Source organism: Dipteris shenzhenensis, chromosome 11 (assembly GCF_047967505.1).
Source record: "Dipteris shenzhenensis isolate YYH24624 ecotype China chromosome 11, Dip_SZ_1.0, whole genome shotgun sequence".
Lineage (NCBI taxonomy): Eukaryota > Viridiplantae > Streptophyta > Polypodiopsida > Gleicheniales > Dipteridaceae > Dipteris > Dipteris shenzhenensis.
The window spans coordinates 55,759,231-55,903,409 of record NC_141606.1 but is presented as its reverse complement, the minus strand read 5'-3'; the positions used below and the strand labels follow the sequence as shown (position 1 = coordinate 55,903,409).

Below are 144,179 nucleotides of genomic sequence, written 5' to 3'. Positions count from 1 at the left end.
CCTTCTCAAGCAATCCCCTGGTATAACACACCTCTACCTTGAGTAGTTCCATCTCTGTAACATAATGTTCTTGTCGTTGCCCTAGGAAAAACCCGATTGTTGCAATAGACACTGCTCCAACAACCAACGTTCCTAGGAAGCTTCCCAACAGCTTCACATCTTTAAAAAGCTAGATAGCAATCAAAAAGCTTGGTAACATAGAGCTATACTGGTTAGAGAAACTAAAGTGATTTCAGGAATTTTCATAACAGATGCGATTTGAATCTGCCAGCAATTATGAAACTTCATACATGGTTATGTGGGAGGCCAGGTGATTTTCATAGGGATCTTGGTGGAAAGGCGGGCTTGCCAGGAGCAAGTAGAAGCTATACTCGCAGAGCCTTTGGGTGACACATCAATCTCAAAAACAGATATGTGTGTGTGTGTGCCTGATATAAATATGTCTTTATGAGTTTATGCATTGCTTTCATTAAAATTGTAGGTCGGACATTACCAATAAGGTAGGTCGACTTGTATTCTAATTTTTTCTTTATACCAATTACAATGTTAGCCTCATCTTCCAAGAAACGTGGCAAAATGTGTTGAATTTTTATCGTGTCGGCTACAACATTAACAATGCTTTCTTGTAAGCCATACTGTCGAAAGTCAACATTAACAATGCTTCCTTCCATGGTTCGTATGATGCACGAAATCAAAACACAGACATAATATTGCAAGGGCATACAACACCCAATACCACCAGACCGCCAAGCTCAATCCTTCAAATACCAACACCACTCTTGCATGCACAAACCTGCTCCAAAGCATCTCACAGTCCAACGACTGCAAGGGCACCAAAGCGCCAAAATCCGTCGACACAATCGACTTCCCATAGAATGTGTAAAGGTCACCACAGGACGCGGAAGAGAGCCACATGACGCGGACACATATACCAATCACTAAAAGGCAATGCATGTGCACCAGTGAACTGAGGAACACCAAACACCTGTTTGAATGGGAAAATTTTTTATAAACTTTTGAATTCGAATTCACGGAAATGCCTATTTTTTACTTTCAAAGTGAAATCTATACCAAGTCCTATCCCGTTGGGGGGCAAGCCAAAAAATTCAACATTTGTATCTATGTTTAAGGTCAAAGTCCCTTGTTTTCATTAGTTAGAGTGTCGTGAAAAAGGAGTACGCCCTATCTTCATGCTTATTATGGCTCCTAAAAACCTATTAATTAATTTATCCCTCCCTTCCCCCCCCTCAATTCTTGAATTAACCTAATCTAATAGAGCGGATTAATTCTCCCACTTTCCCTCCTCCGCTCCCTCGCTTCGTCCCCTTTGCGCCCTCCTTCCAACTCCTCCTCCGCTCCCTTTCTCCCCTCCTCCTTCCTCCTTCCCTCCTCCACTCCTCTCTCCCCCTTCCTCCCCTTCTTTTCCTCCTTGTATTGGAGAGGCCTTCACAGCCCCCTGCCTGCACTCCCCTGCCTGCACTCTACTGCCCCCCTCCTCCTTTTATACCTAGGGCAGGAACCTTCTCAAAGTCGGAGGCATCTTGAAGGGGCCATGAATACCTTAATTGACCCCCCAAACATATTGGTGTGGTTGAAAAGAAACATAGGCCGACCTAGAGGCTGGGGGCTAGCATCATGAGTAGCATGGCATCTCGAGAAAATGTATTTGTGGGACATCATTGTTGGAAGGATTTATGAGGGAGTTTGCTTGGTTTTGCTCCACGACCCTCCCCTGAGTCCCAGAGGAAGGATCTTGTTCTTTCCTGCTTAGGGTTGCTGTAGCTAGTGATGAATATGGGCTTCACGGGCTTGCTCTTATATAGCCACCAGTCGTAGTACTCCATCATACAACACCTGCACGTCCACCAAGAGAACATGATAAGGACTTACGAGATCGCCCAAGAGGAAAGCACGAGCGAGAGAGAGAGAGAGACAATGAGAAGAAGGGTGATGACCCTTGTGTGGTGGTTCTCCTCTTGTTCTTGTTCTTGTTCTTGCTCTTGCTCTGGCTCTTACTCTTCCTCTCCTCCCCCTGAGGCCTTGGCAGCCCTCCGCCTTCACAACTCGTCCCTCCTTGGCTTGCCTCCCCCTGACATCTTTTGGTTCATTCTTGGCGATTAACGACCCAGCTTCACCTTGGAAAAAGGATAAGAAACTCAGCACTCTTATTTTGCATATATGTTAGCATTGAAGCTACAAGTGATTTCTAATACTGATAAACTTAAAGCACCATGAATTCCTCGTAGAATGGTGCGAGAGTAATCTGATGGCATTCGGGTCACAGGGGGAGATGTAAAATTTCAAGGTTCTACCCTTAGCTTCACTCGAAAAGATAAGCTCAGCAATGTAAAGTTCTGATGCATTGCCTTTCTCATGTTTGAAGGGTGCGTGATTAACTTGCTTTCAGTGTAGTCCTATCATTTTCAATGAAAGAGTATTTGGCATTTGTGAGTTTCAATTCCCAGCTCTTCAGAAATGCAACTCGCATCACACTAATCGGTCCAACGAATGCAAGACATCCTCGTTCACAAGCGATGAATGCATTAGGGTATTATTAGTATTTAATATTTAGTTCATCAGGACTAGTTTTTTTTAACCTGGGATCTTCATCAAGAATAGCCTGTTGAAACAGACGCCTTCGTTTTGAGTTATTTAAAGTGCCTTAACATGCTCTTTTGAAGAAAACTATCTCTGCTTCTTTGTCATCCATTTTAGCATTATCATAATCAGGCCTAAGAAATATGTTCTTGTGGTTTACATGCCATTGTCAGGTTATTTGCGCGTTTCAAGGAGGACTGCTTTGATGTCTACTCAGGACCCTTGAGGGAACGTTGCATATTTGCTCGTGCTGATGGGTCCCAGATCATACATATGCTGACTCGTTTGAGACAAGTATCAGCCCTAGCAGGCAATTATAGTTGATCATTGAATACAAAATCCTTGCCACGGAGAAACATGTCTAAAATCATGTAGAGTCTCTCATGGAACAAGCAGTTATTGTGGAGATATATGATTACAAACCATGTACTCACAGCTTTCAAGGATTGTTCAGCCAGTTGGTCCTTTTAGTAGGTAGCCTTTCTATATTTCCATAGCAAGTAGTTCCCATTCCATAGGCAGTCAGGTTAGTTTGTTCTAATATGGGGGCACTAGCCCTCTTCCCATAGGTTTCTTTGCCATCCTCTTGGTCTTGGCTATGCGTAGCCTCATTTGCAACTTGCCTCTTTGAACCGGACTTGGTCACTTCTACAATGCCAAATACTCCAAAGTCTATGTTGGAGTCTTGCCTAAGTTGTTCCGTGGTTGTAGCTATTGTCACCCATAAATTTGTTGCCTTTGAGTATTCTTCCTGAGACTCAACTATGCCATTCCTTGGCTCCTATAGTTTCTTGGCTACTTGCCATCTCTCATCTCCTGTGGCTTCATGTGATTTCTTGTCTAGTTGCCCTTTTTTATTAATTGGTAGGCTAGGGCCTCGTTGACAACTATAGGCCAAGTCCATTCTTGGCCAACTTTCAAGCGTTTGCGTGAGGCAAGGGATATCAAGTAGTAGGGTTGGTTGCATTCGCAAAGGGGGCCATGAGACTACAGGTTGTTGCACAAAGATAGGCACAATAGCTAATTCATTAGGAGCAGGAATAGTGGAATTTGAGCTTGGTGTTGCCTGTGTGGCAAGTTAATCTTCAAATTGGCAAAGTATTGAGATGGTCTTCGTTCGAAGGTGTAGCTTGGAGATGGGCATTGCATGGTGTAACAGATGTGCTTTGTGTAGTTTAGGTTGGAGTTTTTGACTTATATAAGAGCTCTTTCCTAGTGGTGTCACACGACGTGTGGTGTGTAGCCAGGCACCAAGTGAGGTCCCTAGCCTTGGTGAGGTTTTGAGGGTGTTTGTTATGCACCCATGGAATCAAACGCTTAAGGGCATCGAACCTTGACCTTTTCACGCTTCTTCAAGTGTTGTTGCATTAGACCAAGCAAGTGCAACTGCTCTTGGAATCACTATGGCTTTCCGGACTATTGCATTGAGCTCAATTGGTGTTTGGAATGTTGCTTGCGCTCTTTTCCTCATCAAAAACCTAGTTTTCTCTTGTGTTCTCTTCTGGGTTAAGCTAGGCATGTGCAAGGGGTAAAGTATGCATAGTATCATTAGTTGAGAAAGAAAGAAGGATCTATTAACGTTTGGAGAAGACCTCATGGGTCTATGAAACAAAATACCAACACCAAAATTTGGCTTACTACATCTGGCTCCTCCCGAGTTATTATGCGACATTGCTACTTTTTAGTACTATCACAAAGTGGCCTTTATAACATCAGTTTAAGACAGAAGGTCTTTGGGTTTGGATATGAAGTCCCTAATTAGTGCTTGCCCATCTCGATAAACTACCCATTTGCTTGCCTTGCGTGCTTCCTTTACTTTGGTGAGCTCATTGTTTCTTTGTTCGAGTTGGTGGATCGGAGTGAGCTCCTCATATATCCAAATCTTTGTACCCTTCAACTCGTGTTTGTCTGAGAATCTTAACTCTCGTTACCTACGTATACCTTTGTTTGTGTGCCGATTTGATAGATATTGCAAACATCATTTTCATCCAATTCTACTTGTGGTACTTCCTTCTTATTACATCATCAATGGATTTCTCATCATCATAATGAAGGCAACCATCTTTCAAACCCCCAATGCGCTGAATTATCTTATTTTATGCTGTGGCTTCTTGCTCTTTGACTTCTGTATAGAGATCCACTCAATTGACCTTATTGATGGCATCAGTAGTCATTTCTTGCTTGATTGAGCTCTCACTTGATTGGCGATCACCTTAACTATGGAGACCATTGTCAGTGCCGATGGAGATGCATTACATTCGTATATGATATCAACGATAATTTCTTGCTTTTGTTTACTCTCTATATCCTGCATTTTCGTCCCAAGAGCTGCAAGATGAAGTTTGGCATCTCTAATTTCTTGTTGCAAATAATAGATTTTCTTATGTGGGTCAAAGACGATCCTTTGTCTGTGTGTTTTTGCATAGTGATTGGGCTAAGTATGAGGGCTTGTGTGTGGGTGTTGAGAAGGCAAATGATTTGGCCTTGGGGAACTCCATAGTGGCCCGTAGATTTGACTGCCCCTTTGCTATCCAGGTTGAGTCCAAAGCTGGAGTGACCTAATAAGTGTGTGTGAACTGAAGTGACAAGTGGGGATTGGGGATGAACTGAGAGACGAAGCAAAATAGGTTGAACGAAAATGAGCTACAATAAAATGGTGGTGAACTGCGAACTTGAACTTTTGAGGGTGCTCCGTACCTGCCACGAATGAGCTGCTGAGTCAAGACCCGAGATGGAACGAGCCTTCGCATAGCGAACTGAAGGCGGAAAGAAACTAACTAGAGGGGGGCTACAGTAGAGAGACAGAGATGGGAGATGCTACTAATGGGAGGGAGAGCTGCTATGACAATGGGAGTTGCTGCTACGATGAAAGATGCTACGACGAGAGTTATGAGTGATTCTCATGCTCTTTTTCCTTGACCTCAAAAGTTCAAATTGTTACAAAATTGTGAGATTCTCTAATTGGAGGTATTTTGTGTAGCTTAGGGGTGGTTGCATTAGTACACGTAGCCACTTAACATGGGGTTGGGCATTTATATGCATGCTTGGAAGCTTATGCCACTTTTAGGTTTTTTGAGCATGTCCTTTGGGGGACTTGAGATGAGACCTCGATATCACCAAGTTTTAGTACTTTTTGCATTGGAACATATGCCTTCCAGCTTTATATGCTCCTTTGCAGCCATTGCACGTAGATTTTGAAGAATACTAGGGTTGAGCTCCTTGTTTACGCAAGCTCCTTTTTTTAACTATAAAGGAGCAGTGCTTCCAAATACCATGTTATGTGATTGCTAGTCACAAGTGCTATGGTAGGCTTTAAGAGTGTAGGTTTTGGAAGTGAAATTAGGATATTAGACTTTTTGTGTCCCTACTTGAGCTTCTTTTTGGAACTTAAGCTAGTTTTTAGCTTGGAATCATCACTTCTTTATGAGAATAAGTACAAGCTTGCACTATGCTTTTGCACATCCATTTATGAGCATTTATTTGCATGCCACCTTGTGAGTAGGTCCTATTATGCATATGCAAATAAATGACTCAAACTCGTTTTTAGCAAATCTAGCTCTCTCACTTTGGGTGATATGTTCTAGTGCTAGTAGGGACAATGGACAAGCCGATGGACTTGCATGTATTTTTTTGTTTTGGTGTAGCATCTCTTTCGATACTTTTCCACTTCATTTATCAATTGCACAAATTTTGTGCACCCGAGGTGGTCACTCTCTACAACATATAACATAATAGGTTTATTAATGGAGGGGTTTAAAACATACTTGTCTAATATACTTATGGTATGGACATGTACAGATATGTACGAAAGAGGGTTAACAATTATACAAAGAAATACAAAATTTTAAATACACGGTAATTTTACATGTGTGCTTGCTTGCATGTGCTATAATTATGAGTTTTAGAGCTTCTTGTGGTCTATCTCGGCCTATACTATTTGACATTTTGTAGCTTATGTTTTTGATTGAGCCCTCAAATCATTGATTTATTGAGCAACACTCATGCTCCTCCGATTATGGTACAAAATCTTTGGACTTGGGCCTTCATTTTCCCCCTCATCTTTCCCAAGGAGCTTCTTGTACTCCATCTCATGCTTGGGTAGCTAGATTTGAACAATGTGCTAGACTACTTAAGTAACGAGGGCCCAAAACAGGCTGCATGTTGCCACAGGATCCATTGGATGGGAGGGTCCTAGACCTCCGTAGACCATGCATTCAAACCATCGATAGAATTTGTCAAAAGTACATCTATAGTTTCAACTCTAAGTGCATTTTGTATTTTCAACATGTCTTGCACAATGCCTCTTTAAAATATCTTAGATGGTCCATTGTCAAAAATGACACAAGCATGAATGGCACTCGAAGAGAGTTTCTCTAGTGTGCCAAGCCAGGATCACATCTCTCACAAAGAAAGAAATAATTGTCATCTCTCAATACGGTATGCCCCAATGATAGATTTGGCCACTTGGCGGAATCCTTCTGCACCTATGCTTGGTCACTTATAGCCTATATAGATTTGATGAATTCATTCTACACCATCGTGTTGTGAAGAAAGATATGAGACAAAGGTTTGACCACGTGGCCAAATCTCTCAGTGATAGATTTTGGTTCTTGACCAAATCATTGCACACCCATGTTCAATCTCTTATGAGGTATAGCCTATGTATATTTGGCCATGTGGACAAATATCTTTACCTTTTTTATCCCATCCCTCCCATTATTCCCTCTCCCCAACCTTCCTATCTCTCCCATTGTTCCATCCCTCCCATCCTTTCTTCCCTCCATCTCTCATCATTCCTACCACTTCCTCAATCTCTTCCATCTTATTTCTTCCTACTACTTCATATCTTCCATCTTCTTCCTAATATCCATTCCCGCCATTCATATCCCTTCCCTATCCATATCCCTATATGCATCCCCTGCGATCTATCTATCCCTCCATCTATATTCCTTCCCTACCAAGAATTAACCCTCCCTCTCATTTCCTCCATCTATTCATCCTCTATCCATCCCTCCCATCGATATTAGCCTTCTCATCTATCCATCCCTTCCCCTTCCCTCCATGTCTCCCATCCTTTCATCCCCTTCCTTGTTTCCTCCATCTATTCATCCCCTCAATCTGTATCCCTTCCCTATCCATGTCCCTCATATCCATCCCTTCCTATTGATCCCATCCACTCTGTCCGAATCCCTTCCCCATTCATATCCCCTATTTTGGATATTCGACCTAAATTTTGGGCATTGTGGCACTACCTTGGACAAGGATCCTTAGTGATTCCTTGACTGCTTTGAGAGGAGGATTAATCAAGCCTCCATTTGAGAAAGTACCACCAGAAGAAGATGATGTGGCCACGGTGGTGGTGTCTTACCATCTTGGATGATGACCCTATCATGGCCCTTTCCAATATTATTGGCTCATTTAGCATTTCCACGCATAGATGGATCTGCCTCTCTAAGTTGTGATGTGCTAGCCGTATCTCTTTTGGATTGCTTACAAAGTTCCTTGTTGCTAAAGGCCTTATCCTGAGACCTTGTAATTATATTTAAGGGTACGGATGACATTTCGCCTCTCTCAATGCTGAGAAGATTAAGACTTGCATTCTTAGGTATAGTAGCTGGCACTGTTGGTCTCTGCTTGGAGCAATCCTTATAGAGGTGGTCAACTCCACACCCAGTGCACAATGGTTCTTCCCAATGACTAGGTAGTTCCTCCACCAATTCTAGAGTCATGGGAGTGATTTGTGGTGGTGGGGGTTGAGATCCTAGTATGGGTGGAAGTAATGGGGGATTTTGAGCCCTACATTGCCCTTGGATGGCAGGAGTGGCTCCTTGTATTTGTAATTGTCCCTAATTGGATGGATTCAATGGTGTAGGTAAAGTGGAGGTAGTTGTTGCTGGTACATTGGTTGGGGAATGATCTTAGAATATCAACATTGTGATGTCTCATGATTCCCCCATCATTTCCTAGTACAGATCCAACACCACACAGTATCATGGATTTGGAATAGGTGGGAACTACTAGGGGCTTTCTTGGCCATCACTCCTTCCAATTGTTGACTTACTTGATTTAATAAATTAGTAGCCAATTCCTTGATATTCACATCCTTTGTGGGAGGGGTTGTCTCGTTGATTTCACTTAAAGGAGTGGGCTTCAAGGTTTGAAATACTTTTAAGTAGGCAGATGTGGTCTTCCCTCCTTGGTCGTTTTCATTTATGTTATCTAAGCACACAGCAGTCTTGCTGCACAACTCAAACGATGTGTGAATCACAGATGGTCATGAAGCTTACAATCCCACAAACCTATGAGGAGGTGTGGTGATAGTTTTGCATCACTCATTCTCTCATGAGGTTCACAACAAGAGTTCAAGTGTTTTGTTCTAATAATATAATCCCAAAGAGACTCGATCTCTTTTTTTTTTTTGACCTCGTAGAGGACTTCACTTGGGTCCATGGGGGCAAACCTCGCTATGAAGGACTTTTGCAACATGTCCTAATTAATTTTCTCCTTTGGACTCCGTGCTTTAAACCATTGTCCAACTTTGCCATCAAGGCTTAAGCCAAAATCATTGACCTTGTCTAAATCCCCTATATAATCAAATGTCTTGCAGAGCCGTTCAAAACACTCAACATGGGAGACTGTGTATCCTTCCCCTAAGATCTTGGTGATTAACTTGGAGATCATGACGGGTTTAGTTCTAGAAAGATTTTGGTCTCTTCACATAAATATTGGAGGTGTGGCCCCCCTTCCTAGTGCTTCCACTACGAATCTATGGAGAGTTCCATCTATTTGGTTGCTATGCAAATGTAGGATTTGAGTATTCTAACCCAATAGGCATTTGCATTGTAACTTGAGGTTGATTGGGCCTAATGGTTGAATGTCCTCTAGGGAGTGGCATGTTCACCCCAGGCATAGGCCTATAGGGTGTGGTTGTTGGGTAGGGCAAACCTCCCATGTTCTATGGCCAAGTAGGAAATGAAGGGACTTCACATGTAGGGGGTGGACCACTCCTTCGTCGACTTTGTCCTAGCATTTGAAACTCTTGGGGGAGCCTGGGGCCAAATTCACCCTTATGTTATTAATTTTCATCAAAGGATGGATATGTGCCAATAGATACACTGGGACTTAGCTCCCTAATTGTTTCTAACATTGATAGTTGGGCAAACACATGAGCTCCCACTAGCACCCCATTCTCCTTGGGAAATGTAGCATGGCTATTAGTCCAAACCTACCCATAATATTGGAATCCCTTAATCTAGCTACTCTTGATGGGGTAGGAGACTAGAAATCATTAAATCTAGTGCTTGAAGCCATTGGGGCTCTAATATTGGAGGCTTCTCCCATGTCTCTACCCAGGCTCATGGACTCTTCTAAGCAAGACAGGTCATCTTGTGGTGGTTCATACATAGTATAAGAACTAGTTTTTGAATTTGCTGACCCTATGGATGTAGAGCTAGGTGTGTAGGTTAACAAGAGGGTGTTTGAGGTACTATCCTCAGGATCAAGATCAGTTCTTAGGACTCTTTCTAATATCAAGAGCATGTTCTTATCAGCACAGTTAAGGCCCCAATTCTAAGATGATTCCTCTTTGATGCGGGGACAAGGGCCAAAATTTTTTGCCTAAATCTACAGTAGCTGGTCAACTATCAATTTTTGGTCTCTGTATTAGTGTTTAATGCAATGACTTCCTAAAGTAGCATAGTACGGTCAAGTTGAGTCATAACGACTAGGAACATAAACTCACCACGGCACTATGGTTTGATTGAATGGCGTATAAGGTCACCACTAGCTGCACCCCCTTTAGCCTAGAATTTGGGGTGGAAGTAGTCATACCTATGGAATTTATCATTACAAGCCCAGAGTTGCAACAATTAGAGATCAATTATCTGAGGAGGCAATTCTAGAAAGGCTAATCAAGTTGGAAAAACTTGATGAAACAAGATTGAGAGTGAACCATGGCATAAAGGTTGAGAAATCACACCACCAAAAGTGGTTTGAATGAAATATTCAAAACAAGGACTTAAGGCAAGGTGATCTCGCACTACTATATAGCGTGAGAAATACAAAGCATAAATTAAAATGATGAGGAACAGGTCCTTATGAGGTCGTGGAAATCACACCACAAGGGTCATGTAGAATCACGACCCTGGACGGTACTGAGATGGTGTGTAGTCTCCAACGGTGACTCATGTGTCATGGGGATCTTACAAGAAGGTCGATGCAATACTCCTCCAAGCTACTCTAGGTTGAGAGCAATGTATGCAAATGCCATCCTCTCACTCTAGCGACTCCCAGCTTATTGCAATCATGAATTCATATAGAGAAGAAGAAGGAGAGGGGAGGGGAGTGGATAAGGGAGAGGAGGAGGAGGAGAAGAAGGGAAGAGGAGAAGAGAACATGGCATTCATGAAAGACACTATGAGGAAACAAGAGATAAATCCAAGAGAGGAGAGCTTGTATTCCAATTTGTGCAACTAGCAAGTGAAGACCAAAGTCAACCATGTGGCCTTTTATACATGCCACTTTTGAAGGGAGGGACAACCCTAATCTCTTTATACTACTCTCTTTTTTCATTGTTTACAATCATCTTGGACCCATTTAGCTTTAAGGCACAATCCTAGCTCTATAGACTTGCCACTATCCATCAAATGATCAATGGTGGTATTTTTGGTTAATAGATGGATGGTTACATCAACATCAGTAAGCCTAAACACTATTATGCCCCCTTGACCCTCTAGACACTATAGGCCATCCATCATTAGAAAAGGAGCTAAACAAGGGAGTTGCTCGTATGAAGCGACAAGCAATAAAGGAAGCTAGGGATTCCAAGAAATGCATCGGGTTATTATCTCCACGCATTCATTGGGTTACTATCTCCATGCCCCACTAGATAAATATTGCATCAATGCCCCACTAGATAAATATTGCATCATTCGCCAATGTAGCCCCAGATCCATTAGGTTATCATCTCCATGCATGCTAGTTACTATCGCAATGTGCATTGGGTTATTATGACTGTGCATCCAGTCGGTTACTATCTCTACAACCCGTTAGATAAATATCGCATCATTCACTGAGTTAGCCCTATATCCTTGGAGTTATCAACTCCACATACACCGAATTGCTATGGCAATGTCCACTAGATTATTAATGCAGCGTGCATCGAGATAGAAAACTACATAAATAGCACACTGCGGCAAAAATATGTTGCCATAACAATTCTAACCAAACTTTTGCAAAATTCGTCCCAAAAAATCCAACTGACAATCCTACCTCCACAGCCATCCTATCTGATTGCCCGCACCTTGAATTCTCCTTGTCCGCATGAGCTCACTCTTTGAGAGTTCTGATGACTCTCTAGGCAATCTTTTTGCCATCCACCACTCCTTCGTGCCCATGGAGTCTAGCCAAACCCATGTTTCCATCGCCAACTTGTCTAGCCCATCTACTACTTTGTCCACCACCATAGCCCAACTGCCTTTTCCCCTTTCTACTTCATCCATCACTCTCCCTCTCTCTTTTCCCCTTTTTGGTCACATAACTCAACAAGAGCTAGTGGAAGAGACCCATGGCCACAGCCCTATCTTAAAGAAAGCGGTCAAGCCTCCACATCTCACCCTGCCAAGCATTGCAAGGTCATCTCAACCACTCCACTTTACATTGATCACTCTATGACCACATCCAACACCTCCCCCCAGGTCATGATTGGATCACTACACTCAAAGGCTTGTCCATCCACTCGCCTTTCTGCTACAAGCCCAACCTGGACTTTTGCATCTCCTACCACACTTACACTTCCTAAAAAGCCTACCGCGACCCCAAAGTCCAACCCTATACCTTGAAGCCATTGGCCTAAGGCCACTAGTAGAAAATCTCCCCTGCTACCTAGAACTCAATCTAGTGACACAGTTCATCGACCACTATAGCACATCCACAAAGCTGACGTCCTTCACCGGTGAATGCGGGATCACCCACCACTTCCAGTTCAGTAGGCTCAATGCCATTAGGACAATATTTGTATTTCCAGTGATTCCCAAGCCCTTTTGTAAGTCTAAAAGATGGAGCAAAAGCTCATGAAGTGGGTCAACTAAGATGCCGATCACCACAAGGGGGGTATTCCATTCGATGACGTAAAGAACCCTGCCTACATCAAGTGGTCTGAGTGCTCCAAATGCTCATGAAAGTTGAGATGTCCGACCACCACAACATGGTAGTGACCAACCTCCTACTAAGACTTCTCAATCCCGTGCAATTCAAGAAAAACTAGGCAGACTATTTCTACAAAGAGCTAGAGGTGTAGTGCCACAAGCCCTAGCAGAAGATTGGCAACCCCATGCTCTTCATGCTAGGAGATCGGCAAGCCCCAGCAGAAGATCGGCAACCCCATGCTCTTCATGCCAATCATTCAAGACATCATGAAGACCACATTGGCCATCTAGGCACTTTGGAGCCTCCCATCACACAATATGAGGAATGCCGCCAGCCCCAGCTCCACAAGCATCATTGGCAGAGGAAAAGCACAAAGGTGCAAACAGGAGGAAGAGGAGAGGGCAGCCTCACAAGGGCAAAAAATTATGTATGAACAACCACAACAAAGGATCACGAGCATAGGGTAGCAAAGTGTTACAATGCCTCTTACAGGCACCTAGTTAGCCACCCCCTCCATTATGGCCACAAAGCCCCAAGGCCAACCATAGCATCAAGAAGAACAGAAGCAAAAGGACGACCAGCCATATCTATGATGATCTACTTAATTTCAAAGACTCGTCTCGCCACACATCTCACTCCCAGCAGCCCCTCCCCAACCTAGAGGAAAATTTCCTCTCTCCTCTCATCTTTCAAGGGCAAGCAGCCTATTGGAGTAGCAATAGGCCCATCTACCACCAATTGAATAGATGTATAGGAAGCATTGGACCAACATATCCTATGGCTCACCGTCAAAGTATAAGTAGTTATGGGAGAGGCACCCACACACACGGACCTTATGGAGGACTGATCCATGGAATTCTTGGTCCAAGGCGTCCACATTGCGCACAACATCTACAACAACAGGCAATAGGAAATCAATGCAGAAGCCTCAACCACACGAGCGATAAAGGGCAAATCTGACGGCAGACCAAAGAGCTCCAATTGGCCCAAATCCGCATCATCATTCTGAAAGTGGTGGGAGGGACCATGTAGGAAGCAGCATGCAAGTCTCAGGAGTTAGCCTCAGCACTGCAAGAATGGAATGCGACCCTTGAATAGAAACTATCAGCAAAAATAGCTAGAGCCACCGATACCAACTTCATCCAAATGAATGAAGATGAACCAGCCCTCTAACAATACCGATAGGAGGTAGAAAATTCCTAGCAGGCCATACACCACTAGATCAAATCCTTGCATGCCTCCAAGTGAGAACAATTGGAAAATATAATCAATTGTACCACTATCTTGAGCTCGCATGAAACTAGCCCGTCGAGGAGGTCGAGATGGACAATTAGAGGGAGGGAGGAAGAGTATGAATAGATAGTGTAGGCATCAGAAGACTTCAGCACCCAAGCCCTCAAACTCTACACAGTGACATTTTCCACTTTCACTTTAACATCCTTATTAAGATTGATTCCATTCGGTATCACTTAGATCTCACTAACCCCCTTCTGCCTACATACATTTTTGACGTAATCTACCACCATTCTATACATGCACACCAGCCATAGATCGTGTCCTCCACAAATGCCTCCCCTTCAAGGACCTTACTAATCTTAGCTTGTGGAAGGGTAAACTACAGAGCTATGACCTCAAGGCAGTCGATATCATGGAAGGCTAAGCACTTACAGCCTTCATCGAATGGACATACCATAAGTGAGAAGCTACCCATTTCCCGAGAACATAGGTGGCTACATTAAGTCAGACCCCACCATACTATGAATTGAAGGGAAAAGCAGACTCCTATGGCTTTTGTTGACATGTCATTCACTATTCCCAAGCGTTTAGCCCGTGAATCATCGGCAAGGCATATGTTGAAATTAGCCTTTTGCATTGGTGGGAAGACCCCATTCATCGTAGAGCTCCTTGGATAGGACATTTACACCTGCTCCACCATCCACTATGGCTTGGACTTCATTATATGCCTTGTGGATCAAAGACACAGCGACGTCGCGTATGTCATCTCTCTCACCCATCCGCACAGGGATATCTTCTATGTCTTTCAGAGGTGGAGGGGGATTTTCAAGTTCAATCCAGTCTTTCTCCTTCAAGTTGGCAGGATGGCACATTATGTTGCCGATTCTGTTGTTGGAATAGAGGCTTGAGTACAGTATCAATACTCGGTGGCGAATTCTATTGTTGGAACAGAGGCTCGAGGACGATATTAATACTCGGTGGGTCCAAGTCAGGGATTGGATCTTGTGCTTGTTTCTCAGCCTCAAATTGAGCTTGTTCCTTTTGTACCCATTGTTGAAATGCCTAAAATTGAGCCTTCTTTACTTTTGTATTCGGATATGGAGCTTCTTTTATGTGAGGGTCGGGAGCTGATGTGGATGAGCTTGGTTGCTCAATGCTTAGCGGAGGTAGAGGCACTTGTGCTTTCTTTTGAAGAATTCGTCTTGATTGGATTGAAATATTAGGGTCCTTGGTTGCCTCTTTTTGCTGGCATGTAATTGCATTCACAGGTTGTGATATTAAGCTTGCCGGCCCCAAACTTTGATGGTCGACCCCAATAATGCCAATTGGGACATCAGGCTTAACCTCTATTTGTTGTGGGACCTTATTTTTCATGGGACAATCCATATAGGCATGGCCTATGCCACAATCTCTACAGAGTGGTCGGAAAGTAGCAGGGCTACCATGATGAGGGCACTCTATGATCCGGTAATTTTCTCCACAACCGTAGCACCGCTCGATATGTGCTGAGTTGAACTTGATTTGCATAGACTGGTATCAAACCTTCTGCTCCTTCTACATAGTACACTAGGTACTCGGCTTCATACTCAAATGGCAAGTCCACTTCCTTGCTTGCAGTTATTGTATTAGAACTACCTGAGGAGTTGGATTTGGCACTCTTGGATATGGTCGTGGATTTAGAATAGGATTCAGCCTCAGAGCGGGGGTGCTTGTGCAAGTGCTAGTTTTCTGTACACTGGTATGGGTGCCGGTTGGTATTGTTGAGGTTGAGGCGGGTGGTTGTGCATGTTGAAGATGCAACTAATTTCATCATGACCATCGACTACGCAGATACGGCACCACAACCTTGGCAGTGGATTTTCTTGTGCAATGATCCTAGCTCTTAGGAATGGTATTCATTTGCTGTATGATTGGCCATGCAGTGTGGGCACCATACATTTTCTCACTGTGGATAAGTCTGAGGTAGCAGCTCTGACGACATGTGAAGTTTTTGTTTAATCGCCTACATCATTTCTTCTTTGAACTTCATGGTCATGGCCTCTAGGCAATCTTCATTAGATGTTTCGGAAGTGGATTTGGATTTTCCTTTTTTAGAGCGCTTATCGCATGCACTAGATCTTCCATCATCACTGCTGGTGTCAGAGTTGGTAGTGCCATCCTCGATGTCAATGGCAACCGCATGAGCAGCACTGAATGTTTCGTAACTGCTAATCTTTTTCATGTCTTTGCGGATTTTCTTCCTTAGTCCTGCAATGAACCAAGGCGTGAGGTACTTTGCATTGGGGCGCGCGTCACATTTGGCAATTAATGGTTTCATCTTACCCAGATACATTTGTACATCTTCTTGGTGACCTTGTTCCAGCTTGCTTAGTTGGAGAGCGGGATCATCTTGTAGTCTCTCCATTTGAAAGTGCCTCTTAAATTCAATTTGCAACAGGTCCTCTTTCTTCCACTAGGAGGCCTAGGTACCACTCTGATGCTTCAACGGTTAAGTCCATGGGAACTAGGCAACCTTGGTTTCATTGGATTGATCTCCACCTGTTGGACATGCGATGTTGGGGACAAAGACATGATGTGCTATCCCTTGTATAAGTGGTACTTATAATGCCACGTCATCACCTTATCTATTCTTTGTATAAAAGGCAATAAGGGAAGTCACATCGAAGACTTTTGCTTCCCACAAAACGTGTGTTCTCTCTTTTGCTCTCTCACCTTTCTCCATCTCCCTCTTGCTTCCGCTCCTTGCTCCCATCAATGGGTATCAGAGCCTCCCTACCCACCAGCTTCTCCTCATTCCCTAGCCTCCCCTCACACTGTGTGACCTTTCCATCGCAGGAAGTCACTTGTTCTTGCTGCCCACGCAGTCCAGCCACTCTCCCTCACTGCCCCCAGCTATTTCGTGGAGTTTTATCGCGGGAATCACTTCTATTCTCGTGCTCCTAGCTGGAGACATCTTTTGGGTGAGTGTACTTGCAGTTTTTCAGCATTTTTGACTGGTTTTTGGGCTGTAGCAAGCGAAATACAGCGAGAAAGTGGTCAAGGACATTTCCAGTTGGAGCTTTTGGTATTGCTACACCTCCTACAGCAGAGCAACTTCATTTGGATCACATTTGGTCAGATCTGGTGCTGTTTATGCTGAGCGACAGTTTTCAGCCACACAGGAGCTGAATTTCGTCTGTCATTTTGGGGGTTTTTCTCCAGTTTTTTGCACTAAATCAGGTTGCCTACACCTGTAAAAGAATCCTGCCAAGTTTGGTTGGATTTTGACTGCCCGTTGCGAAGTTCTTGCTGATTTTCAGTTTCCAGCCACAGGGCAAGTTGCAGATCTGTGGATTTTGCACATTCTACTGCTGATTTGACATCATAAAAGTGGTCGTCTACTAGGAGAGAGGGGGGGGGAGCAGGCTGAGAGGTAGGGAGAGGGCAGAGAGGAAGAGAGGGGGCGGGAGAGCAGGCAAGGAGGGGGCGGAACAGCAGGGAGGGGGCGGAACAGCAGGGGGGAGGCGAAGGGCAAGCAGGGGGAGGGGGCGGAACAGGGGGAGGGGGCGGAACAGCAGGGGGGAGAGGGCGGAAGCAGGGAGAGGGGGCGGAACAGCAGGGGGGAGGGGGCAGAAGCAGGGAGAGGGGGCGGAACAGGGGGATGGGGCGGAAAGGCAGGGGGAGGGGACGAGGGACAGGCAGGGGGAGGGGGCGGAGCAACAGGAAGGGGGAGGGGGCGGAGCAGCAGGAAGGGGGCGAGGGACAGGCTGAGGGGAGAGAGGGAGGGACGGGCTGAGGGAGGGGGAGCAGCAGGGGAACGGGGAGGAGCAGCAGGGGAACGGGGAGGAGCAGCAGCTCAGCTCTATTTTTGTTTTTCTCAACGCAAAGGCATCCAAAATTGGCATCCAAGACACTATTCCAGTGTCACAAAAATTGCTGAGCACTTGTGCACCAAAAGCCCCTATTTCTGAGATCAAAAGTCAAACTTTGACTACCACAAATGTGCACAATCCAAGCATAAAGGAAATCAGTACCACTTTTGCAACAATGTCAATGCATCCAAGTGCTCCAAGCACTACTTCACAAATGCATAACCTCTACCATCAAGCTCAAGGAAGATTCTGAATTCTTTGAGATTCCCTCTTCCAATGTGTCCCAAATTTCTTGCTTCAATGTGCAAGAGCAAGCCTTCCAATGCATGAAATTGCAAAAGCCTCAAATTTCTGTGCCTTATCCCCTGCCACGTGTCACTTTATGACAGGTTGAACCCTAAAAGTGATGATAACTCAGCACCACGAAGGCAAAATTCAACCAAGCTTGGCAGACAGTGTCCCTTCTCTCCTTCCTCTCCCTCTCCCTCTCCTTCTTCTCCACTCCCTCTCAGCCCTCCCCTCCAGCGCCCCCTCCCTCCCTCTCAGCTTGCCCCTTTCCCCTCTCAATCCTCCTTCCCTCCCCTTCTCAGCTTGCCCCTTTTCCCTCTCAATCCTCCTTTCCTCCCCTTCCCCCCTGCTTCTTCCTTGCCTCCTTTCCCCTCCTTCTGCCCCCTTTTCTCCCGCAGCTTTTTTGGAACGGAAGGAGCCTTTAATTTGTTAGAGTCGGCCTCCTCACCCCGATTGGCGATGGATACCCCGTCAGCCAATCCTACTCCACCTCCACCGGCCGTGAAAACTATCACTTTCTCTAAAGACGAGTTGCAACAGCTCAAGAAGGATGTAGAGATTGACTGCTCTACCACGTTGCTAGCATGCATCTTCGGGTCTCACCCCTCCAGATCCCAAGCCAGAGATTGGATGCTTGCGGCTCTCCCCCCAGACCTCACTCCACGATTGTTAGATGTCCGTCTTCTGGGACGAGGTTTTTTCCAAGTTGTTTCTTTGGGCTGAGACTTCCCATTAGAAGAGAAGAGGAGCTACTTGACAGTGAGTTGGCTGACGACACAGCGATTTATTTGGATGCCTCTCCATAGACGCTCACTTCTTTCAGGACAGCATTGGATTTATTTTGCTTGGCGGCAGGGGCGCAGATAAATTGGCATAAATCCAATGGCTTTTGGATCAGTGATGAGGACACTCCAGTTTGGGGGCTTGACATAGGGTTCACTTGGGTTCAAAGGGGTGTGCCTATCAGGTATTTGGGCTGCCAGGTCGGCTTGGGTATTTCTACCACGCAGCAGTTTGCTCCCGTGTTGGAGAGCATCAGAAGGAAGCTTCTCTTTTGGAGCTCAGCCAAGCTGGATCTTGCCTCTAGAGTTGTGGTGGTCAAACAGGTCCTCTTGGCCACAACCTGGTTTATATGTTCATGTTGGTGCCGTTCTAGGGACTGCATCATTCAGCTCAGAAGACCGAACTGGAACTTTCTCTGGAGTGGGCTTGATGGCACAGCAGATGCCTTAGCCAGGGTGGCTTGGGAGACCCTCATCCTCCCTACACAGGATGGGGGTCTGAATATTATTGATCTAGATTTACAGTGCAGAGCTTTACTTTGTAAGATGGTGGTGCGAGGACTTATGCCAGGACAGGAACCGTGGAAGGACTTTCTTATCAGCAGCATACAGAGGTGCACACCTTCCTCAGGAGGAGACTGGATGAGCAGTGTTAGATGGATCTTCACCACAGCACACCTCAGGTCACCTGCGTCCCCTCTCATGGTTGCCATTCTGAAAGCTTGGGCCAGTTTCAGAAGCTCTCTTCGGAGGATTCCTCCTTCCTCCCGGGAAGAGATTGATAGGCAGCCCATCATGTGGAACGACAGTATTTTAGATGATCTTGGCAGGCCACTGGGTGCCTCACTCTACATGCAGTGGGCCAGGTGGGAGAGGGGACCTGCTTCTTCTTTGGGATCTTGGAAAGCTTTCCGTAGGCTTCCAGAGGAAACCAAATCAAGGTTGACAGGACATCTCAGAGGGAGTGCAGGGAGGATCTTGCAGATAGAGGCAGCCCTTCCAGAGGCTTGGATAGACACAGATGATATGCCACTCACTTCCTCCACTTGGGCAGGTACTTTCTCGAGAGGCGGGGTTCCGCTTCAGGTCTTAGCTTTCCGAGATGCACAGGAGGATGCTTTGGTTTTTAGTGTCCAGGATGGTGGCAGATTGCTCAGGTCCACAGAGGACATCTTGCTTGAGTCTGCTTTTCAGCCTATCAGGGTTGTAGGTCTTTTGATGCAGGGATCAGATTCAGAGTGGTTCTTAGACGCTGACCCCGAGCTACTCTCCACCGGGTCTTGGAGACTCTGGCTCTATGGAGGAGTTCCCATCAGGTATTTACAGTGGGACCCCGGAGAGTGGGAGTGGATTGACGTGGGGCATCGAGAGAAGAGCATCCCCTTCTTTCGTTACACGGTCAGTAATGCCAGGAGATTTCAGCTCAGTAGTAGAGGTTGGAGACCCTCTAGAGTTCCTCATTGGGAGACTTTTGGTATTACTGCGGATCAGCAGAGGTACTTCTGGAGGAGGCTCTGGAAATCCCACAGGAATAGAAAGATCACTATCTTCTTTTGGCTTTCTATCCATGGAGGGATTGCAGTGAACCTTTGGAGGTTCAGATTCGGAGCCGACCCTACTTGCCTCGTTGCCTTTCTGCTTCGGAGTCTATTCAGCATTGCTTATGGAATTGCAGACAGGCGAGATTGATTTGGATGGGGATAGCCAGGATCTTTAGTCACTTTGCCCATTCCCCACTTTTTATGACTTGGGGCTCGGTGGCTTGGCTTTCTCTTACAGGACCTCAGGTTTTCTATGAGGGAGTTGACTCCTCTCGGGCCATTTTGGTTCGACGTCATCGGGTTGAGTTCAGTTCGTTGGATGTGGTACCACACCGTCCTTTTACAGCTGTACATGCCTCTGTGGATACTTCTTGGGAGATTCTAGCGAGCATAGCAGCCTGGCATATCTGGAGAGCCAGATGCACAGAGGCTATGGAGGGTACTCAGGTTCATCCCTCGCACACATTGGCTAGTAGCTGGACAGACATCATACACACTCTGATGGCCGTATGGACGGGTATGCAAGGGGACTCCCGTGCAGCCTAAGCTAGGAGGGCTTCTTTCTTCAGGGAATGGAAGGATTCTCCTTTCTTCTCTGAATCTACTACAGGGTTGAGATGGCACTTTCAGCCTCAGCCTTGGCTTCTTTCCACCTCACTCTGAGGGGTTTTTATTTATCCTCATGATTTCATGATGTATTCCGCTTTGAGCTTGCTCTCGCGGGTTTTTGTTCTTACTTAGTAGAAGTCTTTTTCATGGAAAAAAAAAAGAAAAAAAGAAAAACAAGAATATTGTTTAGTGCAAGTTTATGACTGTTTTTACTGTCATTTTGGGACAGTTGCTCTCAGTTTTCGATGCCTCTATCTCTGTCACAAGTTGGGCCGGAATTTTGAGTGAGTTACACTCAGTTTTGCAGGCATATTTCACTCAGTTTTGGAGTCATATTGGTGCAGGAAATTAATTACAGTTTTGGTACTGTTTATGCATTCAAGGTTGGAATATATATTGGCTGCAAGTTCTCTTCAGTAGAGGACAGATTTTATAAGCTCTTTATATTTCCTTTGCTGTTTTTAATTTGCTAAGATATGGCTTCAAGTGGGAGTGAAAGTGGTTCACTTCTTAACATCAAGAAGTTGGAAGGAGCACACAATTTTGCCATTTGGTAAAAGCAGTGCTCTAATGTGCTTCTTCAAAAGCATCAAGCCCGTCCTATCAAGGAAAAGGGAGTGAAGCCGGCAAATATATCAAATGATGATTGGGAAAGTGTTGATGAATTGGCACGTTCTACAATCATGCTTTCTATTTAGATGTGCTTCTATTTAATGTTGAAAATGAGAACACTGCATGGGATATGTGGAAAAGGTTGGAAGATTTGTATGCTCAACAAAGTGCAACAAGCAAGGCTTATTGGCTCAAGAAGCTCATGGATCTTAGGATGAAGGAGGGCACAATTATGAGTGTGCACCTCAATGAGTTCAACTCTATCATCAAGCAGTTGGCAAATCAGAAATTCAACATTGATGATGAGTTTAAAGCAACATTCTTGCTTTGCACTCTTCCTGAGAGTTGGGATATTTTCAGAATAGCTTTGAGCAATTCAAATCCTACTCTTATTTATGCAGATGTTGAGAATCAGCTTCTCATGGAGGAGATGAACAAGAAGACCAATTCTTCAAGTAAGTCTTCCACTGCTCTTAACACAAGAGGAAGACCTCAGAATAGAGGCAATGATAGCCAAAGGAACAGATCCCATAGTAAGTCACGTCCTAAGAAGGATATTGAATGTTTTCACTGTGGCAAAAAGGGGTACATGAAGAAAGATTGCTTTAAGCTGAAAAGGGAGCAGAAAAAGAGCAACAACAACAATCAGGGTGCCAAACATGATAAAGGCAAGCAACAAGTAGAGAGTAGTAATAGTGATGTGAAGATTGAAGAGGTAAATGCAGTCACTCATGAGAGTGAGGATGACATTTTGTTTGTTTCATCACTTGATGCACATGCTTTGGTCACAGAAGAAGACGGTGACATGACCACTTGGATCATTGATTCAGGTGCTTCCTTTCATGTGACACCACACAGGGAGTGGTTTTGCTCATATAATGGTGGTTTACAGGGTGGTGTGCATCTTGGAAAAAATTATGCATGCTCTATTGCAGGGATTGGAGATGTGAAACTTGCATTTTCTGATGGCACACATTTTATACTTCATGATGTTAGGCATGTGCCAAAACTTGGTTAGTACTAGTCGATTGGATGATCAAGGCTACTACACTGTGTTTGGTAATAGTAGGTGGAAGATAACCAAGGGAGCCAGAGTCATTGCAAAGGGGTACAAGTGTGATACTTTGTATACTTTGCATGTTTCTGATGTAAAGAATCATGTGGTTGCCGTAACTGAGGTGCCAAAGGTTTCATTGTGGCATTGCCGGTTAGGACACATGAGTGTTAAAGGAATGCAAGTACTATCTAAATTGGGTTATTTACCGTCTCGGAAATTTTCAGAATTTAAGCAGTGTGAGCATTGCATTTTTGGTAAGCATTCACAGTCACCACATAAAGTGACATTGCAACAAAGATTGACACCCTTAGATTTGGTACATAGTGATGTATGTCAAATGCCTCAGTTGTCTATGGGTGGTCATGAATACTTTGTTACATTTATAGATGATGCCACGAGGAAAGTGTGGGTCTATTTCATCAAGAGAAAGGATGAAGTTTTTGGTGCATTTCAAAAGTTTGTTGCCTTGGTTGAAAATTAGACAGGTAAGAAGTTGAAATGCTTACGCTCTGATAATGGAGGAGAATATGTCTTCAAAATATTTCAGGAATTTTGTGACATGAAAGGGATAAAGAGGGAACTCACAAGCCCTCATAATCCTCCACAGAATGGAGTTGCAGAGCGAACAAATCGGACTATTCAAGATAGAGTCCGTAGTATGCTGTCTCATGCTGCCTTACCTCATGGTTTTTGGGCAGAGTTTTGGGCAGAGGCTGTTCAAACAGCCATTCATGTCATCAATAGGTCACCGAATAATCGGTTGGATGGTAAAGTACCCAATGAACAGTGGTATGGCAAGCCACCTTCATATAAACACTTCAGAGTGTTTGGCTATGATGCGTATGTGCACGTACGAAAAGAGCAGCGTAACAAACTCCAACCAAAGTCAAATAGATGCATCTTTATTGGATATGGTGACAGTGGTGAAATGGGGTATAGATTGTGGGATCCCGTTGGAAGGAAGATTATACACAGCAATGATGCAATTTTTTATGAGGAATGCATGCATAGGCAGCCCACTCAAAAATCAAAAAATAGGAAGGTTGTCTTTGAAGAAATCATTGTGAAGAGACAGCAGAATATGCCCAGTAATATGCAGCAAGGTGTTGCTGCAAATGTCCCTAATGCGCAGGGCATAGAGGCTGAGAATCAGCCCAATCAAATTGCCTTTGATATGCCACAGATAGAGCCACATCTGGGTGATGTAGGACAGCCAGAGGAGGTGGTACAGCCACATAATATGGCTGATATGTAGGCTGAACAGCCAGCCAATCAAGATGATTGGGTAAGAAGATCCACCAGAGTCTCCAAACCTCCTGATAGGTTTGTTCTAGGATAGAACTATGTGGTTGATTTTAGGCCATGCATTCAGAAATGGATTCTCTTATCAAAAATAAAACATGGGATTTGGTGAAACTACCAACTGGAAAGAATGCCTTACCATGCAAATGGGTTTATAAGATCAAGGTGACTCCTAATGCTGAGAACAAATACAAGGCAAGATTGGTTGCCAAGGGGTTCAAGCAACAGAAGGGCATTGACTTTAATGAAAAATTTTCTCCTGTGGTGAAAATGACAACATTGAGGGCTGTTTTAGCATTGGTTGCACATGAGGATATGAACTTGTGTCAGATGGATGTCAAGACTGCATTTCTTCATGGTGATCTTCATGAGGAAATTTATATGGTACAGCCAAAAGGGTTTGTCAGTGAAGGCAAAGAAAAGTTGGTATGGAAGTTGATAAAGAGCTTATATGGGTTAAAGCAGGCTCCAAGGGAGTGGTACTTCAAATTCCATACTTTCATGCAATCTCAGGGGTTTAGGAGATGTGATGTTGATCACTGTCTCTATACCAAGAAAGCAAAGGATGGTAGTCTTATTTTGCTCATAATTTATGTTGATGACATGCTTATTGCAGGCAAATCTCGGTATGAGATTGATGCATTGAAGATGGGACTGCATAAGACATTTGATATGAAGGATCGTGGTGATGCAAATCACATTTTAGGGATGCTCATACGCGACAGAAATCAGAAATTGCTCTATTTGTCTCAGAAGGAATACATTGGCAAGGTTTTGTAGCGTTTCAGTATGGAGGGAGGAAAGATTCTTGGTACTCCATTGCCTCCATATGTGAAACTCAGTCAGAAAGACAGCCCACAGTCAAATGATGAGGGGGCTGAAATGGCCAAGATTCCTTATGCATCCGCAGTTGGTAGTCTCATGTATGCAATGGTGGCTACACGTCCAGATATTGCCTTTGCAGTGGGAGTTGTTAGTAGATACATGGCAACACTTGGCAAGAAGCATTGGGAAGCCGTGAAAGGTATCATGAAATATCTTAAGGGCACAATGCATGTGTGCATTTGCTTTGGGAAGAAAGACTTGGTTCTTCATGGGTTTACAAACTCAGATTTTGCAGGATGTGTAGACCAAAGAAAGTCTACTACAGGATATGTTTTCACCTTAGGTGGTGGTGCTATTTCATGGATCTCTCGGTTGCAGATTTGCATTGCTTTATCTACCACAGAGGCAGAATATGTTGCAGTCACAGAGGCATGCAAGGAAGCCATATGGTTATCTCGTCTAGTGGGAGATATTGGTTTATCAGGAGAGGTTCCTATTTTGCATTGTGATAGTCAGAGTGCTATTCAGCTAGCATGTAATCTTGTGTTTCATGCCAAAATGAAACACATCGAGGTGAAATAACATTTTATCAGAGAGGTGCTTGAGGATAAGCATATTCAGCTTATCAAAGTGCACACTGATGACAATCCTGCAGATCTTTTAACCAAGAGTCTTAACCCGCAACGCTTTGCACATTGCAGAGTACAGATGGGTGTTGGCTCAGTTTCTCATGATTGAGATTCTCTTGTATTTTGTGTATATGTTTTCTATGTATACTTCTTCCTCTTTTTGGGCACATTGCCTTTAAATGGGAGATTGTTTGGGATAAAGGCATAATGTGCTATCCCTTGTATAAGTGGTACTTATAATGCCACATCATCACCTTATCTATTCTTTGTATAAAAGGCAATAAGGGAAGTCACATCGAACACTTTTGCTTCCCACAAAACGTGTGTTCTCTATTTTGCTCTCTCACCTTTCTCCATCTCCCTCTTGCTTCCGCTCCTTGCTCCCATCATGCGACCTCAAAATGCTAGAGGAATCGGGCTCGATCGCCCCTACCATTATATTTGGGAAGTTCAAGTTTGCCCAAGGGGCGCCTGCCTTGATTGTTATTATTGTTGCCAAAATTGTTGCGATTAAAGAAAAATTTCCCCTCCAGATCGAGGTCAATATCCCCATCATCGCGACGATGCCCAGCCATGTTGTGTCATGGAGGAGTCATAGGGATTTCTTGAATTTCAGGGGGGGAATCGGGGTAGAGAATTGTCGGAGGCGGTGGTCGTAGCGGAGTTGTATGTAGATTTGGCAAGCATTGGCGTCAGAGGCATTGGTTGGAGCGTAGTTGTATGCAGATTTGGCGAGAGGTGCAACGGGTGTCTCTGTTGCAAGTGCGGGTGTTGATGTAGTTGTGTCAGGGGGGTTAGAGATGTGTTAGTGTTGTAAGGATTGTCATGTTAGTAATGTGCCTAGGATTGTCCCACGTGTGTAGGGAAATGTGCCAGTGCAGACGAATCATCAATCGAAGGTCCCAGCGTAAATATATGAGTGAATTAGTGCAAAACGAGGCCCACAGAGGTGCATGAATTAACGAGTGCTAGGGATGCCAAAATGGTGTGCAATGGATTGGAAAAATGCCCCGCAGCATGGTGTTTTTCATGTGTGAAACTGTGATTCAAACAAGGTCCAGTTTGGGTCCCAAAACGGGCAAGATACGAAGGGTTAAAGTACGGGTAAAATGATGTCTTTTTGTGTGTGTGTGGGGGGGGGGGGGGATGGGGGTCTCTTGGTTAAAGGCTTTGTGTAAATAGACTTTAAGTCCAATTGAGGGAACTGGACTAAGGTAGTCCCATTTAGTGTAACTAGCCAATCAGCCTAGCTATCCAGTTACTTTAATTGGACAGTCACTATCACTAATAGTTAGTGTAACCTAATTTAACTTAAACTAGTTGCTCTGATTAACACTAACCAAATAACAGTTCCACCCAACCTAACAAAAGCTAACCTATCCTAACAACAGTTAATCTATTTGACACTGGTTAGGATACACTGGTTAGGATAGACTTAACCTAACCTACATCTGAGTCTAACTAACCTAACCTAAAGTAACACTAACATAACCTAAGGTACTAACCTAACCTAGGTTAGTTTTAGGGTTAGTTGGATCTAGGGTTAGATAGATTTATTATTTTATTTTATTTTTTAAATTTAAAAAAACAGGGGGGCATCAGGGGGCGTCCAGGGGCGCTGAGCGGCGCAAGAGGGGGCTGTGAGGGGAGGGGAGGTGGGAGTCGAGGGGGTGGGGAGGATGGGAGGTGTGGTAGAGGGAGTGGGGAGGATGGAGGATGGAGGAGAAGGCGGGTGGGGGCCTAGGCGACGGAGGCACGGGAGGGGGGGGGTTGAAGGGGGATGGAGGGGGTGGGGGGAGAGGGGGAGGGGGTGGGGGAGGGGGGTGGGCGAGGTTGGAAGGGAAATGGAGGGGGTGGTGGGGGCCGTGGGGGGGGGGTGGTGGGGGGGTTGTGGGGGCGGGGTGTGGAGGGGATGGGGGGTGGAGGGGGGGTATAGGGGGGAGGGAGGAATGGTAGTGGAGGAAACTTAATAGATGGAAAACTTTGACGGAAATCCAAAGGGAGGAAGAGATGGTCACCTGAACGCTCTCCAAGTCTTTCTCGATGTAATAGGATTGTTGAGGGCGAATGGTGGATGGCTAAACTATCACTGTGAGAAGGGATCAAAATAACTCATCATGTGAGCATGGGAGTAGGGTGGTGGTCAATGGAGAGGGAGGAGTGTCTTGCGTAGGGCTGGGGAAGAGGATGGAGGCTAAATGTCCATGCCTATCAAATGGAGTTGTGATTATTCGATGCGATGGCCCACCTCCCACAAATGGCACACGCCATTCTATAGAGATGGGAAGAATAGGCCTCTTAGCTCTCTTGCACACCATTCTCACCATGTTTTACTTTTTGCTCGACCTTCATCCTACCAGTCTCTCTCTTCTTCATCCCTCTAATCTCTAAACCCTTGTAGCCCACCCAATTTTGCTCAACGTCTAGGCATGGTATTGGGTCATCACCGAGTCCACGAATTATCCTCAGGACGATGACGTGATGCAGCTAGCCAAGCCCGAGGAACTCAGCCCATTGGTCTGCACCCCTGAAAGCCTTCAAGCTGATATCAACTGATGCAGACCTACGGCTAAGCCTCCACAGAGTTCAAACGCAAGGACATCTCATGGCATACTGCTCCGCTGCCTACCATCCCCTTGACATAATCATACTATAAAACTGGGTGCTACAAGCTCTCCAAGACTCACTTGAGTCCTTGATCAGCAATTTTGATGCAATCCACGTAGCATACCTCGAAGAAATTACCGAGGAGGAGGGACAAGAAGCCATAGTCGTCTTTAACTCTTCTGCCCCACTTGTAGAGCTTCCATTGCCGCCTCCAATCGATCCCTCCCAACCCATCCAACAAGCCTCCTAACCCATCCCACCCCCGCTTTCTCGCACAAATCTCCTCGAATACTCCTCCAATGCCTCCAACACCAACACTGCACAGTACGGGACCTCCCAGTCCATTTCCTCCAATGCCTTGGTTGACTTCTCGGACGAAGCCCTCAATACGCTACTCAAGTCGGTACATTTTGTACATACGCCCGTTGACATGGCACCCATAGGGACCCAATGCATATGGAAGATGATGATGTTCCTCCAACTCCCCCCTCCTCCCTGTCGGAAGATGTTCAGTGGAGACCTGACCTGCAATCCTTCCAAGAACTTCCCAATAGCTCCCTCATGCACCATTGGAAGAAGCAACTTGAAGGCTCCCACCTCCACCTATATGAAATCATGGAGGTTTGCCCCCTTACATAGTTCATTACTCAGTCCTTCAACAATTGGCGTGACGAACACATCCAAAGCACACACATGGAGGCTACCACCTCTCCCTCGATGCTCCAATCCCCCTCACCGACACTGACGTCGGCCTCCAACCTCGCTAGCACATTCCTTTCTTTAAAAAGGAGCAATTTTAGTGCTACTACCGTAGTGGCCACCCCGACTGATGGATCCATCCCCGGTACATGCCCATGGAACATCGATGGACTTGGGCCGAGTTCCGCAAGCTCCAACAAAAGGACCCCAACATCTTGTACAATTTTTCAAAGTACAATTTTCCAAAGGAAATGACTCAGGAGGGATTTTTCTTCCACCTCCAGTCCTTCAACGATACCTATGGCTCCAATCTCGTGGTCATAGTGGTGGTCCACTTCAACCACCTTATTCTCTTACTCCTCCAAGATCTCCCCACACAGTTGGCCGATTGACGGACAAGCTCCACAATCTCAACAACTAGATTATCTTCAACCTTGACATCGGCCCCACTCACTTTCAATACCTCCGCCTCTACCTCCTACGAGTCCGCAATATCCATGGTCATCACATCCCCACATATGAGGACACCCATTCTTGGGATTTTCGCTCGTACTTGACCCAGCTCACTCCCAACCCATTAGACTGCTATGTCCTCCAGATGGTCCTCTCCACCCACCTCCTCCAGCGCAGCTGATCCAAGGGCGGCTTAGCAACAAGAAGGGGGCCATGTTAACATCCACATAGTACAGTCACAGAATGCATGGTGATGAGTGATTAGAGGTGATTAGGCTTCATGATTCCTTCAATGGTCATAGCCATGGAGGGAGTACAGCTAGAAGCTTTACGGATTTTGAGCCGCAAATGGCTCAAGGTCAACCTCGCGACTCCAAGTTTTGAGCCTCACAGATAGGTTATGAGCTTAGATGGCTTAGGACTCGGATAGGCGAGGTTAACACAAGCACTATTTGGGACCCGGTGAGGAGCACCTCCTAATGCTAGGCTTGTCCCAAACATCCTGGCAGGAGCATCTCCTAATTCCGGGATTGTTCCAAGCACTCTTATATGGTTAACACAAGTACTATTTTGGACACACGAAGAGTAGACATGGAAAGGGTATTGAAGATGCCTTGGCACCTTACAGGCCCAAGAGCCATTTGAATGTAAAGAAAGGGAGAGTGCAAAAAGGAAAACGGTTGGCCCTCCCTTCAAAAGGTGACATGTATAAAAGGCCAAATGGTTGACTTTATCTTCATTGTTGTATGCACAAGTTTGGAAAACAAGCTCCCTCTTCTCTTTCAAGAGTGTCTTTGGGTGCTCTCTTTTTTCCCTTGTAGTGCCTTTGTGATTGCCACTCCATCCCCCTTCACTCTCTCGTTCCCACCTCCTCCATCTTCCCTCTTTCTCTTGTGGAAACACATTGCAACAATCCAAGAGCCGCTTGAGTGACACATGTGGATAGCTTGGCGTTGCATTGCTCTCAAGGAGTAGCTTGGAGGGGAGGCTCCATCGTCATTCCTTCAAGATCCAAACGACATGTGAGTCACAGTTGAGACTACACACTATATCAGCATTCGGCACCTCGTATGCCTCAGGAACATCATATGCTTTCTCAGCGATATTTCAAGGTTCTAGGCCTTTATACTGTCAGCTTCTTCTCGACGAGCCTATGACAGACACTACATCCCATGTCGATGGATGTTTAGCTATGCACACATTAGACAACCTTCAGCTCATGATAGTTGAGCATACAGGTTCAATTAGTTGCCATACCTTATCATTTATATGGGCCTCTTCTTGAGCAGAGCAGTGTATCATACCTGTACTTTTGGCCACCTATTTTCAGCCCCTGGATCACTCTATCCACATTGACTATGTGGTCTTCTTCAACCTCACATCATTCGACAAAGATTATTCTATTGCAACATACCTCCACCATTGCTGCCGATCTTTTGGGTTGGTGACACTCTCGTATGTCACAACCTATCGAATTCTTTCTCCATCACTACATCGACTAGCCCCACATCCAAATGCCTCTTCTATAGAGTAGCTGCACAGTCCACGGTGACATATGACATGTTCAGCCTTGAAATGTTCAGCACGCAACCATACATGCAGTCATCTTTTGATCGACCAATCTTTGATCCAGGTGGACTTTTCTTTCTGCATATTGCCTTCCTCTTCCCTTCATCCTATCTTTTGGGTTTTTTCCCCAAAGGCGAAGGATGACCACAGCTTAAGAGGGGGAAATCCACGTTAGGTATAGGATCGTAAGTTGTACTCGGTGTACATGCCTCCGCTACGTAGTCACTGCGCTCGCATATGCACATACTACTCTGATTTCTTTCAGTTTTCTTTTCCAGCTTTGGATGCTATCATATTCACCAAATGAAACACAAAAAGATCTTGTACATGCACCCTCTACTTACCTAGTGCAATTTAAGAGGGGGTGTTGAGGATGGTGTAAATTGCACCATACCTCTAGGTCATAGGGGCAAACCCTAACCCTAAGGGTTTCACATGTATATCTTTACGTTCATGATCGATACAACTTGGTATACACCTAGGTAGCTATATCGTGTGGACTCCTCTCTCTCTCCCTCTCTCACTTTCGCTATCAATGGTGACTAGAACAAAAGTTGAGAGCAAGATTCATCATGGAGGAAAGAAGGAAAGGAATGTTTAGCAACAAAGAAAGCATGGAGGTTGCTAGCTAATAGAGAAGGTGGGATGATCATCCTATGAGAGAGAGTGTAGATACATGGTAGAAAGCGAGTAGATCAACCTGCAAGAGGGAGTATAGGGATGTAGTGGAAAGAAAATAGTTACAATTGAAGCGCTATTTCATGATGTTTTGAAGTCTCACATGAACTGGATATTTAAAACATGGAAGTCATCAAATCACTATACATGACTCATGCATATATATACATTTTTAAAATTCCTAAAATTTCTAATTTTCAACAATCATTAGCAATCTTGGAAAGTGCACATGATTTTTAGCACAAAAAGTATACCATCCAAACGTGTATACACCCAACCCTAATGTTGAATAGGTCACTGAGCAACATAGACATTGATATGATGGAGAAGTGCTCCCTCCCCCAACCCCAACACACTTCACAATGGAGTGTAGGGTGTGAAGTAAGGAGGGGGATCAATTGCTACATTCTACTTCGTTCTATGAAATTATGGTATGCACGTAAATAGGACCCAAGCCTTCATTTAAGATAAAGAAGTCTTTATTAATAAATCTCCATGTTGTCTCTGAAGGGGAAGGTTAGGAAGAGAAGAACCACGGGGAGAGAGTGAGAGAGAGAAGACTCCAAACATGCAGGTGTGAAGTGATGAGCCACACCACAAACTCATAGGTTTTATTAGGATTAGGTTTTTCCCCCCTATGACTGTCTTAAGACTTAAGACAGTCATAGGTGTCATATCTTTAATAAAGGGGTGGCAATGTGCCTTTACCCCAACAACCTCCCACCTAAAGGCCAATGTGCCTAAAGGGGAGAAAAGAATAAAAATTACAGCAATATACAGTTACTGTATACAAGACCATAAAATAAGAATGGTCTCATCCTAATCCCATGATGTGGCGGCAATGTGCAAACCGCTCTGTAGGCAAGCTCTTAGTGAGCAAATCTGCAGGATTATCATCAGTATGCACTTTCACAAGCTCAAGTCGCTTGTCTTCCAGTATCTCCCTGATGAAATGATATTTCACTTCTATGTGCTTGGTCTTCTGATGAAAGACCGGATTCTTTGCCAACATGATAGCACTCTGACTATCACAATGCAAAACTGGCATATCTCCTGTAATGCCCAAATCTCCCACCAGCCGAGTAAGCCATATTGCTTCCTTGCAAGCCTCAGTGGCTGCAACATATTCAGCTTCAGTAGTTGACAGTGCAACGCATTTCTGCAACCGAGACACCCATGATATAGCACCTCCTGCAAATGTGAAAATATAACCGGTAGTAGATTTTCGGTTATCTGCATTTCCTACATAGTCTGAATCTGTAAAACCATGCACCAATGCATCGTGCCTACCATAGCATATGCACAAGTCTTTGGTACCCTTGAGATACCTCAAGACACCTTTCACTGCTTCCCAGTGCCGCTTGCCTGGATTTGCCATATACCTGCTGATGACTCCCACCGCAAAAGCAATATCCGGACGAGTGGTTGCGAGTGGCAACCATGGCATACATCAAAGAACCAACTGCAGATGCATACGGAACTTTGGCCATTTCAGCCTTATCATCATCTGATCAGGGGTTGTCCTTACTGCTGAGTTTTAAATGTGGAGGCATCGGGGTACTAATAGACTTCCCCCTCTCCATTTTAAATCTCTGCAGTACTTTGTCAATGTACTCCTTCTGTGACAGAAACAAAAGTCCCTTGGACCTGTCACGAGTAATCCGCATGCCTAGAATATGATTTGCATCACCCAAGTCTTTCATGTCAAAAGACTTATGCAGTTGTTTCTTCAAAGTACTAATCTCCTGCTGAGATTTACTGGCAATCAGCATGTCATCCACATATAGAATGAGTAGCATCAAACTGCCAACCTTTGCCCGTTTGGTGTACAAGCAATGATCGGTCTCACACCTATGATACCCTTGGGACTGCATGAAGGCATCAAACTTCTTGTACCATTCTCTTGGTGCCTGCTTGAGTCCATACAAGCTCCTCTTGAGCTTACACACAAGTTGCTCTTTCCCTTTAACAGCATATCCCTTTGGCTGACTCATATAGATCTCATCATGGAGATCTCCGTGAAGAAAAGCAGTCTTCACATCCATCTGACATAAATCCATGTCCTCATGAGCAACAAGAGCTAACACTGCTCTCAAAGTAGTCATCTTGACTACAGGGGAAAAGATCTCATCAAAATCAATGCCCTTCTCCTGCTTAAATCCCTTGGCAACCAATCTGGCCTTATACCTCAGTAAAGCATTTGAATCCACTTTGACTTTGTAGACCCACTTGCATGGCAAAACCTTTCTGCCTGCAGGTAGCTGCACCAAGTCCCATGTATCATTTTGAAGTAGGGAGTCCATTTCTGACTGCATGGCTTTCTCCCACTTCCTTTTCTCTGTTCTTCCCATAGCTTCCTTGAAGCTGGAAGGCTCACCACAATCTGTCAGCATGATAAAATCAGCCACATTATTGGCTCCTGGAATAAACCTGGCAGGAGGCCGTTGTAACACGGGTGCTCCTCCTAACAAAATGTTCCGGATTAGGCTGCTGTCCAACCTATTCGTCATGCATGACGGGTGGCTGTACCACTATATCTGGCTGTTCTACAGCCCCATCTGCTGGCATATCCAGTGGTGCATCATTGGCAAAATTATCTGGCTGATTTTCAGCCTGTATACCCTCTTGAACAGGGTTATCTGCAGCAGCCTGCTGCTGCATATAAATGGGCATCCTTTGCTGTCCGACATCATCATAAATAACCCTCCTGTATTCCACAGGTTGCACGGGTTCCTTGTGTACACTATCCTCTTTAAAGATGACATCATTGCTGCGTATAATCTTCCGTTTAACGGGATCCCATAACCTGTACCCCATTTCACCTTCGTCACCATAACCCATGAAGATGCATTTGAAAGACTTTGGCTCCAGTTTGGTGCGCAGTTCTTTGCATACATGAGCAAAGCACTCGCAGCCAAACACACGTAAGTGCTTATATGAGGGTGGCTTGCCAGACCACACCTCCTCTGGCACTTTCAACTCCAAAGCCTTGTTTGGCGACCTGTTAATAATGTGAACTGCTGTTTGCACGGCTTCTGCCCAAAAGCCATGGGGCAATGCAGCATAAGACAACATACATCGATCCTTCTCCTGAATAGTTCGATTCATCCGCTCACTTACACCATTTTGAGATGCATTATGAGGGGCTGTGAGTTCCTGTTTGATGCCCTTAGCTTCGCAAAACTGCACAAAAGAATGTGACACATACTCACCCCCATTATCGGATCTGAGGCATTTCAGCCTGCGACCTGTCCGATTCTCAACCTGAGCGACAAACTTCTTGAAAGCATCTAAGGCATCGCTTTTATGCTTCAAGAAATAGACCCACACTTTGCGTGTGGCATCATCAATAAAAGTAATAAAATACTTTGCACCCCCTAGTGATAACTGTGGCATCTCACACAAATCAGTGTGCACTAGATCAAGCGGTGCTCTATTCTGGGGAGTTCTCCTCTTATGAGGAGTCACAGGATGCTTGCCAAATATGCAATGATCACAAGTAGGCAAATCTGAAAAAGAAAGAGACGGCAGATAACCCAAACGTGACAGTTCTTGCATTCCTTTAACAGACATGTGTCCCAACCGGCTATGCCACAATGAAACCTTTGGCAGCTCGGTTATGGCAACGACATGATTACCCACACTGGAAACATAAAGAGGGTACAAGGTATCACTCTTATAACCCTCTTCTTTCTACCCCTTTACCCTCTCTCTCAAACTTTACACCCTTAAATCATGGCATATGCTAACGTAGGTTCTCTTATTATGATGTGTGTTTGTGTGTGTGTGGAGGAGGGGGGGAGGGGCGCATGCGCGTGCATGTGCGAAGCCTCGCAAAAGCTTTCCTACATACTAGCACCTAAAAAGAGAATAGGGAGGCATCTTGGGATGCTGGTATGCAATATTTCATTGCTGCTCCTGCCACCACCAAGCACCTCCACAACGCACATATCCAAGTAATTAGAAAAGAGAGAATCCTTCATTGAAAACTTTGTAAACACAACTAGAGAACTAGCAATGAGTAACAAGATTTGTTATACCTTGTCCATGCAAAAGGAAGAGTAATAGCTACCAAAAGACTATATATCCAACTAGGTCAGAGAGAAAAAAAAGGGGGGGCGGTGCAAATACATATTTCCACTCAAAGGTATTCAATGAATTCGACGAAAGAGTACTGGGGTTATATATTTGAAATGAATAAATGAGTAGCATGATTTACAATTCAAACCCTAGCATTACTCCAAATATTCGACCTAGTACTTGCGACCATCTAACACAAAATGACACAAGTTAGTCTCTATTTGGAAGGCATGTGTTAACAGTCCTATCTATGTGTTATTGAGGTCAAGAGTAAGAGTGGTATCAAAGAATCACTTCTAACTCATGTGTAGAAAATAAAAATATAAAAGGTCTTTTTCCTATTTTGGGTTCTAGGTTCCGAGTATATGAAGTCCGGAGCCTAGATTTTAAATTCGTAGTTTGGATCCAGGTATATGCATTCTAGATTCATAGTTCACCCTTTCAAATCCAAGAACACCATAGTTTGGATCCAGGTATATGTAGTCTAGATTCATAGTTTACCCCTTCGAATCCAAGGACACTATTTTGTAATAAAAATTTTGAGTCCATGGCAGCCCTTCAAAAACAAGTCGAGATCCACCTATCTAGATTCATGGTCTGACATTTAGATCACCTAGTCTATCACATATAATTCCGGTCCATCAATCATCCCATAGCCAATAGACATTATTCATGTTCTGTCATCTAGATCACACTTTCCGTTTGGGTGCTATGGTTCAAAGCAATTTACAACCAGATTTGCAATCTAGGTCCCCAACAAAAAGTTCTAATTTTTATTGATAACAACTATTATTAGAATTTAGATTCCATTACCTAGATCCATTCTAAGCACAATATTAAATTTTTACTGCTAACAACTATTATTAGAATTTAGATTCCATTACCTAGATCCATTGCCCAAATCCATGGTTCGTGTCTAGTTCCATAATCCTTATTTGCAATATCATACCCAATCCTTGGTCTACAATCCAAATCACATATTTTGGGTCCTATAGTCTGGATCCAATTTTCGTTAAGATCCATAGTCTAGTCCATAATAAGCGCGTGAGAACAAGCAACCTTGAGAGCATTTATTGAATTTACAACAACAATACTAATGAAACTAGCAACTTAATTCATCCATATTATTACATAGATCTGAGGTCAAGACTCATGGTCTGGATCCTGTCTATAGTCTAGATTACAACACCATGCTCCAAAAAGTAAAAAGTGTCTTAGACCCAGTTGCAATTTGTTTTTCTTGCATCCCTAAATCAAACTTCAAAAGGGTGCAAAGGACAAGTTAACCAAATGAAGCTACACAAGCATGTGCAAAAGGTTCTCAAGCAAGGTACATATCACTAAGCTTTCCCCCATTCACTCTTAGTGCATAAAGACTATTCCTATTCCCAAGCTTGTTATTGATTCCAGAAGAATACACTACTACTTGTCAAATGTCCTTATGTGACATATTAACTCAACCCGAAACATCTTTTGTTGGAGTGCATGAAGTGCAATTCCAGTATATTTTTCTACTTTTAGAACGTCAAACTGAGATTTTTGTTTGTTTACTATAGGTTATGTGCTACAAATGTTTCCTTGTATTAGACCTCTACGGAGCTAAAACTTACGTTTGACACATACTACTTCCCTCAAAGTGATTGTAATTTAACTCTAAAAATAGAACGTGTGAAATCCTTTCTCCTTCATACGATGTTAGAGATCTTCAAGATCCTTAAATCTTCAATGCAAAAAACCTTCATGTCCGGCTATGACATCAAGTCCTATAGGCTATCTCCAATGAGGTTTTGAAAGACAAGAACAATATTTTGTCCCGAGTGTGACTCCTACCACAAAGAATCCAATGCAATAAACCAGTGCATTTTTGTGGTGCTAGGGTGTGTCAAAATTACCTTTGTTAACACCTAGAAAGCGCCATAGAAGTTTTTTCACCTCGATTTCTCTTGTTGGAGTAGACTGAGGTGCCAAAGCTACAAGTGCTTTCATCTTGTGTAATACCAAAAAAGGCCATACGACATAAGCCCACTTCTCACATTGCTTGGTGTGAGAATGAGGTTGCAATTTTGGGTTCACATTCTCTTTTCATCAAAATCCATGGATGTTCATTTGCTTGTCTTCCACAATTGACTAGGTACAATAATAATTCATGAGTTGCTGCTCCATAGTAACAAATCCTACAATATAATGGACTTCCATAAAATGATTTAACAATTATGAAGGCCCAAATTTTCAATCAATGATATAAACTTTTGAGGGCATAGTTGTCCAAGCATTGTACTTTCATGCGAGGGTGATAAATGGAACATGGAAGTTTCCCTGAAAGGTAGCCGAAACTCATCCTCTGCTACACAATACAGCCAGCACAATCAACCGCACAATCAACCGTGCAACTTGTGACAATCCTACCACTAGCTAGACGAACAATCAAGTGTGTAGGTCCTTGAAGTTGCCATAAGATCGACCAGTTGGAGGGGTGGGGGCAAATAAGGGCCTCATTTCCTCTCGTTCAAACATCAACTCAATTCAACAAGAAGCCCTACAATAGCAATTTGGCATGCAACTGCGTTTCATTCGATGCAATTAGATATGGGGGATGCATACTGCTTCTCAATTAGCAAAGGATGCAAGCCATCTATTGAACCAACACATGCGGCAATCATAATGACATCCATTCTGTTGAACTCAAGGGTATGCATTTGGTTCATGCCCAAGCATTTAAGCAATAAAACTAATTACTCTAAACAGGAGGAGGGACGGTTGCAAACCAAGTTGTGTGTCGTCTCTTTCATGTTCATATCATGGCTTTCCGTCAAGCTACATCACTGCAAGTCTTTGGCTGTCATAGAAGTAGACATCGGCATGTGTTTGGCACACTTGCCATAGGCCTAATGCATGTTACACCAACCTACTTAACCACATTGAATGCAAAATCCAAAACAATGCATTTGTAGGGTAACGTGCTCAAGTAATTGTTAGAGATAATAGGTCTTGCTTATACCTCATGATACTGGACTCTTTGATTAACCAGACAAAGCCCTTTTAGGACATTTCATATCAGCGGCCCTTTTAGGACATTTCATATCAGCTTCTACATAGATGATGGTCGTTTCATTTGGTATCTAATCAAAGGTGGACCCATGTTTATAATAGTTTAGGGCTAGAAGAGCTGAACAACACCCTACCCAAATTATAGGTAGTCACTTCTTGAAGCCGATAGATCGCTTGTTCACTTGCCCATTCCATGTGAACGCACAAGCTTCAATTCCAAAGCCATACTATCCAGATGATGCTTTTGTACACTTAATTCGTCTCATTATATGCATGTCACTTTCATTGCTCTCCTGCACAAAACGACAATACTTGCCCACCCTCATGACATTTTGTACTCAAGAACACTACTTGCCCACCCTCACAACCATTGTAAACATCATTGTGAGTGTTACACGTCAAACCAGCAATGCAACAAATTCCAAGGACCTTTTTTGCATGCCATCTCTTTCCAATATACTTTACCATTACTAGGTAGCCAATTTTATAAGTTATTGACTGATACTGGTAATTCAAATATTTTCTTAGTTTGTCCTGAGAGAATTTTGAAGATGAGAAGTTGAATAATGCTAATGCCTCTTGCCAAAAAACTGGCCCATTGAATTATGCTTTTTTTGGTGGGATAATTGATCAAGCATGTTTTAGCAGGAAATCTTGGTTTGTCTCCTTTAAGAAGCCTCAAATTGACTTTGTTAATTCCAATAAGCAAGACAAGATGCTACCAACATTGAAACAAGCAGGAGGCCTTAAATCTAAGGCGTACATAAAGAATAAGCACTAGTCTACATGATTATTACTGGAGAACTAGTTAGCAATTGTAAGTATGTTGTCATAGACCCAACAAAAAATATAAATGACCAGACCCTAACAAGCAGAATGATTCCACAAATTGAAACTGAGATATCCCTTGGGGTGACATTTTACAGACATCTGAATCCAAAGTTTATTCTGGTAATCCCTCATAAAGAACCTTTGCAGATGGGGCAGTGTTTTGTCACTACAATCATGTGTCTAATACTCAAGAACAAGGAGCTCTCCTAATATCACCTCAAGGTGAAGAGGAAAGGTGAAAAGCAAACTGGCAGAATATGCCACACTCAGTATCCTTTATATGGAACCTGCAGTCCTTTATACAGAACCTTTGCAGATGGGACAATTTGCTTGTCGCTCCAGCCATGCATCAATACACTGCAAACAACACACCAATCTGACAAAGAGCTCTCCAAAATGTTACCTCACATTCCATTCCAAATGTTTGCAATCCTTTGATACACAAGAGAAAAGAAAGAAACCTGCTGATGGAATCCATGCATACAAGGAAGCCGACGAACTTTCTCGTCAACAATTGGTCTCTCGAGACAAATAGAGCAAACCTCCTCATAAACATCTGTAGGCTGTTTAGAAGTCCCCAACACGCTATGTCAAATACTACAAAAGTGCAGAGGGCATATGAATGTACCCTTGCATACACAAATGGATTAACTTTAAAAGAGTCTTATACTGGTAAAAATTGCATTGTCTGCAAGGCAGTATGACATGAAGAGGCATTCCGAGGTTAAAAAATCTTCCACTATAATTGCTAGTCCCATTTAGATACTTGTAAGCATAACGAACATCTAACAGCTTTGAGACAGGTTTGAAATAAAGTCAACAGAAATAGCAAAACACACACACAGAAAAAAGGAAGTATAGGACCAGCATCAGAAACAGTCCGTCTCCTTCTCATTCATGCCCACAGCCACTGCTTTCAATACTTACGTAAGCTCCTTGAGTTGTTTAACAATACCATGCAACTGCTTAACCTCTGCCTGGCTGATCCTTGCTCCAAATACTAGATCAAATACTTTGGCGCCTCTCCAAAATCTTGAAAACTAAAATCTGCCACTGCTTTCAATACTTGCAGATGGTGTTTTAACAACACCATGCAACTGCTTAACCTCTGCCTGGCTGAGCCTTTCTGATCAAATACTTTTAGTACCTCTCCAAAATCTGGAAACTAAAATCTGCCCCATTCCTAGCTAGAAAACGTTTCCAGCCAAACGTTTTTTCCTTAGACAAAGCATTTGGTCTAGCATCTGCTTGGCATGTCTCCTTCTCCTTCCATATCGTCACGTAATTGTGTAGCCTGACTGTATTGTTTTGCTCGTAACATGAAAACCCCTTTCCCTCTGCCTGGCAAACAACCATCAAAAGACAGCATTTAAACCAGAATCTCAAAGGAGGTGTTTCCTTGATCAACACTCTTTCCAGTACAACCTGATTGTGTAGTATTGCCCATACCCTGCAAGCAGTAACCCTCACCCTTGCTGAACCTGTTGGAATTATATGCTTCTCAAAATGAGTAAGGGCTGTTTTGTGGGTGTGACCACCCTTACAGGATAGTGTGTGTGGGTGGCCTTTTTCAAGGCTGTTGGGGGGGTTTTATGGCCCAACCTCAAGGGCTGGTTGGCCAATCCATTTACATCCCTCACCCTAGTCGGGTCCCACCGACTTGGAGGTCAGCTCAACCGACCAGCCCGGTCAGTTGACTGACCCTGAGGTCGGCCAGTTGGATGACCTTGGGTCAGCTTATGTGGCAGGCTATTTGTAGCCCTGCCCTCTCGATTGTTCAGCACTTCCTCTGGAGCATTTTATTCATCCTCTTTTTTGGAGTATTCCCCTGCTCTACATTCAGTTGCCATTGCCTCTACCTGATACACGGCAACAAACTCTTGATTGCACAAGCATATGCTGATGATTCCTATTTTCTGCCATAAAATACTAAAAGGGATCTTTCATGCCTCATGCGTGCTTTATCATTATATGGTCTGTATGTCAATTTTCAGAAATCTAAATTTTTACCTATGCATTAGAAAGCTTGGCATCATTTGTTATGGCTGGGGGACATTGTTTTACCCATGCACCTAATACGGCATCAAGGTTACCCTTCGGGGTGGACGGTTACTCGGCAACAGCAAGTGAACTGGGTGCTTGACATGCATAAGATTAAATTGGAATACTGAAAATTGGCAACTTGGCCTTTGCATGTTCATTACCACATAGTTCAATCGATTTTGGTTGCCTACATCCAATTTTATTTGCCTTTAATGATGTTTGCCAAGCAAGACATCGCCTGTTTTATGTCTACTATTATGGAGCTTTTCTGGCAGTTGCACTTTCGCCGGAAAGCCCTTAGGTTGCTTTCAGTGGATCACCTTTGCATGCCTAAAATGCATGGGGGACTGAAAATTCTATGAATTATTCACATACATATTCTAGCTCATAAGGGGAAAATAATGCTACAGTTCACATAGGGTGATCAGCCATGGATGTTTATGGTGTGGCATTTGATTTTGCACTTGTCTTCCCCAGCTTTTGGTCACTGGCAGCCCACTCACTGGGACTTTCTGCTAGGTCATATAGAAGGCAAAGTGCAAAGATGCCCTTTTGTCTCTCATTTGGTTGCTGATTGGAAGCCCATACTCTCCCATCTTAAATCAAATGGCACAAATACTCTGTCACGTAACTCATCGTGTGCTGAGATTCTTCATTGGTCGAAGGCATTCATGCCTCCTTTGGCCTTACGGGAATTTGCCGCTCTTATTTTCTTTGGTCTAATGGTATCTACCATGTGAAAGATGTGCTTGATGCAGGTGGTATAGTCATCTCTTTTCCTGCAGCTATCTAAACGTATGATTTGGGACAGCATTATAGGCCTATATAGTATTTATTGTCACAAATGCTCGATGATTTTCAGCCTGTACCTTATCTGGAGATCCTTGCATATAGAGAGAGGGAGAAAGATGACAACATAAATGCTGAAAAAATAGAAGCTCCACCATGGGCCCATATAAGTGACCACGCTCCCTTTTAGTGAATGTTAGTGGCCTTCTTGCACACTCTTGAGACAGGAGATGCTTGCTCTAGGTGCTGGCCATAAGACCTACTCCTCGCCTTCTATTCTTTTGGATGAAGCAGTGAAGAACCTATGATTTGTCGTGGGGAGGAGAGTGCAACTCTCCCTTTTATAGGCCATAATAGGTGAAAATGGCTGACTGGAGGGCCAACCAGCAAGGGAATACGACCGATCAGCAGGCCAACTGTGACGTGGCCAACTGGCAACCGATTGCCAATCGCCTGATATTGCCATATCATGTGCCGATTGCCACGTGGCTATATGCCATGATACAGATTCTCTCACCCATGAGTCTGCATAGTTGTGCAGCCAGCAAAATGGTAGGATCCTACTTCAAAGAAGCCTTAGAAAATGTTCCCCTTCATACACACATACATGGAAACGTACACATGTCACACTTACTAACATACGGATATGAACAACCACACAGAGAAATGGAGAGATATGATATGATATATTTTTTAATGTTTATTTTAGACCCAGCAGAATCTATAGGACAAAGAATCAATGTGTATCAAAGATTACAAGTTGCAGCCTGCAGTTCTTTTCACATCAAAACACCAATATTATGTAACAAAAACATATGTGAAAAATAATGTCTTCCACTTGATACCTTTTTGTGTGGAATGGAAAAATTACCTGGATAGTTGAAACAGGTAACCGCTCTATCCTATCACGTGATGCACCATTACGCCCATGATTGGTATTATCCAAAGCCAGCAACATCTCATAATCGTTTCTGGCAAATAAAACACTCTATCAGAACCTCCCCATGATATAGAAAATCATTGATTGAATTAGACTTGTCTCAGTTCACTGGCAAAAGATGTTGGTAAACTAACTCGTTAAAATCACGGTCCACTTGCTCCAACAGCGATTGACTGTCTTGAAATGCTGATTCGATAGCTGCCAAAATGTTCAGCCTCTGCAAATTTTCCAATTATTTTGAGAAAGTTGGCAACGTAGTGGCTCACAGAAAGAAAGACGTGTGGATTACTTACTGTATCCACAACGAAATAATTAACCTCTGCAAATATTCCAATTATTTTAAGCAAGTTGGTCACACAATAGCTCAAAGAAAGAAAGACATGTGGATTACTTACTGTATCCACATCGACTTCTTCAGGAAAGTGGAGCATGCTTTCATTCGAAGTTGCTCCTGCTCCTCCTAGCAAACGGCCTCGTGTTTGCCGTTGGATACTTCTGTCATGGAAACCTCTTAAAATCCTCATCCTTGAAGAGGAAAAGGAGGATCTATTTGCATGTGGACTTGCAGAAGGATGAACTCTCTGCATTTCCCTTCGGAGTGCTTGCATTGCCAGTGTTCTTGTCTGTGAAGGGCACAAAGGAAACATACCAACGCAATAAGTATGCACACATTCCATTTTATATATCACTCCTACTCTGCATTGTAAGACAAAAGAAAACCAACCACCGCCTCCTGCTAGTACAAAGAGGTTAAGAATGAAAGAATTGGCTGCATGCACATACAGAAAACCAAAATGAACATACTTAGAAGGGACTATCCTAAACACCAATAACAAGAATTTTGAAAAACCAGTTCCCACACTCAAATGGTCCCATTTCGAATTGCTGATTAAAAAGATTGTCCACACATTGGGGATTCATGCAGATATGTATATTAGCTCTTCATATATTATTTACCATTATTTATGACCTGGGGTACCTTACTTTCTTGTTGTTTTAATTGAGAGACAATAACTCAATATACAGAGTCCAAACATGTTAATAAACGTTGATTATGTGCATGTTGGTCAGTGGATATTTGGGCATGTTTAAGAGATTAAGATTATACAACTGCTGGGTTCTCCCTGCTACACTTAGAGTCACTGTTCCTATTGCTTTTGTAGATGAGCTTGGGCATGCCTCGGGATTCTTCCAGATGTGTATGTTTGCTCTTCAGTAACCTGTTTACAATTGTTTGTGACCTAGGTGCCTCTCTTGTTGATTATTCGCAAAAAGTCTTTGTATATAAAAGTTTTTGACACTGATTTGATAGATTGTCGTTGCATACTGAAGGTACGGAACGAAGAGAGAAAGTGCAAGTACAAGACGAGTCGATTGTTGAGTAATCACGTCAAAACTTAGATAACTTGAAAACACACAAGTACAAAGTACTTGTACCTGGACCTAGGACTAAGTGTCCTAGGTGTCACATAGGACTTAGTGTCCTATGTGGTCTAGAAGGCACTAACACTATAAGTGCCTACACATATGCCTACAAGGCACATACCATGGCCTATAGGGCATCACTAGAACCACCAGAAGATGGCCTACAAACCCCCCTCCATGGGATGGGCTGAAGTACTCTAGAAACGTCTCAGAATACCTGGTAGTTTCTGGTCATGGTGGCACATGTTCATCCAAAAGGATACAGCCACCTATGAATGTTCAAGGAATGTCAGATCATGTAACAAAAGGAACCAAGTGTAAAGCCTGTCGGAAGACTTCGAACTTGGGACGAGGAAGTGCCTTTGTAAACATATCTGCGATGTTGTCCTCTGTGGGAACATAGGAAAACTCTATGTCTCCTGCTGACAACCGCTCCCAAATATAATGATAGTGAACTTCAATATGCTTGGTACGCCCATGAAACATTGGGTTACGCGCAATGGCCAAAACACTATGGCTGTCAGTGTAGACAATAGTGGAGGATGTTTGGCAAATACCAAGATCTGTAAGTAACTGTCGACGCCAAACACACTCTACTATAGCGGTGAAAGCTGCCCTTTACTCAGCGTCACAACTAGACGTGGCAACTGTCGGTTGCTTCTTGTTGAGCCAAGAAATACATGAATTGCCAAGCAAAAAACAATTGCCAGTATGTGACACTCTGGTGTCGGAACATCCTGCCCAGTCACTATCCGTGTAAGCATGCATGGTAAGTGAACTCTGATCACCGTAGAAGAGGGCTAAATCCTGAGTGCCTCTGAGATATCTGAAGACTCTCTTCACTGCCTGCCAATGCTGTGAACTGGGCATGTGCATGAATCTGCTGAGCTGAGATACTGCATACTGCAAGTCAGGTCTGGTGTGACATAAATAAATAAGGCATCCAACAGCCTGCTGATAAAGAGTGATATCACATGGTGAGCTCCCATCATGAGCTGAGAATTTGAAGCCAGGGTCCACTGGAGTAGAGATTGGCTTGCAATCCTCAAATTGAAAACGATCAAGGAGCTGTCCAATATACTTGGACTGAGACATCATGATACCCCCCTCAACATGAGCAAACTGAATGCCCAAATAATAATGGAGCCGTCCCATGTCTGACATGTCAAAAATCTGCTGCAAATCAGCCTTGAAAGCTGCAATTTGCTGAGTATCTAGGCCCGTGATAAGCATATCATCCACATATAAAATCAGCACTAAAAAATCAGATCCACTCCCACGGACATAAAGAGTGGGTTCTGTAGGGCTATTTTGAAAACCAAGGGATAGTAAGTGTGCATGAATTTTGGCATACCATGCCCTGGGTGCCTGCTTCAAACCATAAAGGGCTTTTCTAAGCCGGCATACCTTATTTTCAGAATTAACAACCTCAAAGCCAGGAGGTTGTGTGACATAGACTTCTTCCTGCAGATCCCCATGAAGAAAAGCGGTCTTGATGTCAAGTTGGTGCACTTGCCAATGATGATGGGCTGCAATGGCAATGACAATGGAATGGTAGTAATCCTGGATGTGGGAGCAAATGTCTCCTCAAAGTCAATGCCTTGTTGTTGGGCATACCCTTTTGCAACAAGACGGGCTTTGTATCGATCTATGCTGCCATCAGATTTCCTTTTTAATTTGTAGACCCACCTCGTTCCAATGGCATGCTTGCCAGGTGGGAGATCTACTAATTCCCATGTGTCATTTTTGGCAATAGATTGTAATTCAGCTTTCATTGCATTCATCCACTCTTTGCTGTCAAAAGCATCTTTATGGCACAGAGGCTCTTCATTGCAAGCTGTGGCAAGGAGTGCAACCTCAAGAAAGTGACCATGCTGTCTATTCCCTGATCTTGTCCGGGCAGCAAAAGGCTGATCTTGTTTGCTGTCCCTCAATGTATCAAGAAGCCATCTGGGAACTTGCCTTTGCTGTCTATTGACAGCTCTTTCTTCAATGACTGCATCATGAGTAATGGGATCATTTTGTGTCGGAAAAGAAACCTGCAAATCAGCATGAGGGTGAGGCTGATTAATGCTTAGTGGAGGGCCTACAGGAGGCTCATGTTGCTGCTCAAAATCCTCTTCTGATGATGGCAGAGGTAACCAAGATTCAAAGGCATCAAACATGTTAACATCTGGCTTTGCTTTGCAGTCCACAAGAGGAGAAGTTGAATGTTCAGCAAAGATCACATCTCTACTCACAATAATCTTCCCAGTATTTGGTTGATATAACCGATACCCTCTGCTCTCCAGGCTGTAACCAATGAATATGCATTTGATTGCCTTGTCATCAAGCTTATGTCTCAGCTGAGATGGTACATGAACATATGCAAGAGACCCAAAAACTTTCATGTGTGAAAGTGAAGGCTTCCTGCCTTTCCATGCTTCATAAGGTGTAATAGTCTTTAATGCCCGTGTAGGTGATCTATTCAGCACATAGTTGGCACACATTACTGCATCAAGCCAAAATTTATTGGGCAAAGACTTGGCCTTAAGCATGCATCTGGCCATCTCCATTGTGGACCTGTTTTTCCTTTCAGAAACAGGATTCTGCGTAGGAGTGTAACGAGTAGTGCACGAGTGAATAATGCCCGTGAGGATAGAAATGCATCAAACTCCTTTGACATATATTCACCCCTCCTATCTGTGTTGAGGGTGACGAGCTTGTTTCTTGATTCATTCTCAACCATATTCAGCCATCTCTGAAAGCATAAGAAAACTTCAGATTTGGCCTTTAAAGGATATACCCAGCAATACCTTGTGAAATCATCAATGAGAGTCATGAAATACTTGTATCCCCCAATGGCATTTGTCCTCATTGGGCCACAGACATCACTGTGTACTAGCTGCAATTTCCTTTGTGAGAGTTTTGGACAATTCTTTTGAAAAGGAAATCGATGCATCTTACCCAAAAGACAACCCTCATACACATGTTTGGAAACTGTGTGAGTTTGAGGTACATCATTTGCCATCTGTTGTGAATGTAGCTTTGCAAGAGCTCTATAATTGAGATGGCCCATTCTCTCATGCCAAAGATGAGTTTCAGCAAGCTGTGAATCTGAAATAGCCAATGCTTCAATAGAAAGTGAAGCTGGATGATGATCAAGGTGATAAAGCCCTTTTTGCAAAGTGCCAGTGAGAACTATGGCATTGTCATCACGAAGATCATATACTAAGCATCTGTAGCCATCAAAACTTACTCTGAAACCTGAAGTAGCAAATGCTGAAATTGAAATCAAGTTGACTTCAATGCCAGGCACAAAAAGAACATTTGTCAGAGTGACACGATGGCTGGAAATGGATGTGAGCTGCACATCTCCAACTCCTTTTACAGCATATGAAGCATTATTAGCACATGTAACAGTCCCCCCTCGAGGTGCATCAGCTAGAGAATGAAACAATTGTCTACAAGATGTGACATGCTTGGAAGCACCACTATCAAAGTACCAGGACTGAGCATCATTAGCAGTAAAGAGTGCATGCTTTGGAGGGATCAAATGAGCAATGGACAGCCCATGCCCGATCATCCTGAAGAGCATGTGCATGTGAAGCATCTGCTGGCTCATGGGATTCAATGGCATGTGAGGCATTAACTGTCAATCCTGCTTTCTTTTTCTCCGAAGCAATGCGCTTCTTGCATTCTGAAATGTCATGTCCAGGCTTGCGACAATAGTTGCATCTTTTCTTCTTTCCCTTATCTGCTGTATTTTTAGATGCATGGGAGGAATTGCAGCTGCTATGCGTAGAGGAATTGCAGCTGCTGTGCGCAGATTTTGGCTTACCCATAGGCTTGGAAGCCTTGCCTCTTCCAGTCTGCTGTGAAGCAAATGCATGATCAAGAATAATGGCTTGTCTGTTAGCTCTACTTTGCTCTTCCTGCAAAAGCAAAGTAACTAGCTGGTCAAAAGAATAGTGATCTGGATTACCCATGGCCACTAATCGAAGGGTTGTAGCAAACCCTTGATATGTATCTGGCAGTACATTCAATGTGGTACTGACAAGCTGTGAATTTGGCACCACCTCATCAATGTTGGCAAGCTGTTCCATGAGGTCCTTGATCTTTGTTAAATATGCATCCATTGACTCACCTTCATTCATATTCACTTCCTGTAATTGCCTTCTTAAATATGCAACACGAGCTTCATTGCGTATCTGATAGAGAGAAGCCAATTTATCCCAAGCATCCTTTGCTGTCCTGCAAGACCGGATGTGTGGAATAATGATTCTCTTGCATGATAAAGCAATGCATGAATGTGCATTTGCATCTCTTGCATCCCATCTTGACTGTTCTTGAGTTGGAAGAGCAGCAGCAGGAGTGCTAGAGGAAGAGCCATCAGGAGGAGTACCCCCTGCAGAAGAACCAACAGTAGAAACAACCACTGTAGCATTGGCTGGCCTCAGATCAGCCCCAGAAACAATATTCCACAAATGCTTTGCAACAAGAATATGTTTCATGAGATAAGACCACATCGGATAGTTGGTGCCATCCAACTTATCATCTTCACGAAGAACTCCAAATAAATCTTGATTGTTCCCAACCATAGGAACTGTGATACCCTGAAAAAGACGAAAACCCAAAAGCCTCAAGGCTATCACTGCAAAAAGCTGTCTGTCCCAAAATGACAGCAAATATCTGCGAATTTCTGACCCAAATCAAAGGGCAAATGCAAATTTGGTCCAAATGTGACTGTGACAGGCAATGTTCACTGCAAAAACAGCAAATTTGGCAAAAGCCCCAAATTTATTGAGGGCAAATAGGCCAAAAAGAGGGCAAATGTGGAAAAGCCCCAAATTTTGCTGAAATTTTGCAAATGTGACCCAATGTATGATAACCTGACCCAATGTCCTGCAAATCTGACTCAATATCCTGCAAAAATGACTCAATGTCCTGCAATCTCTGTAGATCCCACACGTAAGAAAGTGAGACTGTATGGTTTGCACGGCGTACGGATGTACGGCTGTACAGCACCCAATGTATGGTTGTACTGCAGCCAATGTACGGCTGTACAGCACCCAATGTACGACCTGTACGGTTATACGGTGTAGGAAGTACATGACACGCAGTACCTGAGTGTACGGTTCTAGGTACGGATGCAAGTGACTGTATCCAACGTACGGTACAGGTACAAGTGACGACGTAGAGCCGTATGGTTGTACGGTGCAAGTACAAGTGACGATGCAAAGTACGGAGCATAGCCGTGCGGTTGTACGACGCATGTACAAGTGACGACGGATGTACGACGACCCGCGATGCAGATGTATGAACGATGCACGATTCAGTACGGCGATGCAGTGTACGACGACGCGCAACCACTGAAGATACGGTACACGATACAATATCCGTTGGTTGTACGGACATCCGTACTATCGTACGGGCAGTACGAACAAGAGACACAGGAAGCGAAGCTCTGCTCTGATACCACTGAAGGTACGGAACGAAGAGAGAGAGAGAGAGTGCAGGTACAAGACGAGTCGATTGTTGAGTAGTCACGTCAAAACTTAGATAACTTGAAAACACACAAGTACAAAGTACTTGTACCTAGACCTAGGACTAAGTGTCCTAGGTGTCACATAGGACTAAGTGTCCTCTGTGGTCTAGAAGGCACTAACACTATAAGTGCCTACACTTATGCCTACGAGGCACATACCATGGCCTATAGGTCATCACTAGAACCACCAGAAGATGGCCTACACATACTTTATAGTTAAAATAGATTTTGACACTGAATAGAAGTCTTTGCATATGTTGTAGTTAAAATAGGTTGTGACACTAAATTGGCTCTTATATTACTACTTGATTGACACTCATGCAAAACACCCACAATAAGCTTCATTCATGACCTTGGGGGTGAAGGTTCTACTCTCCTCATCGACCGAGGGTGCACTTGGATGCACTTCAAACTTTTTGTGAGACACATGATTTGAAGTTCAACCTCGGTAAAACCAAGGTCAAGATCTTCAACACATCTCCGGCTGCCGCACATTGAGGGCACCTTACCTTCGACGAGAAAACACTGGAGATAGTTGCATCCTATACGTACCTAGGGCTCCTATTCTCTTGCACGATCTTCATGATGAGACCAACCATACATATGCTGCACTAGAAAATACTGGAGTGCCAGTGATTTTACTCTCATTTCCAAGACGCTAGAACCAAGTCTCTTCGTTTTGACTCACGTGCTCATCCAGCTCGGATCTACAGAAGTCCCTTTTGGGGGTCCCTCTTTCTACCACATGCCCAGTGATAGAATGATGTATCTTGTTGTGATGTATCTTGTAACCAGTTCCTTCTTCATCAAAGATTACATCCCTCATAGTGTGATATTGCGTGCTACAAGATTTCAAATCGTGTAGGCCTTGTTATCATCACTATAGCCAACAAATATACCTTTAACTGATTTCCTCTGTTGGCATCAAGGATACAAGCAGCCAAATATTCTTAGATGATCTAAGGAGTTTTGTTCAATACAGCTTTCACAGAACTCCAAGTATGAAGGTACGTAGCTGTATTTACTGCTTCAGCCCAAAAGTAACACTAGCCCACTGCTCAGGGCTATCGCTATGGCTGCCAAGTCCATATGGAGCTGTAATATCTGTGGATGAAATGATCCTGCTCCATCTCTCATGCACAAAGGCGGTGGACCTCCATGATGATCTAAGCCTCGACTGAGATCGGGTGTGCTTGAGGTGACGAGTATGGGTAGGGCATGAATGGGAACTGGGTGATGGGAGGTAGGGACATATGAGCAGAGGACTGAGGACAATGAGAAGAAATCTGGAATGTGGCTGAGGCTACTCCAACTGTTGAGGGAAAAGGTGGCTAGATGAGGGATATGGGTGATAGAAATCAAGGGTATTATGGGGAGGCACAACGGGGTATAGTGGCAGTCAAGCTAGGAGGGCAAGTCAGAGCTATTGCTGATGTCGACATCGATATCGGTATCGGTGTCAATAAGTCCATACTGCTATCTGTATCAGTGATGGCACTGTCATCCCCAAAGATGACGGTGGTGCTGAAGATGATGACGACGACGATGCTGAATGATGATGATGATGATGATGATGATGATGATGATGATAAAGCTGAGGCTGGAGCAGAGACTGTTGAGGCTAGAGCTGAGGCTACAGTGGTAGCCTTTTGGATAGCCGTGCTATCGGTTGCAGACCGCTGTGGTTGCTGCTGTGATTGTTCGTGTTCTCAAGCTTCAGCTGCTTATGTTGGTTGTCGTCTTGTCACCTTTTCCTCTCTTTGACATGGCTCTTGCTGTCTTTTTCAAGGCCATTTTCTAAATGGTCTTTGTTTTTTATTTTCCCTCCTTCAATCACGTGGAAGGGGGTTGGGGAAGAAGAAAAAGGCCGCCGTGCGGCCGCGGGGGGGGGGGGGGGGACCATTGCCTTCCTTCCCATTGGTCCTCCCCCCTTGAGCTCCTACTAACTGACATTGTAGACACGAAATTTGGCGCGACTGAAGGGGGCTCTTGCTAGCAGGAGTAGCTCTAGCCTCTTTCTAAAAAGGCATTGCTCTTGCCAACAATGTGTCCAAGATAAATCAAACAGGTCGAAATACAAAGAGAAGTCTGAGAGCAGGTCGAAATACAAAGAGAAGTCCGAAAGCAGGTCAAATGCAGAGATGTGTCCATGAACTAGTCGAAATGCAGCAATGTGTCCAGTAGCTTGGCGCCTAGGAGCAAATGTCAGAACAGGTCAAACAGGTCGTGAATCTAAAGCAGACCATGGTATGTGGCATATAGTATGGAGCCAGAGCAGGAAAGATCGAGTGGTTGAAGCATACAAGGCATGTAAGAGCAAGGAATGGTGTGGGATTCGATCAGATAAGGCGCAAGATTCGAGCAAGTACCTGTGAAAGGCTGAGCTAGGTGATCGATGGCGGGCTAAGCAGGAAGTTGAGCAAATGGCCGGTTACAGCAGACTCAACAAGGAGCTTGGCAATGCAAAGAGACCAAGCAAGGAGATGGATACAAAAAAAGAAAGAAAGAAAGAAAGCAAGATATATTAACATCCTGGAAAGGCATCACGAGCCTATTAGTACATCAAGAGAAGAAACTCATACAAGCCTCTGTGGGCTGAAGCAAAGGGTGCGCTAGGGCCCTTGTTGAGTGCTATGCTAAGCTAAAGAGCTCAAACTCCAAACTCAAAACTCAAACTAAAAACAAAATCTGAGACTGGGAATTTTAGGTGCCATCAGTGAGCTCTTGTCTACAACTGCCAAGGGTATCAACATTATCCATGCCACCATCTTGGACTCCCTCACTGGATCCAATGCCCAATCTGGTATTATCCATTACAGCATCATCCTCTGGAATGGGATCAAGATCCCCCATGGGCTGCTTCTTCGACTGATTCCCAAGCCTCCTTGTAGGCATATTTGTAGCCCCAAATCTAACTGGAGGTCTGAACTGTGAGTTCACTGCCAAATCACTGTGTACAAGCATTGTTGGAACAGTAAATTCACTGTTTGACACTGTTTAGAGATTCAGAAACACTAGCTCAATCATTGTTTGGAAAAATAAGCACTATCTGGACAGAGTATGCCACCTGCCAAATCAGCGATTGGCTGATTTGAATGAATTGTGTTGTGCACCTTCATTCCCAGAAAGGGAATTTTTGGGTTGGTATTTGCTGCAATTTTTCTGGCAGTTATGGCCCAGAACAATCCCAATGAAGTGTTTGGAGTCCTCACACAGGAGGATAAGTTGGATGGTACCAACTACTCCCTATGGAGTTTTATGGTTCGCAATATCCTAGTTGGCAAAGGGCGTGAGCAGACAGATAGTTTATGCCTTTGGATTCTGTTGCACACTTGGTTGGAAAGAAGAGTGTGTGATTGCCTAGTGATTGGATGCATATTCTCCATATAAAGTTGAGCAGGAATTGCAGGGTGTGCAGGATATCGGAAGTCTCTGGGCAGTGGTTTGCCTGTGGTGCAGCTTTCAGGAGACCTTGTAATCAGCCTCTTGGCTTTATAAAGATATATTAAAGAAATACCACAAGGGGCTACCTGGACTGTCAACACTATCTCACCCATCCACAAGGCGGGGGATCCCATGAGCCCAGAGAACTACAGGACCATTATGATCAGACATGTCATGTCCAAGATTTATACATCAGTGCTTGATTCTGAGGTCGGTCGCTTCGCAAAGTGTCGGGGACTTAGAGCAGCCGGACAGGCTGAATTCCGACGTGATCATGGGACCATGGATCACATTCTCACACTCAGGTGTATCATCGAAGAGGCGAGAGCACGAAAGCAGAGGGTATATTGTTGCTTTGTGGATTTTCGCAAAGCCTTTAAATCGATTCCGAGAGCTCGCCTCCTCCGACGCCTATACAATATGGGGTATGACCAAGAGATCATTTGGGGCATCATGGCACTTTACGAGAGAGTCTCTGGCAGAGTACGGGCAGGGTCGGCGTGGACAAAGGAGATCATGAGCACTATTGGGGTCAAACAAGGGTGTCCTTTATCACCTACCTTGTTTGGCCTCTACATTGACGAGCTTGAGACATTTATGCAAACACCGGGGGGGGGGGGGATGGGTGCTCTCTAGCTAGCACGTTGAACTGGATATTGCTATATGCAAATGACGTGGCGCTTTTGTCTTCATCAGCAGAGGGCCTCCAGAGACACCTTGATGCACCACAGTCCTTTTGTGAATCCCATGATTTGAAGGTCAACCTCGGTAAAACCAAGGGCATGATCTTCAATACATCTCGAGCCGTTACGCATTTGATGGGTCACCTATTGAGATTGTTTCGTCATATACATACCTTGGGGTTATCTTCTCCGGACCTATCTTCACTTTGAGACCCGCGATGCAGGCCTGCTTGAGCAATACGCTTCATTGGCCAGATTAGAGAGTCAATGCTTCCGCTCACACTTCCAGGATCCGCAGACCAAGGGATTGTTGTTTGACTCCTTGGTCCGTCCAACGGGGATGTACGGAAACCCTTGTTGGGGGCCAGATCTATCAAATATAGAGTGGGCTCGTGTGGAGCGGCTACAGGTTCTCATGCTATCACGAAAGATCCACGGTAAGCCGTCCATCCCTCACCAGATTATCCGCTACAGCTCGATGCAGTATTTTAGATTATCACCTACCAATACCGGGTCAGGGAGTACGGGATGCACTTCTAGGCACAACAGATTACCTTGGCTAGCATTGTCCTCTTCTATGGCACTATCAGCATCAAGTGACCAAAGATGCTGCTATGCAAGCACAAAGAGATGGTTTTAGCGATTCGGGTCCACATGGACAGACTCCCTCTCTTCCAGTACAGCATTGACGCACCGTTCTCTCTTGCCACACGAGGTCAACTAGATCATCCGCGAGGATCTCTTACAGCTACACACATTCCAGACTTGGTTGGGGCCAAGTGAGCTTTGAGTGAAGCTCAGCTTCTACAAGGATCATTGTTTACATATCATAGAGGAGGGTTTCATTGACCCACCAGGATACACGTAGATCCACTTACCCCACTCATTAAGTATCTCTGTTGGACAGTTTCGGGTCTCTTCACATAGACTGCGCATTGAGAGTGGCAAGGCAGCGGGTCTACCCCAGGAGAGGTGCATATGCACATTATGTGACATACAGGAGGTCGAGTCGGAGGAGCATTTCATTTTCAGGTGCCCAAGACGCTTCTATTGCCTCTTCAGAGACAGTTCTAGGGTGTTGTCTCGATTTCTCTCCCATCCAGATCAAAGATGCTTGGCGGATTTCATCCATGAGGCAGTCAAGACTTCGGGCTCGGAGACAGGAGCAGACCTCTGCCTTAGTAGACCCTTCTCAGAGCTCGATCAGGGAGTTCTCCCAACCAGAGCATGTGGACCCCCATACTACGAGGTCCCAACATGATCGAGATCCAGAGCCAACGACACAACAGCTAAGATAGAGGGTTGACACACAAATTACACTTGGGGATATCCCCTCTCTGTTCAGGGTCGGGGCTCGACCAACAGGGGTCATTGCAGCCCTTGTTAGGCGTAGAGCCATGACCAGGAGATGACACAAGACCACGCCCACGAGCAACCGACAACACTCTATTGCCGACTTCATGCTTCTGCTGTCTCATCCACCTAGATGAATTGATGAGGAGGAGGAGGAGGAGGAGGATATTGATGTGTAGTCGATCATTCTGACATGACTATGTAGTACTTAGCACTAGCTTTTTACATTCTGCATTGGTGTGGATGCTCGTTTAGTAGCTCCACCCTCACATTTGGTTTGTATCAGGATTCACACAGTCTCATAGACCCATCGCTCTTCCGAAGACTTTAATAAACTCTCTCTTTCTTTCTTTCTACCCCAAACCAGAGCCTATTGCAGGCCTAAAACCTTCCCAAGATAGGCGCTTCCCTGCGCTGTCGTTTCTGCCTCTGTTCAGGGCATTCTCAGCCCATGGATTCACTGATGCAGCTCTGTACAGTTCTGTACCCTGCTCCGTATAATTCTATACATCTGCATCATCCCTCCGTGCATCCTTTGCAAGCCTAAAGGATGCTAATACCAACCTCCAGCCTTCATGATCTGATGCTGGCAATTCTGTACTGTTGAATTCGAAAGCAGATATACGGAAGGCCAGGTACGAGTGGTCAGCTCCGAGTGAGGGAGGGGGTAAAGTGAAGTCGTGTATCTTGTGAGAGGGGAGCAGACAAGAAGGAAGCAAGAGAGCCAGAGAGCAAAACGTAGAGTGATAAGATGATAGGAAACAAGAGTGGAGGTGGTTTTGTCTAAGTGACAAAACCACACTCACCCACTAATTGTGGTTAAGGAAAAAACCTCTAGTGAGGGAAAAGTGCCCCTAACTCACTTATGGATTACATTGGTACTGCCTAGAATATGTCAATAATTCTAACACCCCCCTGCAGTGCCAATGTGATGATGTACAAGGAAGTGATCAATCACCAAAAGGAGATAAGTTCATGTCACTGCGAAATGCCTCAAACTTCTCACGTGGAAGTGCTTTGGTGAAGATGTCTGCAACATTGTCATGTGTTGACACATAGATCATATTGATCTCCCCTGCATGCAACTTCTCTCTGACATAATGATAATGAACCTTGATGTGCTTCTTGCGAGCATGAAACACACTATAGCACAGACTCTAAGTCTCTCTGACTATCAGTGAGAATTGGAGAAGGACCCCCCAATAACGGATGAAGATCAGCAAACAAATGACGCAGCCAAACACATTCAACTATCACTGTGAAAGCTGCCCTATACTCAGCTTCACATGAGGAAGTAGCCACAGTAGATTGTTTCTTGCTCAGCCAAGAAATGCAAGCTTTGCCCAAAAAGAAACAATTACCACTTGTGGACTGCCTAGTGTCATAGTCTCCAGCCCAATCCAAGTCACTGTACGCATGCACCTGCAAGTCACCTCCCCTGGGAAACATCAAGTCACAAGACTTTGTGTCTTGCAAGTAACGAAAGATGCGTTTTACAGCTTGCCAATGTGTTTTCTTTAGGCTGTGCATATACCTGCTCACTTGAGATACTGCATACTGAATATCGAGCCGTGTATTACACAAATAAATAAGGCATCCACCAGCCTGGCTGTAAAGTGTGGCATCCACTGATTCACCTGCATCATACATAGTAAGCTTCATCCCTGGCTCCATGGGAGTGGTTGTAAGCTTACAATCTTACATGTTGAATCTATCCAATAGCTTTTGCACATACTTGGATTGAGACATAACGATGCCACGCTTGTCTTGAATGAACTGGATCAATTTAACATGCCCAAATCTGTCATGTGGTACATCCACAACATCTCAAGTTTGATTTTTCTCAATGGACTGCAGTTCATTGTATATGGCATTCATCTAGCGCACATTATTCTTGGCTTCTTCATAAGTATCAGGTTCTTTAAGAAGAGTATTTGCATAACCTCATTCAACGGACAGAGGCCCCCCTTCATGCCTTACTGCACTACGAGTCCTGCCAAGCAAAGGTGCCTCAAGTCTACTCTCCTTGAGAATTTGTAGCAACCAGTTTGGAACTGTTTTTGCTGCATGTATCTCTTGAATCTCTTGCCTGACAACATCATCCACTGCCTGTGGAGGAACAAAATCAGCAGGTGGCTGAATCGGGGCATGTGGAGCAGGAGGAGGCTGCTGTACATGCTGATTTTCAGCAAGAGTATCAGCTGGGGAACCAAAGGCAATAGGAAGGAACCCCTCTAAAACATCATCTAAAGAAGCTAGAATAGTGAATACACATGCAGCTGAATTCTCTGAAAAGATTACATCTCTACTCACAAAAATCTTGTGTATGGCAGGATTGTAGAGACCATAGCCTTTGCTCTCTGCACTATATCCTACAAAAACACACTTCAGTGCCTTATCTGACAACTTATGTTGAAACTCCACAGGCACATGGGCATATGCAACACGTCCAAAGATGGGTCCTTCGAGCCAGAATCTGTGAGGCAACTTCTTGCTAGTGAGCATGCATCTATCCATCTCCATGAGAGTTCTATTTTTCCACTCAGCTTTGCCATTTTGCTGAGGGGTAAGCCTCACTATAAGCTGATGTGTGATGCCTTTCTCCTTCAAAAATGCCTCAAATTCATGAGACATATACTCCCTCCCTCTATCAGTGCGAAGTGTGTGTACCTTGAGTCCTGTATCATTTTCAACCTAGACCACAAAGTGTTTGAAATGCATAAACACATCTGATTTCTTCTTCAAGCCATAGACCCAAGTATAATTTGTGTACAAATGTGACATAATACAGATAACCACCCAAAGCAAGTGACATCACTATGTATGAGCTGTAATTTACGGACAGCTCGTACTGCACCATCCTTTTTTAAGGGAAATCTATGCATCTTACCGAGGATGCAACACCCTTCACAGGGATGAGGAGGAGGTGACTCCAAAGAAGGCAATGCATCAACCATAGCATGCTTCTGAAGTGTCATCAAGCTGCCATAGCTCATGTGTTCATATCTGGCATGCCATAACTCCGCATTCTGCATGGCAGCAGTGGGAGTGGTTACTCCAAGTGCAAGATCGGGTCTTTTCTCATAAACATCAAGCTGAAAAAACACCCCGATACAAAGTGCCAGACAACATCAAAGCATAATCATTTTCTTTGTCTCAGACTGCACACTTGTCATCTTCAAAGATAACCTAAACCCTCCTCCAATTGAGCGAGGACACTGAAAGTAAATTCTTCTTGATCCAGGCACATAAAGAACATCTGAAATTCTGAAATATGAGCCATCCGTTGAGGTAAGTACAACCTCACCCACTCCACAAACTGAATAAGAAGTTGTCGATTGGTATGTAGGAAGAAACAAAAATTTGTCCACCGAAATGAGGAGGAACTACTGAACACCCTGTTTAGAAACAGCTCCAAGGACTTTTGGCAGAGATTTCTAAAGCAGCTATCCCCTTCACCTCTCATCGACACCAAGGTCTAGTATGATTATGCAAGTACAGTCATGTTTGTTTCTAGCTTGAAAGTTTGTGGTAACATAGGAGCCATAGAGAAGGGCCGAGGAATACATGCTCAATTCAAATCAACCGAATCTTGACCTCTCACATATACCTCGCCCCACCTCTTGCACACTCTTCACTAGGGGGGGTGTTAAGGATGCCGTGATGAAGCTTCATAATGGCCAAGCGAAAGATCATAAGCGTCTATGCACTGAATTCATTGCATATGGGATTAATATCCTAGCCTCGATCTTAGCAAAGCTCTTTAATGAAACCGTTTGCCTTGGCTTCCCACGCACCTGAACTGTTAATACTATCTTACCCATCCACAAGGTAGGGGATCCCATGATTATGATCGGGCATGTCATGTCCAAGATTTATGCATCAATGCTTGATTCTGAGGTCAATCAATTCGCAGAGATACACGGACTTAGAGCAACTGGGCAAGCCGTATTTTGACGTGATCACAAGACCATGGATCACATTCTCACACTCACGTGTATCACTGAGGAGGCAAGGGCACAAAAGCAAAGGGTTTATTTCTACTTTGTGGATTTCTACAAAGTCTTTAATATGGTTCCGAGAGCTCGCCTCATCATATCTCTACAGGATTGGGTTATGATCAGTAGATCATTTGGGCTGTCATGGCACTTTACGAGAGTCTCAGGCAAAGTTAGGACAAGGTCCACATGGATAGATGAGATCTTAAGAACTATTGCAGTCAAACAAGGGTGTCCTCTATCACCAACCTCGTTTGGCCTCTACATCGACGAGCTTGAGCTAGTTATGCGGACACTAGGATGTTAGAACTATTATTATAATTCAGCACTGACCAATGTAATGTAATAAGTAGGTTAGGGGCACTTTTCCCTCATTTAGAGGTTTTTCCCCCTAACCACAGTTAGTTCACTAGCTACGGTTAGTGAAGGATAAGGTTTTGTCACTTAGACAAAACCCATCCCACTTCTTGTATTAGTCACTTCTTCTATTGCAAGTACTACGTTCAGCTCTCTTGCTTCCTGCTCTCTCACTCTCTCGTTTCTAACATTTCGTATCAGAGCAGCAAGATCCTGCTCTTTGCTTCCTAGCTTGCAAGCTTCCTGCTCCTAACTTCCTGCCTAGCTCCCTGCTCAACAGCCCCTTACAGCCGTACAGCCCACGCTTCAATTCATGAAGCTCATGCTCCTGCTGTCCGTACTGTACCTGCACCGTACTACTTGTTCCATACAAATCTGCGCCGATTGTCTGTACAGCTCGTCATCAGCAGCTCATCGTCCGTATAGTTTTCCATCCATACAACGTACGTACTGCAGGCGTCATTTCTTCCGTACTCATCGGTACGATGCTCCTGCGCTGCTGTCCGTACAAGTCGTACGGAGTATTCCGTACATCTGCCGTACACTCGTATGTACACTTGCTGTCCATACCATCGTACCTTTCGTACAGATTCCATATACTCTGTACACACCGGCCATACATCCGTACACCTGTCGTCCGTACTCCGTACAGTTGGTCGTCCGTACGAGACAGTACTCAGTCCGTATCTTGTACGGAATTCGTACTGACAGTTCCGTACAAGTTGAAAGCGTCCGTACACTCCTGTTGCAAGGCCTTCTGTGCAAGTTTTATTCTTGCAAGTACTCTAGCAAATGGTTTTTTGGCAGGCATTATTTGCAGACAGCCATTGTTTGGCTAAGATCTTGCAAGAATTTGAGGCATTCTATATTTGTGGACAGACATTGCATTTGGGTTGCAGGTTGTCCAAAATTTGGGGCTTTTGCAATCACACTGCAAATTTGCAGTGAAATTTGGGGCTTTTGCAGGCAGAGTGCAATTTGTGTAACATTTGGGGCTTTCAAACCATTTGCCCTCTTTTGTATGCAATTTCCCACAAGAAATTGGGGCTTTTGCATTTGGGTTGCAATTTTGCAGGTAAAAGGGCATTTTGAAAGTTTGCAGACAGTTTTGGACTCAGTACGAGTCAAATTGCAGACTTTTGCCACCTTCTGCAGATTCTATTTGCAGACTTTTGGGAATTGAGCAAAGCATTGTGGTGCATTTTGAGCCTTTGACAGGCTGTGACAGTATTTGTCACTGTGGGCATATTTTTCTTTGTAGATTTTACTTGTGCATCTTACATCCCAAGAAGGGATTTTACTTGTTCAGCTTGCTGTATTTCTGAGTTTATCTGGCAAAAATGACACAGAACAACTCAAATGAGGTGTTCGGGGTTCTCACATAGGATAAGTTGGATGGCACCAACTACTCCTTGTGGAGTTTCATGGTTCGCAATATCTTAGTTGGCAGAAATCTTTGGGATTATGTCAATGGAGATGAAGAAAGACCAGATACAATGCCTATACCTGTCACTCCTACAGCTGGAGGCAGGGGTGGAGGTACAAATACACCACAAGTAATTGGAGCAGCCGCTCCAGGAGCTCCCACAGCAGAGCAGAAAACATGGGACTCTAGAGATGCACAAACTCTTTCAGTATTTTCTCTTTCTGTCAAGAGGTTCATTATACCTCATATTCGGTCATGCAAGACATCTATGGCAGCTTGGGTAATACTGGAGAGTATGTTTGCAGCAAGAAACGATGCCAGAGTTTCCTTTCTAAAGCGAGAACTTTCCCATACACATATGGAGGAGGGAGATTCCATGAATTCTCACCTCACGAAGCTTCATGATCTCAGGGAACAATTGCTTAACATTGATGAACTCATTCCAGATTCAGAGATGATCTCCACCACTCTGAACTCTCTGAGTCCTATCTCGGTTTCCACACCTCGCTGAATTTGTCATTGAGGGAGGGCAGCAATCCTCTCTCCTTTCACGAGTTGGTAGGACTTCTGTTGCAGGAGGCACAAACACGCAAAAATATGGCAACCCGGGCTGGCGACCATGCTATGCTTTCTAAGTTCAAGCCCAAGGGTAAAGGGCAGCATAAGCCACATGTCCATCAGCCCACACATCAGCATAAAGCTGATTTGAAGGTACGAGTCGAAGAGAGAGAGAGAGTGCAGGTACAAGACGAGTCGAAAGAGAAGTCACATCAAACTTGGATAGATAAGGTTGCAAAACACAAGTACAAAGTACTTGTATCTAGGCCTAAGACTAAGTGTCCTAGGTGTCACATAGGACTAAGTGTCCTATGTGCCATAGAAGGCACTAACACTATAAGTGCCTACACATATGCCTACAAGGCACATACCATGGCCTATAGGGCATCACTAGAACCACCAAAAGATGGCCTACAAACCCCCCTCCATGGGATGGGCTGAAGTACTCTGGAAACGTCTAAGAATACCTGGTAGTTTCTTGTCATGGTGGCACATGTTCATCCAAAAGGATATAGCCACCTATGAATGTACAAGGAATGTCAGATCATGTAACAAAGGGAACCAAGTGTAAAGCCTGTCGGAAGACTTCGAACTTGGGACGAGGAAGTGCCTTTGTAAACATATCTGCGATGTCCTCCTCTGTAGAAAGTTAGGACAACTCTATGTCTCCTACTGACAACCGCTCCCAAACATAACGATAGTGAACCTCACTATGCTTGGTACGCGCATGAAACACTGGGTTACGCGCAATGGCCAAAGCACTCTGGCTGTCAGTGTAGACAATAGTAGAGGATGTCTGGCAAATACCAAGATCTGTAAGTAACTGTCGAAGCCAAACACACTCTACTGTAGCGGTGAAGGCTGCCCTGTACTCAGCCTCACAACTAGACGTGGCAATTGTCGGTTGCTTCTTGCTGAGCCAAGAAATACATGAATTGCCAAGCAAAAAAAAATTGCCAGTATGTGACACTCTAGTGTCGGAACATCCTGCCCAATCACTATCCGTGTAAGCATGCATGGTAAGTGAACCCTGATCACCATACAAGAGGGCTAAATCCTGAGTGCCTCTGAGATATCTGAAGACTCTCTTCACTGCCTGCCAATGCTGTGAACTGGGCATGTGCATGAATCTGCTGAGCTGAGATACTGCATACTCCAAGTCAGGTCTCGTGTGACATAAATAAATAAGCCATCCAACAGCCTGCTGATAAAGAGTGATATCACATGGTGGGCTCCCATCATGAGCTGAGAATTTGAAGCCAGGGTCCACTGGAGTAGAGATTGGCTTGCAATCCTCAAACTGAAAACGATCAAGGAGCTGTCCAATATACTTGGACTGAGACATCATGATACCCCCCTAAACATGAGCAAACTGAATGCCCAAATAATAATGGAGCTGTCCCATGTCTGACATGTCAAAAATCTGCTGCAAATCAGCCTTGAAAGCTGCAATTTGCTGAGTATCTGGGCCCGTGATAAGCATATCATCCACATATAAAATCAGCACTAAAAAATCAGATCAACTCCCACGGAAATAAAGAGTGGGTTCTGTGGGACTATTCTGAAAACCAAGGGATAGTAAGTGTGCATGAATTTTGGCATACCATGCCCTGGGTGCCTGCTTCAAACCATAGAGGGCTTTTCTAAGCCGGCATACCTTATTTTCAGAATTAACAACCTCAAAGCTTGGAGGTTGTGTGACATAGACTTCTTCCTGCAGATCCCCATGAAGAAAGGCAGTCTTGATGTCAAGTTGGTGCACTTGCCAATGATGATGGGCTGCAATGGCAATGACACATCGAATGGTAGTAATCCTAGATGTGGGAGAAAATGTCTCCTCAAAGTCAATGCCTTGTTGTTGGGCATACCCTTTTGCAACAAGACGGGCTTTGTATCGATCTATGCTGCCATCAGATTTCCTTTTTAATTTGCAGACCCACCGCGTTCCAATGGCATGCTTGCCAGGTGGGAGATCTACTAATTCCCAAGTGTCATTTTTGGCAATAGATTGTAACTCAGCTTTCATTGCATCCATCCACTCTTTGCTGTCAAAAGCATCTTTATGGCACAAAGGCTCTTCATTGCAAGCTGTAGCAAGGAGTGCAAACTCAAGAAAGTGACCATGCTGTCTATTCCCTGATCTTGTCCGGGCAGCAAAAGGCTGATCTTGTTTGCTGTCCCTCAATGTGTCAAGAAGCCATCTGGGAACTTGCCTTTGTTGTCTATTGACAACTCTTTCTTCAATGACTGCATCATGAGTAGTGGGATCATTTTGTGCCGGAAGAGAAACCTGCAAATCAGCATGAGGTGGTGGCTGATTATTGCTTAGTGGAGGGCCTGCAGGAGGCTCATGTTGCTGCTCAAAATCCTCCTCTGATGATGGTAGCGGTAACCAAGATTCAAAGGCATCAAACATGTCAATATCTGGCTTTGCTTTGCAATCCACAAGAGGAGAAGCTGAATGTTCAGCAAAGATCACATCTCTACTGACAATAATCTTCCCAGTATTTGGTTGATATAACCGATACCCTCTGCTCTCCTGGCTGTAACCAATGAATATGCATTTCATTGCCTTGTCATCAAGCTTATGTCTCAGCTGAGATGGTACATGAACATATGCAATAGACCCAAAAACGTTCATGTGTGAAAGTGAAGGCTTCCTGCCTTTCCATGCTTCATAAGGTGTAATAGTCTTTAATGCCCGTGTAGGTGATCTATTCAGCACATAGTTGGCACACATTACTGCATCAAGCCAAAATTTATTGGGCAAAGACTTGGCCTTAAGCATGCATCTGGCCATCTCCATTGTGGACCTGTTTTTTCTTTTAGAAACAGGATTCTGCTAAGGAGTATAAGAAGTAGTGCATGACTGAACAATGCCCCGTGAGGATAGAAATGCATCAAACTCCTTTGACATATACTCACCCCCCCTATCTGTGTTGAGGGTGACAAGCTCGCATCCTAATTCATTCTCAACCATATTCAGCCATCTCTGAAAGCATAAGAAAACTTCAAATTTGGCCTTTAAAGGATATACCCAGCAATACCTTGTGAAATCATCAATGAGAGTCATGAAATATTTGTATCCTCCAATGGCATTTGTCCTCATTGGGCCACAGACATCACTGTGTACTAGCTGCAATTTCCTTTGTGAGAGTTTTGGACAATTCTTTTGAAAAGGAAATCGATGCATCTCACCCAAAAGACAAACCTCACACACATGTTTAGAAACTATGTGAGTCTGAGGTACATCATTTGCCATCTACTGTGAATGTAGCTTTGCAAGAGCTCTACAATTGAGATGGCCCATTCTCTCATGCCAAAGATGAGTTTCAGCAAGCTGTGAATCTGAAATAGCCAATGCTTTCAATAGAAAGTGCAGCTGAATGATGATCAAGGTGATAAAGCCCTTTTTGCAAAGTGCCAGTGAGAACTATGGCATTGTCATCATGAAGATCATATACTAGGCATCTGTAGCCATCAAAAATTACTCTGAAACCTGAAGTAGCAATTGCTGAAATTGAAATCAAGTTGACTTCAATTCCAGGCACAAAAAGAACATTTGTCAGAGTGACAAGATGGCTGGAAATGGATGTGAGCTGCACATCTCCAACTCCTTTTATAGCATATGAAGCATTATTGGCACATGTAACAGTCCCCCCTCGAGGTGCATCAGCTAGAGAATGAAACAACTGTCTGCAAGATGTGACATGCTTGGAAGCGCCACTATCAAAGTACCAGGACTGAGCATCATTAGCAGCAAAGAGTGCATCAGCTTTGGAGGGATCAAATGAGCAATGGACAGCCCATGCCCAATCATCCTGAAGAGCATGTGCATGTGAAGCATCTGCTGGCTCATGGGATTCAATGGCATGTGAGGCATTAACTGTCAATCCTGCTTTCTTTTGCTCCGAAGCAATGCGCTTCCTGCATTCTGAAATGTCATGTCCAGGCTTGCGACAATAGTTGCATCTTTTCTTCTTTCCCTTATCTGTTGTATTTTTAGATGCATGGGAGGAATTACAGCTACTATGCGTAGAGGAATTGCAGCATAAGAGGAATTGCCTCTTCATGTCTGCTGTGAAGCAAATGCATGATCAAGAATAATGGCTTGTCGGTTAGCTCTACTTTGCTCTTCCTGCAAAAGCAAAGTAACTAGCTGATCAAAATAATAGTGGTCTCGATTACTAATGGCCACTAATCGAAGGGTTGTAGCAAACCCTTGATATGTATCCGGTAGTCCATTCAATGTAGTACTGACAAGCTGTGAATTTGGCACCACCTCATCAATGTTGGCAAGCTGTTCCATGAGGTCCTTGACCTTTGTCAAATATGCATCCATTGACTCACCTTCATTCATATTCACTTCCTGTATTTGCCTTCTCAAATATGCAACACGAGCTTCATTGCAAATCTAATATAGAGAAGCCAATTTATCCCAAGCATCCTTTGCTGTCCTGCAAGACCAGATGTGTGGAATAATGATTCTCTTGCATGATAAAGCAATGCATGAATGTGCATTTGCATCTCTTGCATCCCATCTTGACTGTTCTTGAGTGGAAGCGCAGCAGCAGGAGTGCTAGAGGAAGAGGCATCAGGAGGAGTACCACCTGCAGAAGGTGCAGCAGTAGAACCAGCCACTGTAGCATTGGCTGGCCTCAGATCAGCCCTAGAAACAATATTCCAAAAATGCTTTGCAACAAGAATATGTTTCATGAGATAAGACGACGTCGGATAGTTGGTGCCATCCAACTTATCATCTTCACAAAGAACTCCAAATAAATCTTAATTGTTCCCAGCCATAGCAACTGTGATAGCCTGTAAAAGACCTGAAAACCCAAAAGCCTCAAGGCTATCACTGCAAAAAGCTGGCTGTCCCAAAAATGAGAGCAAATATCTGCAAATGTCTGACCCAAATCAAAGGGCAAATGCAGATCTGACCCAAATGTGACTGTGACAGGCAATGTTCACTGCAAAAACAGTAAATTTGGCAAAAGCCCCAAATTTATTGAGGGCAAATAGGCCAAAAAGAGGGCAAATTCAGAAAAGCCCCAAATTTTGCTGTTTTTTTTGTTTTTTTTGCAAATGTGACCCAATGTATGCAAATGTGACCCAATGTCCTGCAAATGTAACTGAATGTCCTGCAATCTGACCCAATGTACTGCAATTTAAACAAGAAATTGCAGACTTAATCCCAAAGCTCCAATATTCTTGCAAGAAATTGCAATCAAAGGAGGTGAAAGGAAATGAAAGCCCCAAATTTTCCAATGTCCTGCAAAAAGCCCCACATCTGCAAATGTCTGTAGATGACTGCAGTGAGACCAAGGACCTGATTCCAGCCAATGCTAAAACAGGTACAGAACCTATGGTGAAGGTACGTATGTACGAGAAGCTGGTACGGCTGATCTGTACGTATGTATGTATGTACTCACTGAAGCTACGTATGTACGGGAAGCTGGTACGGCTGATCTATAGGTTGGTACCACTGTAGGTATGACCGTACGAAAGAGTGCAGAGTACGGCGCAAAGTACGAGTACGGTGCAGGTACAGGTGCAGAGTACGACGATGCAACGGCTACAGTACGGCGTACGGCGATTTCAGTACGACGACCCACTGAAGGTACGACGAAGTGTAAATGCACGACTTCAGTACGGTGTACGGCGATTTCAGTACGGCGACCCTCGATGCGCAGGTACGAACTGAATGTACGTACGACTGAAGGTACGTACGACACTGAAGGTACGATGGAGCAGATAGCGCTGAAGGGCCTCGAACCAGATCTGGGAATGTGTCGACCAGCAGGGCAGAAAACTCTCCAATGAGCAATGGAGGACTCGGGGCTGAGGAGAGCTGGAAGGCTAGAGCAATACCTGCTCTGATACCACTGAAGGTACGAGTCGAAGAGAGAGAGAGAGTGCAAGTACAAGACGAGTCGAAAGAGAAGTCACGTCAAACTTAGATAGATAAGGTTGCAAAACACAAGTACAAAGTACTTGTATCTAGGCCTAGGACTAAGTGTCCTAGGTGTCACATAGGACTAAGTGTCCTATGTGGCATAGAAGGCACTAACACTATAAGTGCCTACACTTATGCCTACAAGGCACATACCATGGCCTATAGGACATCACTAGAACCACCAAAAGATGGCCTACATGATTCTGGACAGCCTTCTTATAAGGCACAGGGTGATACAAACAAGCAGAAAAAGAAGGGCATCTGTCATTACTGCAAGAAGCCAGATCATTATATTGGAGAGTGCAAGAAGCGCATAGCCAAAGAAAAGAAAAGGGATTCCGGTATGGCTGTATCAGATGCATCAGGTCCACATTGCCATGATGGAGGAGATGTTGCAGCCAACTTGGTTAAAGAGCACTATGCCTTTTTGACTTGCACTTCAGATTTTTTAGTGGGTAGTTCAGATACTACAGCCACTAATGATGATGACCCATATGCTTTTTTGACTTGCAATTACGATCCTTCAAAGGATGAATGCTCTTTCAGTGTTGATGAAACACTACATACTTGGTATTTTGATAGTGGTGCTTCAAAGCACATCACTTCCAAGAAAAATCTGTTTGTAACTTTGCATTCTTCACCCACCAAGAAGAAGGTAACTTGTGCAAATAATTCTTCTCATTCAATGTTTGGAGTGGGAGACATTATTCTCACGTCCACTGATGGCACAGATTTTAGAATATCAGATGTACTCTATGTCCCAGGTATAAAGAAGAATTTGCTTTCAGTGTCCTCACTCAATAGAGGAGGATTTCAGGTTGTTTTTTATGATGACAAGTGTGCAGTCAGAGACAAAGAAAATGAATATGCTTTGAGGTTGTCTGGCACTTTGTATCGGGGTCTTTTTCAGCTTGATTTATATGAAGAAAGATCCCATCTTGCATTATCAATTAGCACACCCACTGCTGCGATGCACAATGCGGAGTTATGGCATGCCAGGTATGGGCACATGAGCTATGGTAGCTTAATGACACTTCAGAGGCATGATATGGTTGATGCATTACCTCCTTTGGAGTTGCCTCCTCCTCATGCATGTGAAGGTTGCATTCTTGGCAAAATGCATAGGCTTTCCTTCAAGAAGGATGGTGCAGTGAAAGCTACAAGAAAATTGCAGCTTATTCACAGTGATGTCTGCGGTCCCATGAGGACACCTGCTTTTGGGGGTTATCTCTATTTTGTTACATTCATAGATGACTTTACCAACTACACTTGGGTTTATGGTCTCAAGGCAAAATCAGAAGTGTTTATGCATTTCAAACACTTTGTGGCTATGGTTGAAAATGAGATAGGACTCAAGGTGCAGACACTTTGCACAAATCGAGGGGGGGAGTACATGTCTCATGAATTTGAGACATTTCTGAAAGAAAAAGGCATTATGCATAAGCTTACAGTGAGGCTTACACCTCAACAGAATGGCAAAGCTGAGCGGAAGAATCGCACCACCATGGAAATGGATAGATGCATGCTCACAAGTAAGAAGTTAACTCACAGGTTTTGGCTGGAAGGCCTCATGTGTGCCAACTATATTTTAAATCGGGCTCTTACAAAGGCTTTGAAGACAATCACTCCCTATGAGGCATGGCATGGGAGAAGGCCTTCAGTGGACCACTTCAGAGATTTTGGTTGTGTTGCATATGCCCACGTGCCTGTGGAGTTCAGACACAAGTTGTCAGATAAGGCACTAAAATGCATTTTTGTGGGATATAGTTCACAAAGCAAAGGCTATCGTCTCTACAATCCTGCTACACGCAAGATTTTTGTCAGTAGAGATGTCATATTCTCTGAAAATTCTGCACATACAAATGCTGAATTTCAGATTCCGGCCTCTTCAGATGATGTGTTTGTGGGGATGCTTCCTATAGCATTTGGTTCCCCCGCTGAAAATCAGAATTTACAGCAACCTCCGCCAGCTCCACAAGTACAGATTCAGCCCCCAACTGAATTGGTACAACCTCAGGGTGTGGATGAAGTTGTCAGGCAAGAAATTAAAGAGATACACGCAGCCAAAACAGTCCTGCATTGGTTGCTTCAGACTCTCAGGGAGAGTAGGCTTGAAGCTCCATTGCCTAGCAGAACTCGTAGTGCAGTAAGGCGCATGGAGGGAGCTCATTCAGTTGAATCAGCTTATGCAGGTACTCTTCTTGATGAGGAGGAGCCTGAGACATTTGAAGAAGCAAAAGATAATGTGCATTGGATGAATGCCATGCACGATGAATTGCAGTCCATTCATAAAAATCAGACTTGGGATGTTGTGGATTTGCCACCAGGTAAGAATGCCATAGGTACACGGTGGGTTTTCAAAGTCAAAAGAAAACCAGATGGGTCCATTGATCGGTACAAGGCAAGGCTGGTTGCAAAAGGATATGCTCAGAAAAAGGGCATAGATTATAAGGAGACTTTTGCTCCTACATCCAGGATGACAGCCATCAGGTCAATTATAGCCATGGCTGCAAATTTTGAATGGAATGTTCATCAGTTGGGCATTAAAACAGCTTTCCTTAATGGAGACTTGTTGGAAGAGGTTTATGTCAAACAACCTCCGGGCTTTCAAATTTCAGAAAATGCACTACAGGTATGCAAGCTGAATAAAGCTTTGTATGGGCTGAAACAAGCCCCACGTGCATGGTATGCCAAAATTGATGCCTTTCTGACCAGGTAGGGGCTGCACAATAGTCCAACTGAGAGCACCCTCTACATCAAGAAGGATAGGGGGGATATTCTGGTCATCATTCTTTATGTAGATGACATGATGCTCCAAATGAGGAAGTAATTGCAGATTTCAAGACCCAATTGAAAGCTACATTTGATATGTCAAACTTGGGCTTGTTACATTTCTTTTTGGGGATCCAGTTTATTCAAGAGACACGTGGCATTGTTATGTCTCAGTCCAAGTATGTTCAAAAGCTCTTGGACATATTCAACATGCATGATTGCAAGCCTATGTCCACTCCCATGGAGCGGGGGCTGAAGCTTACAATGCATGATGCAGGTGAATCAATTGATGTCACACTCTATAGTCAGGCTGTTGGATGCCTCATTTATCTCTACAATACACGACCTGATATTCAGTTTTCAGTTTCTCAGGTAAGCAAGTATATGCACATCCCAAAGATTATGCATTGGCAGGCTGTAAAACGCATCTTCCGTTACTTGCAAGGTACAAAGTCTTTTGGCTTGATGTTTCCCAGGGTGGGTGACTTGCAGATGCATGCTTACAGTGACTCAGATTGGGCTGGAGACTATGATACTAGGCAGTCCACCAGTGGGAATTGTTTCTTTCTAGGACATGCTTGCATTTCTTGGTTGAGCAAGAAACAGTCTACAGTGGCTACCTCCTCATGTGAAGCTGAGTACAGGGCAGCTTTCACAGCGACAGTTGAATGTGTTTGGCTGCGTCGTTTATTTGCTGATCTTCATCTTTCATTGGAGGGTCCTTCTCCGATTCTCACTAATAGTCAGAGTGCTATAGCAGTGGCAAAGAATCTTGTGTTTCATGCTCGCATGAAGCACATTGAGGTTCACTATCACTATGTCAGAGAGAAGTTGCATGCAGGAGAGATCAGTATGATCTATGTGTCAACACATGACAATGTTGCAGACATCTTCACCAAAGCACTTCCACGTGAAAAGTTTGAGGCATTTCGTAGTGCCCTGAACTTATCTCCTTTTGGTGATTGATCATTTCCTTGTACATGACATTGGCACTGCAGGGGGGTGTTAGAATTATTATTATAATTCAGCAGTGACCAATGTAATGTAATAAGTAGGTTAGGGGCCCTTTTCCCTCATTTAGAGGTTTTTTCCCCTAACCACAGTTAGTTCACTAACTACGGTTAGTGAAGGATAAGGTTTTGTCACTTAGACAAAACCCATCCCACTTCTTGTATTAGTTACTTTTTCTATTGCAAGTACTACGTTCAGCTCTCTTGCTTCCTGCTCTCTCACTCTCTCGTTTCTAACATAGGAAGGACTGGATGCTCTCTTGTTGGCACCCTGATTCTATACGCAAATGGTACTCCTATCGTCCTCAGCAAAGGGTCTCCAGAGACACTTAGATGCACTACAGTTTTTGTGAGTCGCACGATTTGAAGGTCAACCTTGATAAAACCAAGGTTATGATCTTCAATACATCTCGGGCCACTATGCATCGGGAGCAATTCACTTTTGATGGGCCACCGGACGACGTTGTCTCGTCATACACGTACTTGAGGGTTCTCTTTTCCGGACCTATTTTTACTATGAGAGCGGTGATGCAGGCCCACCTGAGCAGAGGGTACTCTTCATTGGCCAAACTAGAGAGGCTGTCACGGGGGCGTGAAATTCTAAGTACTTTAATGTACTACAAGACCGTGACAACTTTGGTTTTAAAAGTCCAAGTGTGGGCTTAATAATGTGTAATTAAACGCGGCATGGTGCCTAGCACATAAGCGTAATTAATCCCTAGGCCCAAAGGCATTCCAAGGAATTAAAAGAGTGGTTGTTGGGAAATGATGATGTGACATTTTTAATGGGCCCCCTAGAGGGCCATGTACCTTCAGTGGCCCCCCTAGAGTTCCAGGTGGCGTGCGTTTGGTAGAACGGGCAGAGCTGAGCACTTCTTTTGCAGGTCGAATTTGCAAAAGTGGCTTTTTCTGGACCTTTTTGCTTCTACCGCCTCCTGGGCCTCTCCTCTTGCAAAGCTACAGCTTTCTGTTGAATTTCGAGTGGTCCGACGTGCTGGTTGATTGGTTTTTCTTAGTTTTGGAGGACTTTCCGGCGATGAAACTTCTCCAAAACCTTCTCAATGCATTCCTCTCTGAAGCACGCTTCTTTTGAGCCCAAGAACTCCCACTTCTTCACGATAGAAGTGCTTCTTTTCGCATTTTTCAGTGGAATTCTTGCTGGTCGACTCTTGTAAATGATCTTTCTTCATGCCTTTGCACTCCTCTTTGGCTGAGAATGCAAGTGGGCATTGGCTACTATGTCCTCTTGGCGATTGAGGACTTGGTTGGAGTCTTCAGGGCTTGGTGAGTTGTGATTTTGCTACTGCAATTTCTTTTTGCCATAAGCTATTGGTTGGCCTCGTGTGCCGCCTCTTTCTTGGCTCACAGGTGCCCAGGCAGTGCTACATGAGTCATTCCTTGGTTGGGTACTTTGCTGATTTTATTTTGGAGCTTTGAAAAGCTTTGTGAATGCCATCGGGAAACCACTCAAAGAGAGTGCAGCTAGGGTGCAGTGTGATTGCATCTGGACAGCCAATGGAATTGCACTCGGAAAAGAGAATGCCTTTGGGTTGAGCCTACGGGTTAAGTGCACTTATGTGATGGTGTTATATGCTTGAAAGCCTTGCAAAGGCTTAGTGAATTGGGGCTGCGTGCTCAGTTGCAGGGAAGGTCTCCCAGATGCAACTTGTAATCATTTCACTGTGAAATATAAAGAAATACCGAAAGGGGCGCCACGGTGTCTGGGGCCAATCGGGTGCACTTGTCTATGTCTGTTGAGCAGGGGCATTCTAGCCTCCATCCCTTTTTCAGTGGTTTTGTTTGTGAACAAATGGGTAAATGCCAAATGGTGATCATGCAATGGTTAATGGTTGTGATATATGCTTTGTGAGCTGTAAATAAGTGCTGAAGTGATTAAAGGTTTAGTTCCACTGCCCTCTGAGTGATTAGAGGCCGGTTTCAGAGGCAGTGCTTCCGTTCACACTTTTAGAACCCTCGGACCAAGGGCTTACTTTGGGCCTACACGGGGGAAAGGCTTTAGTGAAGGCTTGGTTTTAGTGGAGATGATGAATTTCTATTTTTGACCTGCCCGGGTGACAATATTCGATTGGTTTTGGGGTTGGCTGCGTGGAACTATTGGATTAGTTATTGATTATTGCTATTTACATCCCATTTTTTTATCCCTCTTTCTCTCTCTCTTCCTCCTTCTCTCTCTTTCTCTTTCTATCTTTTTCTCCCCCCCCCTCTCTCTCTATTCCTTCTTCTTTCTCTTTCTCTTCCCATCTTTTTCTCCCTCCCCCCCCCCCTCCTCTCTCTCTCTGAGGGACCTCCAGTCATTGTTTAGACCCGGGATACGTCCCACGCAAGTCACGGTGGCTCTTGTCTTGCATCAAGCCTCCTTATGATGATGTTGACGATGATGCTGAGATTGATATATATATAGTCCAGATATGACTGTTGTACTTAGGATTTAGTACTGTCATTTTGCATTTTCTGCATTGGTATGGATGCTCGTTTAGTAGCTCCACTACCACAGCTCATTGTAGTGGGCTTGTGTGGAGTACCTACAGATTCTCATGTTATCACGGATGTTTCGCAGTAAGCCGCCAATTTCTCACCAAATCATCCAGGCTGAGTTTGAGTCATGATAGAGGAGACCTTAGCTGTGATACTGTAGCATATTTCACTTTGTATTCTAATGACAAATGATCTTATGATGAGGATGATAGTGATGATGTAGAGGATTAATATGACTATGTAGCATTTTGCATTTTGCATTTTACATGGGTGCGGATGCTCGGTTAGTAGCTCCACCCTTTCAGCTTGCTTTCTCACAGTCTCATAGACCCATCGGTCTTCCCAAGACTTTAATAACCTTTCTTTCCTTTCTTTCCTCTCTTTCTTTCTTTCCCATAGGCCCGCAAAGCCTCCTGAAGACATTACTACAACTTCCTTTCTTTCTTTTTCCTTTTCTGTTCACTTTCCGCTGCAGTTCTCACAGACATTGCCTCAGACAAGCCTTAAAAAATAATCTAGGACCAACACTTCCACAAAAATACTTGGACAAACTACCTTAAAACAAACCCACATTTCAGATATTCAAGATGTTAATGTCATATTCCCACCTTGATAACTTCTTGAGGTTATCCTTTCTATCTCTTGCATCATGCCCCATATGCAAAAACAAGGAAGATAGTCAAAATGGTGAATTACAACACATACATGTGGAGGAAAGGGAGAGGTCAAGCGAGAAGATCCAGCCGAATGTTGCATGCTCCTCGCATCCTCTTCTTCCTGCATCATCCTTGCAACTTGAGCATCATCCTGCTCCACCTAGCAGAGAAAAACCATGACAGTCTTAAGATGCAGTTTTAAAAAAGAATTATTGATATGCAAAGGCATTTGAGACTGCAGAACTGCAGCCACCAAAGTACGGCACTAGGGCAAGACTAATTAAGAAATTTCATAATAACGGTAGCACCTTTGCTGATATAATGAGGAGTAGATTGGACATGACATACAACACAACCAGAAAACTCATATTGTTACGCTCAAGTTGAGGTAACATGACCTCGGAGGGGTCAATCGACATTTTCCTTTAAAGGATCAATGTTTGTATTATATTTGTTTGGGCTTCATGTAAATGATCATAAAGGAATCAGGGTCAAGGTCCTTGGTGAGGGTAACATGGCACTAGACTAGGTGGATCTAAGGCTAAGGGGCCTAAATGCATGAAATGTGCCAAGGGGCAAATGGTTTCAATGATATCCCAAGAGAGGGGTAAATGATGCATTTAGGAGGAACCCTAGAACGAAGACATGTGGCATACTAGATCCATCTAGGGAATTTTGGGGCTTGGTGGAATTTGTAAGCAGAAGCCTTCACGTAAAAAAAGACATAGAGAGCTTACTACCACCGAGGTTGGCTGGGAGGACAATCCTTGTGCCTATGCCCGTGATGGATAAGAAATTTGTATATAATACATATCTACAAAACCAAGGTTCATGCAATGACTAGTAAGTTGGAGTTCCCACACAAACAGGGTGAGCCAATCTTTTCAGCTTATGAATATTTGGAACATGAAGCAAGCTTGGGGAACATACAGAATTAAGAGAGTTTGGAGTCAAGGGAGTGAAAACCAGGGCAGTTTATTTGAGTTGCCTAATCAACCAAGGTCTATCATGCTATCACAGATCACCTTCAAGCGAAGCTGCTTTGATTCTGTTCAATTGACAAACAGACCTAATCTACCCAAACAGTCAAGAAAGTTGCTTAAACTTAGGTACACTCTGCTTGCATAAAGAACAGCCAAGATTGGGAATGGTAAATAAACTCACAAAAGTAGGAGCTCCTCCAGCAGCTTCCAAATTATATTCTTCTTGTAAAAACTTTGCCAAGCTTTCATCTAGTGCAATCTGCCTTGCTCTTTCTGAGTCCTCATCATCTTCTAGATTTATACTGACCCCTGTGCTCCTTGGAGTCTCAACATCATCCACATCAAAAGGTTGTTGACTTGCAATATACTGCCCACGCCTGCTCCTCATTCCCTGGTGACCACTAACTTGTCGTCGCAGACCTCTAGCAGTATAATTCTCATTCCATAATGGTAGCCTTCGTTTTCGGTGGACCAACTGTTCTTGTCCTGACGGCACTCCCCCCACCATTTGTACAACTCGGTCACTGTCCCTCAATGACTCATCTTGTCTTGAAGGAGATCCTACTGCATTAACAAGAATACCTCTGGCATTTGGCAACTGACTGGGCAGGTTTTCACTGCCTGAGGCAAGAGGTGTATGCCCCTGCCCAACATAAGCCCCTAATGAGCTTTGATTTGTCTGAGCTTCTCCACACACTTCATGTGGCTCACTTTGCAATGCAGTTGCTTTCTCAGAAGACTCCATCACTTCATATTTCCTTCCCTGCAAGCAAGTAGGTAGAACTGAGCAGCTTCTACTACCCACCTCAGTTAATGACCTTTGAGGTTGTCTTAAATTTCTTACTGGAGCCATCTGAGCTTGTGCAGCCGATAGATAGTGCTTAAATTCACCTACAGATTGATTTTTATATCTGTCTTTTGAGGGCTGGACGGAGTCACCAAACACATCAGTGATCTGCCCTGATCTATGTGCATTACTTGAAGTGACCATTTGCCGATGGCGTGGCCTACGATGAGGTGGTGATTGAAAACCCCCGCACACTGTTAACATTCTGCCTGTGTTGATTTCCTTATATGGTGGGCTCTCCAGATTATATACTTCAACATGCACTTCCTTAGCTGCAACAAGGCTTTCTTCTTGGCAGCCATGGATTCCTGCAGCTCCATCTACATCAACCATGTCTCTATTCGTTAAGGGTCCAACATCTCTTCTCAAGCTTTCTCTCAATGAAGTGTTTGATACCTCGCTAGCTCCTTTCTCTGCTTGCATGGACATTTTTCCAGGTATTGCAAGCTCTTTCAATGCTCCACCGGGCAATGTCGTTCTTAACTCTGAATTGGTATCTATAGAACCCAAGCTGTTCAAATTGAAGACCATTTCCCGTCTCCTTTTTCTTGCGTACAGTTTAGGTACATCATTTAAATTTAAAAGGCCTTCATCACACTTCTTATTAGCCACGACCATTTCCCGTCTCCTTTTTATTGCATACTCTTTAGGCAATTCATTTAAATTTAAATGTGTTTTAAGGCCTTCATCACACTTCTTATTAGCCCCATGTTCACTCCCCACATTGTGTACTGCAGGTTGTATTTTGCCAGCTGCAATGTGACCTCCTTGGCAGCCACGGATTCCTGCAAAAGATTTGCCTACCTCTAACTCCACCATGTCTCTATTTGTTGAAGAACTCAATTCTCCTCCAAATATTTCACTTACTCCAGAGTCTTCAATAGCCCCATTTGATGCTGAATGAATTCTTTTAGAAAGCACAAGCTCTTTCGTGTCTCCAGACTGCAACATCACACTTGACTCTGAAGTAGTATCCACTAAACCTGAGTTATTTGAATTAAAGACACTTATTCTCCTCCGAGCTCTTGCATAATGTTTTGGCATATCATTTACATGCACCTTAGAGTATTCGCCATGCTTCTTGCCGGCCCCATGCTCAATTTTCCCAGACGATGGTCTCACAACTTGCACTCCAACAGATGCAATGTGATGTTCTAATGTGGCGTGGACTTCTTTTTCTGCATCCAAGTCAACCATACCTCTATTTGAAGATTCTATTTCTCTCACTTTGTCTTTCAATGGAGTGGTTAGGTTGCTAGTAGCACCTGTTGATGATGACTCAAGTGTTTCTTTGGATTGCTCAAGCTCTTTCATAGATCCTGAGTAGAGTCTTGCAGTTGAATCTGAATTACCTGAGCTAGATGGATTTAACATGATTAAATGTCTTTTACATCTGGCATAATGCTTCGGCACATCATCCAAATGTGCTTCCAAACAATCCCCATGCTTGCTTTCCATGGATGGTAACCTCTCCGAATTTTGTACTAAAACCTGTACTTCCCCAACTGCACCATGCATCTTTACAGAAGATCTGTCTGCCTCGTTAACCGTCTCACTACCTGGCAAGCCTCTTATTTTTCCCAATTTTGTTCTCAGGGGAGTGGTTAGTTCCCTGGTAGCCTCCGTTGATGCTTTTCTTTCACCTCTTGTATATTGCTGGATACATTATCCACATGTTTTGATATTCTCCTATGCCTTGCCAGCCCAAGGTGGCTAGCATGTGTGGAGCCTCAATTACTTCCTGCAGCAGAAAATCAGTGTCATTTGTAGTAAGTATCATAAACAGGTACTAGATCAGGCCACACTGTATCACCATAAGATTCTGTTTAAAATAAAGCTTGGCCACCCATGATAAAAGAACCAGCAAAGAGCAACAAGAAACTGTCCAACCCAAATGGACGAAATAAAATACACTCAGAAGCAAAGAACCTACCCTCAACCTCCCACAAACCAGGGAACCCAAAAAAAAAACACCCAGAAGCAGAAGAACCTACCCTCCTGCATTGCAACTCTCCACACAGGTTTAATTTTATTGTGCAGAATCTATCGAACTCTCAAATTGGTTTTTAGTCTCATCATTTTATCTTTAATAAGTGAGATAAACCATGACAATAAGGCGTGAAGGCTCCACACCACAACTAGATGCCACCATGTTTCCAAATATACACATGAACATCAGCATATTCCAAAAGGATTTATCATCAATCCCAAAATTTCAGAAACCACACTCTGTGATTGCAATATGCAAAACTCACAGGTTTGATTTTATCGTGCAGAATTTATATCCATAGACTCAAATTGGTTGTAAGTCCCATCATTTTATCTTTTTTTAAGTGAGATAAAACCCTGACATAAGCCATAAAGGCTCCACACGAAAACAAGATGCCACCATGTTTCCAAATTACAATTTCATGATAGCTGTTATAACATGGACATGGACTATTGCAAATGGCCAAAACTTCTTCGCTTGATCTCTATTTTCACCAAATAAATTTCACCATATCCCAAAAGGGCCCAAAGTCCCAGAAACAACACACGCATCTCTAAAACATCATGAGCAGAGCTTTAGACTCTGTGATTGAAATTGAGAAAACTCACATAAACGTATTTTAAAAATTAGGCGTATCAGGGAGAGCCACAAGATGGAGAGCATAACAAGAGGAAAGCTTATAAGTGAAGTGAAGTGCATCTGTAATGTAGCAGCTTCAACATAAAGTGCAATCTGCTTCCAATAATCAAAAGAATCCATGGGTAAAACGTGTGTGTATCCCAGTAAATACAGATGATAAAGAGAGGGACTGAGAGAAGAATACTCAGACATAAATACAATCCATCTGACCCAAACCCAATTACATCATTTCATCATAGCCTTCATCCATGGAATGCTAGAACTGTGAAATAAACAGCTTGAAGGTGAACTTGCAAAACTAAGTTCATAGCATGAGAGTACCCAAAAAATCACTTGATACATTTTCTAATACGTGAAGCATGCAAGTAAATATCACACTGCAATTTGCTCTTGCAAATGAATGCCATTAATGATACAAATTGCTAACAGTCGCAACAAGAAACAACAACTTCTCTCCTTGACAAGAGACCACCAAAAAGCAATGAAAAGAAGAAAGGACTATGTACTGACGAAGCAACTTTGCCATAAGTAATCCTTAAGGGCATGCTCATCTCTGAACCATGTAACCTCTGGCATAAGACTATCTACCTCTGCTGCTCCCGCCCCTTCCTCTTCCCCTATCTCTAACTTTGCCTCTGACCTCTAGCTCAACTACAGAAGTGCCTTCACCTCTTGGCACTTACTCTTCCACTTGGGAGACAGATGACTAGAGTGAGGCTGGCGCTCACCAGATGACGAGCTACCTCTTGCAGACCACAAAGGAGGAGAGATGAGCCCAAACAGGCTGACAGATTGAGCATCACCAAAGTCCTATCATGGACTTGTTAGAATACACGTACTGAAGTATGCACCTGTGCACAGCGGATTACAAAGACAATTCTCTTCAATCCACAACAGCAAATCTGAACCCACAAACTGTATATGAAACAGAGAAATAGAGCAGCAAAGGAACTTCCAAAATAGGTCACCCCAAGAGTGGCTAAACTGCTTCAGGATGAAGCCACAAGCATCCAGTAAAGAGCTGGGCAAAAAAGACTGAAAAAAACTGAGGTATAGATGCGAAGGAAAACGCACCCTATTCTGTTCCTGTGTCCCTTGAGGGAAGGGATTCAATGGGATGCAAAATAGGAGCTGCCGTGACCAGGCCGAGCTGCCTGCTGCCGACCTGTTGCTGTTGATGCTCCAGGCCTATAAATAGGCGCATCTATTGCTGCTGTAGTCCTGCAGCACTGGCCTACCTGCCCGCCTCAGTCTGCATCCCCTACAGCATCTGCAGTCACTAGTACAGCATCTGCAGCCTTCTGTGCTCTGCCAGACCACCACGCAGCCATACAGTAAGGATAATGTCCAGGCAACCTTCTACCCTAACCCAGGTTCACTGTACCCTATGTCCTCCTCATATGGGGGATCACAGGTGGGTCAATGACCTTTCTAGCACCCCCTCTCATCACTTATTCGACGTGGGCCGATCCCCAGACCTTGAATGAGATGTTCCATTTGCTCACGAGAAAGAGTCTTGGTGAATAAATCAGCAGCATTTTATTTTGTAGGGCAACAAGTCAATTCGATCAACTCCAGGATCAGCTCCCTAATGAAGTGATAGTGAAACTAAATGTGTTTCGTCTGACCATGAAACATAGGGTTCTTTGCAATCGAAATGCAACTCTAGTTGTTTCCTAGATCTCCATTGCTTCATCCTGTAGAATCTCCATGTCTTTGAGGATCCACCTCAACCATAAGGACTCACATAGGCCTTTATAGGCTGAGGTGGGCCTACCTGCTGGTCGGCCACCCTGCCTTGTTGGTTGGCCTGGTAGGAGGGGTTCACCCCCTCTATAAGGCTGCGTGGCAGTAGGCCACTCTGTACTCTACCTTCGTACATGAGCTAGCAACCATGGGTTGCTTCTCACTAAACCCAGAAAATGACCCTTGGCCCTAGTAGAAAACAATAGCCAATCGTGGAACGTCGAGTGTCCCCATCTCCAGCCCAATCAAAATCACACAATACCCGAAGAAATCAATCCCTAGTACCACAAAACACGCAAGCAAGCTTGCCAATGATTCACTCAAGGTAGTCCCACTGAGAATGTAATGTCAACACAAGTGTTTGTGAGGTAGAGCAAGTGCCGCACAAGTTATCGACACTTGGGTGAATCCACCAACTCAATACCATCTTCTTTGCTCTTGTTCCATCCTTCCATGGACGTCATCGCCTCCTTCCACTCGTCTATTTAGAATTGTTTCAGTATCTCCTAGCTACACTTTTCTTGAGAGAGAAAATCTTCTCTTCCTCCTGCCATATCTCTATCCCCAAAAGATAATGGAACATCCCAACGTCAATCACTTCAAACTCTTTAAGCAAGAGAGTCCTTACCATCCTTATCTTGCTGCTGAGATCCCCTCTTAGGATAAAATCATTGTTAGTAGCATGCTCGGGGAGCCTGTTTCAGCCCGTATAGCACCGTCTTCACTCTGCACTCCATGGTCCTCTTGGTTTGAAATCATTGTAGCTGCTCAACATAGATTTCCTCTAAGTCTCAGATGGGTCATGTATGATGAGCAGCTACTGCTATCAATGTTCAAATTGCTTCCATCTAGGTTGTTTATGCAAAGGTCTCATCATAATCTAGGCCACGAATCTTGCTTTGAACTTGTCGAGTGTACCGTCTGAGTTGCACTTGGCTTTGTAGATCCACTTGTATCGGATGAGGGAATCATCATCAGACCCCAGTATCTCCAGGACAGAGGAGTTTCACACGCACTGAGTGTTAGAAATAGACCAACAGAGGATACGCACAGGAGCTCACACAGTGTGATGGTGTGGGTGGAATCACAGACTTCTTTACTTGAAGTGCTTCACATAGATGTTGGGCAAACTAGCAAATAGATAGTGATCCAAGCCAGATATAGAATCTACAAAAAGAATGTATTTCCGTCCAAAACTATGGACACATACGCTCTCCTCGATCTCTGTATCTAGTGGGCTACATCAAGAGTAATGTCTCATCTTTGGCGGAGGGCTGAGATAGGTTGGACCTCAATCGTGCGTGCTCTGGTTGTCTCACGTGTCGTGTGTGGTCTCCGCATCTCTCGTCCAACTCCATAGTGCTCTCGTCTCCTCGAGCTCCTCCCCCTCGATCTCATCTGGCACTGGCTTGGGTGCCTAAAAATCAGTGATGTGTGTATGTGCTCGGTCTAGCTCGGTGTCCTGAGGCATCAACTGTAGCTGATCTCTGGCCTGCCGCACAAGGGGAATCCCTATGTCTCCGCATCTCAATCAGGTAGAGTCCAATGCAAACCTGGTCGGGGAAATGTATCAGCCGTGTGAGTGGTCCGAATCCGAGCCTCTCCTAAAAGAGACAATGATATCGTCCTCGGATCTCATAATAGGCCCGATAGACACATAGAAAATGCTCCTCTGTCTTGACCTCCCCCATTGTGCATAGTCTACAAACCCGCCATTCTCTAGGTATGCTCGCCGCTCTCCCGACCTCAATCCGCAACTGGTGGGACGAGACTCATATCTGTCCAATAGCAATCCGCAAGGCGTGTGAGGCTCTCCTATCCTCGAGGTACTAGGACTTGGTGATAAAGCCCTGTTCCGATATCCTCAGAAAGTGGTCATGGTAGAATTGGATCTTGGTGGGGAACTCCTGAAACCCCCCCCAAGCCTAAGATGTGTGGAGCTGGAGAAGGTCCAACCCTATGATACAGTTAATCTCATCATGTGGAAGGAGCTCCGGTGGTGCATCCATGCTGTACTAAAAGGTGGGGAGCCTATCCATTTGGAATCTGGATACCGTGGCTATCAAACCATGTGGACACTCGCGCATATCATACTGATGGGAGCAAGGAGCGGAAGCAAGAGGGAGATGGAGAAAGGTGAGAGCAAAAGAGAGAACACACGTTTTGTGGGAAGCAAAAGTCTTTGATGTGACTTCCCTTATTGCCTTTTATACAAAGAATAGATAAGGTGATGACGTGGCATTATAAGTACCACTTATACAAGGGATAGCACATTATGCCTTTATCCCCAACAATCTCCCACTTAAAGGCAATGTGCTCAAAAAGAGGAAGAAGTGTACATAGAAAACATATACACAAAATACAAGAGAATCTCAATCATGAGAAACTCAGCCAACACCCATCTGTACTCTGTAATGCGCAAAGCGTTGCGGGTTAAGACTCTTGGTTAAAAGATCTGCAGGATTGTCATCAGTGTGCACTTTGACAAGCTGAATACGCTTATCCTCAAGCACCTCTCTGATAAAATGATATTTCACCTCGATGTGTTTCGTTTTGGCATGAAACACAGGATTGCGTGCTAGCTGAATAGCACTCTGACTATCACAATGCAAAATAGGAACCTCTCCTGATAAACCAATATCTCCCACTAGACGAGATAACCATATGGCTTCTTTGCACGCCTCTGTGGCTGTCTTTGTGGTAGATAAAGCAATGCATTTCTGCAACCGAGAGATCCATGAAATAGCACCACCACCTAAGGTGAAAACATATCCTGTAGTAGACTTTCTTTAGTCTACACATCCTGCAAAATCTGAGTCTGTGAACCCATGAAGAACCAAGTCTTTCTTCCCAAAGCAAATGCACACATGCATTGTACCCTTAAGATATCTCATGATACCTTTCACGGCTTCCCAATGCTTCTTGCCAAGTGTTGCCATGTATCTACTGACAACTCCCACCGCAAAGGCAATATCTGGACGTGTAGCCACCATTGCATACATGAGACTACCAACCGCGGATGCATAAGGAATCTTGGCCATTTCAGCCCTCTCATCATTTGACTGTGGGCTGTCTTTCTGATTGAGTTTCACATATGAACGCAATGGAGTACCAAGAATCTTTCCTCCCTCCATTTGAAACGCTGCAAAACCTTGCCAATGTATTCCTTCTGAGACAAATAGAGCAATTTCTGATTTCTGTCCCGTATGATGCGCATCCCTAAAATGTGATTTGCATCACCAAGATCCTTCATATCAAATGTCTTATGCAGTCCCATCTTCAATGCATCGATCTCATACCGAGATTTGCCTGCAATAAGCATGTCATCAACATAAATGATGAGCAAAATAAGACTACCATCCTTTGCTTTCTTGGTATAGAGACAGTGATCAACATCACTTCTCCTAAACCCCTGAGATTGCATGAAAGTATGGAATTTGAAGTACCACTCCCTTGGAGCCTGCTTCAACCCATATAAGCTCTTTATCAGCTTGCATACCAACTTTTCTTTGCCTTCACTGACAAACCCTTCTGGCTGTACCATATAAATCTCCTCATGAAGATCACCATGGAGAAATGCAGTCTTGACATCCATCTGATACAAGTCCATAGCCGCATGTGCAACCAATGCCAAAACAGCCCTCAATGTTGTCATTTTCACCACAGGAGAAAAAATTTCATCAAAGTCAATGCCCTTCTGTTGCTTGAACCCCTTGGCAACCAATCTTGCCTTGTATTTGTTCTCAGCATTAGAAGTGACCTTGATCTTATAAACCCATTTGCATGGTAAGGCATTCTTTCCAATTGGTAGTTTCACCAAATCCCATGTTTTATTTTTTATAAGAGAATCCATTTCTGAATTTATGGCCTTCTCCCACTTTCTCTTATCATGCCTTCTGATTGCTTCCTGATAGCATGAAGGCTCACCACAATCTGTCAGCATGACAAAATCAGCCACGTAGTTCTGTCCTGAAACAAACCTATCAGGAGGTTTAGAGACTCTGGTGGATCTTCTTACCCAATCATCTTGATTGGCTGGCTGTTCAGCCTGCATATCAGCCATATTATGTGGCTGTACCACCTCCTCTGGCTGTCCTACATCACCTAGATGTGGCTCTATCTGTGGCATATCAAAGGCAATTTGATTGGGCTGATTCTCAGCCTCTATTCCCTGCGCATTAGGGACATTTGCAGCAGCACCTTGCTGCATATAATTGGGCATATTTTGCTGTCTATTCACAATGATTTCTTCAAAGACAACCTTCCTATTTTCTGATTTTTGAGTGGGCTGCCTGTGCATGCTTTCCTCATGAAAAATCACATCATTGCTGCGTATAATCTTCCTTCCAACGGGATCCCACAATCTATACCCCATTTCACCACTGTCACCATATCCAATAAAGATGCATCTATTTGACTTTGGTTGGAGTTTGTTGCACTGCTCTTTTCGTACGTGCACATACGCATCACAGCCAAACACTCTCAAGTGTTTATATGAAGGTGGCTTGCCATACCACTGTTCATCGGGTACTTTACCATCCAACCGATTATTCGGTGACCTGTTGATGACATGAATGGTTGTTTGAACAACCTCTGCCCAAAAACCATGGGGTAAGGCAGCATGAGGCAGCATACTACGGACTCTATCTTGAATAGTCCGATTTGTTCACTCTACAACTCCATTCTGTGGAGGATTATGAGGGCTTGTGAGTTCCCTCTTTATCCCTTTCATGTCACAAAATTCCTGAAATATTTTGGAGACATATTCTCCTCCATTATCAGAGCGTAAGCATTTCAACTTCTTACCTGTCTGATTTTCAACCAAGGCAACAAACTTTTGAAATGCACCAAAAACTTCATCCTTCCTCTTGATGAAATAGACCCACACTTTCCTTGTGGCATCATCTATAAATGTAACAAAGTATTCATGACCACCCATAGATAACTGAGGCATTTGACATACATCACTATGTACCAAATCTAAGGGTGTCAATCTTTGTTGCAATGTCACTTTATGTGGTGACTGTGAATGCTTACCAAAAATGCAATGCTCACAATGCTTAAATTCTGAAAATTTCAGAGACGGTAAATAACCCAATTTAGATAGTACTTGCATTCCTTTAACACTCATGTGTCCTAACCGGCCATGCCACAATGAAACCTTTGGCACCTCAGTTACGGCAACCACATGATTCTTTACATCAGAAACATGCAAAGTATACAAAGTATCGCACTTGTACCCCTTTGCAATGACTCTGGCTCCCTTGGTTATCTTCCACCTTCTATTACCAAACACAGTGTAGTAGCCTTGATCATCCAATTGACTAGTACTAACCAAGTTCTTTTTCAGCTTTGGCACATGCCTAACATCATGAAGTATAAAATGTGTGCCATCAGAAAATGCAAGTTTCACATCTCCAATCCTTGCAATAGAGCATGCATAATTGTTTCCAAGATGCACAACACCCTGTAAACCACCATTATATGAGCAAAACCACTCCCTGTGTGGTGTCACATGAAAGGAAGCACCTGAATCAATGATCCAAGTGGTCATGTCACTGTCTTCTTCTGTGACCAAAGCATGTGCATCAAGTGATGAAACAAACAAAATGTCATCCTCACTCTCATGAGTGACTGCATTTACCTCTTCAATCTTCACACCACTATTACTACTCTCTACTTGTTGCTTACCTTTATCATATTTGGCATCCTGATTGTTGTTGTTGCTCTTTTTCTGCTCCCTTTTCAGCTTAAAGCAATCTTTCTTCATGTGCCCCTTTTTGCCACAGTGAAAACATTCAATATCCTTCTTAGGACGTGACTTACTGCGGGATCTGTTCCTTTGGCTGTCATTGCCTCTATTCTGAGGTCTTCCTCTTGTGTTAAGAGCAATGGAAGACTTACTTGAAGAATTGTTCTTCTTGTTCATCACCTCCATGAGAAGCTGACTCTCAACATCTGCATAAATAAGAGTAGGATTTGAATTGCTCAAAGCTGTTCTAAAAATATCCCAACTCTCAGGAAGAGTGCAAAGCAAGAATGTTGCTTTAAACTCATCATCAATGTTGAATTTCTGATTTGCCAACTGCTTGATGAACTCATCAAGGTGCACACTCATAATTGTGCCGTCCATCCTAAGATCCATGAGCTTCTTGAGCCAATAAACCTTGCTTGCTGCACTTTGTTAAGCATACAAATCTTCCAACCTTTTCCACATATCCCATGCAATGTTCTCATTTTCAACATTAAATAGTGTTCTCATTTTCAACATTAAATAGAAGCACATCTGAAATAGAAAGCATGATTGTAGAACGTGGCAATTCATCAACACTTTCCCAATCATCATTTGATATATTTTCCGGCTTCACTCCCTTTTCCTTGATAGGACGGGCTTGATTCTTTTGAAGAAGCACATTATAGCACTGCTTTTGCCAAATGGCAAAATTGTGTGCTCCTTCCAACTTCTTGATGTTAAGAAGTGAACCACCTTCACTCCCACTTGAAGCCATATCTCATCAAATAAAAAACAGCAAAGGAAATTAAAAGAGCTTATAAAATACGTCCTCTACTGAAGAGAACTTGCAGCCAATATATATTCCAACCTTGAATGCAAAAAGAGTACCAAAACTGTAATTAATTTCCTGCACCAATATGACTCCAAAACTGAGTGAAATATGCCTGCAAAACTGAGTGTAACTCACTCAAAATTCTGTCCCAAATCGTGACAGAGATAGAGGCATCCAAAACTCAGAGAAACTGTCCCAAAATGACAGTAAAAACAGTCATAAATCTGCAGCAAACAATATTCTTGTTTTTCTCAACGCAAAGGCATCCAAGACACTATTCCAGTGTCACAAAAATTGCTGAGCACTTGTGCACCAAAAGCCCCGATTTCTGAGATCAAAAGTCAAACTTTGACTACCACAAATGTGCACAATCCAAGCATAAAGGAAATCAGTACCACTTTTGCAACAATGTCAATGCATCCAAGTGCTCCAAGCACTACTTCACAAATGCATAACCTCTGCCATCAAGCTCAAGGAATATTCTGAATTCTGTCCCAAACTGAAAATTTCTTGCTTCAATGTGCAAGAGCAAGCTTTCCAATGCATAAAATTGCAAAATCCCCAAATTTATGTGCCTTATCCACTACCACGTGTCACTTTCTGACAGGCTGAACCCTAAAAGTGATGATAACTCAGCACCACGAAGGCGAAATTCAACCAAACTTGGCAAACAGTGTCCCTTCAAGTAGGCGACCACTTTTATGATGTCAAATCAGCAGTAGAATGTGCGAAATCCACAGATCTGCAACTTGCCCTGTGGCTGGAAACTGAAAATCAGCAAGAACTTCACAACGGGCAGTCAAAATCCAACCAAACTTGGCAGGATTCCTCTACAGGTGTAGGCGACCTGATTTAGTGTAAAAAACTGGAGAAGAAACCCCAAAATGATAGACGAAATTCAGCTCCTGTGTGGCTGAAAACTGTCGCCCAGCATAAACAGCACCAGATCTGACCAAATGTGATCCAAATGAAGTTGCCCTGCTGTAGGAGGTGTAGCAATACCAAAAGCTCCAACTGGCAAGTGTTCTTGACCACTTTATCGCTGTATTTCGCTTGCTACAGCCCAAAAACCAGTCAAAAATGCTGAAAAACAGCAAGTACACTCACCCAAAAGATGTCTCCAGCTAGGAGCACGAGAATAGAAGTGATTCCCGCGATGAAACTCCACGAAACAGCTGGGGGCAGCGAGGGAGAGTGGCTGGACTGCGTGGGCAGCAAGAACAAGTGACTTCCTGCGATGGAAAGGTCACACAGTGTAAGGGGAGGCTAGGGAACGAGGAGAAGCTGGTGGTTAGGGAGGCTCTGATACCAATTGATGGGAGCAAGGAGCGGAAGCAAGAGGGAGATGGAGAAAGGTGAGAGAGCAAAAGAGAGAACACACGTTTTGTGGGAAGCAAAAGTCTTCGATGTGACTTCCCTTATTGCCTTTTAAACAAAGAATAGATAAGGTGATGACGTGGCATTATAAGTACCACTTATACAAGGGATAGCACATTATGACTTTATCCCCAACACATACTGTATCAAAGCCTCTCTCTGCCAGTCGTCGGGATGACTCTAGTGCCAATCTGAGTAATCTCCACAAAGGTAGGGCCCAAGGTCACGGCCTGGAAGAGGGCGTCCACTTGGAGAGGTGTCGTGGCGAATTCTGCCTATATGATTGGGGAACTGAAGGCTTACTCCGAATCATCCTAGATCCCATGATCACCTATAGCCTCTCAAATCCCTTCCAGTCAGTAGCTGAAAGGTCACTCCCCCAAAAAGATGCTACATACATGGCAGTCGATCTTACGAGAGTGTCAAAGAGCCAGCCCTTCGTCCGTGGATCCTGGAAATGCGCCCGGAAGCACTGTCTCTCTAATCGAGCCAAGGCACCCTTCCCATGTGTGAGTCATGCTCTGGCAACATGGGTCATTGTGAAGCCTGGTCCTGTGAATACTGCCCCTAGGTATGTGTAGGACTGCACTATCTCCACAGGCTCCCCTCGATAAGTGAAACTATGTCAACGTCGATGTTAATGAAGCACTACTTGGGATGTGTTGAAGATCATAACCTTGGTTTTCCCAGGATTGACTGTCAGGTCCCTCTCTCTGCAGAACATCTCCAAGGCCTCCAAGGGTTTCTGCAATCCCTCGACTGAGGACGAAATGAGGACTATGTCATCTACGTATAGTAGTATCTGTACCATTAGATCAGCCAATAGGGAGTCGTCGTCTCCTAGGCGATCAACAAAGGATGTGATCAATGTATAGCCCGAAGAGAATCGGTGAGAGGGGGCAAAGGCAACCCTACTTCACCCCTATGGTGCTCTCAACCCAATCTGATAGCCCCCCATGAGCGCGAACTCGACTCATATAGACTCATCACTCCCCAGATCATGGCCTTTGGGGATGCAACTCCTATAGTCACCTGATCAGGCGAGAGCGAGGGACTGTGTCGAAAGCCTTCTGAAAGTCCACGAAGCAAGTGTAAGCCTTTTGGCGCCTCGACTTCGCTTCCTCGATGCTGGCTCTCAAGGTAAAAATATGATTCAGTGTGCTGCTTGCCCAAGGGCTCGCTGTCCATGATCCTCTCTTTCTACCCTCTCTCGAACAATCATCTTCCCGTCCCTGTAAGCTGCCCACTTCCCTTCTTGCCTTGTTGGGCGGACCAAGGAGTCAAAAAGCAACCCTTTGGTCCGTGGATCTTGAAAGTGAGAGCGGAAGCATTGCCTCACTAGTCTAGCCAGTGAAGCATATCCTCTACTCAGGCATGCATGCATCGCAAGTCTCATAGTGAAGATGGGTTTGGAAAAGACGACCCCAAGATAGGTGTATGATGAAACACTACCTCAACAGGGGACCCATCAAATGCAAAATGCTCATCGCGTATGATAGCTCGAGATGTATTGAAGATCATAACCTTGGTTTTACCCAAGTTGACCTTCAAATCATCAGACTCACAAAAGAACTTTAGTGTGTCAAGGTGTTTCTGGAGTCTTTCTGCTGAGGAAGACAAGAGAGCCACGTCATTTGCGTAAAGCAATATCCGGATCAGCGTGCCCGCGAGAGAGCAACCTGCCCCACCCTGTGCCTGCATCACTGTCTCGAGCTCGTCGATGTAGAGGCCAAACAAGGTAGGTGATAATGGGCACCCTTGTTTGACCCCGATAGTGCTCATGATCTTGTCTGTCCATCCAGATCCTGTCCGGACTCTGCTTGAAACTCGCTTATAAAGTGCCATAACAGCCCAAATGATCTCCTCGTCATAACCCAAATCCTATAGGCGACGTATGAGGCGAGCTCTTGGAACAATGTCAAATGCCTTGCGGAAATCCACAAAGTAACAGTAAACCCTCTGCTACCGTGCCCTCGCCTCCTTAATGATACATCTGAGCGTGAGAATATGGTCCAGGGTCCCATGATCCCGTCTGAAACCAGCTTGTCCCGCTGCTTTGAGTCCTCGACACTCTGCAAATCTGTTGACCTCAGAATCAAGTACTGATGCATAATGTCCAATCATAATGGTCCTGTAGTTCTCCGGGTTCATGGGATCCCTTGCCTTGTGGATGGGTGAGATAGTGTTGACTATCCAGGTGCGTGGAAACCCAAAGCAGACAGCTTCAGTAAACGGCTTGGCTAAGATCGGGGCTAGGAGATTAATCCCATATGCAATGAACTTAGTGCATAGTCCCTCATGATCCTTCACTCGGCCATTATGAAGTTTCATTACAGCATCCTTTACCCTCCCCCTAGTGAAGAGGGTGCAAGATGTGGGGCGTGGCATATGTGATAGGTTAGGGGCTGGCTGATTTGGGATATCATAGAGCGTGCGTGCATAATTAGACCATACCTGAGTGTCAGTGAGTGGTGGGGGGGACCGTCCCTCTAGAAATTTCTGCCACCTTAGAGTTGTTGCTGAACAGAATGTTCAGTAGCTCCTCGTTCCGACGCACGAAGTCAAGTTTCTTCTTGCGTACTAGACGACGGTACTCGCGTAGCATCTCTGGTTTGCTCGGAAAGCTGTTTTTTGTTTCGAATCTGAGCTGACGACGTAAAGCCTTGCACTCATCATCGTACCAGCTATTACAGGGTACGGTCCTAGGTGGTGGTGGGTGGGTGGGTGGGTGGAGCCGGTGGTGTGGGGGAAGGCGTGGAGCGGCCTTGTGAAGTGAGCGAGTGACTAGAGCAGCACAATCCTCTAATAGGGGTATAAAGTCAATGTATGCGAGAAGTATGTACAGCGACGTGTGAGATGTTTATGCATTTGAGTCAGCTCCAGGATACAACGAGGTGGAGGAGGAGGAGCTAGCTAATATGCGGGCAGTCTCGATTTTCGAGAGGACACAAAGAGTGACTAGAACACACTCTATTGAAGTCCGGCCTATCACAGCTTTCCTCAGAGGAGACCGGCCGAGACAAGGGGTCACATTGAACATGACCTCACACTCCTACAACAAGAGCATAGGAGGATGGGAATGGTGTGAGCCTTTATGAGACTTCCATAGGATCATAGACTTTTAGCAGTTGGCCACCTCAGAGGGAGTGCACTTAGGATACAGCAGATACAGGCAGCCATTCCGCCAGAGTGGATTGACACAGATGACATGCCGATCACAAATTCCACTTGGTGGGGAGTATTTTCAAAGACAGGCATTCCGTTACTGATTATTGTACTGCAGGATACACACGAGGATACCCTTGTCTTTGATGTTTAGTCGGGAGGCAGACTTATCAGGTCTTCTGATGATATTCTTTTGGAGGTTGCATTTCAGCCTGTCAGGATTGCAGGTTTCATGGAGTGGGGCACGGACTCACAGTGGTATCTTGACCCCGATCCTATTCTCCTTGTGTTGGGGTCTTGGAGACTCTGGTTGTATGGTGGTTCCCCTATTAGGTTCTTGCAGTGGGACCCAAGGGAATGGGAATGGATTGATGAGGGGCATCGAGAGAAAGTTATGGCAGCAAGGATGTATGGCAGTCCATGCTAGGGGCCCCATTACAGCTAGATGCTGCATTCCAGGTCATTACGTATGTGTACCGAGTCAGGGAGTATGGGGATTACACATCCGGACGTAACACGATACCATGGCTAGCACTGTCCTCTTCTATGGCACTTGCAGAAGGGGGAGACCAGAGGTGTTGATATGCACGCACAGAGAGATGGTTTGCACGACTAGGGCTCCACATGGACAGACTACCTCCTTTCCAGTACAGCATGGATGCTCCTTTCTCACCCCTCCTATCACACGAGGTCAACTGGGTTATCCAGGATGATCTACTACAACTACACACACTCCGGACTTCGTTGGGCCCGAGTGATCTTCCAATGAAGCTAGGCTTCTACAAATATCACTTCTTACATATCACAGCGGAGGTTTCATTGATCCACCAAGATACATGCAGATTCACCTACCCCATTCGCTAAGGATCTCTCTTGGGCAGTTCCGGATCTCTTCTCACAGACTTCGTATCGAGAGCGACAAAGCAGAGCAATTACCTAGGGAGAGGCGCATATGCACACTATGTGACATACAGGAGGTTGAGACAAAGGAGCAATTCATATTCAGATGTCATGTTTACTATGAGATCCAAGGGCGTTTCTACTGCCTCTTCAGAGACAGATATGGGGTTTTGGCCCGTTTCCTCTCCTACCCAGACCAGCGATGTTTGGCTCGTTTCATTCATGAGGTGCTTAGACACCGAGATAAGATACTCCGAGCACGGAGACAGGAGCAAACCTCTCCCCCAACTGATACCTCTCAAAGCTCTATCACGGAGTTCCTTTCAGCCAAATAACATAGACCCCCCCAAGGCGAGACCTCGACGAGACCGTGATCCAGAGCCTGTGACCCGACAACTCAAACAGAGGGTTGACTCACAGATCACACTTGGGGACATCCCCTCCTTGTTTAGGGTCAGAGCCCAATCGATGGGAGTCATAGTGGCCGCACAGCTATGACTAGGAGACGTACCAGGACTGCACACTTGAGGGGGCGTCAACGCTCTATTGCTGACCTCATGCCTCCACTTCCACAGCCTCATCCATCCTGATGTCCTGCTGCTGATGATGATGATGATGATGGTTATAATGATGTCGACAATGATGCTGAGATTGATTGATTGATATATACAGTCGAGATATGACTATGTTGTACTTAGGATTTAGTCTTGGAAAACTGAAAGGAAAGCATGGAGTGAACACAAACTGAGAATTCTTGCTTATGGAATGAAGAAAGGTGAGGTCCTTAAGTAGGCACCTCTTACATGATCATTGACATCACTGATGACCTCTGAGCTCCACAATCATCTCCTCAATCTGCTCCTAGATTCTCTCATTCATCCTATGTGGCTTCTACCACCACCTAACAGTACTTATGGGCACCTAACTGTGCCTCTAGCACACACACATAGAAACCAAGGTGTGCCTGGGGCATACACCTTGAGATATCCCATCATACCCCCCCTCAAGGGAATGCCTCAGGCTATGTCAAGGATACATCTAGTCTCATAGTTTCTCATGCCATCTCATGGTGGTCAAGGATAAATCTATGGCTAGGTTCTCATGCTAGCAAGGGGTTCCCAAGGGTGTGAAGTAAACAAAGGGATACATAAGACCTTCCAATGGTTATCTCCCCTGCATGTACATGCACACAATGTGTGCAGGAGGTACCATGGAGCAAAGACACATACACATGGCCTACATCATATGGTGACCAGAGGTATTTACAAAACACACAATAGTTTATTTCATTCATTTTGGAGGACTATCCAGGCTGAGTACCTTGACTCAACAAAAAGAGAGATCTGGAGCATGGGCTTTTTTGGAGTTTGTGAAACTTCCAAGCCGCAAAAAGAAGAGGGATACTTGGATTGCAAGCAAACCCTGAAGACTTGCAAAAGCTCTGATGTTTTGAGATCAAATCATTTTGAGAAACTAAGGAAGAGGCATAAGGTTTGGCAAACGAGTTCACTTCTCTCAAAAGACATTCTAAGTTAAAAATTTTGCAAAAAAAAACAAAGTTATTGGAACATTTGTCCATATAAGATATGACGAATTTCCTATGGAACTTTCGAAGAAGAGTTTCAGCTTCTTTAGAAAGATGGTTACTTTGCTTTAAGCAATTAACTGAAGGGGCTTTTCTAGTTTCAAAGCAACTTTCTTCAAAATCTTCCCTTTCCATTATGATAAGATATTTTGAACTTAAACTTTCTTCTATTTACAAAGCAAACTTTGAAACTCCCTTATCAATAGCTTTTAAAAGGCAAGATTCTTTTGAAGAGTACGATCGAAATTTTGTGCCTTTCATGAAAAAGTCTCTGAAGTTAAAGAAAGAAAAATTGATGTATCAGTTGTGACTACATGTCCTAAATCACCATCAATAAAGCCTTGGAATCTCTTCCTTTTACAAGAACAAGGTTCTCTAAAGATGGAAGATTGGAATGCTCTGAAAGCCTTTTACCTATCTCTCCAGAGTTAAAAACCTTTGTCGTAAAGTTTTTAAATACTTCCAAGCTACTACTAGATGCTTCCAAATTCTTTCACATAATGAGGGAGAGAATCCATTACTTCAAGAGACTTCAAAATTGAGCTCAAGTCTACCTTGTCAAGAGAAGGAGAAGTAAAATAGAAATCAAGAGTTCCTTATGTAGATAGAGTTCTTTGCTTTGAAAGAAAGCTTTTAGTTTTAAGAAGCGATTCAATGAAGTTTTAAGTTGTATATAATGAAGTTTTAAGTTGTCTCAATCCTGCAACTACCCTAATTATACCAAGAGAATGTCATGTCTATTACCCTAGGTTAACCTAACCTCCATAACACACGTTAGGTCCAGACGTGGACTCAACATTCTCCCCCCTTATTTAGAGAAGTAAACTCTCGGAATTAGCACCAAAGAGAATTAATGCTTTCTCAAGTACTATCCTCTTTCGAGCAATTTTTCCACTTAACCTTCAGCTCTAGACACCTGTTCGTAAGCTATCACTCCCTCTAAACCATAAGACGTTCCAATTCATGGGAGACAGAAGTGATTAGATCCTTGAGTCACATAATTCATCCTCACACACTAAATCTCTAGCATCCTAACTTTTTCGGACTACTACCATGAGATATTGGGTGTAGCCGAACACCATCCTGTAAACATAACTTGTAAGCCACATCATTGAGCTTTTAAGGATTGAGAGAGGACCAGAAAAGTGTAAAGATATTTTATAGACTTGACCAGTTCACCTTACTTGCGAATCTTATGTACCAATACCTTTTGAAAACAACCACTAACACTATTGCATACGAAGTGGGTAACATTGCGCAAAAACCAGAAACAAATGAAATATTCCCTTGTTTTGGTTGAAAATTGAGAGTTTTTTAATAACTTTTCCAAAAAGCACTACACGGTATCACTATGAAAAAACATGTATATAAAAAGAGGTCCAAATTTGAACAAATTCTTATTATAGATTTTTAAAAATGCATGAGTTTGATCATTCTTCAAATTATGCACATGACTTTCTTATAACCACAATTCTTGAATCTTTTAGCAATTCTCTAGCATAGTGTAACTTTAAATATAACGTAATTTTGCTACTTTAACAAAACACAAACATTTAATAGGATTTGCTCCATCCTAGTTGGGTATTCTGAGGAGGCACCACTCCCAAGAATCCCCAAGTGAGTTGAAGTTCACATCTATATAGGCATAGGGGAGGATTACCAAAAAGCAAGTGACAAAAAGCGAGTGAGCCAAAAAAAGCAAGCGATACAAAACAATAAAAGATTAATAAATCCCCTATTTGAATAGCCAAGAACTGTATTTTATTTCAAAAGTCCATATGTTTCCTCAATGCTAGAAGGTTAAATATGCATATCACTTTAAAGCCACTAACATTAATTTCATATCCCCCATAAGAGAGTTGGTATGTTTCAAAAGACAAACCTACTACAATCAAGTTCTCTCTTTTAACCATAGGAATTGAGATCATCAATGCAACCTTCCACACAAGCGGGGCATCCCTTGAATGGATTAGGGTACATTCCATGCACATGTAAATGCTTAGCTTTTTTAACTCTATTCACTCTTGGAACAAAGCCCATGTTTCTTTGTTATCGCATCTCTTAGGCCAAAACAAGGACACTCCCTGTTTTGGCCCAAAAGATGACATTTCCACATCCTTGTATCTTTGCAAGTTGTCAAGATTTGGTTGTTTTGGCCCAAAAGATGAGTTTTTGACATCTCTGCAGCTTTTAATTGTCAAATCCAAATGACATAATGTTACATATCAAATCAAATAACAAGGCATGATTTAGATGAATATCATGCCTTTTTGCACCACCTAAAAAAGTTGTGAGAATCAGAATATGAATTTTATGAATTTTTGGATTTGTTGCACCAAATTTAAAGCAAGGTTTCCCAGAATAGGAGACAAGAGGACATTGTCTATTTTGGCCAAAAAAATAGCCAATATACCTAGATGAATCCAGGACGTTCCCAAACTCATCCTCTAAAAACACTTTTTCTCGCTCGCCCTATCGACTACTTGGGCATGGGGTGTCCTAGTTGTCTCAACCCTAAAACTACTCTAACTATACCAAGAGTAAGTCGTGTCCTGATTGTTCCAAGTTTAGGTTACATTACCAAGTTAACCTAGCCTCCATAACCTTATGTCCAGACAGAACATAACATTCTCCCCCCCTTATTCAGAGAAGGACTAAAATGTGAACTCTGGGAATTAGCGCCGAAGAGAATGAATACTTTCTTTTCACTCGACCTTCATCTCTAGAACCCTATTCCCATTATCCAAAACACACTCCAATTTATGGGGCAAATAAATGGTTAGATCCTTAAATCGTACAAATTCCTCCTCAAAAACCAAATTGTCTCCAGCACCCAACTTCTCTTTTAGTTTATCAACATGAAAGAGTTGTTCTATCCACACGCCATCAAGTAAACGAAACTTGTAGGCCACATCATTGAACCTTTTCAAGGATCAATGAAGATATTTTATAGACCTAACCAGTTCACATAATTTGAAAATCTTTAGGGGTCTTCAAGTAACCCTCTAGCCCTCCAAAGAACTTGAGGTGGCCACTTCTCATTTGCATAAAACTGCCTCTATCTTGAGTGCATTAAGAACTCGAGATGACCGCTTCTGATCAGCATATACTGCACTCTAACCTGAGCGCTTGTTATGCCTTCCTTTGCAAACTACAACATATCAAGTTGCTGTTGCAACCAATCAGTAGCAATGCCAACCTTGACATTTGGCAAGCCAACTACTCATGCAGCTTTAGGTTAGTATCGATACATCAGCATGAATGGCTGATTTGGGGGGCTAAGCATTTAGCCCTATTGTGAGAAAACTCCAATAAAAGAAGATATTGTTCCTAATCAAATTGCCTACAGGAGACATAAGCTCTCACCATATCTTCCAAAGTCTAATTATCCCATAGTAACTCACTACTATAATAAATGTTTTCAACTCCTCCATAAATCTCTACAAAGCCGATCGATGAGATCGTCCATCCTCGATAAAGGATATTTATAAACGTATACCTAGTTGAATCCAGGAACATTCCCAAACTTATCCTCTATACACAACATAGTGCAGTTTCAATCTCATCATAGTCACTGAAGGATATTTATATACGTATACCTAGTTGAATCCAAGAACATTCCCAAACTCATCCTCTATACACAACATAGTGCAATTTCAATCTCATGATAGTCACTCATTAGGTTGAAAACCATAAACTCCATCACACATAGCAGGACTAGCTACTATGACATCCCACTGACGTCATCAGCACCCAATAGTGGGTGTAGACCATAGTATAAAAATTTGCTCTCACACATACAAATCCACACACCCACACATACTTGAGCATCCATTTATACAAAGTCTTCATACTGAATTTCTGTCGGCACTCTGGAGGTGAAGGGCAGACTCAGCCATGACGAAAGCTAGCACTAAAGGAGAACCTTTGTAGTTAGTCTACACATAAGGGCGGCATAGATGTATCTTCCTTCTTAACCAGAAGCACTAGTACACCCAAGGTGACTTACTAAGTCACATTGACCAAGATGGAGGACAAGTTCAATCATATGGTTAGTGTTCCTCTTAGTAGGGAGACCATAGGAAAGTTCCTTTGGAAACACGTCAGGTGTTTTCTTATTGTATCTTGTTTTTTCAAACTGATAGACCCTTTAAGTCTTTCAAAGACTTTATTCAACGCTCTTTCTTTCTCACATAATTTCTCAGATTAGTTGAGTCTAGGGTGAATCATCATTCCAAGTGCTCCAACAAATCAAGTCAATCACCTCAATGATTGATTCTTATCATAATGATATAAAGCATTGGATCATCCATATACACGCTGCCCATCAAATATTGAAGCATGAATAATGCATATGTGGGCTCAATAATGCATGATTGGCTCATGCCAAGAGTGTGCCAATAGTGCCAAGATTGTGCCAAGCTTGTGTTGGCAGAACAGGACCGAATGCGGATATTTGCTAGCATATGCTTGGTAATCGAATCTCAAAAACAATACAAAATTATAAGGGATGAGTTGGCAACCTTTTAGGATGTGTCATCCTCCACATGTCAAAGTGCTCGCGAGCCATGTCAAGACCTTATCTACTAGTGGGAGATAGAAGCACCCATATTGGCTTACGATAAAGGGAAGAGGTCCCTTTCAACTATGTAAGGGCCCGCAAGTCCCTCATATCCCCTATTTTCTATCATTCTTCCACATTCCCGGTCCTCCTATTGCTCCTACCTTGTAATCCTCATAAGAAACACCGCCTCTTCTTCCACCACTCTCCTCTTCACCCTCATCTCTTGGTCCTATTAGCCTCCTCCTTCCTACTTCTTAGCCATTCTACTCATGTTGTGACCATGATTTGATTCCCAAGGGTGATAAGGTCGTGACACTCGTGTAAATAATTCAGCTCACTTGTATGTATGATGCTTGGTTGCTAATACAAGTACTTGAGTCAATTCTCTCCATACGGACTTATTGTCCTCTGTCATTGGGATATTAATTTATCCTACTTCCACCTTGTTTTATTCTATGTACATATGCTTTTCGGTTAAGAATCAAGAAAGAGATTGCTGTGCTACAGGTATAAGGTGCATGTTGTGGATTCAAACAATTGTGAAAGCATGGAAATTCGAGCTCTCCTAATTTTGGTGCAATGAGCATGGATCTTTCTGTTAAGCCTTCAAACATGTCATGTTGGAAATTTTAACCCTTCCCTTCTTCCTCCCTATACCACTTCTCTTCAAGCTATTTATCACTTTGGCTTCCTCTATATTCCCTCCTATCTCCTATTCCCACCATCCAGGCTCCTTCTGACACGTCCCAGCACTCCTGAAACCTCTAATCTGTAAGCAAACACAAGAACACACACACAACGTGAGAAACTGAGCAAGCTGCTCACCACCCAACCATGACATCTACGGGATGTGATCCCGAATCAAGGGATGTCCCCTCCGAGCCACGAGCTCAGCTATTGGCACGAACTCCCAACCAGATCCAAACCAGCCTAGTGTCCCATACCACCAGGTGGCGCTGTGAAGCCTGGGATCTGCTACTGGGCCTTGGGCTACGCTATGATGCAGGCGCGCGTCCGCGACTCAATCCAAGATCAGACCTAGCACCTGGGAACGAAACTTGCTCCCATCGGCTCCCTGAGAACTAAACCCCTGGGCCCCTTATATAGACTCGGGCCCCAAGCGCCAAAAATAGCGAAGACCTCTAACTGGTTCGTACCCTTGCCACTCAACTCGAGAATCAAGCCTGCCTAGCTCTAAGCCTCCCCAGGCTACCTGAGCTAGTCTTGTGTACCTAGTACACGTCATATACTAATCCGTGCACATGTCCCAGCACTCCTGAAACCTGTGTTCTGTAAGCAAACACAAGAACACACACACAACGTGAGAAACTGAGCAGGCTGCTCACAACCCAGCCATGACATCTACGGGATGTGATCCCCAATCAAGAGATGTCCCCTCCGAGCCACGAGCTGAGCTACTGGCACAAACTCCCAACCAGATCCAAACCAACCTGGTGTCCCATACCACCAGGTGGCGCTGTGAAGCCTGGGATCTGCTACTAGGCCTTGGGCTACGCTATGATGCAGGCGCGCGTCCACGACTCAATCCAGGATCAGACCTAGCACCTGGGAATGAAACTTGCTCCCATCAGCTCCCTGAGAACTGAACCGCTGGGCCCCTTATATAGACTCGGGCCCCAAGCACCAAAAATAGCGAAGACCTCTAATTGGTTCGTACCCTTGTCACTCAACCCGAGAATCAAGCCTGCCTAGCTCTAAGCCTCCCCAGGCTACCTGAGCTAGTCTTGTGTACCTAGTACACGTCAGATACTAATCCGTGCACATGACATACTTCCCCTCCTCTAAGAACTCACTCCTGAGTTCGCTAAGAAACTCGGAAATGTTCTTTGGAGGTTTTGTAATGTCTCCCATGTTGCATCCTCCTCAACACGATCCTTCCACTTGATCTTGTATTCCGTGATAGATCGATTACGAATCTGTCTGTCACGAAATTCAAGAATACACTCAGGTTCGTGTGGAATAAAAGTCAAATATGTAACTTTTATTATCTCTTGAGGAGAAACAAGTTGATCATCCGCACCCAAGACTTCTTTCAGTCTACTGACATGAAAGACTGGATGTACTTTAACATCAGGAGGCAATTCTAGTCGATATGCAACTCGTCCAATTCTTTTAATGACCTTGAACGGACCACAGTATTTGGGGGATAATTTCGGAACCAAACCAGTATACTTAGGCTCTTGGATTCCTTGGGAATTCGCAAATATACCATCGTTCCTTCAGAGAACTCTCTAGGTGAACGATGTCTATTAGCATAAAATATGTCCCGATCTTGGGCACTTCTAATAGACTCCTTGGCAAACTGCAACATTTCCTGCATGTCTTGCAAGAAGGTCTTTGCAGCATCATTTTGAATTCCTTTTAACCCAACCATAACTGGTGACTTAGGTTGAAACCCGTACATAAGCATAAAAGGATTGTAACCAGTACTAGAATGCTTTGCACTGTTATAAGCAAATTCTATCATAGGTAGGTAATCTTCCCATGAAGACTGTCTCTTAGATACATATGCCCGAAGCATATCTTCAACCAATTGGTTAACCTTCTCTGTACTGCCATCGGATTGTACATGATCTAAGGAACTCATAACTTAGAGTAGTTTCTAACTTCTCAAAAACAAGTGTCCAAAAGTTACTTGTAAACTTTGAGTCCCTGTCACTGACTATGTCAGAGGGTAAACCATACAGCTTAAACAAGTGGTCCACAAACTCGTGAGCCAGCTGAACAGCTGAAATAGTTATTCTAGTAGGTAAGAATCTAGCCATTTTTGTCAGACGGTCGACTATGACCCAAATGGAGTCATGACCCTTGCGCGTTCGAGGCAAACCAATAATAAAATCCATGAAAATACTTTCCCATTTATTACCTGGAATCTGTAATGGCTGTAATAAACCCGCGCTTCTAAGGCGTTCTACCTCAGTAACTTGACAAATCCGGCAACCTACTACATAGTTCTCAATAAATGCACGCATCTTAGGCCAATAAAAGGTATGCTTCACAAGAGACAGAGTCTGATGTATACTCGGATGTCCAGCACTAGGAGCATCACGATACTCCCAGAGAATCTTGGAGCTAAGTTCCAGAACATCTGGCACACAAATCTTTCCATTCCGGAACAGCAAGCCGTTCCTAATCATCCACTGACCTCCCGCTGCCTGTACAGTAGGTGGCACAATCCCTGAGTCCTGGTCAACCATGGAGCTCCCATCCTAGACTCTCTGCCAATAAGAACTAAAATGACTATCAGTTGCGTAAACCTCTCTCAAGGATTGAAATAGGTCTGAGGATATTTCCGTAAATGACATAGCATTTACAAACTTGACTCGACTTAAGGCATCCGCCACACTGTTCAAAACCCTTTCGATAACGTATTTCAAAATCAAAATCTTGCATTAATTCTGCCCATCTAGCTTTCCGTCCCCTCAATTCAGACCCATCACACACATACTTAATTGACTGATGATCAGTCAATACAAGAAACTTCGAACCATACAAGTAGTGTCTCCAAACCTTAAGGGCATACACTATAGCATAAAGTTCCTTTTCTAGTGTGGGCCAACGATATTAGGTGTCGTCTAGCTTCTTACTCTCGAAAGCTACAGGTCTGCCCTCTTGGAATAGAGCTGCCCCAATCGCAAAATCACTCGCATCGGCCTCTAAAACATAAGGCCGGGTAGGATCGGGTAATGCAAGAACGGGTGCTTCCTTGATAGAAAACTTCAAGGTTTCAAAAGCCTTGTTCAATGCATCATTCCAAGAGATCGGCTGGCTAGACCTGCGTCCACGACCTTTCAATATGTTTGTCAGGGGTGCCGTGATATGTTAATAATCATGGACAGACTTCCGTAGAAATACCGTAAATCCTAGGAAAGAACGATGTTGTTTCACAGTCTGAGGGATAGGCCATTCTAAAACCTTCTGGATACGATCCATATCAATGCTAATACCTTCAGAAGAAATCTTGTGTCCTAAGTAAATGATCTCCTTCATAAAGAAGTCACATTTACTCATCTTGGCATAGAGCTTATGCTGTCTTACAATAACTAAGACAATCCGGAGGTGTCCTATGTGATCCTCAAGCGTTCGGCTATATACCAAGATGTCATCTAAGAACACTACAACAAATTTGCCCAGAAAATCTCGGAATAAATCGTTCATCATTTGCTGCAAGGTGGCAGTAGCATTGGTCAAACAAAAAGATAATACAAGAAACTCGTAGTGGCCATACCTAGTTCGGAATGCGGTTCTATCTATGTGTTTAGCATAGATACGGATTTGGTGATAACCCGTTCGCAAATCAATCTTAGTGAAATACTTCACTCCGGCCAAACGGTCTATCAGATCATCGGAACGAGGTAGAGGGTATTGATTCTTAATTGTCACTTTATTCAATCGTTTATAATCTATACACATTCTCCATGTAGAATCTTTCTTCTTCCTTAAGAGGACAGGTGCTCCCCAAGGTGATTTACTTGGGCGAATATAGCCCATATTCAGGTAATCCTGTAGCTGTGAAGCTAGCTCATCCTCCTCAAGCTGGCTCATCCTATAAGGTGGTACACTAATAGGTTGAGCGCCAGGTACTAAATCTATGCGATGATCTACTGCCCGTTCTGGAGATAAACCTTCCAGCAGTTGAGCAGGGAATACATCCTTGAAACCATCTAACAACATTCTCAATTCACGGTGTGTGGTTCAAACACACTTAAATCATTCTTGTTATTTACAGAGACAACAAATGAAGAAAGTGGAATCAAAACACACTGATAGACATCATAATGAGAAGTGTTTAATATATTCCAAAGCTGCATCGCAGATACAATAGGTCCCTGAGAAGAGGGAATATTAACACACTGAATACAAAATTGGGTGTTCTTATCCACAAAAGAAAGGGTATGCTACGTCCATCCAATCCGAATATTGTGGGTTTTAAACCACTCTATTCCGATTGACAAGTCCACATGCTCCAAGTGCATAACATAGCATGTAAGAGCCCCTGTGTATTCTTGAATCCGGATAGGAAGCGCTTCAATCTTGCGATCCCAAAAATCTTCCCAGCTGGAAGCCTCATAGGTGTGATCGCTAGGTATCCTGGACAGCCCCATCTTCTGCACAAATTTGTAATTAACAAAGTTGTGAGAGCTGCCCAGGTCAAAGAGAATGTGAACTCTTTGGTCCCTAACTTCTCCATAAACTCGGAAAAGATCATGGGAACCAAATAACGAAGTATTAAAAGTGCAATTACAAGAAAGTGGGCAGGTAGTGACATTTACAGAAATACCTGTCATCGAAACTTGGTTCGCTCCCTTGGCTTTGGTACCCGGACCCGCCTAGAGCTTCGGTTCCAGCGCTTGCTTTTGATTCTTGCGCTTTGGACACTCATTCTTAGTGTGGCCCCGCTCCTCGCAGAAGAAGCAACGTCCTTCCTTCTTAAGCTTCAAGGTACGAAGGAAACGGGCTCGACCATTCTTCGCCTGAGTCAAGTGTTTCTTGGAGGCGTTGTCTATAGATTTCGTCTCCCCGGTACCAGTGGTAGACTGGAAGAACTTCCGTTTGTTCTTCCCACTCGTTTCGGAAACTGTGGTTCCCTTTGCACTGGCCATGGTATCATCATAAATACGCGCGTAATTTATGACCTCTTGCAACGTGGTACATTTGTTGTTCTTGATCTGCAACTTGTACGAGTCTGGCAAACCATCCACAAAGAAACCAAACAAGGTCACTGGATCCATCTTTGTGGCTCTGGTCTGCAGATCCCGAAACCTTTGAAGATAAACCTCAAAAGTCAAGTTCAGCTTGGACATATCGAGGGCTTTAAGCTTGCCTACGATATCATAGTCGTCCTCCTTCTTCAGAAACTCCTTCCTAAAGACCCCTTCGAAATCTATCCATGTTACAGGCTTAGGTTGGAGTTCCTTCCACCATAACAAAGCCTTTCCTGACATGAAGCCGGCTCCAAGCTGTATTTTCTTATCATCTGGATACGGGTGGAACTGGAAGTGTACTTGCCACTTGTGCAACCAAGTGTCAACAACCTCCTTGGTTCGAGACTTCTGATCTCCGGGAAAAGGATATGGAGTTATGTTCGGACCTAACACTGAAGCCATGGCATCCACATGCGTGGGCGCCTGAACAGTGCTAGTCAGAAGTGTGAGGGTAGTCTGAATCCCTTGGAGGTGCTGCGTCAACCCCATTTGATTCGCATTAACTTGCTCAAACTTTCCATCAAGAGCAGTGGTGAATTCACTAAAGGCTTTCTTCGTAATCAAATCGTCGTAGAGACCCTGGTCTTCCTCTGCAGGGTGGTCCAAATCCTGATCTCCCATGGCAAACTCAGGATTTACAGAAGCCATGTCTGAAATCTGATCTGAAAAGAGTAGCGAACTGAGAGAAGTGACTGGGGGAATCGAAGCTGGAAGGAGAGTGGAGCAGAGAAAAAAAACCGTCCCAAGAGGACGTGACGAAAGAAGAGAAGCTGGCCGAGAAGAAGGGGTACTAAGCTGTCAATCAGCTCGCGTAGGTGAACCCGGAGACTCCCCTGCTGGTTCCGCTGCAGGCTGCACTGTACGGAAATCTGCTGAGGCTGTACTGTACGGAAATCTGCTGCAGCTGTAGCCGTACCTAGGTGACGAAAATCTGGTAGAGGTGTGGAGAGGTCTTCTTGCGCACTCTAGCATAGGCTGTGGCTGAGCTTGGGATCTCGCCAGGCTATAAAGGAGACGGTGCAGCTAATCTAGGAAGCTATGCTTTCTAGAAAAGCCCACCCTCCCAAACTTGGAGGGTTGATGCTTTTTTTAGCATGCACACCCTCCTAACCTTGGAGGGTTGATGCTTTTCTCGCCCCACCCTCCCAACTTGGAGGGTGGTGCTTTTTTCGCACATCAGCCTCCCCGAACAGCCTGGCCGCACCCTGCTCCAGCCTCTGGCGCACCCCCCTGCCTGGCCGAATCGCTCCAGCCCATGGCGCACCTACCTGCCTGGCCGAATCGCTCCAGCCTCTTCCTGCGTCACCTAACCTACTGCACAGCCTTGACCACTCGGAATTCCCTAGGGTTCCTGTCATCCCTTCGTCTACCCAACAGCCCCTCTCACGCCTCTCCTCCAATTCCTCTCCACTCTCTCCTAGCTACACCTCACACCCTCTCTTACTTAAACCCTTCAGTAATCTCGAATCCCTCACTCTCTTCTTCCTACCTTTTCCCTAAAGTCTGACCACTTCCCATAACTGATGAACCAAACAAGAACTTGCAACACAAATTTCGAAATTAGGGCATACCTAGAGGAACAAATCGTCCAGAATTCTTGGAACATAAGTTCCTACCTCAGGAGTTGGCTCTGATACCAACTGACACGTCCCAGCACTCCTAAAACCTCTGATCTGTAAGCAAACACAAGAACACACACACAACGTGAGAAACTAAGCAAGCTGCTCACAACCCAACCATGACATCTACGGGATGTGATCCCGAATCAGGAGATGTCCCCTCCGAGCCACGAGCTGAGCTACTGGCACGAACTCCCAACCAGATCCAAACCAGCCTGGTGTCCCATACCACCAGGTGGCGCTGTGAAGCCTGGGATCTGCTACTGGGCCTTGGGCTACGCTATGATGCAGGCGCGCGTCCGTGACTCAATCCAGGATTAGACCTAGCACCTGGGAACGAAACTTGCTCCCATCGGCTCCCTGAGAACTGAACCCCTGGGCCCCTTATATAGACTCAGGCCCCAAGCGCCAAAAATAGCGAAGACCTCTAACTGGTTTGTACCCTTGCCACTCAACCCAAGAATCAAGCCTGCCTAGCTCTAAGCCTTCCCAGGCTACCTGAGCTAGTCTTGTGTACCTAATACACGTCCGATACTAATCCGTGCACATGACACCTTCCCATCATCTTACCTCGGCCTCTCCCTCGTCAACTCGCGTTCATAGTCATCCCCACCCTTTTCTACATGTACCTCGTTGTGTCGATCTCCCCATCTAACTATCGCCCTCACTCCCCTACTCGTTGGCGTGCCTTGCCTCTCCATAGCCATCCATTCCCTCTCCTCACCCCGCATATCATGCTGTCCTCACAACCACTCTACAGTCCCCCTCACCTTGCTCCACCTTCCCCTCCTCTCTCCTCACCGCCACCCTGCAACCTCCCCTCGTCTCTCCTAGTCGCCACCCCCCCATCTCCTCTCTACCTCCCCTCCTCCTTCCCTCACACCTGCTCATCACCCCCTCCCCCTCACCTCGGTCCACCTCCCCTATCCCCTACTATTACCCTCACGGCTGCTCACCCAACCCCTCTCCCTACTCAGCACCTTCCTACCCCTCCCATTCTCTCAATCCCCTTCACGGCCACCCCCTAACACTCTATTCACTCCTCAAACCTCCTCAGCTGCTTGCAACCGCAAGCCCCCTCCCCTTGTCTCTCCCTATTGCCAGCTTCTCACCTAACCCTTCCTCAAATCAACCCCCTCAAACCACCCCTCAACTACTTTGATCACATCCCCTACTGTACGACTCTCCAACACATCTCGCAGTTGCCCCATTAGATATTCTTGAACAAGATGTTCTTGTATCTCCCTAAAGAGAATGCATATTTGACCTTGTGTCTTTGCAAAAATCTTCCTGCATACTACACGTTGTACTTTTGCATTCTTGCATGCTGATCCCACATCACTAGAATTCAAACTTCCCCTTCACACACAAAGGGTGTGCATGCAGGCACAGGAAAGAGAGAAAGGGAGAAGGGGGGCGACATATTAATATCCAGAGGGGCCTAATGAAACCTAAAGGGAAGTGTCGTATTGGAAAGACCTCAACCTACTTGGTGAACTGTGAAATGAGTGCAGATTCATGCTATAAGATATATACGAGAGAGAGAGAGAGCTACATTAAACTTCCAACTTCGAGCCATATGCTTGATAAAGAAAAGAGTGATTCCAATAACAAAAATCAACACAAATGATTCTGAAAAGGCACATCAGAACCACGCTTTCCTTCAATCCACCATAAGCATGGGTTTGAATGGACACCTGAAAAGTTTGATCGAACGTCTTAAGAATTTGATTTAACGATTTGATCGTTAGATGATTCCATCATCCAATTGAAGCACGACACCGTTATCACCGACACCCCTCAACTGCGTAATAATGAACAACAATCAAGTTTCAAATTTAAAAGGCGATCACATATCTATATCTGGTTGGTACACAGGCAGGACAAACGTGCGTGACATCATCTGGCAACCGCTGAAGCCAGAAGGCAAGGGAAATTAAATTTATCTTCAGGATCGAGTGGGAAAGCAATCATACCTGGATATTTGAATGTACTGGCTATATACGGATCAAACAAGATTTGTGGCAAACAGCTGAGAAACGGTTGCACAAATTCCTAATCCGATTGTAGCGAAAAATCTAATACTTAGCTCAGCTTCAGCAAACTATGGAATTGAATCCAAGAGTTCAGACACCACATCTTCTTGTGGCAAGAGTATACAGATGCTTACCTATTGCGGTTGATGTCGGAGTGAGGAACCGACTCTCCCAGCAAAACCCTAGCGACGAAACGTCGGGGATTCACTCGGCATTGGTGGATCGACGAACACCACTCGGAACGTTCGGTCTTATATAGGTTACCAAAAAGCGGCGCCTATTCAAACAAGGTGAATGTCTTTACGGTAGGCAGCCTAGAGACATGTTTTGGTTTTGAGATCCCTCCTTGAACCACGTGTCAAGGTCTTAGGTGTTTATCTTAAAAATCGAATGATCGAATGGTCTAAGTTGTGCATTATTTTTTACTATGATGGCTTTTCTCTTCGCTTTATTGAGGAGAAAGCTGAAAGATCTCATCATCGGCTTGCAGGCACTCCCTTATAAAACGGCATCTGGAGAAATCAAAACAGTTTCCTACTTTTAATCAAACCTCGCTGCGTAAGAATGTAGGGAAGAGAAGAACTTGGAAGAAACGGGAAAGAGGGAAATGTACTACAAGTCAGGGTCGTATTCGAGGCTGTTGCAGGAGATGTGGTGAGCATTGTGGTTGTGCTTCCACCAACTAATGTTGATCCCGAAGGCACAGTTGCTGACGTAGAGCTCGATTCATTTAACGACGTGCGGCTTTCCCAACAGCAAGAGTGGCCAGCGTCATGCACGATCCATCCACCTTGCGACCAGACACAGGAGGTGGACATCGAAGCTATCGAAGAGGATGACATCAACGATGCAAAGGAGAGGAAAACGGCCATGGCGAAGGCGATGCGGAGGTAGATGGAGAGGTTCTTTTGGAAGAGGCCAGAGGAACGGAGATCAGAGAGGGTGCGACGATAAGGCAAGCTTGGTTGAGGTTATGGGAGGGAGCTTGTTCTTCGCCATAGCCACTAAGCTTCGAGCTCTGTGTGTCAACAAGATGATGAAGATGATGAACAAGATTATGAAGATGAACAAAAAGAAGACAATAGAGTTTTGAGCCGTCTCTTTCGTAGCGAGGTTTTCCATCTGCAGCAACACCACTGCCTTCTGAATAGCATCGGCTTCGACTTCTTCCTGGAGAACGCTTGACCTTGGGAATGCTTGACACTACACTTGACACAACTTGTACAAAGGTTCTAGAGTAGTATTTGTTGCCTCTATGGACACCCTCAAGATCTTCTTGATGGTAGGAACCATCAACGCATGCAACAAAGCGGCAGCACAACCCTCCGTAGATGATAGCAGCAGATTGAGAAGGACCAGTGCTCTCTCGCATACCACCCTATCGATCTCATGAAGTAGTTCTACTAGTATCGGAATTGCTTCTACCTTGATGCGTCTCCTTGATAAAATAATTTGTCTTTGCCCAGGCCAAGACAGCACAACGTGTGCTCATCTGGGCTTCATCAAATTTTTGGAGCATCTCGACTCCATGATCGTCTAAGACCACAAGGACACACTGTCCTCTCCTGACCACTTCTCGGGAAAATTTTCACGCACATAACTACAACTGCAATATTGGAAAAAGTCTGAGAATTCTCAGCTAGAAATGTGTATAAACACATCAGCCACAGAGACAGAACTTTCACTTTTCCTGTGATTGAAAGCCACGTTATGAGATTTTCGGTGAAACCTAGGGCCGCTACAGTAGTGAGAATTGTGGGAAGACATCCCCCCTCCTGTGAAGAACTTCAAAGATATGAGATTTCCATATGTCGTTTTGCAAAATATTTCTATTGATCAACAAGGATGATCTGTCAGCTGTGCAGATGGTTCTAATGGCAGAAATCCAAGATGCATCTAAAGAAATCCATACCAGCCTGGGAGACAAGCTCCTTCATGCCTGGAGGAGATCAGATGCTGCTGCTGCCTATTTTGATGGCATATGGGATAGTTTCCCTACCAAAAACTGTGTCAAAGAAGAGTTATGCAACTTTAAGATCAAGAAAAATTCATCATTGTGCTGCGTAAGAGAAATCAAATTACCAAACCTGGATCCCCGCCTCCCTCGAATTGTTTTCAACTGGTGAAAAGTGAAGCTATTCAAAGCCAAAGCAATCGGTGATGCATGGCTGCAAAGTCACATATATGTTGCCGCTTGGTAAATGATTATCTTACGTGATATAGAGATGACAATCACATAGGCTTACGAAATTGAAACATAACATTGATTTTGCTAGCAGAGCGTTCACATGACAATCGACCAAGGGGAAGACTTGAGTCTGAGTGTTCATCGTTCTGATGCAGATAATTTCATTAAAATTCAATTTGTTGAGCGGTGTGACAGCACAGATTAGAAGAGAATGCGATGAAATCAGAGAAATTGGATGAAAATTCGATGAAGTAACAAGCGAATTGGGAAGCACTAAGGAGATGCAGTCGGGATGGTGAACGAAAAAAGCGATGGAGATGCGGAGATAGGCCTCAAGATCTTTAATCTTCCTCTCTCTATTGTTTTTTGTAGAGCTAGTTTCAATGAGCCACAATTGCTATTCATGAAGAACCTGCTTTTCAGGTGATCTCTGCTATCTTGTTTGAGGCACCCATTTGTAATGAGAACTTTGGCTTCTGGCATGAGCCATGATCTTGTAGAAAAGATTAAACAAAAGAGAAAGTAGATACGTAGAGAAAAACAAGGCCCTTTCCTCCTCTTGTAAATTTCAAGGGGCATGGGACACTTACATAGTTTGGAGTGTTCCACATGTACATCAAACCATGGAACGTAGTGGAGACTCGAGAGATTAGTCCATATCAAAATTGATGATTTTGATTGAGAGACATATATGTTTATGACCTTGCCTCGAAAATGTCGTTTACATTCCAACACTACATGTAGCGATTTATATATATAATTTTGATAAAAGCTAGACTAATGATTTGTTATTTAATAATACCATATTTTAATATTGTTTCGATTTCAGACGTGTTTTTTGCATCTTTACATAAACTGATGCAGACGTACATACTTGGTGCATACATGAATTTGGATGTTCGACTTGGAATACAAACACGCCCATTGAGATTTAGGTAATGTGTTAGTCTCTTACATATTCACGATACTCAATCTCGGCACTAATATTCTTGACGATTCTAATCTCAACGCATGGGGAAGGGCCGTTCCCTCGAATTATAACTCTTTAGGGAAGGAATCGCGCCGCCTCCTCGCCCACACTATGTGTGGTTATATAAAGTATATTATATATATGTTTTGAATCCACCTTGTTTGTTCACTTTTGCTTTTGCATATTCTAAATTCTTATCTGTTTCTGTGTTGTGGTACTAGCAAGAAGGCAATGCTTAAACACACACGACATTTGCTCGGACCTACTATTGCCTGCTTAGTTTATAGTAAGGTATTTCCCTTTCTTAACTTTCAAAACTTATAGAAATCGTATTCTTCGGTTTTCTTCCATCTCCTTTAGTCACGTGTAATGAATATGAGCCCCTAGATTGATTTTAGCCCTTACAAATATGAGCCCTTAGATTGATTTTGATTAATATCAATCATGAAGGTTTTATTCAAATAGCGTAAAAACTCGTGGGTAAAAGCAAATCTTTGCTTCTTAAATGCAAAAAAGCAAAAACCATACAATTCTTATATTCTCAACTTATTTTTTTCATTTCAATTTAAAACATTGTTAATCTAAATAGACTTATTATAAATTTTGTAATTCATTCCACCTTTTCTCTTAGGTGGCCTACCGCACCCTAGTTGCCCAAGATCCAAAAAAGCAAAAATAGGAAAGGGGGAGGAGTTGAAAGCGTAGAGAGAGAGACTCAGAAGGGGGGCTGGGGAGGAGGAAAGGGGGCCAATCATAATAATTTAGGAATTTCATAAACAACTAGAGTTGTGGCAGGCAGCCTCTCCATCGGGGAAGCTCCACCATAATGGATTAATTTGTCGCTCCCCCCCTCTGTCGTGATCACTCAACATAGGTTAATTGCAAAAATTAAGTATTTTATCAATTTTTAAAGGGAAAAAGTGAATGAGTAAAATAGTGGGCGTAGAACGCGATACAAATGTTAGGGGTGGTGATTTATTATTGATTTCGTGATGTCCATATTTTGGAAGCTGAAGTCCAACAAATACATGAATAAATCGATACAATATATGATCCTCGTTGAAGTCTATACAATATTATCACATGGACTACAACCATATGGATACAGGTGTTTGCATCCTTCGATTTTGCATCCATCTTGGATTTCCTTGCTCCCTCGCATTGATAACATGCATTAAAAGAGAGAAATGTTGTAAGAATTCCAATTGGAAACAAGCAATTTTGAATGGACAAACAATTCAAAATATTTATATAATAATGTATAATATATAATTATTATAACCAAACATATTGTGGGCAGAGGTGGCGCACTTCCTTCCCCAAAGAGTTATAATTTGAGGGAACGGGCCCTTCCTTGGGTGTCGAGATAACATCGAGACGTCAAGAATATTAGTGCCAAGATAAGTCTTGTGAATGGATAAGATATTGGCATGTTACCTGAATGTGAATAGTCATAATTGTAGTTGAACGGCATTAAAATCACTATGACCAGTGCGTTAGGTTATCCCTTTCTTGTTGTCTCTATTCATTTGCTTCAGTCTCTATTCCTCGTCCACTTTTAAATATTTATTCGTTTTAGCCTCTATTCCTGTGGGCAATTATAAATGATAAGCAAATGATCTATTCGTTCTCAATTTACGCTATCCAATAATAAGACTCCCAGCAGAATCTGTGGATCTAAGTGCTTCTTCCCAGTCATTGGCATGCCCTTCCTAAGCTGCCCCTTCATCCAATAGTGCATGCTTGACCAAGAGCGTTCGTTCTTGCTATCTTCATCGTGCAAGCTCTTTGGAATTGGCCCGTGAGAGCTTCCCCCAACCTCTGCATGCTGCCCAACTAATTTCCATTCGATGCATGGTTAACATATCCCAATATATGGAGATGAACCGTCACTAAGCTGGCATACCATAACTTGGCTCGATAGCATGAAGATTGAAAATGCGTAAGTTTTTCTATCGTGATCCACTGCATCAGGTAGTTCTTCCCACACATCTCTCTCAATGCAAACCCTCCATCGCACATCAAAATATTAAATTTTCATCTTGCTATATCACGGCTCTCAAAATCTCAATGCTCTCTCGTACCACTTCCAGATTCCAACACCAATATCAAGCATGAAAACGTGTCCTAACCAAAAACTCAACATATTCCTCCCGTTTCTCCTCAACCACCACCATATTGCTAACTGAGTTTGAAAGAGAGTGACTCCAGCAGCAATCAATGCCTGATATAAGACCATGGCATCGAGTTCAAAAGAGAGGCATACCATGTCACCTAGAAGAGGAAGCAAAAACTCATCTTCCCAAAAGGTCCGAGCTTGCAAGGTCTGGATAGCCATCATCATTTTGTTCCTCATTTTGCTGGTGGCTCCTCTCCTTGTTTGGCCGATCACTTGTGGAGCTTTGACTCATAATTCATCAACCATCGACTTATATGCTGTCTCAACATTGATTTCGCCTACTGTTAACCGGCACTTCATTTGCCAAGGTAAGGAGAAATTTGGTTCTATGTGCACGCATAAGACTTTCACCGTGACATTCATGAAAGAAGTGTCCTTCACATCCTCCTCCATCATATCTATTTGCACTGCTGCATGCTTCTTGAAGGAGACTGTGGCAGACCTTTTAATACATCATCCCTCACCTGGATGCAGTCCTCTCTATTGGATCCTCCAATTTCACCTTCATCCCTATTGGTTCCTTCCCGATAACTCCATTCCCTTGACCTTGTCTTGCTCCAAGAGCATGCTTGGGAGGCCTTTGTCGTCTCTTGATTCTGCCCAGCATTTCAACCCTGTCCATGGATGTTTCTTTGAAATCATGACATTCCTACACAGAATTGTGGGTGCTTCCCAAACTGCATGAGAAGGTGAAGGATTCAGCGGACACTTGGGCATGTCAATTAATCCGACCTCTTTAACATTGTAGCCCATGTTGGGTGACTATTCGACGTCTTGACATTGATTGGGAGGCAAAGACCTTAGCAGTCAGTAGAGGACGGTTGTAGAGCTTGAGAGGAGGATCAACGAAAAGGTCCCAAAGGAGGTGGATATGGCTGAGGAGGGGGGGGACTAGGGGGAAGCTTCAATTGAGAAGGAGATTTTATGAGGAAGAAGAGGAGGGCAAAAGAGGCAAGAGCAATGCCAATGAGGAGTCTCCTCCGCCATAGCCTTGGACCTTGCCTCTGAGATAAACTTTCAAAGTTCTTATGATAATCAACGTCTCTATGTTTGTCATGAGACGTTGTTTCAGCACAGAAGAGTTTGTGAAGCTCCAAGAAGAATAGACCAATGGGAATATCATTGCCCAAGCTAATTTTATGGAGTGAAAAAGTGTGTTTGTTTTTTATTGCTTTTGAGCTTTAGAAAACATGAATTACAACATAAGATATTTGAAAATCAATGTTTGAGACTTCGACACATGGCTTAATGAGGGTTCAAAAAGGGGAAACTTCCCTTTAGGCTACCTATCGTAAAAATTCAGAATTTTGCTTCTTACCTAGGCCACATCCAAGGGCAGGCCAAAATTTGTAAAGTAGCACAAATTGACAACAAAAGCGCACAAGTGCACGTAGTATAGTGGTACGGTAAGTGGTTTTGGATGCAAAAGAGAAAGCAAATGAGTTCTTTTGAAGGCAATTTTTGTAAGATGATCTCCATAAATGGCAAAAGGAGTTTCAATCCTCCACTTTAGCACTACTTCTTAGGGGGCAGTGCTACTAAAATAAAATCTTCCAATAACATGTAAAAGGAAGTGAAAAAAGCAAGTGAAATTAAAATACTTATGCGGAGAGGAAGATAAATGAAAAGGGAGGAGGAGAGAGGTGAAAGACGAGGAAGGGTCAGTAAATGCATCTAAAAAAACCCACATGCTGAAGGCAATATTAAATACTAAATGAATCTCAAGTATAATTAGGGTAATCTAACAGTGTCAGCTTGACCGAATACTCATGAAAAAGGGCCATGGGCCTTGATTGGCAAAACATCCAACATCTCTTACGGGGACAACAAATTTACTTATGAAATTTTAATTAAGTAATCTTAGAATGTAGTTTTTTTCCATCCATATTCCATGTATACTATTGTGACAAAAAGGAAGGACCAAAAGACAGAAGAAGGACGAGGCACCATATTTGGTCAACAAAGACCCAATTCTTAGGGGTGGTGTTTTTCAAAATTTCCAAAGAATTAAAGGCCACATGCCAGCAGTTGTTGTAAACCCAAACCAAAGAAATACACTAACTACAATGACGTTGGCTTAAATAATACATGAATTGGAACCATGATAATGAATTTTGTTTCATCATGTCCAACACTTTCAAATTGTAGTTACTCCCTCATGTGGTGAAGTACATGCTCAAAAAAAGAAAAAGAGTGCAGCTTATTCATAGCAATTTTAAAAGAGCATTTAGGCTCGATGAGAAGTATATTCCAGTGTATTTGATGGCTCCTGCAGTGCAATGAGCTACGAACATGAACGTCGTGAATCGCTGTTGTGAAGTACCTTCTTTTTATATTAAAACTATTTTGAAATTGAAAGCTATTGTCAAGTACCCTAAAATTTAATAAGAAATGCATGCATAGCATACAACTCATTGGCATAGGGTACTAACATGCACTTGCATGATTAGGATTTGGAATGTCAAAGGAAATATGTATTTGCTTTAAGTATTTTCATGATTTGTGATTTGAAATTTAAAAGCAATGATATATTCTTTTTCATATGCTAGTTGGATATGCTATTTTGCACATGGCAACAAACTTAAAAAGTGTAGCATGTTAACATGCTTACTCCATATAGTGCAAGACGGTTGTGAAAGAGATTAAAAAACACCTATAAATGGTGGGGAAGAATGAAATTTCCAAGGATGATGCATTTAATGGATTACCTCAAATTTTTAAATAGTAATAAAGCTATAAAGGCATCATCACCAAACAAAAGAACATATAGGACACTTTGTTTAGAGCATGCTAAGATAATAAAGCAACCTAAAGGGTTTATGGATAAGTGACCAATAAGAGAAATACCTGGCAAAATGTATCTAGATAGTAAGGCAATAAACAGAATCAAAATTTTATAGAATCGATCACATACTAGATCGATTTCACAGTTTAGTTTTTTTTTTTAAGGTATATTTGAGATCAGTCCTTCATTTATGTGCATGTCAAGCCTCTTTGAGGAGTCAACCCCACCACATTAAACTCCAAGTAATAAAACTGAAATTTTATTTTGTATATCCATGGTGTTATTTCAAATTTAAGTGTCCAATTAAAGTGTCAAAAATGTACTAAGGTTAAAGAGAACCCTATGTTAAACCTTCCTTGAATTAAAATGTTACCTTGCAAAAAGAGCACGAGAAAATCCCATGATTTAATAGTGTCACAAATATAATGACAATGTAACTCAATTTATTTGCGAGTTCTAAGTAAACCTCAAGATCAATTCAAAGATCCCTTGGGATAACTGATGTGTAAAAGTATATCAAGGCATATTGCATTTTACTCTTATATTGTGTACTATAAGTGTGTTGCTTCTCTTCCACACAGCTTTGTACTATTTTCTCCAACACAACAAAGACCCCATTATTCATGATGTGATTTTGTAACCAAGCACTAGTAGGAACGTGAGCAGCCATTGAGGAGTGCAAGAGAGGGCATCTTCCACTAGGATACTATGCACACACCTGGGGCATTGGTGGGCACGTGGTGCATTGATACAAATGAGAGTAGAACCAAGCATCAACATTTGGAGATCTTGCTAGTGAATTGAGCTGATTGAGAATACGAGTCTTAGCTACGAGTGCATAGGAAAGAACCACCGAGTAACATTTTATGCTAACCAGTGTGACAAGTTGCAATAGTTACTTGGTTAGGCACAAAATTTCAAAAAATTTATTCAAGTATCTCCGCTTGGGTATCATTTCATATTTTGGGTTCATGGGATAGGGTCATTTCCGTACTGGCCTAATGTCATCCATGATTGGGATGGTATGATGTACTACTTTTGGTGGCGCACCCTTCATGTCCATGTACTACTAGGCAAAACAATTTTGAAACTCATGTAACAAGGCTAGCAAGTCCTATTCTTGCATGGAAGTCAAATCATCAGCTATGTAAAATCGGCTTAGGGTCTTCTCCTATACCAGCTAGGTTCACCTCCTTGACCTTAGCAGGACTGTCATACCCATTTTTGGTCTCCTTGTGTGGCTGACCTTTTAGTCTATTCTAGCAGTATTCTATGGTCTTATATTATGTAAGCTTTGAAGTTCTTAGGGACTTGACATAGATTAGTCTCTTCCTCGTCCCCATCATCTTCTACAACTTCGAAGCAATTTTCTTCCCCTTGTAGGGGGTCTTAGAGTTCTTGGCCTTGGTTTTTTGGAGTGATTTATCCTCCACAAGAGGCATCTCTATTGCAGGAGCCTACTCTCCCTTAAGGGAACTGAGGGGGGCTTTAATCTATTCAATTTGGCTCCCCAGTTTGATGAGAATTCATGGTGTGCCATAAATGTCACCCATATATCTTAGCCACTGAAGTTATGTCTTCAATTTGCCTACCTCTTGATCCTCAATTAGGGTCCTTAGGACATTTATCATGTTAAGGGGAACTACTAGACCCGGCCCCTTGGGATTGTAAGCTGCCATCTTGGTTCCTATGTTTTTGGCCCCGTCTATGGTCACCATAGGACATGCATCCAATTTTGGGAGAACTTGGGCTATGGCAGTGGAGTGTACCAATGTTCATCTGGGTCCTCACTAATATCTTCTTAGTTATAGGCTTGGAACACATTCATGGGAGTGGTTCTCTGCATAGTGTTTTTGACTCAGCCGCAAAAAGATTGCCAGTCATGTGGTGTACCTTCTAGGTCTATAGGTCAACCCTTACAATTTGCTCATCCTTGCATAGATAAATTCTAATAGATGCCCATTCATGCACTAGGCATGTGGTGCGCATAAAAGGCCTACCTAGGATGACATCATAGCCATCCAACTGCTTGTGGAAGTCCATCACTATGAACCAAACACGGTAGGTGAGACTAAAGGTTTTGATTACATCCTTTAGGACTCCGATTGGTTGCGTTGTTGCACCATCGGCTAATTTTGCAATCAAATTGGTGCTTTCCATTTTGGGCTTTTCCCATTTTGCCTAACGCTAATTCGTGATGATACTAACACCCGCTCCCCCATACAAGATCGCCATACCCTTCTTGTTTTGGTAGAAGATTATAATTATAGAATTTGTGTCATCGCTCTTGAAGTATTGGCCCAGCTTATTGACCAGCATTTTCAACACTTTTGGCTCCTTATGCAGGGCTTCAACAACCTCAATGTCCATTTCTTCTGGGTTGACCATCTGCCCATTCATCCAATTGGAGAGATCTCTCCAAAGGATGGGATTTTCTCTTAACAGGGTAGCTATGGGCATTTTATCTCAGTGGACAAGAAGAGAGCAAGACCGGCAACATCCCAGGGTTGGCCAATCAGTTCTCAGCCTTCTGACTATGGTTCCTTAAACTCATAAAAGGACATGGGTTCCTCATCTACAACCTATTTTGCCAAGTAGGACATCTAATGATGCAGAAGGAACTTCCTTGATGAGGTGCTATTTGTGACTATCTCATCCACTTTATCTAGGGTAGGTAAGGGCTTTAAGGTTATTTATGGAATCTTATGGTTGGCATGGATGGTGTCCATGCTTTTATTAGTCCTGAGCCACTTCTTGAATCTCTCCTTACATTCTCGGCCTAACTGCCAATGTGCTTCTACCAAGAATTGCTTCTCCATGGCTAGGTCGGGGTATTCATTTTGACCCACTGGGTTTATGTTCCATCTATGTGCCTATGTTTCAACTGCCCTATCCCTATCCTCAGTCCATGGTATAGTGGGTTTAAGATCAATCGTGCTGAACTTGATGATGTCAAGGTGGAGACCATTGTGGTCTCTTCATCTGAACCACTTTGGATGACGACCCGATTTGAACCTTTCTCTACCTTAACTACACTCGCTTGGCCCTTGCCCTTAGACTGGGAGGTGGTTACCTTTTCCCTATTAGCTTGTTTGCATAGATCCTTACTCGTGGCCTTAGCTTGGTCCCTCATGATCACATTCAATGATACTAAGGACACCTAGCCTCTCTCAATATTCAGTAGGTTAATGTTGCCTTTAGGGTTGACCCACCCCACAACCAAAGCATAAGGGGGTGTTCGAATTGGTTGCAGCTAGCCTGAATGTGGGTTGTCTCAATATTCAGTAGTAGGTTAATGCTACCTTTAGTGTTGGGAGGTGATCTAGCAGTCCTCCTCATGGGATAATCTTTAGGGTCGAGAGTTATTCTAGTAGACCTCCTAATGGAACAATCTTTATAAATATGATCCACCCCATAACCGAAGCATAAGGGGGTGTTCAAATTGGTTGTGGTTAGCCTGAATGTGGGTTGATCATCCTTGTATGGGTAGTCCTTAAGCAAGTGAGGTCCTTGGCATTTATAATGGGCTCTGGCCCTGATTGGTAACTATTTTATATGGACACTTACTAGAGCAGTGCGGACCTTAGCAAGTATAACATTGGAAGATTGTGGGGCCACATAAAAGTAGAGGGGAGTGGGGGACATAACATTGGGCCCTAAGCCTAAATAATGTCAATGTGTAGCTTCTATTAGGGGAAAGAAGACTACCTCTTTACAGTAGCAACAGAGAGAGAGAAAAGTGCAAGGATCAAAGAGCCAACTCTAGCTTTTCACCACTAGAAAAAATGATTAAATTGAGCAACATCAAGCAGCATCATGTGCCACTAGAAAGAAGTTAGTTGATACTACCTATATGTTGCACAACAATAGAGAGAGATACAAATGTCGGGGCTCAAAGGGCTGACTAGCTCTTCACCACCATGAAAAAAGGTGAAATTGAACTACATCAAGCAGAGCCTCACCTTGATAGCCATACATGTTGTCTCCTTCAAGAAAGGGAAGGAGCTTTTCAAAAGGCTTTGGTAGGATCTCTCTCTCTCTCTCTCTCTCTCTCATATTTAAAATGGGCCCTTTGCTAATTGCTCATGGAGGTCGATATGGAAACCTTCCAAGGTGGTATATCCAAGGTAGCTCGAATTCTATCATATCATAGTGGAATTCAATAGACAATATTGCCTCAGAATGGAGTGTTTTGGTCCTAAACAATTGAGATGGGAGTAGATTGACTCAAAGTTGTTTACGAGGAATGCCAATCAGTATTGCATCCAATGTAGCAATATTTAAAGTGATGTGTATGAGTAGCTAATGTTGTTTCATCACAAAGTCTACCAAAAGTGCCCTCCCATAAACATGGAGATCATTTCCGCATTTGCAAAGGGATATGTGAAGGATTTTATCCCTATAGCTATTTTGTGTGAGTTAACCATGTATTTCAATTGGGTAGGGCTTTTTGTGCAGTATTTGCAGGACTACAAGATGAGGATTATTATGATAGCCATCATAAGAGATGGAGGATGCATAATGAGAACCTATTCACACAAAAAAAAGGAGTTTCTTGAGGACTTGGTCAATTTGGTGTCTATCTGATGGCATTGCTACCACCTCATCAAAGACTATGGAATCCACAAGCTTCTCTCATGGAACAACTTTTGAGCCTTGGTCATCCCACAATGCCCCACCCAATACTTCACTAACCTTAATATAATAAAGGCAATTGTTCTCCATGTGAGGGAACAAATGAGTAAGGCCCAAGAGGACCTCAAAAATATGTAATAGGAGTTAAATGTTACAAAGATAGTAAAAGTCAGTAGTGATAGGGTGAGCCTAGTTATCAAGAAGAAAGAGTCTGAAAGAAGAACATGAGGAACTTCTCTCCCTATACTAATGAATGTTGATATCATGTCAAAGAGGTGATTGGAGATTGAGGTGGTCATTGACACTATGAAATCTACTCTTGACACACTTAGGGCTTCCGAGATGGAAGATCTTGATGTAGACAAGGATGTTGATGTTACCATGTGTCAAGGTATTGCTAGTTAACCAAGAACAAAACCACAGGTGCTAGCATGGATGAAAACGCAAAGCATAGGTCAAATTACATTCATTGGGTCAGACCACTCAATGCTTTATACAACAATAAAAACATAGAACCATTAATTTGCATCTTCATGCCAAACAGATCTACATCACCACATAGACAACAATAGCAATTACTAAACCCAACCTTGGCCTTCATCTTCTACTACATCTGAACAATTCTAGGTAGCCAACTAGCACTATAGTATGCTAGCTAGGCCTCTTACAAATATACAATGCTAACTAGCTTTATTGTTTTATTATTATAGGCTAACAAGCTATGAATTGTGCTGACTACCTAATGTTGAGTATGCTAATTAGCAACCCATTAGCATTGCTACGTTATGCTAGCTACTATGCTAATTTTAGCAACCCATTATCCATTGCTACATTATGCTAACTAGCATTATAGTTTCTTTTTTTATGCTAAATAGACATATCTGCTAGCTAGCACTACAATATGCTAGCTAGATCTCTTAGAAATATATTATGCTAAGTAGCTTTAGTTTTTTATTTTCTCTATAGCAACTAGGCATTAATTGTGCTAAGTACTTGTGGAGTATTATAAAAGACCAATTATGATAGCCATACATGCTAGCTAGCATTGTAGCATGCTAATTAGCACTACAGTACATTAACTAGCTTTGGAGCATGCTAACTAGACTTAGGTATGTTACCAACACTTGTGTAGAATTTTGTAAGCTTAACTATAACTTATATGTAAGTATAATTGGTGTTTATGGTATGCTTACAAATTCTCTATCTGCAAGTGGTAAATCCATCCCCAATGCTATTTTTCCATGGACAAGTGCATTAGAGTTGAGCAATGTTGCAATGTTACTATAGATTGAGAAGCATAGCAAGGGAATGAAAAAGATAAACTACCTAATGAAGACCAACAAGAGAAGTCAGGGCTAGGAGGAGAGAGAGAAGTCAGAGGATACCTCTTGTGCACCTAAACAAGGTCGACCCATCCTTCACAAGTCTCTTGATGTGTCAAAACTTGATGTCTTAAGTTGCAATTTCAATTAAATAAATTAGTGTAAAGGGAGTGAAGGGACTCCTCACTTGAGAGTGGGGTAGCACATGAAAGGGTTGTGAAAAATATCTTATTGAAGAGGAAATTATGCCAGTGTTGCTACAAAACTCAAAGGATGTGGGATGTAGGGTGAATAGATGATCATGCAACTTAGCATCCCTTAATTTGATGAGGAATCAAGGCAACAACCACTCGTCACTCATCCTCTTATGTGGTTCACAATGGGAATTTAGATATTAATTCTTGCAATATATTCTTGGAGGGTTTCATGCTCCTTTTGCTTAGCTTTGTACAATTGGCTGATCGGTCTCCACTTTGGGCATGTGGGAGAAAATCCCACTATAAAGGCCTTCCTTAGGGTCTCCCAGTTCATCTTTTCCTTAGCCCCTAGGGTCCTATACCATTGGTTTACCTTCCATCAAGGCTAAGCCTAAATGTGTTCACTTTATCTCGGTCACATGTTCTCCAAAGGTCTCGCAGATCTTCTCAAACATTTCAATGTGGGAGGCATGATCACCTTCACCTAAGAACTTAGTGATGAGATTAGAGATCATGACTGGGTGATTGCATGAGGCATTAGTGTCCCTCCCCATGACCATTTGCAACCCAACCCCCTTCCTAGTGCTTGCACTAGGATCCTCATCGCCTCATCAGTAGTATTGTTTGTGGCATGGGCAGAGATGCTTGAGGGGTGCATGGACTTAACCTCATGGGACCTAGAGCTAGCATGTGTGGTGGGCTCAAGTCTACTATCCTTACTGGTGTGGGTCTTGGTACGAGTATCTTCGCGTTAGGAATTGGCCTATAAGATGGAACCATGTGGAAGGTAGTGCTTTTAGTAGCTCCCCCTCGAGTTGTAAATAGATTGGGATGAGGGGCCATTGATTATGAAAAGGTATTATCCCCAAAGTCGATCTGATCATTCCTCCATCCCTTGGGGCTAGAAGGCCAATACTTGGGTACCTAGGGCTCCGGAAGTCCTTGTTAAGGATGGCTCTCCATCAAAGATTGTATGTGTGGCCCCAAAGGTTCTTTAGCTAATGCAAGTATGAAGTTGCTTTGTGCCTTATTGTAGTTGCTGGTGGGTCTTGTACTCCTCAACCACCCTAAAATGCCTGGTGAATGGGTTGATTTTATTAGGGTTGGCTAAGCCAAACCATCCCATGAGATTGGAAAACAACTCCCTCAAACGTGAGGTTGTGGTGGAAGGGGTAGGTGATTGAGGCCTTACAGAGCTAGAGTTAGGAGCCATGGAGGCTCTAGGATTTGGGTTCAAGTTTTCCCCCATTTTAGCGTCGAAGCTCATAGTGTCCTCCAAACTTGAGGACTCTGTCTGCAAGAGACCGTGTACCGTATATGAACTTAAGGTCGAGATCTCGGATGAAACTGATAGTGAGCCACTAGATGGACTGGTTAGGATGTTGTTGGAAGTGCTATCCTCCGATTTGAGTTCAACACCTATCACCCTCCCAGACCTCAGGTGCATATGTTGCCTACTTTGCCTAGCTGCCAGTCTCTTCACCCTTTTGACCCTTAAAGTAGTCATTGCATTAGCCTTAAAGCAGTGAGTCAATGAGCCCTTGGTGCGGTGTTAGTTGCCATGTTAGTAATAAAGTAGTATTCACTGCATTAGTAATATAGCAATAACTCTTAAAGTAGCATGACTGAATATAATGCAACAGGTGAATAAAGCAGCGATTTTACTGATAAAGCAATAGGTCACAAGTCATTGTGTTAGTCTTAAACCAAGGGTTGACATCTAAAGTGACAGTTGTGAGCTCATTAACTATGATGTGGGGTTAGGTGAGGTGGATGGGGTGGGTGGCCAACTGGCAGTCCACATGTTAGTTGATTGCATTATATAGTAGTGATTGACTTAGTTGCTATGTTAATTGTATAACAACGACTCCCAATTTGGTTCAATCTTGTCGATTGGTGTTTACTCCTCTCTGAGAATTTTAGAGTTTTTGTTCAAGGTTTGTGGGCACAAATGGGTGCTATCTACCTATTTTATGTATTTAAATGAGAAAAGCACAAAAAACGACCACTTAAAAGCATCAAACATTGGGTTTTTGAAGGTGGTGGCTGGGAACACACTCCTATGTCAAGTCAAACTGATTCAAACTCATTTGTTAGTGTTTGCAAGTGAAATTTGACACCACACACACTTAGCAATCATCCCTACTAGTACTCCTACAATGTGACAACAAAACACATCAAAAAACAAGCTCAAATGTGCAAAAAACACTCTATGGATGGAAGTGGTAGTTTCTACTTTTTCTACTCCAAACTCACACTTTCCTCCTTCAAAACTAGCCTATACTCCACTAACAACACCTCTAGATAATATATAAGCATTGTGCAATGGGTGGATAGAAAGCTTGTGCAAATATAGAAGCATATCTCGAACTCCCTAGCTATAACACCAAAACTCTGAAGTCTGGTGGTGACTCACGTGTTGTGGGGATCTTGGGGGAATGTCGTCAAAGACTCTACTCTCAAACAACTCCTTGTGGGAGCTCCATATGCACAAACCATCTGCTCATGTCACCCAAGCATCTATTGGATTGTTTGCAAGTGATTCCACAAAGGGAGGGAAGAGAGGGGAGTGAGAGCAGCTGGGAGAGAAGATCGTGGGAGGGGGAGAGTGGCAATCACAAGACAACTTAGCAAGAAAGAGCAAGAAGACTCAATGCAAGAGAATGAGGAGAAGAAGAGAGCTTCTATTCCAATATTGCAAGTACACAATGAAGTCCAAAGTCAAACTTTTGGCCTTATATACATATCCACCTTTTGAAGGAAGGGTTGACTCTTATACTCTCATCTACCTTTCTTCTCTCATTTTACAACCGCTTGGGCCAATTTGGCTCCAAGGGAACTATCATTTGCTACTCCTCATGCTCTCTCCTACATCTTTGCTTTATTATCATAATACATAAAGTGTCAACCATTGTGGTGGTTAACAGAGACAAGTCCAAGTTAGTCTTGAGTCTTGTTGCGAGGTTGAGTGGTTTTCCTTGAGTCGAGGCATGTTATTGTGTAGACCCTGATTGTTTGTATTGGTCGAGTGCCTTGATAATACAAGTACTATATTTCGCTCTTATATTGCATACTATACTTGTGTTGCTTCTCTTCCACCCATCTTCATACGATTTTCTTGCACACAATATAGACCCCGTTAGCTCACACCATGATGATGAGCTATGAAAGTAGGGTGTTTCTCCAAAAAGACACTGGGTTTGCTTAGATGGTGTGGCCTCACAGTGTAAGGCTACCAAGCCTTTCTATTTCGTTGCAAGATTGTTAACCTTAAGGGATAGAGTAGAGGAAAGGATAGGATTAGAATAGAATTCTGCCTTGGAGCATGGCCCAAATGCTTGTAACATGTTAAATAGGGAGAGTGGGGAGGAGAAGTAGGGTTGGCCATCCCTTCAAAAGGTGCTATGTATAAAAACTAGAAAGTTTGACTTTTGGTCTTCAATTGTATGGATGCCAGTTTTAGAAATAAAAACCCCTTCTCTCTAAGAAGTGTTGTCTATGTTTCTCTTGTTCTTGCCATTGTGAATGCCTCTGACCCCTCTTCCTTCATCTTGCTTCATGCATCCTTCCCCTCCTCTCTCTCCTTTCCCCCTCTTCCATTCCTCTTTCCCTCCTCCTTCTCCCCTTTCTTCTCTTGAGGATTCACATTGCTATAACTCCGGAAGCTTAGACATCCCTCTTTAGCAAAAGGTGGATCATGATGTCTACTTTTAAAGCTCCTTATCTTTTTTACAAATTCCTATTTTTTATAAAAAAACATATTTATCAAAATTTTACAAATTTTTTCTTTTTTGGTAAATTTCATATGCAATCTACTTCTCTTTAAATCCTTCCCTTATTGTCAAATATTTAAGTATGCAAAAGGGATCTTCAAAGTTTTGTACGCACACACACACAATCAATCAAAATACATGGATAAGTCTTTTCAACTTCTAGCGGATTTTAATGGCATGATAACACATGAAAGTTGTCAAGGATGTTATGGTCACTTTACCTTTGTGGCCATTAGATCCTAACTTCACACTCGATTCATTAGCTTTGTGTTTGCAAAATCTCAAAGATTTAATAACCATACACTTGGAGATTTAATACATGGTGCGACACTATGGTCTAAGAATGCATTATTGAATGCACAAACCTCAAGAGAGCACTAGATTTTCTTTATGTTTCAAATCATAAGTAACAATTGCATGTTGGAGTTGTGGGTGGAAAATCCAAAGACCTTGCTCTTGAAAATTCCAAGCAACAAATTCCTTACAAGAAACTACCCATCTATTATTGTAGTTGGATAATTGTGTTTGTGATTGTTGGGCATACACACGAGGATATTGATGCAATATTTAATAGATTTTAAGAGAGGTTAAGAACTAGGACTGAAAATTTTAGGCGAGCAGCCTAAGTGAGCAGTTTCAACTTAGGTGAGCAAACTTGGGCAAGTGGATGTTGTTTAGGTGAGCGATGGCGACTTTACTCAATTATGCTCTAGGGTTATATATAGGTTTGTATCGATATAAGCTTTATACAGATAGATAGATAGAGGGAGAGAGAGAGAGAGACACAGAGAGAGAGAGAGAGAGAGAGAGAGAGAGAGAGAGAGAGATGATAATATTGATAGAGATATAGATAGATAGATAGATAGAGAGAGTTGTATGCTTCAATAATGTTTGCACAAATGAGCATGCCATGTGCACAAAGTATCATTTTTAATTACTAAGTTGCCTATAATACAAACATTTGTTTGATGAAGGAGGTGATACACCATGCACTACAGCTAAAATCAACATCAAAACTAACTACTTTCAATAAGGATAAGTAGTTTTGTGGTCCTTGCCCTTGCTAAAAACAAACAGATCCTAGCATGCCTCAACCTTGAGTTCTTCAAAATATGTGCATCTGCATGATAATTATGAGTTGCACCTACACAAACTTTTGGATTGGGTCACATATTATGTACATGTCATGGGCTACTAGAAAAGTGTTCTTTCCCTTGTGAGGGCAAGCCTCAAGAGTCACCTCTTGGCTCTTTAGCACAAGTTGATGGGGTGAACCTATGCAGTTTTGCATCAAGTACTAGAACTTAAAGAAATTGAAAAAAAAAATGCTTGCATACCAAGTATGATTTCCTGCCCCTTTCTCTTCCTTGGAAGTCTAGACATGTGCAACATGGTGTCTCTTTTATTGCCACTTCATATTGCAAGCCACCATTTGAGTTGCTACCCTTGCTTTTCTTTCATAAAAACTTCACAACCCTTTCGTATACAATACATGTGTTAAGGGTCATTACAAGATGAATTTTATTCCAAGTAGCCTTTGACACTTTTGACCTATAGTATGTACATGGTGGCAAATCACCAATGTCTTCCTAGACCATGTTACTATAGTATGTTACCTTTGACACTTTTGACCTATAGTATGTACATGGTGGAAAATCACCAATGTCTTCCTAAACCATGTTACTATTTGCACTTGCACATGTAGTCCTTTGCTCATTGCTTCTAGCCCCAGCTATCTCCAACTTGAAGCCTACTATTGTAAGAGGGTAAACCTCTTCTTGGGTAAGGGATGTCCCTTCTTGCATATAGGCCACACATTCGATATGGTATCTGGTATAAGACTGATTTTGGAGTCAATATTCCATGCATTCGTGCATGTGTATTGCAAAACCACACCATTTGGGAAATTGGGCAACATATGGATGTTTCCTTGTAGCAAAGAAACCTGGTGTTGGTATTGCAATGCCATTTTTGGAGATAATTGCATTGCACTTACTTTTGGAGATAATTGCATTGCACTTACTTTTGTCCATTGTCCACCTAGACACTTAACCTGACTCCCTTGATTTGTTCTTCAATTGCCCAAAATATGTCTGCAACCTTTTGCCCCACTCATCCTTAGAGACAGCAAACAAGTCCACACATGTGAAGGACTCATCTATCATGACTATCAACATCCACATCAACCACCTTAAACACATTATCACCCATGGCACCAACTACACTATTTGAACCCTTGTCTACACATGCATCTATCAAGTACCACCACAAGCACTTTTCTTAGGTTGATCGTACATCAGACCAAAAACTCACGCTTGGTAGTTTGGGTGAATGGTATCCATGCCCTTGCTAGTCCTAGCTTTTCCTCAAATTTTTCTTAGCAATCACAGCCTCTATGAGGTGTTTGCTTCTCGATTTTAGGGCCGAGGTATTTAGGATATCCTATGAGTTTAAGTTATACTTGTGTGATGTACCTCTCTTGCATTGCACTTTTCCATAAGACAAGGGTTGGCAGGGTCTTGTATTGACAAGATGTGTCTAGAAGATATGGAAGTAGCTAAAGCTACTTTATCCCTCTGAGCTTGATTTATAAGTACCTTGCTCATAACCCTAGCCTAGGCCCTAGTGATCACATTAAATGACACTGGAGGGTTTTGCACCCTCTTCATGCTCATCAAGTTAATGTTGGTCTTAGGATTTGGGGCCATCCTTGGGGCCCTTCTCATTGGACAAGCCTTGAAAGAGGTGATCCACCCCATAGCCCAAGCACAACGAAGCATTCGCATTGGGAGTGGTTGCTGGGGGCAAGGGTTGGTCCTCCTTATAGGGGCATTTCCTTAGGGAGTGAGGCCCTTGACACTTAAATCATGACACTGGTTGGTTGGCTTGGGACTTGTATGGACACCCACTGGCCTTATGTGGACCTTGACATGTGTAACATTGTATGGCTGATTTTCAAATCAAGGTGTTCACATCCCGAGCACTTTGAGGGGGTGGATCCATTTCATACATCATCAATCCTATAAAATGTAGTGACTTATTTGGCCAGACTGGTGATAAGAACCTTTCTATGACATAGAGTCCCTTGTCGACGAGGCATAGTCCAGTTCCTCCCACTTGCTAGGTGGTTCCTCAATAATTACCTAGTTCATGGGGGTGAAGTTATAATGATCCCGTTTTAATTTGATACAGGATGCAGTGCCACACCCGCACATGTTACCCTATGCCCGTCATGAGGAGGCGAAGCGTCGGCGATATGAGGTGGGATCTTCAGGAGGGACCGTTACGGATGCATGGAGTGATGGTGATAGTAGCCCTCCACCATTACCTCATGAAGCCGTGGAGGAGGAGGTGTTTGATGATATGGTGCGGGATTTATATGTCCATCAAGGGAGGGATAATAGCATGGAGCAGGATGATCTTTTTACCGCAGCATCGACTCCACTGTTTGAGGGGTGCACATTCTCTGTTCTACGTGCCTCCCTTGAGTTACTAAACTTGCAAACCATCTATGGATGGAGCAATGCAAGTTTGAATGCATTACTCAAGTAAGCTTTAATTTAAAGTCGATTTTGCAAACATGATGAATTATGCGCGTGGGTCAATTACTCGAATGCTTTTCCTCATTTATGGTCTTCACGTGCAGGCTATTGTGTAAAATGCTTCCAAGGGAGAATAAATTACTGACCTCAAGAGATAAGGTGGTGGAGGTTGAGGGCCTAAGATGGGTGGTGGCAATGGAGGGTTTTGAGACCTAATGGTCCTTGGTTGGCCGAGGGGGCTCCTTGTATTGCCAATTGTCCCTGATTAAATTCAAGTTAGGTGGTGTTGACAAAGGCAAGGGTTGCCTTTGTTGGTACATTGGCTAGGGGTTAACCTTGGGGTACTAGGTCTCAAGATTCCCCCATCTAGCACAATGATCATAGTAGAGTGTTGACCTAGCTTTAAGGCATGGTGGGCACTCATTGGTAGGATGGTTGCTAGTGCATAGTTCACGCCACACATTGTCTCTCCTTGGAAATAGTTGAGGCCTTCCCTTGCCAATCCCCCTTTGAGTTGTTGAGCCACTCGGTTCAAAAGGAAGGTGGCTATGTCATATGCCTCCTCCTCCTCCTTCTACATGCTCCTCTACTCTCCTCCCTCCTTTAACTACTCGTCCTCCTCCCACATGCCTCCTTCTCCTCCTTCTACATTCTCCTTTGTTCTCCTTCTCCTCCTCCTACTACTGCTATTACCTACTTGTCCTCCTGCCTAAAAAGAAAAGGTTTGGCTTTGGTCTTCATTGTTGTATGCACACATTTGGGAATACAACTTCTCTTTCTCTCTTGCACGAGTTGTCTTGAGTGTTCTCTTATTTCCTATCATAGAGCCTTTGTGATTGCCATTCCCTCTCCCCCTCCTTCCCTTCTTCACTTCCCTCTTTCCTTCCCCTTCCCCCTCTTTTCTCCCTTCTCCCCTCCCCTTCTTCCTCTCGTGGAGTCACACTACAACAACTAGAATCTACTTGTGTGACACATTTGGACAACAAGCCTTGCATTTCTCCTCATCATGGGAGTTGAGGAGAGAGTACCATCAGTGCATTGGTGAACTTCCCCATGATACTTGAGTCATAGCTACATCTACACAGAAGCATAAGACATCTAGAAGTTTTAAGAATGTTTTCATTCAATACTACGCAACTACTTGGTAAGAGACACAATACGTAGATTGAGGAGGTATAAGCAGATTGTTGGAACAAGAATTGACTGTGCAATAAAAGTTTCAAGAAGTTTTTCATAGAATATTGGACACGTACTTGTAAAAAACTCAATGCACAAATTCCAATGTTTGCAAATTGTTGGAACAAGAATTGGATATGCAATAAAAGTTATCCTCCATATTGAGAATGTGTCGACACTATTGTATGGTCATGGGTTTCAAACCACAATAACCTCTCATCCTTGAAGAGCAACAACTTCACTGACAAGGTGAAGATATCAACCATTGCATGCATGGAAGCGATCTATATTGATTTTGCTTCATAGAATGGATTTCAACTTGCATATTGATATCCAACTACAAAACATAGTGACGATACTTGAAAAGTATGTTGAATCTCACTTGGGTTATAATTGAAATGTACTCAAATATTTTGGAAGGTGAAGAAATTCATTGATCTTTTATTCTTTCTCATTTTTATAGCCCATTGGTTTGTGGCTCTAGATTTGTAGGTTTGTATGCTCAACCAAATCTTAGGATTGGTTTTGGTTTATTATTTTAATTAGATGAATCTTTCCAATTTAGTTGTAAACTGAGATACACAAATGGTGTTTCTCAATAACACCTTTGTTTGAGAAGGGACAACAGCTTGTATATGGAAACCTAAATGTAATTTCATTTTCTTATTACTGAACCATGCACATTTTTTATTTTTGGATATACATACAAATATTTTTTTAATAAAATGAGTACACTCAATGCAACCCTGAAAATTTCCAAAATTATCAAGCTTTTCCCAAATTCTCTAATATGGTGTTTGTAGAGGTAAATGGCTTCAAGTCCCAATTTATATTAGGTTGGTTCAAATATTGTTCTAGGGTAGTTGTTTCTAGATTTACCAAGCCCTAGTTATGAGTTCATAGTTAAGATACCTAACCTTAACTAAACAAAGATTTATTAGCAAGGTAATAAGTGTCACTATTTTGTTCTTAAGGCACCTAAGTACAGTGGCTTGACAACCATAGATGGCTACAAAGGCACCATACACATTGTTCCGTTCGAGATGCAATAAAGCCACCATACACATTGTTGCATTAGAGATGCAATGAAACAAAGGAAAAAGAGATGATGACATTGAAAAATATGAGAGGCCTTTATGAACTATAAGAGGTTACTAGCCACATAGATGTAGCGAGAAGCAGAGTATGGAGTAATAGCAATAGAAGCTTACCTTGGACTACTATGGAACATTGGAGTGTGTTCTACATAACACCAACACAAAATATATTATATGTGAAACCCCATGAAGATGAACAGTGGATTGAACAGCAGAGCAAAGCCAATAGCCCAAAGCTTTTACACTATGCTACTAGAAGAGAGAGCGCTAAGTGATAAACAAAGAAGGAACTTGGACTTAGACTTTGGACCATTCAAATGGTAGACCATGTTGACCATTGAAGATTCACTATGATTTGATTCAGCTTGGTGACATTAGAAAAAAGAGGCTCTATAGTATTCTCACTTATTTTTTGTCCACCATCACATAGTGGATTTGTGAGGATATCATAGATAGCATTGTTATGAAACATATTCTTAAAGAAGACTGTTATGACACATATTCTTAAAAGAGACTAGGAATTGCAAAGAGGCTCTATAGGTTTGTTAGTTATTTAACATTCATTGTTGCTTCACCTAGTGGTCTTTGTAAAGAAGTCATTATTTGTGTAGGAGATCATTAATAAACACCTTCCTAAATAGCTATACTAGAGTACTTTCCACACATATAGTATTATATGCTTCAATGTGGTCAATTATTTTTTACAATTAATTTGATATTCTTTACCTAATAGATATCAGCACATGCGCGTGCACACACACACACACACATACACACACACACACATAAACACACACATGTACTACTCTACTCCCCCTTCTTGCAATGACCTTTTCACATTCACCATGGTTCTAACTTCTCTCTTGTTTAATCCCTTCCACCCTCTTTCTCTTTCTCATTCATGCTAGAAGACCTTTCAGCATAGCTTACTCTCATTCATCCTATAGAATCTTTTCACCTTTATGTGAAATTATTTCATTCACAACATAAAAACAAAATTTTAAACATAAATTAGTTTGTATTCCACCTCCCCTCCTTACTTTGTTTCACTTCCACCTTCTCTCCTTTTCCAATGTGATTGACGTTTCTTCAACCTACTCATCTTTAAAAGCTGTAGAACGATTGGATGGGGACTCAGGGGGTGACTCCAAAGGTGGAGGAGGTGACTCAGGAAGCAGAGCCTCCTTCCTCTCTAGCTTCCCATTATATTTTCACTCTATGGGTATCCAAGTTCCTACTAGACCATTTCTCCATACAAACTTCCTCTTTGATGTAGCTGCCAACATACTACAACTATAGGATTGAGCCAATGTACAAAAACTGCAAGATCCAATCATGGACTCATAAGCTTCTTGCATATCCTTCCTTTTCTTAACATTTTTGGAACTCTTAACTCCTTGTCTATTCAGTCCTCCCACTATTCATTCTATTATACTATTGGCGCACCTTACTTTCTCCCTTGTTGGACTGAGCCATACTACTCTATATTACTACCAATATGCAACCATTTGATGTATTTCTCATAAACCTATGTGCATACCTTTGATTGATTGCTATGACTCAAGTTCTCCTTTCACATTTCTTTCTCTTATGCTTTCTCCTTTCCATTAAGATGTATGTATAGACTTCACCTTCTATTAACTGATTCCACCACCTTTTACACTTTTGTATCAACCTATGCTCCCTTGCCATGGATAAGCTCTCTTCCCACCTTCTTTTGCCTATGATCCTCTTATACTCTTTCTACACTTCCTTATGCTATGCTTTTGACAACTACACCCCATCTCCTTTCACTTCTCAAAATCTAGTATGGTTATGCTCTTGCTCATTAAATTTCTATCATAGCACTATACTTCAAGCCTTAAGTTTCTCTTTCATAAGCTTCCTTAGAATTGCATCATACTCTTTAAATTTACATCCCTTCTATCTTATGATTACTACTCTTCCTATCATAGATTTATAAAATCCCCTATCTATGACAATGTTCTCCATATACGCCCTTATCTTCTAATGAATTATTGCCTCTTTCCACATTTAAACTTTTGTGTTCATGGTGGGCTCATGTTTTCTTACATTTAAGCTTCTAAATTCATGTGGTTTTGATTAAATTTTTATTGTGACCCCGACAACAAGGGAGCAATGTTTATGACACATATCTTCCCAACTAAGCCAACATAGGTTCTCACCCATGTTCTTTATTAGATGGTGGCATGTACTCAAACCCCTCCTCAGTAAAAAGTTGATCATGCTACCCGCATTCAAAGTTCATATCTATTTTACAAACTCCTTTTTATTTTTTAATCATACTATTTTGCAAAATTATGGCTTTTTTGTGAACATATGCCAAATACTTCTCTTTAAATCCTTCCCTTATTGTTTGACATTAAACTATGCAAAAGGCAGCTACAAAGTTTTGTACTTGCATGTGCGTGCACCCACACACACACACACACACACACATGCACGTGCGCCTTGCTCCTTTTCTTTTTTTGTTTGTGGCCGAAGCTATGAGTATCTATGTTAGATCTCAAGCTGACATCTTTGGGCTAAGACTTCCCATTAGAAGGGAAGAGGAGTTAGTTGACAATGAGTTGGCAGATGATGCAGTAGTTTACATGGATGCCACTCCACAGATGCTTACTTCTTTTAGGACAGCATTGGATTTATTTTGCTTGGCGGTGGGGGCGCAGATAAATTGGCATAAATCCAATGGTTTTTGGATCAGTGATGAGGACAATTGAGTTTGGGGGCTTGACATAGGATTCACTTGGGTTCAGAGGGGTGTGCCTATTAGGTATTTGGGCTACCAGGTCGGCTTGGATATTTCTTCCACACAACAATTTGCTCCTGTGTTGGAGAGCATCAAGAGGAAGCTCCTTTTTTGGAGCTTAGCCAAGCCAGATCTTGCCTCTAGAGTTGTGGTGGTCAACCAGGTTCTCTTGGCCACAGCATGGTTTGTTTGTTCTTACTGGTGCTATTCTAGGGACTACATCACTCAGCTCAGGAGATCGATCAGAAAATTTCTTTGGAGTGGGCTTGATGGCACAGCAGATACCTTAGCTAGGGTGGCTTGGGAGACTCTCATCCTCCCTATACAGGAAGGGGGTCTCAATATTATTGATCCAGATTTACAATGCAGAGCTCTACTATGCAGGATGGTGGTGCAGGGACTCATGGAACCTTGGAGGGCCTTTCTTATTAGCAACATATAGAGGTGCACACCTTCTTTAAGAGGAGACTAGATGAGCAGTATTAGGTGGATCTTCACCATAGCACACCTCAGATCACCTTCGTCCCCTCTCATGGTTGCCATTCTGAAAGCATGGGCCAGTTTCAGGAGCACTCTTCGGAGGATTCCTCCTTCCTCTCGTGAAGAGATTGATAGGCAACCCATCATGTGGAATGATAGTATTTTAGATGATCATGGTAGACCACTTGGTGCCTCTCTCTACATGTAGAGGTCCAGGTGGGAGAGGGGACCTGCATCATCTTTGGGGTCTTGGAAAGCTTTCTGCAGGCTTCCAGAGGAGACCAAGTCTCAGTTGATAGGACATCTCAAAGGGAGTGCAGGGAGGATCTTGCAGATTGAGGCAGCCCTTCCAGAGGAGTGGGTAGACACAAATGATATGCCACTCACTTACTCCACTTGGGCAGGTACTTTTACGAGAGGCTGTGTTCCGCTTCAGGTTTTGGCCTTTCGAGATGCACAAGAGGATGCTTTAGTTTTTACTGTGCAGGATGGTGGCAGATGGCTCAGATCCACAAAGGACACCTTGCTTGAGTCTACTTTTCAACCTATCAGGGTTGTAGGTCTTTTGGTGCAGGGATCAGATTCAGAGTGGTTCCTTGACCCAGACCCCTAGCTGCTCTCCACCGGGTCTTGGAGGCTTTGGCTCTACGGGGAGTTCCCACTAGGTATTTACAGTGGGACCCTAGAGAGTGGGAGTGGATTGACGTAGGGCATCGAGAGGAGCATCCCCTTCTTTCATTACATGGTCAATAATGCCAGGAGATTTCAGCCCAGTAGTAGAGGTTGGACCTTCCAGAGTTCCTCATTAGGAGACATTTGATATCACTACGGATCTGTAGAGGTGCTTCTGCAGGAGACTCTGGAAATCCCACAGGAATAGAAAGATCACTCTATTCTTTTGGCTTTCTATCCATGGTGGGATTGTAGTGAACCTTTGGAGATCTAGGTTTGGAGCCGAACCCTACTTGCCCTCATTGCCTCTCTACTTCGGAGACTACTCAGCATTGTTTATGGGATTGTAGACAAGCAAGGATGATTTGGATGGGGGTAGCTAGGATTTTCAGTCACTTTGCCCACTCCCCATTCTTTATGACATGGGGCTCAGTGGCTTGGCTTTCTCTTATGTCATGTTCATTGGATGTGGTACCACACCTTCCTTTTACAGATGTACATGCCTCTGTGGATACTTCTTGGGAGATTTTAGTGAGCATAGCATCCTAGCATATCTGGAGAGCTAGATGCACAGAGGCTATGGAGGGTACTCAGGTTCATCCCTCGCACACTTTGGCTAGTATCTAGATAGACAACACCATACATACTTTGATGGCCGTTTGGATGAGTATGCAAGGAGACTCCCGTGCAGCCTCACAGCTAGGAGGGATTCTTTCTTTAGGGAATGGAAGGATTCTCCTTTCTTCTCTGAGACTCCTACAAGGTTGAGGTGGCACTTTCAGCCTCAGCCTTGGTTGTTTTCCACCTCACTTTGAGGGGGTTTTATTTTTCCTCATGATTTCATGATGTTGTATTTCTGCTCAGAGCTTGCTCTAGCGAGTTTCTTTCTTACTTAATAGAAGTCTCTTTTTTGCCCAAAAAAAAAAAAAAACTCTAGAGGTGCCCTTAAAGATGCTTGGTTCTAACTTTATAATGCTCAATATTCATTATTAATGGTCCTAATCAATGGACCATTTCCCTACTAAAACCTGACTAGAGAGAAGATAAAATTCAAAATCATAAGATTGTGCTCTAAACATATTTGGAATCTCAGCTCCTTTGTGGACACCCCAAAGCTTTGTAATGTCGAATTCCTTGTGGTTTGGTCCATCAAAAATTCATCACCATCATTATGGTATACCTTTCAAATAAAAATTGATCATAGTTTGTGGCTACCTGACCTGGGTTAACATGTTGGGGATGTTGGATATAATTGCTCCTTGTAACAAATAAACTTCTTCATTGGCATTGTGCAAATTCTTGACATTGGGATGGAACAAATTTCATCCAAATATGTCCTTTTTTGTTATCAAGTCCATTTATTTATTTATAAAAGAAAATGACACAACCTCATTCACTATCTTTCATCTCTTGTCCATGTTGACGACAACATTAGATTGGTTTGCCATAGCATACATCATCCTTGCTTTTTGTCAATGCTTAATTTTCTTTGCAGCCTCATAGTGCCTAACAATGTTTAACTCTCTTCTTGATAGCCCAATTGCATTTTTGTCCCTACATTGGTATCCTCAAGTGTCAAAGAAAAATACGTTAAAAAATTACATAAACCATCAGTATAGGCCCCTTCATAGTGTTAGTCTAAAAAATCATTTAAAACCATGTAACATTTTTCCTGTGTGGCTATGTTTTGTCTAAACAATGTGCACATAGAGCCCTTGAGAAAGAGAGAGCTACAGCCAACAAAGAGTCAAAGCTACACGAGTGAGGGAGAGAGATAGATCTTGCATGTGAGGGAGAGTAAGGGAGGCAAAGAGCTTGTAGGCAAGGGAGAGAGTGTCGATAGAAAGAAAAATACAAGCAATAGAGAATCACAACTTGCAGGCAAGGGAGAGGCATAGCTTGCATGCAAGGGAGACAAGCTTGTAGGCAACAGAGGGTGATGGAGACACAAAGCTTGTAGGCAAGGGAAAAATAGAGCCACCAGAGAGAGTGATAGCTATAGTGAGAGGGAGATGAGGAAGTTACAATGCCGTGCATGAAATTTATGCCTTGAAGATGGTTGTGAAAGGATTGTAGCCATTAATAAGTGTGAATAATTGAGCTATGTAAATAATACCTCCATGCCCATCCCAAAGCTTTGCTATTTCCTGGAGAACATGGGTCATGGGACATTGTATGAGTCTCTTTATTTTATTAAATTTGACCTTGGAAATTTACATTTGAAAGGTGCTTCTACAAATATCATCACATGTACATATATTATTGGGAAACATTTCTTAAAGCTAATGTGAAAAATGAAGCGTGAAGCTCCAGAAAGTTAGGATATATAGTGATTTAACTTTCATTGGTTGTTCTTTGCTAAGTGGATGGTGTTTAAATATCATTTTTGATTGAGTTATTTATGTTGAAATGTCTTCTTGAATATATAGATAGATTATATTTTCACACATGAAGTAAAACATGGGGCTATGAAAGATTAATGAACACATTCATCAAGTTATTAGTATATCACAGTTAGTTTTATGTGATCAAAATGTGACAAAAGTATATCACTTGACTTGTGCTATCATGGTAGACGAGCATGAAGGTTTAACAATTACAAGTAGATTCAATTGATATTAAGCTACTAAAGACAATTTGACATTGCTTATTTACATTTAGGCTTGAGAAATAGGGTGCCAAATGCAACAAATCCTTGTTTATGATGGTGGATTCTCATATTCTATGTGGAAAAGCATATTGATTACTCTCTTTATCTCCATCAATTATGCTCTAAGCAAACAACAATCAGATGATGATCAACATTATATGATACTCATTAAAGAAGTTTCATATGGTGAGCATATGGCGAATTGCAAAATTCCATGGTGCAAAATTTTAAATTTACAATGATAGGTAAGCATGCAAGTGTGTGTGTGTACATACTATTGGTAGCTCATCGATGCTCTAATATATATGAGTATCACAAGGCTAGATATTTTTAATGCAATAATTTCACCAGCACAATTTATGGCAAATCCAAAACAACCTCATTGGAATGCAACCAATAGAGTGTCGAGGTACATTTGAGGTACAAGATAACTTGCAATAGAATACAGTGGTAGTCATATGAGGTTGCATTGATACTATGATATTGACTATGTATGCAATCATGAGACCATGTAAGCGAGGTAACCTTTTTTCTAGGCTTCTAGGTCTATTAGATTATTCATTCTAATTTTTAGCGAGAGCGGTTTTTCAATCTCACACTAGCTATTGCTAACTAGTAAAAGGAGAGTGCTATGCAATATCAAGTCCCATGAAACACCCTAAACAACACCCACACAATAGAGCCTTCCATTCTACTCTCGAAAGCATGTATGCCTAATCTTCCACAAAAGGACCAAAAACATATCCGTTCACAATCCTTCTAAAAGACGTGACCCACCGCTTTCTTTGAAAGAATAAGAGACCTCGTGTGGAGCCTTACAACCTCCAATGAAAAGCACGAGCATACATCCACTCCCAAACATTGTGCAATACCAACACAACTCTCACATGCCATGAATCACCAAAGGATAGAGAAAGAGAGCGACATTTACATGGAAACTAAAAGAGAATTGAAGAAAGTGCACGAAGAAGCTGCAAGATACTAGAATTGAGAAGATACAAGGCTGGAGCAACAAAGCATGCTCCAAATTGGTGCTACAATCCTTAGGGAAAGCAAGAACTAGGTGCATCAAGGCTAGGTAACTCCACACACTCCAAGGGTAACACTAGGGATCAATTATAGATGCAAAGGGGGCCAAAATAGCCAAAAGGTAGGTAGGGAAAAAAAACTAGGTGGCTGCCTTGTAAAGGAGATTTAGATTAGGTAAAGTAGATTTTTGACCTAATATTTCTTATATTCAGATCTTGATGTCTTCTACAAAGGTGTAGATCATAGTTCCATCTTGTTGTAAATCATAGCTCCATCTACCCAGCACACTAAAGCTCCTCAATTGGGATTAAAAGTTATGGTGGAAATAGTAAGTGGTGCTTTTTCTAGAAGAGGCAACCTATTTTTCTCCATATTTTCCAAAAAAATTTGCCTTCATGCCTCCAATAGAGGTGAGCACCTATCTTGATTTTCTTTATCGACCCATTCCAAACATGGTACCATCCTCTACTGCCATCCAAAATTTTGTATCCATTGAATTCGTGCTAGAACCGTACAATCTCTTACATTTTGTGATCAAATTCAGGTATCAAGAAACCATGCATCCTAGTAGCCCCCCGAGGTAAGATGGTGGATTCATGTACCATCTCCAAATTCCATTTATATATTCACAGTGTGTATGTAAAACCTACATGCTAATATATTTTCTCCCTGAGGTCTCAAAAATACTTCCATCTATCTAACAAAACTTGCCACCATAGCTACAAATTGTCCCTCACTATTAGACATGCAATCACAAGGCTACTACATCCACTTAGTCAAAAATAAAATCATGATGTAACCCATGCATCTTCACCAACTTGTGATGCATCTCCAACCACATAGATCACACATCAATATAATTATCACACAATTGTACAAATCATATCGAGAATAAAACAATATATCAATATGCTAAGCCACATGGATTTTGTCACAATTATCAATGGAATTGCACTACTTGTCACACTAGTTGAGATTAGATTATTTGGATCATGTCCCTGCATTTCACCACTTCTTCTTAAAAAGGGTACCTCCACTTTAGTTTGCAATTAGTAGTCATGGATGGTTCAAACTTGGGTGTTTAATTTATGTACTATTTTGATAATATGAAATAAAAGTGTTCTAAGTGTTAATCAATCCAACCACCTCCATTGGCTAGGTGCTTTGATAACACAAGGAGGTCCAACCATCAGAGGCACCCAACCCAGACCCGCCTCTGACAAGCCTTTAAGGTAGAGCCAAGAGGGTGGCCACTATTCAATGCGATGGCGCCCCTAGTTAGTATGGCGTTGTTTGCGAAGGCTGTATCCATTTTAGAATACAGTAGTTTAGTTCAAACTCCAAGGCACCTCAAGATGACTATTGGTGGGAAATAGGATTTATAAGGGGCACCTTTCCCCTCTTTATAAGTTGTTGATTCTAGACTTCTAAAATAAAAATGACCTTGCTTAGTTAGACCCATCGGTTGAGTCGTAGCACTCTGCAAAGATACTTTGAGCGATTTATTTGATTCAAGCAAGTACTCTTTCATTTAAGTACTATATCAACATGTTTGATTCAGGTAACCCGATTTGATTCTGTACCATTTGACTCCTGATCTGCTTGCTTTATTTCTCAACTCATGGACATGTTTAGAGAAATGTTGTATCAATATGACTGGTTAATGTAGTAAATAGATCTCATTAACACGTTGTTGGCAACCATGATTGTTAACCTTGCCTGTTACACTTTCCTGTGGTACATGTCTGCGTGAGATGCTCAATATAAAAATTGCAAACTCTTTCACTCTCAGGATGCAGTCAAGTCAATGGACTTCGAGGAAATCAGTAGCAGCATTTTCACAGTTGACAAGCATTTTTACGATTCTAGCTCTCCCCCCCCTGCATTTTCCTACATCCACGTCAGATTGTATTCCCGTTGCACCTTCGTACCCTCTACCAATTGTCTTTCACCATTTACCCATTTGTGTTCATGCTCATCATTCAATTATTATTGGGACAAATTGATGTAATGAGATCATACCAAATGTTACAAGGTTTATGATTATGAGTGTGATCACATGAGTGAGTGTGTGAATACATCTGTGTGTGTAGGTGTGACTAATGATGTGTTAATTAGTAGGTGTGAATGAGTGAATATAGGAGTGTGGTGTTTGATTGAGAGATACTGGGAGATAATTGATGTGTGTCCTTCTTGCTTTGCTACTGTGTAGAAAACACTATGGTTCATGTCCTCATTGCAAAAATTGGCTGCATGGACCAAAGAGATTTCACATTGGATGACTATATATTGCCAAGTTTCTCACTCTCACCAGTCACCTACCACAAGCACAACACCCCATCCTAGAAGTATTGAATTCATACTTTGTGCATGAACCATAAACTAAAACAAGCAGTTGCCACTTTTGACATGGCAGCATTGAATTTCGGCCAACTTGTCGATCATGCACACATGTTGATCCACACAAAGCATGAACTGTCAAACCAAAGAGACGACCACAGCTCTGGTACAGACTATGATGAAAGTAGCAGAGAAGAGAGAGCTCATGAACATCGTGAGTGTAGAAGATCGCTCAAGAAAATCGAGACATAGTCCATGGAACGTGGTCTCGCCAACCCCCGCTTACTCGAAGATGGCACTGAAGCCTCGCTATGGTTACAACATGGTATCTAGTGTCCCAAATACCATAACAATGACCATGGACAAGAAGAATATGGCCTCAATCAAATATGGTGTGCCATATTCCAAATGGCAACTTGCACCATTGATGCCTGTAGATACAATGCACGCCACATGCCACCCCTATGCCAAGAAATGCTTGTCCCCACCATGGACATAGTCCTAGTTCACCTAGCGACAATGGCCATAGAGCTTGCCGATGCTAATGACAAACCCTGTTGCCCTTGCCAAAGACCGCCTCATGGTCGTCCGACCCATATCATTTGTTACTATTAATGCAAGACTCGAGGGTATCTTCATTACCCTTGTCACCACATTGCTGGCAACACTAGTGTCGATAGTTGGAGCTTTTGAATCATCGATCTCAACAATATGTACATTGCGAATCTATCACAGGTGTAGCCATGGGAATGTGGGCATGTAATGCGGCTCTTTTATTTGGTGTTTCTTGAACAGCTAGCACTCACTCTTACAGTGGCCAAGCACATCCTACTCCAATCGATTGTTTGACTTTGAGCATAATGGATTTAATCCCGATTTAATGCACGGTGTGTATCCTTCATCCTACTAACTAGCATTGCCAAGCATCTTGGAAGGGACTATTTGGGTACTTACAGGGATGTCTACATATGTTGAAGGAGAAACGAGAGCCGAGCCTATAACTTGTGAGCTAATTTATCTAGCAACAAGGGTAGCCCTTGTCAAAGTGGGACACAATGATGGGAAGCTCCTTTGTATGTTGATTTAGTAGCCTATCGATCGAGTGAGATCTCTTGTGTTTTTTGAGGTGTAAGAGAGGCTCTTACTTAAGTCAAATGCTGAGCATACGTCTAAGAAGCTAAGAGGAAGTCTTAGCAGGCATCCCCATAGTTGTGAGGTCTCGATGATAGAATTTTGCCTATGCTTGGTAGGGAGTGTATATGTCTTTCCAAGGGGGAGCTTGAAAAGTTTTTAAAGTTCGATTGTGAGATTTTAGACAATGGGTACTCTTGGGAAAGGTTTTTTTCTCATGAGTTTGTGTTAGAAACTCTTGGGGACAAAAAGTTTGGTATATCGTTTATATATGCGAGGGAAATATAGTTGGCTAGTTTGTGGGTGCCTTTGTTTATCATTGATGAATTCCTTTTCCATCAATGCCCTATGTGGGTCGAATGTTTGAATTTTCCTTGTAGTTGGGCGATGCATGCTTGGGAAAATACTCTACATTTTGGCATCTGTGTGGTCTGTGTTAGGATTAAAATTGGTTGTGGATCTTGTTGGGAAAACTTTGAGTAGTCGAATGTTACAGCTGGGGAGGTGTTTGTGCACATACAACAAATACACTTTGGGAATTTTTTTGATACTTACTTCATCTATAAGGAGCATGGACACTTCATGTGGAATTGCACATCTAAAAGTCATAATGTGGCTCTTCATCT

At 43.2% G+C, this 144,179-nt stretch overlaps 1 protein-coding gene across 2 annotated transcripts; it reads right to left on the bottom strand.

Moving 5' to 3' along the window:
- Positions 1–39,356: 39,356 nt before the first annotated feature.
- On the bottom strand, positions 39,357–108,990 carry LOC147897210 (RING/U-box superfamily protein). Of its 2 annotated transcripts, none has more exons than XM_087381602.1 (8): positions 108,752–108,990; positions 76,039–78,445; positions 74,924–75,034; positions 43,609–43,836; positions 43,348–43,430; positions 43,145–43,244; positions 39,903–40,004; positions 39,357–39,798 (listed from the first exon to the last, which is right to left on the bottom strand). In XM_087381602.1, exons 2-8 carry the CDS (start codon positions 78,220–78,222, stop codon positions 39,739–39,741), a joined length of 2,868 nt encoding a protein of 955 aa, XP_087237728.1. In that variant the 5' UTR covers positions 78,223–78,445; positions 108,752–108,990; the 3' UTR covers positions 39,357–39,738. The 2 variants fall into 2 exon arrangements, with proteins under 2 accessions (XP_087237728.1, XP_087237729.1); XM_087381603.1 differs by lacking the exon at positions 108,752–108,990 and adding an exon at positions 108,558–108,611.
- Positions 108,991–144,179: the final 35,189 nt, after the last annotated feature.

Coding starts and splice junctions, on each gene's coding strand:
- LOC147897210 (XM_087381602.1), bottom strand. CDS start 78,222: ATGCATGGTGCAGTTGGGGAAGTACAGGTTTTAGTACAAAATTCGGAG. Junction 75,035..76,038: donor CTGGAGGAGCTCCTACTTTT/GTGAGTTTATTT, acceptor TTTCTCTGCTAG/GTGGAGCAGGATGATGCTCA. Junction 43,245..43,347: donor GTGGACCGTGATTTTAACGA/GTTAGTTTACCA, acceptor TTTATTTGCCAG/AAACGATTATGAGATGTTGC.